Genomic DNA, 105513 nt, shown 5'->3' on the forward strand with positions numbered 1-105513 from the left:
TCACTGATGGTCACTGCTGAAGAATCCTGTTACTGTAGGCCCACTGAAAACATGGTCATGACACATTCAGGGAGTCGGACTTATAATGGAAGGGTGGCCGGTTCAATCCCTAACTGGTAGGAAGTATGTGGGTGGGGGGAGTGATTAAAACAGTTTTCCCACATCCACATCCATGGATGAGGTGCCCTTGAGCAAGGCACCTAACCCCCAACTGCTCCCCTGCGGGCGCCGGATTAAGGGCTGCCCACTGCTCTGTAGGTGTACTCCTAGTTAGTGTGGGCTCCCAGCTCACTGCTCTAAGTGTGTGTATGAATGTGCACACTACACCCGCTCATCTAACAGGAGTGCTTCTCATGCACTATAGGCATGCTCACCAATCAGAAGTGCTGTTCTTCTCATGCACTATAGGCATGCTCACCAATCAGAAGTGCTGTTCCTCTCATGCACTAGGCATGCTCACCAATCAGAAGTGCTGTTCTTTTCATGCACTAGGCACGCTCACCAATCAGAAGTGCTGTTCTTCTCATGCACTAGGCATGCTCATCAATCAAAAGTGGCCCAACTTAAAAAGTTAATTATTTGGAATACTGAACTGAAACTTGACATAAAAACTATATCACAAATCGAACCGCAATATCTGTCAGAAAAATCGCAATGAGATACAGTATTTTCTCAAATCATGCTGTCCTAGTTTGCCACCCAGTTATACCAAAGTCTTTTTAGGCAATTCCCTCCACTCGGCGGCCATATTGCAACGCTTTTTGGGCACTTATCGGGCATCTATTTCAGCAGAAACGCGCCTGTGCAAGGCTTCACGACACCAACCTTGCTCCAGCGGCGAGATCACAACACATGATTGGTACAATGTATTCACAACACACCACATGATTGGCACTATGTATTCCCATGTCGACTTTTTTGCCGCAGAATATGTGTAGACAACTGCCATATTGCCGTTACAAACTAACCCCATTCATTTCTAAGGAGGATTTTTTGAGTGCTGTGTCTCCTCATTAGAAAGTCTCTGGTTATACACTGTGTCAGCATCTTGAATCTTGTAGACAATACATATTTTCTCCACAGTATGGATGAATCATATGCCTTAGTTAGTGTGTAAATGTGCATTAATGTGTAAATCTATGGGTACAATCTACAGGAAGAGAGACAGTTGCAACTTCTATACAAAAATCTACAACTACAACTACAGGGGGAAAAATATGAATTGAAACAACACACAGATGTATGTCTCCCTCTAGTGGATGAACCATGACATTCACATGCACACAACACATGATATACAACATGTTTATGATTGAGTGTATGGCATACAGTTAAGTGTGTGATTGACTGGGAATTCAATAGTAATGACTAAATTGGTCTCTCAGTAAGAAACCTCCATGCCTGTTTGGGGTGCTAGCAGGGTTCTGTTTAAAGTTAATTTGGCATGATGACTGGATTAATCCAAAGAGACAAAAAGAAAACAAAGTGTTGTTTGTGCAGAGTTCATATGTTTTCAGATTTGGGACGATGTCCAGCATCAGTTTTTAATTTACATCTTGCAGTGGGAGTAGAGTTCGTAGGCCTTATAAAATAAACACCAGTCATTCCAATGACGCCAGCGTAAATAAGATGCCAAATCCAATCATCTTTTCCTTTAGTTATTTATTGCTTCATGTGTAGTGGGATCTCAGGCTTGGCTTCGGTGACCCACCTCATGGTATTATGAAGCTCTTTCTTCTCCGAGCTTGACTTTATGCATGGGATGGTGCAGTGTAGGCTGGTTGCTTCGGCTTGCGGTTTTGGCGAGTCACATTCATTATAAGGGTGATTTAAAACGCCCTATACTCCTCATCCTCTCCTCCCCTCCCCTCTCTCTCTCCTTCCCTCTTCCCACACAATGGTGGCCACATATGGTGCACCATATTACATTCTCTCACTCTCTCTCTCCCAGTACCAGATGTTAAGTTGATGAAAAGCTAATGGCTAAGACTCTCTCTCTCTTTCTCTGTGTGTATGTTAGGGCTGCAGCTATCGATTCTTTTTGTAATCGATTAATCTAGCACTTTATCGATTGATTAATCGGATACTTTTTTTTTGCATTTTTAAACAACCAAAACAAATAATGCATAACGAAAATGACATGGCTGTAAAATGATCAAGCAATTGGCACAGAGGTATTTATTCTAACTCCAACATTTGGCTCCAAAACTAAGCCAGTGCCAACAATATAATAATGTTCAAAATGTTCTCTGTAAAATATCAGCCTCTTGTGCGTGACTTAGCTGGGCTAACAAAGCTGTCCATACTATGTTGTGAAGTGCTGGGAGGGAGAAGAGGGAAAGCAATTTAATGTATTAATATGCACAATAAGTTTTATGCTGTAATCTTAACCTGCTTAGGCTGAACGAAATTGGCAGGCAGAATATCCATTCATATCACGAAGGTATCTCTGGGTGTAGGCTACTTTTAAAATCCGTCTGAATAATAATAATAAAAAAGTTAAAAGCAGATACATACCTTCCAAAATCGCCTGATTTCCACTGCATGTTGAAAGCTGCTGGACTACATGGACGGTTGAAAGAATAACGATTTCCCCCGAACTCTCAAATAACTATGCAGCTGTGTTAAAGTTACCCTGGTGCTGAGTAGTGTGCTCACGTCAGGTGGGGGAGAGGAGGGGCGCTGTCCTAAACTATCAACCCAACAAGCTGGGTTACAGAAAATAACCCAACATGAGTAAAAACAACCCCACACTATGACCCAACAGTTTCAACTCAGCGTTTGGGTTGAGAAAATAACCCAGCATTTTTTAGAGTGCATGAAGTTATCCATGTAGGATTCTAGCCACACATCATACAAACACGGAAATGTAGACACTGCTATGATTATTTTTTCTCATCTGACATGTTTATGTACGTTGGCGGTAACCACACTACCGGAAAATTAGGTTTTGTTTAGGCTACGTGATGATGGACCTCCCCTGCGTTTTTTGCTCCACTATTGGATACCAGCGCCTCGCGATGGACGGATTCATTTGCATAAAGTTGGGGATTGCTGAACTTTTGACGCCAGCAGCCATTAGCACTCTCGTCGCACCGCATACCCAGAGTCCTATGCGGGTGCGGAATTCGCTTCTCATAGAAATGAATAGGGATACTGCGTCGCGGTGTTCGCATCGCATGCTAGTAGATCAGGGGCGTAAGAATGGGTTCTTTTTTAGGCATACTGTCTTGCAATTGAACGTGAATAAGTTTACTAATTAAAAACATCAAAGCTAAACATTATATCACGACACACAGCAGTATGTGATTAAAATCACCCAACATCAATGTAGGCTATAGGCTACATAGATAGATGATAGATAGGCTAGATAGATTGATAGACTACTTTATTGACGCTTGGTGAAACAGCATGGAGTGGATGTTTTCAGTTCAGATGCTTGTTCTTTTCCTTTTTGAGTATGTAATGATCCCAAAACTTTACTTAAAAAATTTAGACATTCTCTGCCATTTATGGCCATCGTGACTCCGCCATCGCGCCAGCTGAATTCAGAATGCATCACGATTCACGCGCTGGTGGTGTGCTTCCTGAACAACGGTCGTGTGGAACAATCATATCCCTGCGCGTATAGTGCGCGTCATAGGAATTTAACGAGGCTTCGAGGCAGGGTTTTTGCCTCGAGTAATTTTTGTAATCGAGTTATTCGAGTGAATCAATGAATCGTTTCAGCCCTAGTGTGTGTGTGTGTGTATTTGTGGCAGTGTCATATTTTATGGATTACTTTGGCAAAACAAGTGCCTCTTTCTCATGCCATTGAAACAACTTGTGAATTACAGAGTGTGCAAGGAATGGGATGAAAGAGAGAAATATAAAGGGATGAAAGAAGGATGAGAGATGTATAACACTTTTGTGTGTGCTTCAGCATGCATGTATCTATGGGAGAGGGTGTGTGTGAGAGTGTACGAGAGAGAGAGAGAGATGTAATCTTATGTGCGTCAACACACAAGTACAGCCCTCATTTACACCAACCTTCACCAGATTCAGATCTGGTGGTTGGGGAAAATACTCTCCCTTCGTTCCTAACGCCAGTTGTCTACACATATCCCACCCCTTCCAGTAAGTAACTAACTGCATTTTTATCCTTTTAGGCCTTATTTTAATAATTTGGGGGAATATTTAATATTGTTCAATTCAGATTTAAACACAGATTCGCCTGATGTGATTTTTATGTCTTATGACCTCCCTTATGTATGCCTACCCATTCACTTGAGTAAGAAAATAGCCTACCGATAACTGCCCAAAGTGGGTTACCAAGATGGACGCTGTGTGGGGTGACCCTCTGCATTGTTTTTCCTCATTGTTGTAATAGCTTGTAAGTTGAATGTTATTCCTCATTGTTGTAATAGCTTGTAAGTTGAATGTTATTCCTCATTGTTGTAAAAGCTTGTACAGTAAGTTGAATGTTATTCCTCATTGTTGTAATAGCTTGTAAGTTGAATGTTATTCCTCATTGTTGTAATAGCTTGTAAATTGAATGTTATTCGTCACTGTTGTAAATCATTAGTAAGTTGTGAATAAAAGTAAATGGAATGTAGAAAAAGTGTCACACCAGCCCATCTCAGGTGCATGGATTTTGGCCCAGAGGGTTTATTTCATACAATTTAACACCATGTAGAAAATCAACAGGAAAAGAAAACAATTGTGAGACAGTGGAATTGAATGTCCCTCCTGGGCACCCGTAGCTGTGCCCAACCCGCTCCGGGGTGGGATGTGCATAACTCTTAACATTTTTTATTTTATCAGCAAAACAGAGTTACAGCTGAATATCCGCAGTATGTTTTGGTCAATAAAGTACACAACTCCACTCCCTTTGTGTGTGTGTGTGTGTGTGTGTGTGTATGTTAATGTGTATGTATGCACATTAACATACAATTGCGTATGTGTGTGTGAGAAAGAGAGAGTGAGCTGAAGTCCAGTGCTTCTTCATATAGGACATCTAAGTCCCTGAGTCTTGCTTGTGTTAGCAAAGGGTTGTTTATCTGAAGTGCACAAGAGTTCAAGGAACAAAAAAAACTTTACACACAGAGAAATACACAAAGGGAGAGAGAGAGAGAGAGAGAGAGAGAGAGAGAGAGAGAGAGAGAGAGAGAGAGAGAGGGACTGCTCACTATCGCCTCCTGGTGGAGATGGCGCTGCTGCTGCTGCTGCTGCTCATGCGGCTCATGCCTTTGGTCATCTGGGGGAAGTGCACGGTGGGGCGGACGCTTGGGCGTTAGGCATACAGACCCAAGTTCAGGACGCCCATGTGACTTTGGACGAGGGAAGGGGAGAAGGGCACTGCTGGGGACGGCGGCTGCTGCTGGTACTTAGACAGCCCCCCAGGGGTGGAAGCGGAGGTGGTCAACCTCCTGGCGGGGCAGGAGATGGACGACTCGGAGCTGGAGGAGTCCAAAACGGGCCGGGACCGCCCTGAGGCGGGCCGCAGGGGAAGGGACGGAGTTGGTGTTACTGGCTCCTGGTTTGGCGTTCTGGAAAGTTCTGGGTCTGTTTCTGCCATTGGAGTTGGGGTTGGGGTTGATGTTGGTGTGGAGGTGCTGGAGGGAGTTCTGCAGGGTTCTGGTTCCGAGTCTGGTTCCAGCTCCAGAGAGGCCAGACGTTGTTCCACCAGTTTGGTCGGGGTCTTGTCCTCATCCTCTTCTTCCTCCTCCTCCTCTCCTAATCCCTCCACACCCTCCAGTGTGGAGTCATGCGAGGAGATTTCTGTCACCTCCTCATCCTCCTCCTCTTCAGAGAGCTCCCCCTGGACCACCTCTTTTACATCCATCCCTCCCATCTCTGTCTCACATTTCCTCTCCTCCTCCTCTTTCATCTCCTCCTCCTTCATATCTCCCTCCTCCTCCTCTTCCTCCTCCTCTGCTGCTGTTGCCGGAGACCCAGGTGAGTCTGTTGACGTTGAGGCTGTCGTTGCCGTGGCTACCCCCTCATCCTCTTCTTTGTCTGCATCCTCGGGGTCGTCGAAATCCAGTTGGGCCCGAGCCCTGGCCACATTCCGCCGGTGTGTCCGCACGTGAGCTCGCCACGGCGACTGGAGGCGGCTCCGCACCACCACCTCATCCAGCGGGGTAGACTGGCCCTGGGGGGTCCCCCCTCCACGCGGACCCCCACCCCCAACCCGGCTGCTCCTGGGACTCCGTGTCGGGGCTCCTCGAGGCCTCTTCCCCAGCAGGAGGTGGTTGACCACGGGCCCTGGGTGCACCTGGGAGGCCAAGACGCTGGTGGCTGGACACTTATCTGACGGACAGAGGGCAGAAACAGAAACATGATTATGAGTGAGCGTGGGGAGAGGCGAGGGAAGGTGCAGGAGCAGTAGGATGGAGAGAGATGGACAGCAGCAGATGGAAAAGAGATTGGGGAAGATGAGAGACAAGAGGCCCGTTTACATTGGTTTTTAGAATGTGTCTCGGGTGATCCGATCGCAAGCGGTCCGTTCTAAATGCAAGTGTAAACAATCACATTGGAGAGATGGATAGCAGTAGATGAAAGAGAGATGGGAGAAGAGAGAGACAAAGAAAGAGAGATATGGTCATATTTGGAGAGAGTGTAATAGAGAAAACAGTGAAGGAGAAAGAGAGAAAAAAGACTGAAGGAAAGAGAAAATAACTTTAGAATCATTATCTTTATTATCCAATCATATGGAAATTAATCTTTGGGCGAGAGAAAGATAGACAGCGCGTACAAATGAAGAGAAGCAATATGATAGAGAGGAAAAAACCTGAGCAGGAGTCCTTGTGACTGCATCTAGGATTCACCCAATAAGCTCTTCAGAATCAGATGATTGATGTCCACCATACCCAATCATAGTGAGCCGGAATGATTGAGGCCACACACTTTACCTCCAACTGTTAGCCACACCATCAAATCCTTCAGAATGTTCTCCCAGTGGAGTCATCAAATATGTACAGTACGTAGCGCCTTGCCAGTTTGTTAGCGAGACCTGAGAGCGCTTTGGCACTGGAATGCAGACTCCAATGGGAAATTTATTCAGCATTTATTCTGCGGCTTTTTAAAATAATAAATCTCAATTTATAACACTGACATATTGTTTATGTAGAAGCACCTCATGTTCCAATGATTTATTGATCTAACGTTACAGACACGTTGCATTTGTCTCGTTTTAAGCCTCTTGGTTCTAATTTCAATTCCAAATATTAGAGCACAAAATCACATTGCGGAGAATTACATAAATGTGTTTATCTGTATTAAGGAGATTTTAATGAGAACTGACTGATGGGGATGCCACTATTCCCTAGGCTGGGTGAACTCAGCCTGATCTGACGGCGGTTTATTTTCCACCCTGCAGCTCTGGCTGGAAACTTGTACTGTACAGCTCTTTCTCCTGCTTCCGTTACACTTTTGCAGGGGCCAATTACAAACTGGCTTATCCACCTGGCGCGCTATTGGCAGGTTTAAAACGATGACGATAGCGCTCTGCAAACGTCACCCGTTTCGTTGGTCAGATTGGTGAATGACTATCCAATTGCGTACAGAGTCATTTGAACTATGCCAGTTGATTATGCCTCTTGTGCAGTAGAAAATACATAGCGGACTCCCCAGACTAATGTTCAATCTTAAAAGATTGAGCTTGGTCTGGTGAAAGCAGGACTAGTTATTCCCAACAAGCCCCTGCAATGGCATACATGCATCAGCAACTCATGAGTTTAAGCTGAATGGCTTCCAGAGTTTACAGCTACCTGAGGAATACCTTCCAGTTTGAGCAATTCTAAAATTATAGAGTAAATCTCTCTGCAATCAATTAACCAATCAAGTGATCAATTAATCAATCAATCAATCAACTAATCAACCAAGCAAGGTCCAACTTCTCTGCAATCATAGATTCAATTTATAAGCCAATCAATCATTCAAATCATACATCATCCAAACCACCAGACATTTCAAAGGAAAAACAGAAATGAAAGAATTAAGCCTTGTTTACGCTCAACGGTAAAAACAGATACGGACAGAGGCTTCGTCCATTCTCCACGCCAATTTCATCCGTTCACTTCAAGCTTACGAATACGTACGAAACGACTCAACGTATGAAACAAACATCCATTTATGTATGAAAAGGGAGCATAATCGTGGCTTTAGTCGGGTCTAAGTTCACACTTTAAAACTGCCCAAAGGAGAGTACACCAAGGTCCATGTCTAATCTCCATGTGATCATGCTGGGACCAGCACACAGTGGTAAAAAGGATAGAAAGTGGACTGCACACCTTGCAAAGTTGTGCTGTTATTTCACAAAGTACAAGTCCATATAAATCAGAAAAAATAGTGCAACATTGCTCACTTAAGAAACGGCACCTGATTATATCCCGGTCACCACTTACATATCGATCACCACTGTGATAAACAATCCACAGAGAAACCCAGAAAACTACTGCAGCAGTCACCCCTCATACCTGTGCAACCCCTAAATGAAACCCTACATTGGGTCCCACTTTATATCAAGTGCTCTTATCATTATACAATTCAAATAAGTCATAAACATATTGTTACGTACACGTACCTCACCCTAAATCTAACTAACTGTAGCCCAAGGGCCATACTGAAATAATAATAAAACAAAAAAAAAAAAATCACTGTGCTTGTCAATGATAGATTTTTGTTATGAAAGATTGAAATTATCTAAACGATCTAATTGTCACAATGAATTAACTAGGAAAAGATGACTACAAGGTTGAGATGACTTCATATATCGTGCATAGCATACTAGATTAACACCTTTTCATATATAGGGCATACTAGGTTAAACTTGTATGTTTAACCTAGGTTAAACTTGGGTGTACTTTGGAGTGGGTAAGACTGTTTTTAGTGGCAGGCTAACACATACTGATGACTTGCGCTAGCCTAGCACCTGCGAACTCTGCAATTAGGACCACTCTATATAGTGCATACTAGGTTAACATCTCCTCATATGGCATACTATTGTAGGTTAGGACCACTCTATATAGTGCAGGGGTGGGCAACTAATTTCCCCAAGGGGCCACATGACAAACTGGGACTGTTGAGGAGGGCCGGACCCAAAATACCGAACTCAAGTCTGAACTTAATTCTGTCCAATTCTATTCTGTTCTTGTATAACATTAAGTAAATCATATGGTTTTGTTCACTACTCGTAAGAACAGATGAAAATGTGAGGGAGACAAAGGAAAAACAGCAATAGACTATTTAATCTATGTCCAGTATTTAATCCTCATTCTCGAAAATTATTTTTTGACATTGAAAACTGAAAAAAAATGTCAAAGACTGATATAAAAAAGTACTACAATATCTATATAATTAGGCTAGGCCATGAAAATGTGAGTCAGTACAACCGTAGGCCTGTGTCACCATTTCATCAACACTCAGCAATATTTCATCATTAAATCATTATCATCATTAAATTAACTCTATGCAGAATTAGACTATGAAAATGTGGAGCAGACAATAGTAGGCTGTCATTAGTTAATCAACATGCACAAAGAAAACTATTTAAAACATGTAGGCTATGTTTTTGCTTTAACTTTATGCACAAAACTGTGATTGGTCAACTCGCCCTGTGTGTTGAGCCGGCTGCTTCAAGCAACCTGTGGGTAGTAGCATCATACTAGTTCTCTAACATAAGCTTTGCAAATAAACTCAGACATATTTTGGTTACAATGACGGGTTATCCGGAATAAACTATCTATCTGCCAGTAACGCTTTGAAATTAACACTTCGATCGCCAACAAACAGCAGGAGTTCGTTCTGACAATCTTTGGTGGTGAGCGACGAGACATAAGAGACACAAACTTTGAAAGGTTTACGCCGACTTAAAAGGCAACTGCATTGTCAGTCGACGAGAAACATAAATTCTATTCACCAGCACATCCGGTGAGGGTGTTTACATCGTGATGCATCCACGACAAATGTAGGGGTACAAATAGCAGTTGCTTTCAAAATAAAAAAGCAACGATATTGGATTTGCATGCATTATCTCTATGCTAGGCTCTTGACTATTGTTCTTTCCAACGGACCTTACACGGGGGTCATCAGGGAAAGCCCACGGGCGGATGTGGGTCTGGGGGGTGAGGTTGCCCATGTATGATATAGTGTATACTAGGTTAGGACCACTCTATATAGTGCATACTAGGTTAAGAACACTTTCTATAGTGTATTAGTAGGTTAACACCGGGTCACATTTAGTACGTACTAGGATAAGAGCACTTGATATATTGTGGGGCCCTTGATTGTGTTAGTACGCTGGGCATAATACCATTGCTCCTGGGAGCGGAGGGTTCACAGGAGGCCCCAGACAGAGCCTCAGGACCAGGACCTGAGGAAGACATCACGTGCATTTACACATACATACTGTACATACATACATACATATATGTATTCACACATACTGTACACATTGACTGAATGACTGATAATGACTGATTTTTTTTTATTATTGTGTTACATGCTCCAAATGTAAAGCACTTTGAGCTGCATTCTGTGTATAAAAAGGTGCTATACAAATAAAGCTTATTGGGGGCCAAGCAGCGAAGCTGCAGGGCAACCCTTAGTGATTCTATGTTTTCTTCCCTATTATTATTACGCTTCCGCCATTGAAGTCTATGGCAGCCTATAGAACCGACTGGTGAAAAGTTGTGAAATTTGGTACACTAATTGGGGACAGGCCAATAATTAATTGCACCAAGTTTCATGTCCGGCACCTCCAGCTCTACGCCACCAACAGGCCAAAAGTTGATCGATGCGTCACGCAAAGACGTAACTTTTGACCTCAGATGCCCAATTGCCAAAATGCTTGCCAAATCCTTGGACCAAGCCAAGTTCAACGCACCCTATGGCGTCAATTTCCGCCATGATGGATTTTCCGCCATTTTGGATTTTGTCAAAACCTTTAAAAGTTTCACGCCTCACATAGTTTGTCCGATTTTCAATGGAAACTTAACACATAACACCTTCAGACCAAGCCGCACAAAAGTTATCGATTTTCATCTTCGAACTAAAACTGTTTGCCTGTAACAGCCAAGCGAAATATCTTGTGAAGCCAAACAGGAAGTGAGCTCATATCTCAGCAACCCTTTCATCTGTCATAAACCAAACTTAGTACATGGACTTATAACCCCATCAGTAGGGCAAAAAATCTGGTGACCTTTGACGCCTAGGGGGGCTGTAATTAAGAAATATGCCTATTGGCCTGTAGCTGCTGTTTTGCTTAGAATTAAAACACACTAGTGGTGTCTGACAATACTGTGGAAGGTCCTTAGGCCGACCCAAGCCAACTTGTGATGTCATCGTAATTGATTCGGCCGCCATATTGGATTTAATCAAAAACATGAATAAGTATTCAAAGTCACAAATTTCAGCTGATCCTCACCAAAATTGGCAGAGATCATTTTCAGACCATGCCGTATCAGTGTATTTTTTCTGGAACAATTGACAGAGCGTTTGCCTGTAACAGCCAATCAAAATTTTGTGAAGCCACCAAACAGGAAGTGAGCTCATATCTCAGCAATGCTTTCATGTATCAAAACCAAACTTAGTACATGGTCCTCAGGACCCACCAGGGAGGACGCTCAAGAAATTTGGTGACCTTTGGACCTCTAGGGGGCTCTGTAATTAGCAAAAATGTATTTTGGCCTGTAGTTGCTGCATTCTTCTGCAATGGAGGTCAATGGCAGCTCCATAGAACCGTCTGGTTCATCCTGATGATGCACAAATAAGTTGGTGACCTTTGGACCTCTATGGGGGGCATTGAAATGACAGCAAGCATGATCATATCTCAATCGATCTTTTATTTTTTATGTGAAAACTGATGACAGCGAAGTTCCATCCAGTTCATTTCTAATGCGTGCGTGCAAAGGGTGGGGCGGCACGCAGGCATTGTGTGTGGGTTGGCTGGGTGAGGGGTGGCGACACTCAGCCCTGGTTCAGCCCCCCCACAAAATCAGTTATGTTTTGATGTGAAACTTGACCTTGTAACTCAGCCAATCTTGGGTTGTTTGACATGGAACTTGCTGTGACTGCTTAACGCTATATGCCTGATGCCACGGCATTGAGTTTCATGCCAAATCTGGACTGCTGGACTGCTGGACTGCTGAACTGCCTGCTTGGCCCCCACATTGCTGCTTGCAGCTATATTTATTATTATTATTATTATTATTATTATAATACACACACACACACACACACACACACACACACAAATACATAAACACACACATGTGTGTGTGTGTGTGTGCTTGTGCGTGTGTGTGTGTGTGTGTGTGTGTGTACAACAGGAAATAAGTTGATTGTGTAAACATTTGCCAATGTAGATGAGCGTGACTTCCTTGAGCTTGCATGTGAATTCATGTATTCGCTCACCTGTTCTTATGTAGAGCAAGTTGGCCTGTTGCTGCTGTCGTCTCTTGATGCGCGAGTACTGCTTCCTGAGCGCGTTGATGTCGGTGCTCATGCGCTCCAGCATCATGCTGTTGATGGCCGCCTGGTGTTCCGCCCGGCCCGACCCCGCCGCCCCCACCGCGCCCGGGGACATCTCCGCCATGTTGCTGCTGCGGGGAGTCTGATCGCCATGCTGGTCTGGGAGACAGAGAAAAAGAGTAAGGGAGAGAGAGAGAGAGAGTGTGTGTTAGTGTGTGTATGTTGGGGGAGGGGGTGGAGTGTGCGGTGCCGGTGGGTGTGTGTATGTGTGTGTGTGTGTGTGTGTGTGCTCTCATGTTTTATTATTTTTTATTATTCTCCATAGTCCATGTTAATTGTTATTATTATTTATATTAATATTAATTGCCAATTCTTTTGATGTAACTACTGCTTTGGCTACATTGTAACACTCACAGTCATGCCAATAAAGCTCATTGAATTGAATTGAATTGAGAGAGAGAGAGAGAAATGGAGAAATGGAGAGAGATAAGTTATAGAGATATATATATGGAGGGGGTGGAGAAATGGGGAGAGAGAGGGGAAGATCAATGGAGTACCCAAGAAAAGGAGAAAAATGGAGAAAGAGAGAGAGAGAGAGAGATTAAGAGACAGAGAGAAGGAAATAAAGAGAAGACAAAGGGAAATAAACAGAGAAAAGAGAGATAGAGGAGAGGAAGTGGTGGCAAAAGAGAGACGGAGAAAAAGAGAGGAATAAGAGAAACTATATGGAAAGGATAAATGAATAGATGGATCAAACGAATGAACGATGGATCAAAAGAGAGATTGAGAGACAGAATAACGTAGAGTAATCCCAAGCTTTAGGGTTTACTGGTCATTTCTGGTTATCTTACATATTTCTGCTTTTTCTACATGTCTTAGAAGTGAAAGACCTTTAAAAGTCCTTGCAGACAGTGGTTCCATAATCCTATGAAGCCAGTGACCTTTTGTACCACCTTAAAAAAACATCAACCTATTAATAAAATACCGACCCATCCTAAAAACCCAGCGGCGCTTCAAGGCTTCCCACCCTGAGATCCCACCCTGGCCGTGAGAAGATCACCTCCGTGACGAGGCAGCCCAAATCCTGCCTGACAGTTATCGCTCCGAGTTCCCCCAATGGCCTGAGGTAGACAGGAATTAGTGTCTGACCTCTGACCTCCCAGGCTGCGTTCTCTGGACTTAGGCCCTCACCGTCAGCTGAAGCTCTGGGGTTTGAGATTCCGGCTAATTAAAGCTCGGTGACCCGGCGCATTTCTTGTAAAAACATCATGACTGGATTTGAATTAATCTGCCAACTTGGACAAGGATGAAAGAGATCTCACGAGACCTGGAGTCTGTATTGTCCAACTAATCATGTGCTTTCTTGAAAACAAACACACACACACACACACGCACACACAGCACTACACAAACTCATGCATGCTCAACCACGGACACTGTTAATCCTTCACAGGATATTAAATTATTTCAATGTGTACTGGGGCTATACTGTTTATCAAAGTTCACCCACTAACTCACAGGCCCAGAGGAGTTATTTTTTATCTGAGGAGTTAATTTGCAGATAAGCGACTTTTAATGCATGTATATTAAGTAATATCAATCCAAGTAAAATTGCACTGTTTTGATTTGATTCATTTCACTTAATCAAAACAACCCAATTGCAGTTTGATTGATATAACCATTAGAATGCACAGTTAAAAAAACATGATCTTTGAAAATGTGTAAAAATGGAGATATCTGTTTTTGCAAATTAAATCCTCAAGAATAAATTATTCAGAGGACAGATCTTTTTGTCATACAACTGAGGACTGCCCACGCTATCCATGCCCTTCAGCAGCACAGTCGCCATGGGAATAGCCCCTGGCATGTAGCCAGAGAGGAAGTGGGCGACAGAGAACAGGAAAAGGAGGGATCTGTGAGAGGCACAGGAGAGATATGGGGATCCCTTTGAGCTACACACACACATATTTATAACCACTGTGTTCATGGGTTCCACAGAGAATTACATTTAGTAAAATTTCTTACATTTCTAAGACTAAAACTAAAGCTAAAGCTCCCTCCTTCCCTCCAAGGGGCCCCCTCATTTCCTTCACTCACCCTTTATCAGTTTCAGATAAGCCATTTAGAGCTGCTGTGTCCTTTACAGAGCACACACACACACACACACACACACACACTTTATAGACAAGAGACTGTAAAACTCCACAGATGGAGCACGCTGAACATGCAGGCCTATTCTGAGGTGTCATTAATTTTAGCCAAAACCTGTAGGGATCCAGATCTGATGCCGATCGGCTGCCTATTGTGCTGTATTGCAATGTCTTCATGTAGTAGACTTGTGTACTGGTATTTTTTGTTTGACCTCGTCAGGCCAGGTGGAGCTATGGGATCATCACATAATTAATTTGGCAGACACTTTTATCCAAAGCAACTTACTAATGTCAATAATGACAAGGTGCCAGTCACCCCAGAGCAACTCAGGGCTAGAAACCTTCCTCAAGGGCACAATCAAACCCACAAGTTTGCTGGCTAATGCATGCTAGCCCAGCTCTTTAGCCATTACGCTACTACTGCATGCTAGCCCAGCTCTTTAGCCACTACGCTACCATGGCCACACATCACTGCAAGATGTTCAGCCTGAGGTCAAAACCTAAATTTCACTCATTTGACTTTACTATACATTACGTTATGTTACGTTACGATACTTTATATTACATTACGTTACCTCTTCAGGTCAAGTAGTGATACAATAACATCACTGCCGGAGAGATGATCAGCTTGAATTCAAAACTCTGAACCAGACGTTGCGAGTCTGTTGCTAAATCTTACTTATTTCACTTTATGTTACTTTCCCCTTCATGTTTCCGTATCCACACTGCGCTGCACATACCTTTGAGGTTCCTCTGGTACCGCTGCAGCTCCGGAGCCAGGAAGCCACCCAGTGGGCCCAGACAACCCAGAGCCGTAACCAGGGAGTCTTCATCATCCATGTCAGCATCATCATCACTCTCCAGGCCACCAGGACTACTACAGAACACATACACACACACACACACACACACACACAAATATACATACAGAGAAACACACGCATATACACATACGCACACATACATACAGAGAAACACACACACACACAAATATACATACAGAGAAACACACGCATATACACATACACACACATACATACAGAGAAACACACACACACACACACACACACACACACAAATATACATACAGAGAAACACACGCATGTACACATACACACACACACACACACACACACACATGCACACACACACAGCGAGAGAGAGAGAGAGAGAGAGAGAGAGAGAAACAAACAAACAAAGAACAAAGGCATAATTGCATGATTTGTCAGTCACTTAAGGCTCTTGCCATCACCATAACATCAAAGGGGGATCAATCAGGATCTGATTGATTAAGATTCAAAGACATAATAAAGGCTTCAGAGACAAAGGCTTTGACATAAAAAAAACATATTTCCAGAATATTCCTCAAGCTGCCTAGCTCTACCTCCCAGTAGTGATGGCAGTCTGACACTGAAGCTTCGATACGTGCTTCAAACCATTAACTACAATTCCATTTGAACCACTGCTCCGAAGATTGCTTTGGTACGGAAAAATCACGTGACGTATGACGTCCGAAGCAAAAACTGCTTCATTCTCTGAATGAACCACCTGAGTGGCTTGCAGCGCCACAGCCTCGCGAACCGATCGTGCTGCCACTACAACTGGCACGCCCTCGTTTCTTCTCTGAATTGTAGCACGCTCAAAGCATAAACACTTTAGACTAATGCACAACATTGCGTTTGGTTCGTAGCCACTACTGTGACGAGCATAGTTTGTTCGTATCGATTTATTTTTATTACAATGTAAGAGAGACGTGGGAAAACTTTATTTTGAAGATGCCGAGAAACCTGATTTACATTTACGTTTATGTTTGTGTTTGTGTTTATGGTATTGGGCAGATGTTTTTGTCAAAAATGACTGGAAGTACAGTATATAAACACTACTGTATAACAAAGATATATAAAGTATATTAACAAATAAATAGCAACAGAGAATCTGTGCTCCAGGGGTTGGACCTTTTTCTTTTGCATTAGTTACTGAGGAAGACACAGAAAGAGCACGGTCAACCCAAATGAGTACATCTCTACAATACACCACACACTACACTATCGAGTGTGTTTCATTCAACCCAAATGAGTACACCTCTACAATGTACCACACACTACACTAACGAGAGTGTTTCATTCAACCCAAATGAGAGTACACCTCTACAATACACCACACACTACACTATCGAGAGTGTTTTATTCAACCCCAGTGTCTACACACCGCCTGCCAGTCATGCGAATGTGAACTCGGTTGAATATCTGATCGTTGACAGCTTGCCAAGGGCCTCATACATTTGCATGTCAATTTGCATCGACACGGAAAAACACTACGACCTGACCCATGTACAAAGAGACGCTCCTCGCTTCAAGAAACTCTTGTCTCTTGTCCCTTCATGGGGATCCTACAGGTGCCTGAAGGGCCTCTGCTGTCACTGTGTCTCATTCTCCACCTCAAGTGTGAGTGGTGAGGTGAGGCCTGGCAGGGGTGCATTTTTTTAAATAAAATAAAAAAACTCCTTAAAGGGGTTACTCGGTGTGCTCCAGTTGACATGTTATAAAAGTACAAGTAATACAAGTTATAAAACACCTTGTTTTTACAAACCTGGGTAAGTTAACTCAGAGTAAGGTGTAAACCTCCTAATAGAAGAGCTGTATGGCTTAATTCTCCTCACAAAACAATGCCATAGGGCTCTTGTTGTAGAAGGTTTACCACTTACTCGGAGTTAACTCAACCAGGTTGGTCACTAAACCAGGTAGTTGGAATACCCCCCTGGTTCAATCTGCTCCGTAATCATCCCCCGGTGTAATTCAGTCATTTCCTCCCTCTTCACCTCAAGCTGGTGAGTGGTGCATGTTCTGGTGCATAATGGCTGCCATCACATCTCCCAGGTTGGTGCTACACGTTGTTGGTGGTTAGTGAGGTTCCCCCTTCGTAGGTAAGCACTTTGGGTGCCTTGATGATAAAGCGCTATATAAATGCAAGTTGTTGTTGTTCTTGTTGTTGTTGTGTGACTCGACTAGAGCAGGGAGGGGGAAGACGGTGCAGGTGTATTGCCCCAAGCATAAGCAACACATCGCTCTATTAAGATCTGTTATCATCAGTGCAGTAGCCCGGCCCCTCGGGCTGAGACAGACTGGCTTTGTTGGAAGCTTTGTTATCACTTTCTCTAATCAGGCAGCCGGAGCGTAAACAAACTGTGTGATGAGCGATTCAAAGGTAATTTGGCCCAGACTATCTATTCTATCTATCGGGTCCATCTGAGTCCAAGATAGGATCAGGCCAGAATCCTACAGAGTCTGTCCAGCGTTAGCATTGATAGTGGTAGAGGTGTGAGGTAGTGGGAGTACCGTGAGTGTAACAGGGGTGAGGTAGTAGGTGTACCATGAGTGTGACAGGTGTAATAGGTGTGATGTAGTGGGTGTAGCATGAGTGTGACAGGTGTAATAGGTGTGAGGTGGTGGTGCGGTGAGCGTACCGTGAGTGTGACAGGTGTAACAGGTATGAAGTAGTGGTGCGGTGGGCATACCGTGAGTTAGCCTTGACGGGAGCAGGGAAGGGTGTGATGTTATAGGTGTACTTCTCTCTCAACTCAGCAAGCTGGGGAAATGGGAAGACAGCCATGGAGTACACCGTCTAGAGAGAGAGAGAGACAGAGAGTGTGAGAGAGAGAGAGAGAGACCGAGAGAGGGAGAGAGAGATAGAGTCAGATATGGAACCTAGAGGCAAACTGTGGTTACAACCGGTTACATCAGTGTTGCAATAGAAGAAAATGTTAGAAAAGCACAACAAATGTAAACAAATAAATACTTTCAATGTCAGTATCACATCCCACCCCTTTCCTATCCCACCAGGCTCACACACACACACACAGCCTTACCTGCATAAGTTCATTGGAGTCTATGAGGTTGTGCTCCAGCATCTCCTGTGTGAGGCAGCCCATGGTGCTGTAGAACTCGTCCGCACTGTGGCAGTAATCCACTCTCCTGGACACACACACACACACACACACACACATAAATGAGCAAGGGAAGAACAGAGACATGATGATGAGGAGAGAATCATACCATGCACACACACACAGTAGCAATGCTCCACTTTCCTGGAGCAAAGACAGGGACATGATGAGAAGAGAATTGTGGCATAGCAGCACACGCACACACACACACACACACACACACACACACACACACACACATACACAGACACACACAGACACACAGACACACACACAGAGAGTGGACTCACTCTCCCAGTTTAGCCCAGATGGCCAGGGCCACCCTGAGCAGGACCTCAGAGCCCTCGAAGAAGACGGAGTCCCAGATCTTGAGCACGGTGTGGCGGGGCAGGCAGGTGGCGAACATGGTGAGGAACCACTGCATGGTGAACACGTTGGTCAGAGGGGGCTCGTAGCTGCCTGTGGGTGGAGGTCAACGCACACACACACACACACACACACACACACACACACACACACACACACACACACACACACACACACACACACACGCGCGCGCACACACACACACAGAAAAAGCAGATGAGAAGTAAAAACATCAATTATCATCAATGAGATCAATTATCATGACAATCTGGAATTGTTCTACCAATGCCACACTTTAACTTACAATCTATTTTAAATTGATGACATAAAATGAAGATACAGTATACAAAAAAAACTGCCTTCATGAATCAAAGCAAAAGTAGAGCTGTTTGTTATGACTTGTGGTCTTATCAGATTCTGTGATATCAAAGGCAAACAGAATTGTGCCAATCTTTCCACTAGCAGGTTATTCCCAAAACACAACACAAACGCCTAGATTCAGGCACTTCCAGACAGCTGGAATTCATTACAAAACATATAAGGAGAGTTGATACACATGCTCCTCAGGGGTCACATGACTCACCTCCTCCCTCCCGATTGGCTGCTTTTTGCAGGTGGTGTAGGTGCTGTGAAAGTTCTGGAAGCTTGAGCCTTAGCAGGTCTCGGAACACAGCCATATCGACGGAAAGAGCCCGCAGGTTATTGGCAAAGTAACTGTCAGGCAACACCTTATCGATCAAGTAGATCATCACCTGCAACCATCAATATTATCAAATAAGCAACACCTTATCAATCAGGTAGATCACCCCCTACAACTATCAATATCATCCTATAAGCAACAATGAGAAAGTGGAAAACACAAACGAACATTTACAAAAGACCTGGAAGAGTTAGCACTACCAGACATTAGGCAGCTGACTGGGTTAAGATCTACTTCATCATTCAAAGTTAAAATTGTTGTGAATTCTGAATATACAATAATATATGGTTTGAAAACAGTCTCACAGTAAATAATGCCTTCAAAACAAAATATACATATACAGTTGTGCTCATAAATTTACACACCTATGCTAAAGTTGACTAATAAGAGGAATAAAAAAATAAAAACTTTAGCATGTTTGTGTAAACCTATGAGCACTGTATAATGTCATATATTTGTACCTTGTTAAGTGTTATATAAATAAAGATTATCATAATTATCATAAGACACATATTATCATAATAGCACCTTGTACACTAACTTGAAAAATCTTAATCTGGAGCAGGTCGAGCTCTCAAATACTGCATGGCCTTCAGCTGGCTGAGAGACAGAGATCTCAGGGGAGGTCATGATGTGGGGATGCACTTGCTGTGCAGACAAAACTGGGCTGCTGCTGATGTTGGTAAACTTTACAAATATCCATCGACTCAGCAGTGCATTCTGACTGCAGCCGGTTGAACATGTAAGTGAACACGGCTTGGGGCATATGCTGTATGACTTACAAGAGACCTGCATTATTTATGCTTTTTTGTTTATTCAGCAGAGTGCAGATAGCTATTGATCTCTAGGACAATGAAAGGTACACACAGTACATCTTTCCCGTGTATAGATCCATGCTGCGGTCAGTAAACCTAAAATAAAATAACACACACACACACACACACACACACACACAGCAGCAGCAGCAGCAACAAAATCCAGTCCTCTTCCTTCCTTTGGTAGAAATCTACATAATTGACCAACCTACATTTACATTTATAAATTTAGCAGACACTTTTATCCAAAGCGACTTACGTATGTCAATCATATTACAAGGGCCATTGTCCCTCAGAGCAACTCAGGGTTAAGTGCCTTGCTCTAGGGCAAGACAGTGGAAGCCGGGAATCGAACCCACCAACTACTGCATGCTAGCCCAGCTCCTTAGCCATCACCCCAAGAGCGTCCACCTTGCGTCTGTCCATACCTTGAGTGCGTCTCCCTCATTGCCCTCCGTGACTTCCAGGATGAGGGCGGCCAGCACGTTGAAGCCCTGGCAGTAGCCCACCGTCTTATTCCAGCGGGCGAAGGCAAGCAGCACCCTCTTCAGCACCACCCGGTCCTGCTCCCCCTCCTGGCCACAGTAGGAACTGTAGCCCGTACGGTGCAGGTCCTACAAGGAGGACGAGATGGAATGGGGAGGATACAGTTACCAAAAGGTCATATCAGAGAGATGGGGATGGAAAGGGAGATAGAGGGAGAGAGGGAGATGGGGAGGGTACAGTTACTAAAAGACTGAATCAAAGAGATGGAGAGAAAGAGAAATAATGAGAAAAGAGAAAAAAAAATGAGAGAAAGAGAGGAAGAGAGAAAGACAAAGAAAGAGACAGAGAGAGAATGAGAAAAAGAAAGGTCACAATAGGATCTATGTGGACAAGAGACAGAAAGAAAGTGAGCAATTAATCAGTTTTTCTAACCATGTGGCACATCGATAAATCCATCAGCATAAATGATGGTAGGTTTATTCACTCAGGTTTATTACTCAGATTGCATAATTATTCATAATAGATACAGGATATTAAGAGAGAGAGACAGAGAGGGACAGAGATATCAAGCAATGTAATGTAAATTAGACTGGATATTAGTGACAGCGAAAGACAGAAGTGAACTTTGTCCCTCAGTGACACACACACACACACACACACAGACCACAGGTAATGCCCTTACATACCGGACACAAAAACACACACACGTGAACCACAGGTGATGAATCACAATCTCCTTTTGTGCCAGGCACACAAACACACACACACGCGCGTGCGCGCACACACACACACACACACACACACACACACACACACACACAAAGACAAACACCCGCCTGGTTTCCATTAGTTGCTCTGGGCTGACGCACAGACCCTGTGCAAACATCCTGCCTGTAGGCTACACGCAACGCTGTCCACTCATTTTGCCGGTGGCCATGGCTCTCCATTGCGCACACTGTATCAGCTCTGCACATGTCTGTGTCTGCTTCAGAGTGTGCACTGAAGATGGGGTAACCAGAAACCTTTGCATTGCACTGATAACAATATATTTGAAGTATATGAATTTATATTTTTCATTGCACTGACAACAATATATTTGAAGTATTTGAATTTATATTTTTCACTGCACTGACAGCAATATATTTGAAGAAGCACTTGAGATGCTTCTACAACTTGACTGGAGTCCACTTGGGCCTAATTTAATTCATTGAACATTATTAGGATTATTAGCACATCTCTTTATATAAGGTCTCACAGTTGATTGTGTATGTCAGAGTGAAAACCAAGCCACAAGGTTGAGAGAATTCAGATCCAGAGATCCTTTGAAACTTGAAAGGGTCTGAAAACTTTCCGGTTGCACTGTACAACTTAGAATAATAGACTGATTGTTAAAGTAAATTAAATCACTGCTGATGTATCCAAAACAAATCAACAAATCTATTGCCTTGCTCCCTTGAACACACAAAAGTTTATGTAATCTTATAGGTCAAGAGCCACACACACACACACACACACACACACACACACACACACACACACACACACACACACACACAAGAAATCAATCCCCAGGCCATGCTACCCACACACCCTGCCCTACATGTATATACTGCAGAATGGTAAGGTAGAGAGCTGGCTTTGTGACTCACCTGGTCCCATTTATACCATATCGCCACCTGAAACACTGCTGTGCTGACGCCTCGATCTCCTTTACTATCCCTTCAGCTTCCCTATTGATCCGATGATCCTGAATCTATTCTCCGACTGCTCAATCCAATGTAAACAAAACAATCCAAAGGCTTGGAAAAGCACCGTAGGAGCTAGTGGTGTCCTTCCGTATACAGGGTCCACGCGATGCCACATGAAAACAGATTCAACGCCAACGTAACTGTGTTTTTGGTGGAATAAATGCAATGCACCAAGGCCCTGAACTTTTAAAAGAAGGGAAGCGGGAAAAAAAAATGCAAGAAATAGTTTACTACCTTAACGATCTGAATTCCAAGAGTGTCATCGTCAGGGTTACTCCGGTCGTTAAAGGCAAATCGAAGCGTCTTCTCCCAATCTATAGATATGCTGTGGATGTACTGATCAGCCAGGGTCAACCAAACCTAATTAACACAATCAGTACAAAAGTGTTAATATACTGTACAATTTAGTTACTTTCTTCATAATGCAATGACTTTAAGAAGAAGCCTCATCATCTATGCTCCAGTGAGAGATGAGATGAAATGAAATGCAGTTCATTATTCTGTCAAGATACCAGGGGATGGGATCAAGCCCTTTCTTATATGTTATTTGAATTATAATAGAAATAGTGTAGAATTACAAAAGAAATATTGCGATATCAATACATTTTTTTAAAACATATAATAATACTATAAAACTAATTTAAAACCAGTACCCTCTTTCTCCACTCCTTGGGGATCCCAGTTGGGAGTCTGGCCACGGCTTTGAGGGCGTCGAACCACTGCAGAGGACAGAGCCCATTAGACGAGGAAATAAACACCTCACAATGCTGTTATGGAAGGCATCCCAACACACAATCCAGGTAGTTATTCTCCTCCTTCAGTGACTTTAACGACATTAACCTTGACGGTGTAGCCAAGAATTAAGAATTAGGACTGGGTAGTCGCACACTCTGATCACCAATGTTGGACCACCATCTCTTTAAATTTAACTTGTCATGAATATTAAGAAAAGTTAATAAAATTATATATGGATGGAGTAAACTGAACAAATTAAAAAGATTTTGGACCAGTAGTGGCAAAATATTGGCCAATTTGTGTGCAACCCGCCAGCGGACCGCCAGCTATGCCCCCAATGGACCGACAGTGGTCCACCAGCCTCTTGCTATCTGGGATGTTAAAGGAAAAGTGTTTCAATGGCACAAGAGTGCATCGTCTTATGCCTCCAAGAGTGCCATAGACCTGTACTGGCCATATAGGAGAAGGTCACTGATTCATATGTCCATTTACAGTAAGTAGCCTGTAATGTTGCTGCTAGATTATTGACAGGCACTAAGGTGAGTGGCTGAATGGCCTATGAGTCTATGAAAAACAGTTTACTACAATTCAAAGGGTATACACTCTTATCTCAGTTCGTCATGTGCCATTTTGTGTTTTTTGTCAAGTTGCTTATAAAAGTGATTCCTACATTGACTGTAATGGTGCATCTTCATGTAGGATCACACAATTTCCCAGCAGGATAGCCCACATTGATGCTCATCACTCACCTGCTGGAAGCCATTTTTCCCGAGCGAGGGTTCGATCGTAAACTTCAGCCTCGTGTCAACTCCTACAAGGCAAGAGGGGAAACAACAGGGATCAGAGGCTAAAAGGAAGCAAGGTCATTTGGGTTAAACATAAAAACACTTCCCTTGTGAAAGGTTAATGTCATTTCGCCAAGATGAGAACACCCTCCCTTGCCCTACCCCTTCACTTAGACGGAGCAAATGCCCATCACTTTATCGACCCCGCAAAGCCTACTTAAATCTGATTTCCTTTGATTAGCCTAGGCCTACGATGCTGCTCTTTAGCCCATTAGCGAACTTGATCTTTTCCTGTTCAGAGTTCTCAAGAAAGGTAAAGGAACGATCAATAATAAATTAATTCAAATTGGAGACAGCTTGCTTTGACATCAGGCCCGCTAGCCGAAAAGGCAAGGGGGAGGGTTTAACAAGTTACAGTGAAAGACGTCATACCCTATAGCCTACTGACCGACACTATCATTTTTAATATTACATATCTCCTTAAGTTTAGTTGCTTTCTCTCCTTCTATGTATGGTTTCTTGTCCGATAGATGCATTAGAAGCCAGCCAAAACTCCACACCATAAGATCAGATTCAGTCTCTGGATGAGATTTGTTGATAAATGTCGCTGTCCAGTTCGTGATGGTACTGATTCTCCACTTCCGCCTCTAATTCCTCTCGCGAAAGCATCACAAAGCCACAGAAATGAACCTGCTCTCTACTTTAGTAACATATCGATTCTGATAGGGCTATAACCGGAAACATGATAACAGATACCCTGAGGAAAAAATAGTCTGTGATTAGAAAGTTCGTCTCGATTTGGCTGACAGGCAACCACAGCAGCGGCCATTGCTCCTGTCTTTGACGCTAAAGATACAGCTACTGCCATACAACCACAACGTCCTTATCACTTGACAGCGTGTATTTCGGTATATTAAAGTTTCTAATGAATTAATTCAAACAATACACGACCTGTGTCTGAGTCTGTGTCCTCCATCAACTCGCGCTAAGTGTGCACCGGTAGAGCCACGGTACCATATTTGAATAGAGTTTTCGGTAGGCTACAGTTCCCTGCCCTCGCAGACAGGGATTACATGATTACTATCGCCGAAGCCCTCCCTCTTTGAAAGGATGAAAGCACTTGCAAACGAAATGCCGAGAACTGGGGAAGCACAATTACTATGCAAACTTTAAATAAATGCAGCAGGATATACAGGCAGAAATGGCTCTTATTCCATTCACATGTAATCAGACCACGATCGTGAATGTCCATAAAATGTACCCATATTGACAAGGAAGTCCTTAAGATACGGGAAACGACAAACATAGTCTAATGATAAAAACTCACTAAAGTTTAAAATAGGGACACGCACTACTGAAGCAAATTATACACTGGACATTGGCTCAGTGGGCTAATTTAAAATGTCAACAATCTCTCCACCAGTCTACTGTAGGTATCTTATGTACTGCGGTCACCTGGCTCCAAGGTGCAGAGCAATCTCGGTGCACTTCGGGAGATGCTGTTGCGTTTCTTGAGGACATTGCTGATGATGTTGCCGACACCGCCAGGATTCTCTCGCTTGTTTCGCAAAGCTGTTCTTGATCTTCTGGAAATTACAAACTTGTCTTGCTTCATCTGGGGAGGACGTCTGGAAACAGACGAGGTCCGTTTTGTTCCCTCCGCTGTGGCTGATGTAGCCTACTCCCTGCCCCTCAATTGGTGTTTTTTTTCTTAGGGCTATTGCATTTACATGAAGCCGGTGTCACAGAGGAACCACGTCGGCATCCGTGTACAAATCAACTCTTCGCGTCGGAGGAAGATGGCGAGGTAATCGATCTAATTGATAAAGGACAACGTTGTATAGGACTGCGCTGTACGCCCACGAACGGTTAATAATAAAATCGGTCAGTAATTTCAATACATCTAAAAAAGACTGGACCTAATGCAGTATGCTATCATACATACAAACCCCCCAACAAACCAAATTAGCCATTCACGACCACCAAAGGAGCATCTGCAATCTGGGAAACGGCTGCTGCATCGCGCTCTAGCAGGATGATGTCTATGGTGTACACCCACATAAGCAGCGTCACTAAAAATGTGTGTGTGTGTGTGTGTGTGTGTGTGTGTGTGTGTGAGAGAGAGAGAGAGAGAGAGAGAGAGGAGCTAGGGTCGTTGTATGTGTGTGTGTGAGAGTGTGTGTGTGAGAGAGAGAGAGGGAGAGAGAGGGAGGCTGCGTGTGTGTGAGAGAGAGAGAGGGGGGGCTGTGTGTATGTGTGTGTGTGTGTGTGTGTGAGTGAGAGAGAGAGGCTGTGTGTGTGAGTGTGTGTGAGAGAGAGAGGGGGCTGGGTGTGTGTGTGTGTGTGTGTGTGTGTGTGTGTGTGTGTGAGTGAGAGAGAGAGGGAGGCTGTGTATGTGTGTGTGTGTGTGTGTGAGTGAGAGAGAGAGGCTGTGTGTGTGAGTGTGTGTGAGAGAGAGGGGGCTGTGTGTGTGTGTGTGTGTGTGTGTGTGTGTGTGTGAGAGAGAGAGGCTGTGTGTGTGAGTGTGTGTGAGAGAGAGGGGGCTGTGTGTGTGTGTGTGTGTGTGTGTGTGTGTGTGTGTGTGTGAGAGAGGAGAGAGAGAGAGAGAGAGAGAGGCTGTGTGTGTGAGTGTGTGAGAGAGAGAGAGAGAGTCAGACTGATCAGCTGTCGGTAAATTAAACTTGCCTTGTAGGTAATGACTTCGGCAGGAAAACTAAACATTGTCACTATCCAAACACCACAATGAACAAGGAAACAATAATGTCCAAGAAAACGGCATCCATAAACACAAAAGCAATTCCTTATAGACTTCAGGAATCCAAATATAATATCAGTGAGGAGGAAACCATGATGGAACAGGGGACATGCCACACAAAAGACTCTCCAGCAGGTTCTATAATGAACATGCTTAAAGATAATCAACGTGCTTACAAAGTCTACCCTTTCACTCACTCATAACTCACATAAGATTAAAACGACAGAAAGGACAGAAGACAAAAGCAGGGAAATAAGCATCAGAAAAATGCAAATCCATATTTGTGGGTTCCATTTATTTTCCATGTTCCTATATTTGCACTGCAAAGGGCTTATCTAGAGAGTTCTCAGGACAGAAGATGGCCAACAGAGAACAAAAACATTTTAAAATAAAAACGCAAAGTCACCCAGGCAGAAGAGGGTGAGGCCGCATCTCAAGATAACCGAAACAAACACAGACCAGCTATTTATAGTCCCGGCTCCAGTAGATGAATAATATATTATGCCTTTCGGAGGTCTTACGCTTCCCATGATGCATCTCTGTGTGAGCCCAGGCATCAGATACAGGGAAGAATACCCCCAGTCCCACCCACCCCTTCAAAACACAGAAGAATATTTGCAAAATTGCATTATAATTAATCTTTGACTACCAAAAGCGGTAGCAGTGGGCTGTTAATCTCCTCTACTGCTTACACTGATATAGAGGAAATGAAAGATGAAAATGTAAGCGTTTTACACACACACACACACACACACACACACACACACATTAAGAATTAAGGATTATACCAAGTGATCTTGTTCCTGGATATGAGTAGGCAGACTTAATCTGTGTTTTCTATGAATGAAGTTTATAACCCCACAGTTGCTTGACAATGACATCTTGCATAACATAACAATGCAGTGATCTAAGTGACATTTCATTCAGAGAAAAGACATCATATACTGGAGATCATCATGCATCCAGACACAGAGTGTAAAAATTAGAGGAGAGAGTCATCAGTTTCCTCAGGGTAATGATTATTCACTGTACCTGTGTGTTAGCAGTTGTCACGCTGCATGTAGGCAAAAAGAATAACAAAAAACAATTCAGTGAGAAGAACAAGAAAACAAGACTCTTGGACGCATCTGGACGTCCTCATGTTCTGTAATGAGCAGCCCAGATCAGTTTCATCATTTGCTTCAGTATTAGGTTCTATTCCGACTGCCCCCACCCCATATCTTAGCCACAGATAAGACACTAATGATTATTTCCCAAAGAATCCAGTGAGGACACCAAAGACTCTAGAACACAAGGCCTCAAGAGCACAAGAGCTCTAAAACACAAGGCCTCAAGAGCACAAGAGCACTAGAACAGACCCTGCCCTGGTCCTCTATTCCTTTAACTACACTTTGACTAGAACTTGTACTTGGACACTTGGACTAGTACTAATTTGCAGTGTTGCCTAAGGTCTCCTCTGCATTGTAGCTTGAATGTTATTCCCCAAGTCCCTTTAGATAAAAGTGTCTGCTAAATAAAATAAATAAATGATGATGAAATAATAGAACAACTCCTGCCCAGATATGATCCTGCACTGGGCCAGATACGTTCGCTTATATCTAGACTGGTGCTGGAAAACCCTAGCTTCCAGCCATGGCACCACATCGCACTCCACCTATTTGCCATTTGTCTGTGCTTCGCTGTCAATATTTGGCATCTGCTGTAATGTCACACCTCACAGCATCTACAAATAATGAACTGTTAATTTTATGTAAAGGAGAGAGGGAAGATATAGGAAAATGCCTATTCTGTAATGTATTTGCACTAAGCTGTAAAAGTGTTTATAGGGCAGAGAGAACAAATGTAAAGCCTTACTGTTACAGTCAATGTAACTAGATATCATATTGTTTTGTGGTACTAAGGATATTTTTAGGTTTATATTAAAACACATACACACACACACACACACTCCAACATTACATACATACTTACTCAAGCCATTAGGTTTTACTAGAGTTCCAGTAGTAAAAGGAGACGGAGTACTCAAAGGAAGATCTTTTGGCTTGGCCAGAACAAATGCATACAGCATACAGCATACAGGCTTAACTTGAAGCTTAATCTCTTTATCCTGCTATTTCCTTGCAAAACCCACAAACAGCACTATGCCACTATTCTCTCTGTGACTATTGTCATGACTACGCACACAAAGGCTGGCAGATAGACTTACAAGGTAACTTCACACCCTCTAATTTATTACATTAAGTCCAAACAACCCCATAAATAAATATTACGCAGGAAGATGTTGATTATATAAATAAATATGGTAACAAGACATGTGTTGGAGATTAAAGCTCCGTAATCAATAAAAACTATGTCTATGGAGTTGCTTTGTAAAAGGCAGAGAGTGCCACTCTGGTGAGCTTATTGGTATTTGAGCTCAACAGCCAATCAAATTACACCTCTTCCTTCCGTGGACCTCATGCAACATGCTGGAAACTTGTTTACGGCTCAGCCACAGAGTCAGGACTGACCTTAACTTTTTATGAAAACACACACACACCCCAGCTTTCCCTCCTCTTACACACTCATGCACATCATTTTACAAGCTCTCTCTCTCTCTCTCTCTCTCTCTCTCTCTCTCTCTCTCTCTCTCTCTCTCTCTCTCTCTCTCTCTCTCTCTCTCTCTCTCTCTCTCTCTCTCTCTCTCTCTCTCTCTCTCTCTCTCTCTCTCTCTCTCTCTCTCTCTCTCTCTCTCTCTCTCTCTCTCTCTCTCTCTCTCTCTCTCTCTCTCTCTCTCACACACAGAGCGGAGAACTGGAGAACCAGACTGTACCATGAATTGATTAGCTTTCGGAACAGCAGGAAACAGCCATATATCAACAAGGGCAGAAGTAAACAATCAAAAGAGTGTACAGTACTCATCAAACGCACGTCTTTTCTGAGACATGGCTTGCAGGCACGCCGTGATGACGTCGTAGTTCTTCTGGCACTTTCCGTGAAGGCGGTCCTTCCTCTTCAGCAGACGCACCAGCTTAGCGGACTGGATGCTGATGCGATAGTTCATCTCCTGGATAATACACTTCAATTCCTCCCGGTCTGGATCAGAAGCAAGACAAAAACATGAGTCATCATTGTCCATCAGCTAATGCATGCCTAATATTTTAAATAGTTAATGATTATAAGCAATCTATACTTCAATCATGTAATTCATTTTTTTTTATTTAGAATATAAATTCAGACATATGAAAGGCATCTATCTGTGGTATTTACTAAGGACATAAGTAAGCAAACAATTAATTATGGTTACTAGGGATATTTAAAATGTGCTAAATATGTGCTACAACTAAAATGCCATCAACAAATAAACAATCAACTAACTGCTATTTATTGCTGATTAGTGACCATGCATCATCATCTTGCCTCCAATCATTGTGATCAAATTTCACAGCATCTTAGAGTCTTATTAGACTTATCAAACATGCCTGCCATATGTAAACAGTAGAGTGATCATCAATGCATAAATACCCAATAAATCAAGGTCAGGTCTACATTACAGTAATTACAATGACCTCAGATGACCACTGATGCTAGGCCTGCTGTCATTTTCTCTTTCCTGGTTTGTTGTTGGGGTAGTGTGTGTGTGTGTGTGTGTGTGTGTGTGTGTGTGTGTGTGTGTGTGTGTGTTTGTGTGTGTGTGTGTGTGTGTAGGGGGGGGGGGGGTGATGAATGACTCTTCTGTCCTTTACTGAGGGAATATAACTGTTTAATGGGCCATGGTGCTCAACTCTCTCCTGCTGGGAAACCCAAGCCACAGAGACAAAGAAGGCCTGAGGTGGGCAAATATTGGACCAGCTAAACAAATACATGTAAAAATTCAGTATGATGTGAGAAACGTACATAAATGAGTGTCTAAAGGTATTCATGGGCTATTATGAAATGTATCAAACCCTTTTTATCTTTGGACATGTGAGATCATATCATACTGTAAGGTCTACTTCAAAGACCTTGTTCTAATTCATTGAGTATGCTGTAGCCTACCTAATTAGCTTGAACATAAGAAAACAAAATTGTTTTCCTTGCCTGAAACAATAGACAGAACTGAAGTACCTGTATATCTAGGTTCAACTGTCAAGCAATCATTCTTTTGAAAAACACTGTTGTCTTACAGAGCCTATGACTATTCCCAACAGCTATGCCGATCCGCACCTGTTTTACAAAGGAATGTATCCACCTGTCACGCCGACGTGACAAAAAGACGTTTGAGAGGATAAACAGTAGACTACTAAATCAAGTGCTGTTCAAAATGAAAGTATTTTTTCTAGGAATAAGCTTTTGCAGACACTTTAATCTTACCTTTTTGGTAAAGGTATTTCATTTGATGTCTCCTGGTATGCTTTTCTTGAAGTTCTTGCAGGAAATTGGACCCGGAGGTACTCCGTCCAAAAAACGCGTCTGAACCAGATGCTTCGGTGGAACTATCCAAGCTGTCCACATTTCTTTTGTTGCTACTGTAGGTGTCATAAAGTTCCACCAGCAAGCAGTCCACGATAGAAGTTCGGGACACGGTTCTGGGCCTGTTGTCTTCCAGATGTTCATTGCTACTAAGACAGTTTTCCACATCGGTGTTTACTCCGTCGTTCGGTACTGAGTTGGAATGGAACGGAGTTGGCCCCTGGAATGTACCTGTGGCCCAGGTGGTGGTACTTTCAGAAGTCGTCCTGTGAAAGTTGCCATCAGTCTGTGTTTGGCTTGGTAAAGTCCATTGTTGAAACGCGGTGAACGTGTCCGTGTAAGATGCAGAGTTTACAAACACTCCACTTTCACCCTCTGAACAAATGTCTTCGTCACATATGTCGATTTCTTTCAGTTCATTATCGCCTACCTGCACCTCCGACATGATTAGCAGAGACTCGCACGTTAGGCTACTTCAGACGTACCAGTCTCATGTTGCCAGCTCATGCATACGTAGTTATAGCCGCAGCAGGTAGGCTACATTGCGCCTTACGACGCGCTTTTCAATTTGGCCAGAAGGAACTGAAGTTCCGGGTGCATTCCATACTTTGGGCTAGGTTGTCTTCAGCCCTCACTGACCAGCGTGCTTCCTTCCTGATCTCTTGTAAATAGACCTGACTGTACGCCACTCTAGACGAGAATGGTAGCAACCCTCTCACAAGTTTGCCCGGCAGGCAAAAAAGTTTCTGAAGACCTTCGCTGTGCTGACAGCAGGTGAAATGCAGGCTCGCTTCGCTTCACGGGTGACACGCAGGTAGTCTAGCCTGTTCAAAAAAGGAGATCTACTTCTTTAACGGATTGAATAGACCTAAGTATAGTATTGGCAGGCTAATAGATTTTTTAAAAAATCAGATGAATTATGCACCCATCCATACTTTCCTTATGAATAGGAGAGTGAGATAAATGGGATGGTTTAATTTTGTGTTATTGTAATAATTAAACATATATTGCAATACAACTAATGCTGTATTAACAGCCGGTTTAAACATACAATGTTTACTTTTTTCATCTGCAAAACACCAAGGTATAACAAAAAGTCCTGAGTAATAGTGACATCATCCCAAACGTTGTGAGCGCGCAGCCGGTCTCGTCACCTGACCTGGATTTCCGTCCGTAGACAGCACATGACTAGGAAAAGGGAAGTGTTTTGCACAGTTAGACGAGAAGGGACTGTGTAGGGTTCTTCGTGAGGCGGAATTTTCTCAACAACATTTCACGCTTCTATTGACCTTTGAAGAGCCAATATATCACTTAGGCGCGTCTGTTTTTATTTACGCCGCAGAAATGGCCTCGATTCGATTACATCTGCGGAAGTTATTACATTTTAGCCTTATCTGCGTCACTTTGTTCTTAAATAGCCTGCCTGTTGTGGTCACAATGTACAGGAAACCCAACATTGTTTTGATATTAACAGATGATTTAGACGCTGATATGGGTGGCATGGTAAGTTAAAAGGGTTTGAATTAGTTTATCTTTGTTGTGTTAAATTAGACTGATTTGTGACTCGTGCGAATAAACTACGCCACAAAAACGTCTGCACCCTCTTTGCAGGTTCCACTTAACAAGACAAGAAAGTTAATAGGTGATTCTGGAATCACTTTTACCAATGCGGTGAGTTTAAAACTATTTTTACTATTCACATTGATTTTTTTAATTGAATTGGAATTGAAATAGGCCTTTCTGTACAGTACACTACCATTGCAATGTTGTTGACTATGATTGAAATATGGATCTTATGCAATATATTATGCAGTATTTTTTGTATTGTACACTGTTTTTGTTTTTACAAAATGTTACAGTAAACTGTGTTTACACACACTTGTTACCACTTTAATTCCTCTGAAGTTGGCGGCTTCAAGTCACTTCACACAAATCACTAGTGCTGCTCATGGGTTAATTCAGCATCATGCACAATCATCCAAGCTTTGTTTGTGGCATTTATCAAGTGTTTGTGGAATATAAACACACCTCCCTTTGCTTCACTTTACAATTACTTAACAACATTCATACTGTCTTATTTTGTTCAGCATTACATTTAATTGTTCAAGTTATATGTATTGCTCATATTTAGCTGCATTTGAGATAAACACACTACCGTGCATCTCTCTCTCTCTCTCTCTCTCTCTCCCTCCCTCCCAGTTTGTTGCTAGTCCGCTGTGCTGTCCGAGTCGTGCCAGCATCCTGACGGGAAAGTACCCCCACAACCACCATGTAATCAACAACACCTTGGAGGGCAACTGCAGCAGTCAAGCCTGGCAGAAGAGCCAGGAGCCAGGGACCTTCCCCGCCCTGCTGCAGAAGAGCTACTACCAGACCTTCTTCGCTGGCAAATATCTCAACGAGGTAGGAGTGCACTTCTGAAGGAGCACACTTTTGACCTGTGGGTGTGCTGTTTGTCTTTCTCTCGGGGCCTGCGCCAACCCAACTCTCCCTCGTGGAGTATTCCTTAAAGATTCCCGAGAGGTAGTCTTTATTTCTCCACACAGGCCTTATTAAGTTGAGACTAAATCTAGCTACATTTGGATGTACACTTTATGTATTCTGTTCCTTTAGTAGGTGTTGGCCTTTTTCCCTCCCCAGCTATGTTGCTTTTTTGCCTCACAGCTGCTGCGTATCAGGGTTTTGAGAGATATGTCTCAGAAACCCTGGGTACATTTCTTAACTCATTCACTTCTAAATGACCAGAGGTATTTGCCTGAATGACTATAGCTGTTTGTCTTTTAGCCACAGGAATTTTCTGAACTCCGTGTTCATATAGCAGATCTGTTTTCACATTGCATTCACATTGTATTGCTGAAGAATTTCTGCAGGCATAACTCAACCTTCCCTTCCTCTCATTACATTCTGCTGACTTATTTTCATTTCACTAATGTTTACTATTTATCTGTCTGTCTCCTCTCTCTCTCTCCTCTCCTCTCTCTCCTCTCTCCTCTCTCCTCTCTCTCTCTCTCTCTCTCTCTCTCTCTCTCTCTCTCTCTCTCTCTCTCTCTCTCTCTCTCTCTCTCTCTCTCTCTCTCTCTCTCTCTCCCCATCCCTCCCTCAGTATGGGAACCCAAACGCAGGGGGTGTGGAACATGTGCCTCCAGGTTGGGACTACTGGTTTGCCCTGGTAAGAAGTCCACAGTAACCAACCATACCTCAAGCACTTACTTCCGACCTGAGCTAGACCAGAGTGGTGTGCTATGAAGCAAGGGTACTGGTTTACCTCCGTAACTTTGGGAGTAACCGCTGAGCTCAAAAAGAACACTTTAATTACTGCATGTATTATTTAAGTCTGCTAAATTACTTAAACATATATTGCTTCTGAAGTGACATTGTTTTGAGATCAGTGGTAACTCCTGAAGTTACCGAACCTGGGTAAGCCTGGAACCTCACTTCGTAGAATACCCCTCAGGGTGTGTACGGTCTGTGACCACTTTTAGTCAGCTCAGCATATTATGGGGTGTATTTCTTCAGTCTTCATGTTTAAGCCACTGTAATTATATCCACTGCCTGAATTTGTCTGAGAGACCGGGTAAGCTGTTGTTTACTAACTTGGCAGGTAGACCTATATCAACAAGTAATTCTGTCAAGGACAGATGACTGATAAAACTGCCTGTATTACAACTAGAAGGGGAGTGTGTGTGTTGTAAAGGCTGCAACAGATTAACTAATCTGCTTATCAATGTCATTGCAGCTACAGTATCTGCCCTGCTCGGCTGTAGCTCTGCTTTGACTGCATATTTGTAGGTTTTGGCACGTGGGGGGGGCTGTGTGCACTAGTCGCTGGGACCCTGACTGGATCACGAGTAAGAGCAGGGGAAGTGGACTCCCATTGATTTATTTGGCCCGGAAAACATGATAAGCCACTTAATCTCTCTCTGTCTCTCTTCGCTCTGCAAATAACCCCTGTCCCAAACCAGACCGTAAATTAGCTCTGGAGTACCAGTGATCACTGGTTAGCCAGCCACCCACTCCTTTTCTGTGTGTGGGAGAACTGACGTGAAGTGATTTGAAAAAAAAAAACATGAACATGAGCTTTGGCCTGGTGGTGGTGGGGGGTGATTGGTTGTCATGGGAACTCAAGGAGGCATGCTGAGTTTTGGCCATGTGAAATGGCCTCCATACCCAAAATAGCTAACTGCATCTATGGAAACGCTGACCAGGCTGAGGCTTTAGGCTTCCTGAAACAGGTGCCACAGACTGTGAGGCAGAACCTAAGAACGACAGCGCTTATAATTGGTCTGACAAACACTTCAAAACTGTGTGTAATAAACTACAGAAGTACATTCACTATATGGTAAACAATCAATATACAAGTATCAACAAGCCAAAGTCCTCGTGCATAAACTATATCTATTGTGTGGCATGTAGGACCATTATACTTACGCATCCATGTTTGTGCTTCAATGTCTTCTTGCCCATGGTGTTAGATTAGCAAATTGATTTGTCCTAGTTATCAAATTAGCTTTAGTCAGTCTTAAAGGTTGTATCAGCGATTTCAGGCCCACAAAAGGCCCAAACATATATTATCACTTTCATCTAATCTTTCCTAACGATCCGCTAGCTGCCTGCCCCATAAGCAGGCCGTCAAAAACGCGTCTCTCTAGGCAGCCTAGGCTCCGAGATCTGTACACAAAAACAATTGCTACCAAGTGTTGACAACCACTCAAAGGCAAAATAAAGTGTTCCAACCAATAACCGACGAGATGAGTGTTTAGGAGAGTTTCATTTGCAAGGGAAGGAGGGGGAGGGAATAGCGAGTTAGCGCTCTGGTTTTTTTTGAACATCAACAGAAGTGACGTTACCCCGCAATCGCTGATACAACCTTTTAAGACTTTACACTTTGCCCATCCATCAAATGATGGCCCTATGTGTTCGTGTCAGAACTATGCTCACTGCATTTTAGGTTGCCTCGCTTGTTGCCTCACAAGCTCTGTTAACAATATGACCCAGCAGTATACTTCAAATAATTAACACACAGAACGCTTGCCCACAGGAAAGAAACTCTAAGTACTACAACTACACCCTGTCTGTGAATGGAAAAGCGCAGAAACATGGACAGAACTACAGCCAGGACTACCTGACAGACGTGCTGGTAAGAGCAACAAAACAGTACAAAGCAGCATGCTAACGAATTTCAAAGTACACGGTTTAGTGACAAACTCTGGTAGGTTAACCCAGAGTAAGTGGTAAACCTAATAAAAGAGCTGTATGGCTTCATTTTCCTAACAAAACAATGTCATGGGGCTCTTGTTGTAGGAGGTTTACCAGTTAACTTACCCAGGTTTGTCACTAAACCACGTACTTGGAATACCCCCCAGGCAACTAACACAGCAGTGTTTTGTTAATGATTAAGTCCTAGACGGCGTGTTCTCCTAGAGGTATTTTTTTTAATTAGCATGTTGAGTAGGCTCTAGTATGTCTTTACTTCCACACCCTCTCATGATGCCGTTACATGGCACCCAGCAAGGTTTAGCCAAAATGTATGTTAACATTGCAGTGTAAACATGGTTAACATGAACAATCTGAATGCTTTATAAAGGAAAGATATGTTCTTTGCTCTGCACTTAGTAAGCTTGTCCAAGTACATTAGATTGTTCATAGTTACAATGGGTCTTTATATTTTAGGAACTTTTGCTATGATTACAGTATTTCTCACACTCTCGACCATATTAAGTTAGACGTCTAGTTTTGTTCTACAATGTAAAAATAGTCAGAAAAAGCAAGACGCATAAAAGAGTACAGTAGGTGTTGATATTATATTCGCAGGTAGTGTGAATATTGTATTATATATTCAGAGGGTGGACTTATGTCCTGGATTGTTCAATATGACAAAATAGAATCATGGCACTCCCATCCCTCTCTCTGTCCCCTCAGGCCAACATGTCGTTAGACTTCCTGCAGTACAAGTCGAACTACCGGCCCTTCTTCATGATGGTGTCCACCCCTGCCCCCCACTCGCCATGGACAGCGGCTCCCCAATACGAGAGCACCTTCCCCAACGCCAAAGCGCCACGGGACCCCAACTTCAATGTCCACGGCAAGGTAGGGAAAAGCATGTGATCTCTGGACTGTGGAGGAATATGTCAGCGTTGTCTGTGTAGAGGACTGTATCGCAATAGAAGAACCTTTTAACCCTAAATCTTATGTTATTAAAAATGGATTTATAGACCCTCTCAGTCTGTTTCTGAAGGGTTTCTGGTTGAAAAAAACAAACAATGCAGATACTGAAAATTAATCGGACTTCATCATAATGCTCTACAAAATGTTGATTTTAAAACTTTTTTTTTTTTTTTTTTCAGATGCAAGTTATCATTAGCATATTGTTGTTTTCTGTGACACCGCAAATGCCCTAGGAATGCACATGTTTTTTTTATGCATTTGAAAAAGTCTATAGGCAGAGATGGGACCAAAACTTTTTAAACACAGATACATCTAAGAGCTTGTATTATTGGCACCTGTGGAATGTCTGAGATTTAATAGATGCTATGGGAACAGTCCAGGAAACGCACACTATAGAATTTTAGAAATGTCTACATACAAAGAGGCATAACATTAGATCTTGTAAAGGGTAGTGCAGAAATAAAACCAATCTGAACTGAACCTATTTAATTCTCTTTAGTTTGCGCGTAGGAAGGTGACTAAACTTGACTGGAAACAGAAACTACAAAATCCTAAATATTTTTTGTGATCTTTTTCTTTGGAATTTGTCCCTGGTGAAAAACAGGAACCCTTTCTATTCTCGTATGCCAACTTCACTCTTCACATTAGAGCCAGCATGTCTCCTTCAGACGTTTGGTTGTGTGCCATCATTGTTGTCCTGAGTGCAGGCTCTGCCTGGCAGCCTCACTGGTGATAAAAGTGTCTGATCTGGGGGGGAAACAGTGATTAAACTGGCAATGGAGTTATTGCAACATTAAGAGGATGTGGAGAGAATCCATGAAGATTTGCACAGATTTTATTTCACTTCCTCCTCAGGGGGTTGATTAGTAAAAATGTATCAACATGAAGGGATTAAAATAAAAGGAAAAAGAGATGGAGTGTGCGGCGACCAAGTTTTTCTTAGTTTATTTTCCCTTGCCAGCACCTCTGAGGGTGTGCATTCTTTTTTTTATTTATCAACATGAAGGTTTCCCATATCAGTTACTTTGTCATTTTCTCAGCTAGGGGAACCAACTGATATGTTCCAACAGTTTATGTATTCCATCATTCCCAGACGTTATTGTTTTGTATTCCTACATATTTATTCTTCTCCGTCTTTTCTGCGCCCCCGGTGTCTTTTCTTTTCAAGGCATTCCTGAAAGTTTATTGTTGATTATTGTTTACACTCCCAAATATTTACCCTTCTTTATTCTTTCTACTCTTTGTAATGACGCTTGTGACTGGTGACACTTATTTATATTCATTGTTCTTCACTTCCTGTAGGACAAGCACTGGCTCATCAGGCAAGCCAAAACCCCCATGTCCAACTCTTCAGTGGAGTTCCTGGATAATGCCTTCCGGAAAAGGTACCGTAGCACCCCAGGTTTTGTCTAACCGTGTGTGTGTGTGTGAGAGATTGGACTCTCCTACACACACACACACACACACACACACACACACACACAGTCAGGAAAAGCCCAAAGTCAGACACACTGTGTAGGGACAAACTTTCATTTTGTTCTGTCTGTAGCCGTTTGTTTAATGTCAGTGTGATTGTGTGGCCATGAAATCAACTTTACCTCATTAAATTAACCGGTCATTCACATGTTTGAATGTCATTTTGAGCACTGTCAGTGGTAATTAAGTTGGTTAGAGCTGGGGTTTTTTTTGACATGCAGTTCTTGTGGTGTTCCCTAGGTGGCGCACTCTGTTATCAGTGGATGACTTGGTGGAGAAGCTGGTGAAGCGGCTAGAGGCGCGGGGAGAGTTGGATAATACCTACATCTTCTTCACCTCCGACAACGGCTACCACACAGGTGAGCCGCCGTGAAATCCTCAGGTCTGGTCCACGGCCTTGTTCGGTCTGCCTGGCTAAATACATCCCCTACATATCAAAATTGACTTAGAGATGAAAGTCTAAGTCTGGACAGAAAAGTAACCCACAAAGTCAGGGTTTGTTGCTAATTTGATCCAAACCACATTAGAGGTGATTTGAAATGCAATTCCAATGGGGTTTCTATAGATCCATTGTCATTTGGACGCTCTGCTTTCGCGTCACTCGCAATTTGACACAGCGATGTGATTTACCTAAGAAGCAATATTGTTGCTGTAACCCATGCAGCTAGGCTGGTGATATCTGGGCACACACATTCGTTATGATCACTTGCCTGCAGCCTGAATATAACCTATGTTTGTGTCATTAAGTTTTAAATAGGGAATAAGGCTATCTCATTTTACTAGATACAGGAAAGCAAGGAGCATGTTTTTAATACTATTTCTTGAGAGCATCTTAAACATTAATCAGTTAATCACCATGAACAGGACCACATGAATTTTCCCCTGTGGGATAATACAGTTCACCTTGACCTTGACCGTGCTGTGCATACATGACCTCACTGACAATGAAATACTCAACATTTTTGGTGTAGATCAGCCAAACATATCCACTCAATCCTGTGCAGGAATGGCCTAGGTGTAGTTTGCCAATGCAGCACAACATGGCCTATTGTATATAGGAAAAAGCTAACATCTAAAATGAGACTCTCTGCTGTCTAACTTGTTTAAGTTTCCACAAGAATATAAACCATATATGTGATCCAGATGGGATGAGGATGAGTAGATGTTCTAATGTATATTGAGTTCCCATTTGGAGTGAACTATTTCCATAACAGTCGCACACAAGAAAGGAAGTTTAAGTCAGTCCCTCTCCTCGTCATCAGTGGGTTTGTAATGGTCACAAGTGTGAAAGAGCATGCCGTTCCTGAAATGGCAATGGAAAAGGGCTTTCAAAAGAAGGCATATTCTGGGGCAGTTTATATATTTTTATGTAATGTTCTTTGTTTTTTACTCTGATTCGCACGACCACTGGATATTGCCTATCCTCACTTAAGCCAGTGTCTATAATTTATTAGAGCTGTGCTCTGTTACTGTATATCTATATTGTGACGTACCCTTTGTTGATGAATGTGTCGATAGAGATGCTGCTGTATCAATACAGCAACAAGTTCTGAATGTATTACGTTTAGCTTGAAGTCCTCTTTCAGGGGGTGTGGGCTGTGGCGCGAGTAGTTGTATCATTGCCCGTTAGCATTTGGATCTGGTTTCAAAGTGAAATCCAATTCATCAAGGCTTTGCACAGCAGCCTTCTCTCATCACACCTGCGATCTTGGTGCTTTTCAGCATTTCGAATCAAAATATGTCATTCGCCTGAATAGTGTATATCCGAATATTTATTTTGGGGGGTGGGGTTCTTTCAGAGACCAAATTCCTTGTATACACAAGTATACTTGGCCTATAAACCTGATTTACATTGACATTTACTACAGGGGTTTAGTTTACAAAAACGTCATCTTTTTTAGCCCTTCTGAGTTTACTAGTCTGTCTCATGTCCTCCTCTTCTTCTCCTCCATCAGGCCAGTTCTCTCTGCCCATGGACAAGCGGCAGCTGTACGAGTTTGACATTCGAGTGCCCCTGCTGGTGCGGGGACCAAACATCAAGCCCAACCAGACAACTCCGGTAAGAGACAGCCATCATGCTAACCTTCACAATATCAGAGCAATCATACTCACTTGCACAAAAATACACAAAAAGCTTAACCAAACAAGCTCAGTGAGAAGCAATCAATGTCATAACAAACAGCTGAACAATCAATCAAACAAACAAACAAACATATAGGGATGGGCAGTATTTATTATGCATGTATTTCAAATACAAAATAGTGTTTTGTAATTGGTTGAAGAAAATAGCTGCATATTTTATATCAAAATACTTAATAGGTGTGTATGTTTGTAGTTTAAAAATACTGCCAAATCATTTTTGGTAAAACCAAAACTTTTTGTGATGTGATTATGTCATAAAAGTGCAAATCAGTGAATGCAGCCTTTCACTGGTGCTGAATTTGCCCAGACTTGCTGTGATCAGAATACACACAATACACTCTCACACCAACCCTCTCTATTAAAAATGTTTCTTGATCTTTCTTTCTTCACACTCGCACAGAAAAAGCTAAACACAAATTTCCCTACATGCTTTATGTTAGTATTTATATTTATGTGACAAAGAAACCTCCTTGTATCCGTATATCATTCAACCACATGGTTACTAGCTCATTCACACGTTTGCCTGTTTTTGCAATTTTGGAACAACTTTGACTGGAAAGTGTGTGTGTCCTCCTAGGCTGATGATGCACAAGGCATCTTTGTAAGCAATACTGTATTGCTGGGCAATGTTCCAGACTATTGTTGTCCTGGCACGTTCCCTTTGACCGACTTATGTTTCTTGAGAACTTCAGTAGGCAAATTAACATGATCATCCAATCGGAACAAATGGAACCGCTTATGTGGTTGCCCTGCAACATTGCTCGCCTAAGACGGGGATCACATCGACCAATGGCAAGCGGCAGAGTTCCTATTGTTTTTTATGGTTCCCTAGAAAAATTATTATGCAGTGTTAAACAAGCTGAGCGTTGAACTTGGTTCAACAATTGTCAGTTTAGGCAGACCGTTTGTGTTACTTAGGAACAAGAGAGAACTTATTATGGTCTGAGCCTTGCATTACGCTTACCACTGCCACTTTGTTATTTCCAATGTGATCCCTGCCTAAATCAACACAATGAAAAATTCATATGGATGCCCCTTGGCGTCAATATAACACCATTTAGTCTAGTACCCTGTTAGTGGAAAAAACAACTAAAAAAGGTCATGATTAGAGCAACAGTCTTACACTGTGTAATACCAAACATTCTTGGCATACACTGACAATGTCAGAGACTTTATTCTCCCTATTACAGTATATGTCAGTGTACCATAAGCTTGAAGCTGTTATTTTATGGTAATAGAACTGCATTGGGTTGCTTTATGCCCATATTCTGTGGTTCTTAGTAGGTTCGGTGGGTTGTTTGTACCATTTGACAAGTTCAGTTGTGACTTTTTTGAGTACCTATCTATCTGATACAGTATTTAGGCTGAGATGTAACAGGCAGGTCGGCTTATTTGATCTGTCGACTGTTTGCAGATTTATGGCATGTCCCGTAGGCAGAGAAAAGCTGTGGCTCTCAAACACTGTCTATTTAATCAACAGAGTCAGTGTACTGATGAAGGAGTAGATTACATAGATAGATATGGTTTGCAAAGTGATTTCATGCACCCATCATGCACGCATTTCAAGAGTGAGTTACTGTGCAAAAATACAGTATTTTATTTTGATACATTAGTTGATTGATTAGGATATTTTATTTTAAAATACATTTTGATGTAATTTTGCCCAGCCCTGCAAACAACGACTGTGTGGGATCCCACCAATTGTTTGTTGTTTTTAATGAGGTTCCCCCTTCACTGTAAAGCACTTTGGGAGAAAAGTGCTACATAAATGTAATGTGTTGTTGTCTTATCATGGTGGTGTTTGTCTCTGTGGTCCCACCCCAGATGTTGGTGGCCAATGTTGACTTGGGCCCCACCATCCTAGACATGGCTGGGATCGACTACAACAAGACCCAAATGGATGGCATGTCCTTCTTGTCTGTTTTGGTAAGTTGTCAGGACAACACAACACAACAGGCATTTTACAATTAATTCCCAGCATCCAAACCAGTTTTCCTAACATATAAATCATGATGGACATTGAAAGTAATGACTTTTGTCATGGATTCAGACATGTGATGACTTACATAAAATGATTAGCTTGTGGGAATTTATGTGCGTGAGAGAGAGTGTGTTAGTGCTAGTTGGGCACTGAATGATTTACTGTGTGTGTGTGTGTGTGTCTTCTGTCTGTCTCGCTCTGTCTCTCTCTTCTTCCATGTTTCTTTCTTTCTTTCTTTCTTTCTTTCTTTCTTTCCTTTTCTGTTTTTTTCTCTCTGTCTTACTCTTTATCTCTCTCTCCCCCCTCTGTCTCTCCCCCTCCACCCCCCTCTCTCTCCATCTCTCCCCCCCCCACTCTCTCTCTCTCTCTCTCTCTCTCTCTCTCTCTCTCTCTCTTTGTCTCTCTCTCTCTCTTTGTCTCTCTCTCTCTCTCTCTCTCCCCCTCTCTCCCTCTCTAGAGTGGTCAGGCGAACAGCAGCAGTTGGCGGACAGACGTGCTGGTGGAGTACGAGGGGGAGGGCAGTAACGTGACTGACCCCGCCTGCCCCCTGCTCGGCCCTGGAGTCTCGGTGAGACACACACTCCTTACACACACACTGCTCGCTCTCACTCACACACTCACTCTCCTTAAAGACGCATGCACTCCACACACTTTTACTCACTCACTCACACAACCAACACATCTGCTGTTTCTGTTATTTAGTTACTTACTGATAGAAGTTTGATGGGAATAATTGGAGGAGTTAGTTTTTGCATTAAAAAGTTTTTAATTTCTTACTGATATGTATTATCTTCTTGTGTCCTATGCACAGTATGTGTGGCAGTGTTGGCAGTGTGAAAATGATGTCTCATATTTCATTTTCAATGTATGTGTGTGTCCGCAGGAGTGTTTCCCAGACTGTGTGTGTGAAGACTCCTATAATAACACCTATGCCTGTGTTCGCACAGTGTCCCCTACAGCCAACCTCCAGTACTGTGAATTTGATGACAATGAGGTAAAGACGTGTTGTCCGGCCTATGACGGTACCCTCATGATATCTGAGCATCCACTTAACATGTCAATGTCCAAGTGCCTCTTCAAAAATGTTATGCCGAAGTTATTACCCCTAACTCAACCCCCCCCAATCTGACTACTACCCTGTCGAGGTGTATAATCTGACTGTACTACCCTGTCCATGCCGTAGGTATTTGTGGAGGTGTATAATCTGACGGCGGACCCGTTCCAGCTGAGCAACATTGCTAAGAGCATCCAGCAGGAGGTCCTGGAGAAGATGAACCACCGGCTCATGATGCTGCAGTCGTGTGCCGCCCAGTCATGCAGAACACCGGGAGTCTATGACTCAAGGTCAGTCACACTCACACTCACACACACACACACACACTCACACACACACACACACTCACACACACTCACACACTCACACACCCTCCTGCCTGCCCCATACACCGGCTCATGATGCTGTTCCGTGGTGTTCAGTCCTGCATAACACCAGGAGTCTATGACTCCCGGTTAGTCACACATACAGGCAGTCATACACACACATGCAACCATGGAAAGACGCAAACATCACACCACATTACACACACACACACAAAGATACCATGCCACACACACCATGCCACACACATGTGAACACAGTCTACCAAACCCTGGTGGGGACCCAGGTCTGCTAGAAAACAAGTGGTCTGGGGTATGGTTCGTTAGAACTCCAGTGTAGTTCGAATGCTATCTGTTCCAAAACCAGGAAATAAACTGCCGTTTTTGCGACTTTGCCAAGCGATATTGGTAAAAAGAAGCGGACCTGGGTGCACAAACAAAAATGTAATGTGATCAGAGACCAACTGCATCAGGGCCCGGGGGGGGAGTAATCGCACTCGGGTACAGTCCAGTTAAATGGTTAAATGTGAAAACAACCTACCATTCATATCCTTCCCCTTCCTGCAGGTACAAGTTTGACCCAAGGCTGATGTTCAGCAACCACAGTCCCCACTTGAGAAAACTCCGCCAGACGCTCAAGTAAGACCGACTGAAGGGGAAACAAGGGAAAACGAGGGATGAAGAGGGACGAAGAGGAGGAGGAGAGGAAGATGAAAGCAGAGGCACGTCTCACCTTCCCTTCTGTTGTTGCCTTGCACCTCAACACCACCCCCCACCCCAACTCCAATAATTCCCCCTCCCCCATCCTCTCTATCTCTCATTCCCAAAATGTCATTGTTCCATCTCTCCTCCTCTCATCCCTTCTTTTCTGCGGGGGTCAGAGGTCAAATCTCCACACAGGGTGAGGATGTTGTCTGAGGGCTGGACCTGTTATCACTGGAGCCACTTTTTATGAAAACAGCGTTGCCTTTAGCATGTGTGTGTGTGTATGTGTGTGGGTGTGTGTGTGTGTGTGTGTGTACTATTAGTGTGTGTGGAAGGATGTATGCACATGTGTGTGTACTCTAAGTGTGTGTGTGACAGCCCTAATGACGCTGGTCATCTTCACGCCGAGGGACACTGCCGTCTGTCATAGCAGGTATTCACTTCAGATCAAACTCGAGGATTATAACCTTTGTTTTGGGGTCATGTGTTCACTTCTGACCATGTACCGAGTCTTTCTGGTTCAATACTGCGTGTTGAAGTGTATTTGTTAATTTAGGGGTGTCTTTAGAGTTTTTGTTGTTGTCTAAATGTACGCTTGTGTCCAAATAGGATCGAGTGGTAACAGATATTACATGGCAGCCTCTCCAAAAACCACATACAGTATTTAGTTTTTATTGACTTGTCAGTCTGTTTTCTACGTATTTGTAGGCCTTACATGTAGACATTAGAGGTGTGCATTTTGACGAGTTAACTAAAATATCTTCTTTTTTTTTTTTTTTTTTTTTTGTCTGATTAAGGCCAAAGGTACCGTTAGCTCCAGCCACTCCAACTCAACTGTACTTTCTCAAATGTCAGTTGACGTTTCAGACACACATACACACGCACGCACACACACGCATGCACATGCACACACGCACACATACACATACACACACAGGCACAGGAAATGGTAAATGGAGGCAGGAGGACAGACATTTAACCACTCGCATGGCAAGGCTGCACCTGATGAAACTGACGGTATCAATATAACAATCTGACCTGCACCGCTCGAAGGTAGGACAGGGTGACTGGACTACTCCAGCTGAATCAGAACTGTAACACTATGTAAAATAACGGAGACGGGGGGGTCGGGCACAGACATGTTTTTGTTTTGGTCCACTATCATTTCTCACGACTGTCGTGGTCTCCATAACGGCCTGTGATTACAGGCCCTTTTCAGTTGTCTATGAGCCAAAGGGGGGAGATCAGACTATTGTAGGTTTTTAAAGGGTCACCATTTCATAAATTTGGGACTGTGACATGCCAAATGAATGATGATCATTGCTAAATGTGAATAGAAATACAAAGCTGAGGGCGATTTCTGCCTAAAAATTAAACAAGCTTATTTTATTATGAGGGACTCGCATGGGATACATGGTTTGTTTGAAAATTCTAAAAATTCCTCGGTTAAAAGAAGGAAAAAAAAACACACTTCCATAGTCTCACACACAACCAACCCAAGCTTTCTAACGAGAAGGGAATTTTAATGCATTATGGATTGGAATACTTCACAATAGAAATGAGATTCGGACTTAACGCTGTTTGCTCCTTAGCATTCACTATAAACTAGTAGGGCTTGACCTCTTCACGACTGGACACCGTATATGCCGATAACCTGGTGCCTTTTTATATGAAGTACCGAGATCGGGATTTCATTTTATGCACCAAAATCATAAACGTGTTAAGGGTGGAGCTGTTGAAGTCCACCTTACTCCTACAGAAAATGGTCCACAAACACAAAAACATTGAGGTGACCTAGTTGAAGTCACTAACGCACTTTTCCAATCTGTTTAGGATTTACAGATGTTATTTTGCACTGTAGAGATTTTTTTCCTCCTATCAACAATAATGTTTTTTTTGTTACAGTCAGTACAATACAGTAAATAAGTACATTTGTTGGCTTGTGTGATTGATCAATAAAGCAATGTGAAAATTACTAAGAGATCAGTGCTTGTTCTTGGACTTGGCCTGTTTTGATCATCCAATCACATTAACCCATCTCAAATCTGGAGATTGAGCATACCGTAATAATTTAATGTCTGCTTTATTTCATTAATTAGAGTATTTAAATAAATTATAGTAATTACTTTGCATTTAAAGCAGATGTATCACATGGCAGTACATAATGACTGCAGCATGGTATTGCATTTGTGTGCACAACCGTTTCTTGGTATTTTATGCCCCCAATGTTGTCTTCAAGGCAGCGCTGCCTATGGGTTAAGGTTAAGGTTAGGTTTAGGATTAGGTGCCTTTAAGTCAGCGGTGGCAGCACTGCACAACCACACTCAAATGCACATCTGTATTCTGCACTGCACATGTATACTTCTGCGTCTATGTAGCCGGCATATTAGACACTGTAACGGCCTCTACACACAGCTGCATGCGTTGCAGTGCTGGAGACGCATCCCATTCACTTTACATGGGCTTACGTCATCCGTTGCCGACCTGAATTGTGGGTCCGTTGCGTTGCGTTTCTCCCGTCGCTCGCGTTGACAAGTTCAGCTGTTGCTGCACCGACAGACGGCACCGGCCAATCAAGCCAATCGACGGACGGCACCAACCAATCAAATTACGGTTATACTTCAAGTCATTTGCATAGCTACCGTCGGGAACACCCACTGGCATGCGTTGACGGAACACAACTGTGTGTAGAAGCCATAAGTCTAGATTTCTAGCTGTTTGTGGTGGCTGTGTTTGTGTGAGTGTGTCTGTACAAACTTGTGTACACTGCTTCACTAAGACAAGTCTCCAAAAACAGACAAAGTACACTTTGGCAAATCCCAGATGCACATCTGTATCCACATGCATTGTTCAAGTACACTTTACTGGCATTATGCAGTATGGTGTTCCAAAAGTGCCATAAATATAGCTTTTGTCTACTGTTATGTCCACTGAAGATGCAATCTATGCGCCGGTCATATTACGCATTGCTGTGCTGTACCTCTAGATTATGGTGTGTGTGTGTGTGTTCGCCTGTGCGTATGTAGTGTGTGTGTGCCTGCATGTCACAACATCAAACAAAAACTAATATCATCACTCTGGCTAATGATATGACACTGTGTGTGCACTGCTGCGGTGGTCATACTGAAAGGAGCAACAGATGCATCAACTGCTAATGTGCAACTATGACCTCCTAGATGGTGCTATTTCCCCGTGTAGTGCACCTGTTTAATCAACAAATGATTTATTGTCATATACATCAAAATAAAAAATATACATGGTATTATAACTTATGGTCAGTGCTATAATGATGTGGTTACTGTTTTCAAACAAATGAAGCAAGTTCAAGCAAGTGAGGTAGTTTGTGGTTACATTTTCTTTCAGACAGGAAACCCCTTCAGGAAGGACATTGTTTCTTGCAGGCACACTGAGCCTATTGTAAAGGTCAGCTTGTATTGTCTTCCTCTTCCAGTCAAGCTGCATTTCTTCCTTGCTTCAGATGTAAATCTCATTTGGATCCTACTGCAGGAGATCCTTGTCTTTTGTATCTCCCTGCTAAACAGGTAGGCCTACCATTATGTCATACATTGCAAACTAGAGGATTAATGCTTTAAAAACTACAATCAACAGACGTCAGATAAGTTTTCACATCCAGTCTTGGAAATGGCCGTGTAGGCAGTTTGTTATAAGGGGCTGTAGCAAAACAAGAGCAGCTGCGCTTTTCTGGAGGATGTTTCTTGTTATCGGCTTCTACATTAACTGCTTCTTGTGTCCGTGGTGAAATGGAAAACCAACTGACTTTGCTGGTACTTCTGGGTGCCACACTTCCATCAGGTATGAAGACTTTATTAATGGATCTTCTCATTTACAAATAACTTTTATTATTATTATTATTATTATTATTATTATATCTCTAATCAAGTATTGCTTAACAGCTGCAGTGATTGTACTTTGGTCAACAAGCAAAGTTCCTGTGCATGTGCTACTGCAATGTTTTTGCACTTCTACCTTTAACCTTGGGGCCCTAATTTGAATGATGTGCAAAGTATTAAGTCTTACTAATCTTATTTAATAACTAGGCTAGAAATGTTTTTATTATTATTATTTAACAGCATGGGAAAGACCTTAATTGCAAACATTGATGAGTCAGTCCAATGCCACACCGTAGTTATAGTTCATGCATGAGATCTTTGTTTGTTTATCAACTTTCCACTTTGCCCATCATTCAAATTAGGGCACAGGCCCCAAAGGACCTGCTGTAGTGAAAACAGTCAATGTTTCTGAATTTCAAAGGCCTTTTGAATTATATAATTTGATCGTATTTAATTAAGTCATAAACTGTCACGGTTCAGACAGACGACCAGAGGACCACAATTGCGTCACACCAGAAAGTTTATTAAACTTAAGGGAAAAGGGAAGTAGGGAGTGAGTGAAGGCTCCAGGGGTTACTGGGAATAACCGGGATTCCGGCCCAATGCGCTGGGTCTGTGTGCCCCCCAGTGGCAGCGAGCGCCCTATGACGACGGTGGTGGGTGGTCCGGAAGTCCTGGGGGAACACAGACACAACGGGCGGATGAAACAAGGCAGAAGTACAGTTCAAGGGAGATCCAAATTAAGTAGTAGCAAGGCAGAAGGCTGGTCAGAGTTACCGGGATCGAAGAGTAGTCAGGAGTCGTTACGGCAGAAAGCAGGTCTGGTTCTCTGGGGCAGAAGAGTATCCAAGATTCAGGCAGGTCCAGGGTCACAAAACAAGAGTGAGCCAGAAGCGCGAGCAAACAGGTTCCGGGTGTGAGCTTTGCAGACGATCTGACAAAGGAGAGCTGAAAGACAGGGCTTTAAATACTGGGAGAGGTTAGTGGGTAATGCAGCGCAGCTGGCAGAGTAATTAGAGCAGAGCAGAGCAGGGCCAGGTGGAGCTAGTTAGGCTGAGAGAGAGAGTGGTGAGCAGAGTGGAAGATAGTGGAAACCAATTAAGGTGGTAACCCGGTGGAGTGAGAGGGCTCATGACAGAACCCCCAAGGGACGGCCCCAGAAGTCCCAAGAGCAACACCACGCCGGGCGGGAGGAGGGGAGCCGGAGGAGGGCTAGAACTCCTCCGAACGGTCCGAGTGAACGTCCTCATCCTCGGAGGAAGCCGGAGGGTCGTGGTCGGGAGATGGGACAGGTCCCGAGACAGGGTCAGGCACAGGACGGTAAGCTAGGCGGGCAGGACGGTTAGGGACCCTCTGGGGCGGACCCCCTCACGGATTGCAGGTTGATCAGGATGCCGTTGGTGGAAGGCGGTGATGAGAGTCCTATCCACAATCCGACTAGCTGGCACCCAGGTCCTTTCCTCAGGTCCATAGCCCTCCCAGTCAATGAGGTACTGGAGGCCCCTACCCCTCCGTCTGGACCGAAGCAGGCGGCGGACGGTGTAAACCAGACCACCATCGACGAGCCGTGGAGGAGGAGGACAAGGCGCAGCAGGGACCAGCGGACTCTCATGAATGGGCTTAATCTTAGACACATGGAAAGTGGGGTGCACCCTCATGGAATTAGGCAGTTGGAGCCGGACAGCAGTTGGGCTAATCACTCTTACGATAGGGAATGGGCCAAGGAACCGAGGTGCCAGCTTTTGCGACTCCACCCTGAGTGGCAGGTTCTTGGGATGACAACCACACCCTTTGACCAACATGGTAGGTGGGAGCAGGAATTCTCCGACGGTTGGCCCCGGTAGTGTAGCTGGCAACGGATCTGAGGAGTGTGGCTCGGGCTTGTGACCAGGTGCGGCGACATCGACGGGCAAAAGCAAGTGCAGATGGGCAAGTAACCTCCCCTTCCTGGCTGGCAAATAGAGGAGGCTGGTATCCATAAACACATTGGAAGGGGGACATACCGATGGCAGAGCAGGTCAGAGAATTGTGTGCGTACTCTACCCATGTCAATTGCTGCGACCAGGAGTGGGGGTTGCGTGAGGTCATGCATCGCAGTGCCTTCTCGAGCTCCTGATTTGCCCGCTCTGACTGCCCATTGGATTGGGGATGGAATCCGGAAGTCAGACTGACTGTGGCTCCCAGCAGGTGACAGAACTCCTTCCAAAAGGCGGAGGAGAATTGTGGGCCACGGTCAGAAACTACATCCTTTGGCAGTCCGTGGATCCGAAGGCGTGTTCCAGGACCACCTGGGCGGCCCCTTGGCGGTTGGGAGCTTGGGGAGGGGAACGAAGTGTGCCATCTTGCTGAATCGGTCAACTATGGTGAGAATGACGGTCATGCCACTTGAAGGGGGCAGCCCCGTGACAAAGTCAAGGGCGATGTGAGACCAGGGACGTCTGGGCACAGGCAGGGGCTGCAGCAATCCGGCTGGGGGGCTGGCAGGACGACTTGTGTTGGTTGCAGATGGGGCAGGCTTGGACGAATTCCCGCGACATCCCTTCTCAGAGAGGGCCACCAGAACCTCTGGGCGAAAAGCAGGTTGTAAGGCGCGGTGGAGCCAGGGTGACAAGCTAGGGGGGAGTCATGTCCCCACTGAATGACCTGGGACCTCAGGTTTTTCGGGACAAAAGGCGGTCAGCTGGGCAAGCTGGGACCTGGCTGGTTACGGAGAGCTTCCAGCACCTGTTCCTCAACAGCCCAGGTCAGAGCTGCTACGATGCAGGGACTTGGCAGAATCGACACAGGATCCTTGGAGGGGGTGTCATCCTTCTGGAATTGACGGGAGAGGGCGTCTGGCTTGGTGTTGCGTGATCCAGGCCGGTATGACAGAGTGAAATTAAACCTGGTGAAGAACAGGGCCCAGCGGGACTGCCTGGAGTTCAACCGTTTGGCCGTGCGGATGTACTCCAAGTTCTTATGATCGGTCCAAACGAGAAATGGAATGGTGGACCCCTCCAGCCAGTGACGCCACTCCTCCAAGGCAAGCTTCACAGCCAGCAGCTCTCGGTTCCCTATGTCGTAATTGCACTCAGAGGGGACAACCGACGGAAAAAAAAGGCACAGGGATGGAGCTTCCTATCCTCCGCAGCCCACTGAGAAATCACAGCACCAACTCCCCACATCCGAGGCGTCCACCTCCACAATGAATTGCCGGTCCACATCAGGCATCTGGAGGATGGGAGCGGAGGTGAACCTTACCTTGAGGGTACTGAAGGCTTTGTCGGCTGCTGGGGTCCAGGTGAAGGGTTGCTTGGTGCTGGTTAGAGCAGTGAGAGGGGCAGCAATGGTACTGTAGTTCCGGATAAACTTTCTATAGAAGTTAGCAAACCCCAGAAACTGTTGCAGCTTCTTTCTGTTCTCCGGAACTGGCCATGAAGTGACTGCTGATATTTTGGCAGGATCCATCTGGATACTTCCTCTGCCACTATGTACCCCAGGAAGGCCACTGTCTTGACGGAAACTCACATTTCTCTGCCTTGGCGAGGGAATTCTCCAGGAGACGATGAAGGACTTGCTGGACATGGCGGGTGTGTTCAGACAGGTTTCTGGAGTAGATTAAGATGTCATCCAGGTAAACGAAGACAAACTTGTTTAACATGTCCCGCAGCACATCATTCACTAGAGCCTGGAACACAGCAGGAGCATTGGTGAGGCCAAAAGGCATAACCAGATACTGTAGTGGCCTGTTGGTGTATTGAATGCGGTTTTCCATTCATCTCCCTCCCGAGCCGCACTAGGTGGTAAGCGTTTCTGAGATCCAACTTGGTAAAACAGTGGCTCCCTGAGCAGCAACTCAAAGGCAGAGGTGAGCAGAGGCAGAGGGTAACGGTTCTTCACTGTGATGTCGTTGGAGTCCCCTGTAGTCGATGCAGGGGGCGAAGAGATCCGTCCTTCTTCCCCACAAAGAAGAAGCCAGCACCAGCAGGAGATGAAGATGGACGGATTAATCCAAGTGGACAGAGAGTCGTTGATGTAGTCCTCCATGGACTTTCTTTCAGGAGCAGACAACGACAAAGACGCCCTTTGGAGGGCCGTTCCAGGGGGAGGTCGATGGCACAGTCGCACGGGTCGGGTGAGGGGCAGAGATGTGGCTCTTGCTTTGTTAAACACTTCTCTGAGACCATGGTAGCATTCTGGGACTTTTGGAGAGGTCAGGAGCGGAGTTAGTGGGTACTGGCCGAGGGGGTAGTGCGGCAGCAAGCAGGCAGGTTCGTGGCAGTCCTCTCCCCACTCCCCTGATCACCCGGTCACCCAGTCGAGCTGAGGGTTGTGCGGGGGGAGCCATGGGTAACCCAGGATGAGGGGTTGGCCTGGAGAAGGGAGCAGGTGAAACTGGATAGTTTCTTGATGGTTTCCGGACAGACCCATCGAGACCGGGGCCGTGACATGAGTGACCGATCCGAGTAAGTGTCCGTCCAGTGCCCGGGCAGGAATAGGAGGTGTCAAACGGTGGTTCTCCAGTCCCAGTTGGCGTGCCAGCTTGATGTCCATTATGTTGGCTTCGGCGCCAGAATCCACCAGAGCAGCCAGGGTGTGAGTTGAGTCAGAGAGGCGGGAGGTGAACCTGCAGCAGGGGTTTGCGGTCGGAGGACTGGATGGTCATTGAGCTCAACCGACTCTCCCTATGCCCGTGAGCCGGCCTTTAAAAGGGCAGGTTACCACACGATGTCCATCACCTCCACAATAGAGGCAGAGGTTTGAGGTGAAGCGGCGCTGGCGCTCTGCAGGAGTGAGAGAGGCTCGCCCAATCTCCATGGGCTCAGACTGGTCAAGCTGACTTGGGTGAGTGGCAGTAGATGACAGGAGCCCAGTCGGATCTCTCCGAATGCCGGTAGTTGGTGGACCTTGGCGCCCCCTCTCACGACGACGGGTCTGTATCCTTCTGTCGATCCGGACAGTCAGTGCGATGGCTTCATCAAGAGTGGAAGGCAGTTCATGGGAGACCAACTCGCCCTTGATATAGTTGGCCAAGCTATGGAAGAACGGCCCACCAACGATGGTGTGTTCCAAGAACTTCGCCTTGCCAGGGTTCGGAAGTCGATGGAATGGTCTGCGACTGCACGCCTGCCTTGTCGAATACTGAACAGTTCACGAGACGCCTCTGCGTTGGTGAATCCAGGTCAAACACCTTCAGCATCTCCTCAGCAAACAGGTTGAAGGTTGCACATGCGGGGGTTTGACGCTCGAACTCTGCTGTTCCCCAGAGTCGAGCTCGGCCCGGCCAGGTGAGTGATGGCATACCCAACTTTGGCCCCTTCGGGCGAAGGTCCTTGGCTGCAAGGAGAACTGAAGTCGGCAGCTAGTCAGGAATGGCGGACCTGGGTTGAATCGCCCGTTGAACCGCTCGGGTTTCCAATCTTGGGTTCGGAGCAGCGGCTGCAATGACCGGGCAGGTAACTTCGGGGGGCAGGGCTGGTGGGCAGACTGCCTGGAACTGGGCGGTGGGAGTGGCTGGGGTAAGGTTGGTGAGGAGTTGGATGATCATGGCGAGTTGTTGTTGCTGCTGGAACTGCTGCTGGTGCTGCTGGAACTGCTGATGCTGTTGGTGGCCGACCTGAAGCAGGGAGGTGATGTCGCCGCGCCATGCGGGCTAGCCCTCTCAGTGTGTTCCAGGTTGCATGGCGGGTGGGTTGCTCAGGTTCGCCGGTTTCCATGTCGGGGAAGTGTGCGCTGAGTCCATGATGGTCAGATCGCACTGTCACGGTTCAGACAGACGACCAGAGGACCACAATTGCGTCACACCAGAAAGTTTATTAAACTTAAGGGAAAAGGGAAGTAGGGAGGAGTGAAGGCTCCAGGGGTTACTGGGAATAACCGGATGCGCTGGGTCTGTGTGCCCCCAGTGGCAGCGTCGTCCTATGGCGACGGTGGTGGGTGGTCCGAAGTCCTGGGGGGAACACAGACACAACGGGCGGATGAAACAAGGCAGAAGTACAGTTCAAGGGAGATCCAAATTCGTAGTAGCAAGGCAGAAGGCTGGTCAGAGTTACCGGATCGAAGAGTAGTCAGGAGTCAATTTACTGGCAGAAAGCAGGTCTGGTTCTCTGGGGCAGAAGAGTATCCAAGATTCAGGCAGGTCCAGGGTCACAAAACAAGAGTGAGCCAGAAGCGAAAGCAAACAGGTTCGGGTGTGAGCTTTGCAGACGATCTGACAAAGGAGAGCTGAAAGACAGGGCTTTAAATACTGGGAGAGGTTAGTGGGTAATGCAGCGCAGCTGGCAGAGTAATTAGAGCAGAGCAGAGCAGGGCCAGGTGGAGCTAGTTAGGCTGAGTAGAGAGAGTGGTGAGCAGAGTGGAAGATAGTGGAAACCAATTAAGGTGGTAACCCGGTGGAGTGAGAGGGCTCATGACAATAAACACTCTTAGAGAAAGTGGTGGGTTTGAAAATAGGGCCCAATGTCTACATGAAGGGGACTATCTTGACAGTGTAAAACCGTCAATGGCGAAAAGCTTATTTAAATTAAGTTTGATGTCCAGTCCACATTGGGAGTGTTTTCGTTATCAAACGTCGGGCGGATGGCGCAACAAGCCGTTCCTAGATTTCTTAAACAGTCATGGGTATGTTTTGGGCGTAACATCATTTAAACCAATGAGAATAACATCTGTCATTCCCTTTAACAGCATGCAGCGCAACTTCAAAGAATGCATCTGTATTTTAATTTGAAGGGATCTGCTTCCGAGACCGTATGGAACAGTTATTCCACTAAACCATGCTTTACTAAAACCTAGCATAGTATAACCTACCTTTGCACTCGTCTTTTATTTGAACTCATTGGCAAAGTGAAACTAACTTCACCGTGGTGTCAGTCAACGACAAAACTAGCCTAGAAATCTAGACGCACCCTAGCGGCAGGGCTGGTCTAGCAACTCTCCGTTGGCTTGTGAGCTCGAAAAATTAAACTTCTATCAGGCCAATCAAATCGTGTATAGAGTCGTTAGGGTGGGCTTAACATAATGATTGATGGCAGAGTTGCAACGGTTTGGCTTGAATTCCTGCTACTTGAAAACAAATAAGATAATGTTGCTGTTGGCGAACAGTGTGACACGAAAGTTAAGCTTTATTAAGTTGACAAAAGTTTGAACTATCCAACTAGCTCGCTGGTGGGAAACGCATGGGACTCATAAGCTGTCCTTTTTGTGCAGAGGGAATTTGAAAGACAACCGATTATCCCACCCCTCGGACTGAGCACTGCGAACGGTGAGTGCCCAGACCCCCCTACATTTTAATGTGGGTCTGGCTCGTCAGGCTACACCAAAACAGTTATACACAGTTAATTACTTTCACTATTGACTGACAATGGGTTACCATCGAAAACAGAGCCTGGATAGACAATGTGCCAGACCACTAGGTTGTTAATTGCCACACCCCTTGGGGCATTGTTTTAAAAAAGAGAACGTGCAAAATACAAAAATAAACTTTGCGCTGGGAAAATAACAAGTTCTCCACCATGCGCCAGTGCGAAAATAGGGCCCATTGTGTCTTATTTGGTGTATTACTGAGACTCCAATGTGTCAACTCAACATTCACAGTCTACACCAGAAACACCTTTGCAGAGATCCATGTGTTAAATTCAGGGTTGCCAATTTTCACACATTAAGCATGAGAGGTGACACACAGGTCATTTCACACCCTCACGCCAAACATGCCTTTTCTCACTTCTTTTCTACTCTTTGCTTCCTCTGATGTCTATGCTTTTCAAATTCAGCTGACAAGAAGATCCATAACATAGACATTAGGGGTGTAAAGATTAACCGATACGTATCGGTATCCGTTTTTAACGTGTAAGATACGGCTACATCGATACGTGAAGCCCCGTATCGGAAAAAAACTTTAATGAACCGGTCGTTATATCGATTTACTTGTTATGAATCGGTTCACAACCTTTTCTGCTCGCTCAGACTCTCATTTACGTTCCAAGCAGCGCGTTCATCCCACTTCCGGTTTTGAAACTATAAGTGGCACGGAAGTGTGGGGTAATGCAGCTCGTTTTTGGTTACATTCAATGCCCAAAGTTGTCAAATGACCTCATTACCCATACATCTACTGCAACTTAAGCATGTGACAACTTGCACTCGGTCGGCTTTTGTTTTTCGAAATCCAGCGCGAAATTAAACACTTATAGCATTCCTAAACAGCAACGATAGTCTGTAGAGTAGCCTTACCTTTGATGAAGGGATTTCCTTAATGTTAAATAATAATTTGGCCCTTGCTGCTAAAACGATGCACAAATTATTAGCCAATGATTTTGATCATATTTACTCAGACTTGTGGCATTATAGGTTTCTGCATTAGGTCTATTGTTGGAACAAAATAAGCCCAGAGAGTTCATTGATTTTTAGGCCTATTTTATTCTTGTAGGGTAGGCTAGGCCTATATGAGAAAAGGCCAAGAGTGTCTTAAGCACTGTTTTATTTTATTTCGGTATTGTCTTACCTCAACAAGGCTACAGCTCCATGAAAACAATCAGAAATAACTCTATAAAATCTGTAAAGTCTATAAAAATGTATTTTTATGTTGTATTTGGCTGCTGTGTTTGACTGAAATGTCTGACTGTGTTTGACTATGCTTTTTTCATTTCAATACAGTATATGAAACAATCCTCAGTTTAGATAATCATATTCACACATTTTTTTTGCCTAAATGACAACCATGACCATGATAATTGATAATATAAAATTAATGTGCACCTTGAGCAAATGATAAAAAATCTTTCAGAATGCTTTCCATTCTTGAACTGCATCGAATTGCATCGAATCGTATCACATCGAATCGTACTGAATTGTTTTTTATAAACATGTATCTTTTCTTGTATCAAATCGTGCCCATGTATCTAGATGTGAATCGTATCATCTTTTACATGAGAGATTCACACCCCTAATAGACATACAGTTATGGTAGGCGTTGCACAGTCTAACTCTACCTTAAATCAAGAGCCCAGAAAGACTAAACATATCCATTAACACACCACCATGTTACCTTCTATCCAATTTATTGGGATCTTAATTCACTGGCAGACTGAAACAAACTAACTTTTGGAAGGTAACATGAAGTCACATGCAAAGAAAAAATTAGTTAACGTATACTAACCCACATTTTGGATCCTGGATCCTATTGCAGGAGATGTTTCTCTTTCCTTCTCTTGTACCTTCCTTTCTATACAGGTATGGTTATCTAGATTTTCAAATCCAACTCATTCACTGCAAACTATGCCATTGTGAGGATTAATGCTTTAAAAACTACAATCAACAGATGTCAAATACATTTTCACATCCTGGGGCCTGTTGCACAAAAGCAGAATTAAGACATCCGGAATAAGTTACTGAGCTGCGCTCAATGAATCCAAAACAAGAGTCTACAGGCTTAATTGGTTGCACAACAAGCAAGCCAGGATGAGCAGACACGGATTCATCAAGCCAGGTGAAACCTATCCTGGATAAGTGCACGCTCACGGCTCCCTCAAATAGACCCCGCCACCGATCACATTCACTGATTCACCATGGCAACTAGACATATCTAGAGCAGCTTCATTGCTTCTTCTACGGTGTGAAGTAGGTAGCGATAGCCTTTTCACAACAGCAACACCTCTGTTTAGGTGAATATTGCAATTAGTGCGACCACCACGCGCGAAATGGTTAGGCACTCCTGTGACGTTACATTGTCGCATGACAGGTCGGGAATGGCGAGTATGTAAAAGTTAATTAATGATCACAAACGTTTAAATAATGACAGTGGGTCTAGTTATATGTGATAACAATGTGTAGTGGGCAGTGGAATAACTATTGGTTTCCATTTGTGGTGACTGCTGACTGAGATAAGGGATGAGATTAAATAGATCCTGGAACTTAGCCTGGTCTGGAGCAGGCTAGCTCCACAGAATAAATCGCCATGGTGATTTATACCATAACATATCCTGCTGCCCCCTAGCCCGCTTTTGTGCAACTGGATCACGGATAAATTGAGCCAGGATAACCAAGATATCCCGGCTTAATCCCTTATCCTAGTTTTGTGCAATAGGCCCCAGCTGCACTTCTGAAAGAGTGTTTGCTGGTCCTCCAGGGTGCCCCACTTTCAACAGGTACTGTATGAAAACTTGAAAGAATGAGAGATGAGTTAACATACTAACCTACATTTTAGGAAATAATGGAATGACATTTATTTTTTCCTGTGTTTAAATGCAATGCTGGATAGATTAGCTACATTGTTCACAAAATAAGCTTTTAATAAATAAAGCTTTTAATACACATTAATAGACGTGTTATTTAGATTGTTAAAAAAAACAAGGAAGACCAGAGAAGCGGTCTGTCAAAGAGACATTGGAGATGTCAGAGAGGAAAGACAGAGGGGTCCTCTAAAGAAAGCAGGGAAACAATGGGAGAGAGAGAAAGAGTGAGCCAACCAGCAGGTCCTGATGATCTCAGACACTGTGATCAGCAGCAGCACCGGAGCTACACAGGGAACTGTGCTCTCTCCAGTCCTGTTCACCCTATACACATCTGACTTCTGCTACAATACTGAGTCATGCCACATGCAGAAGTTTTCAGATGATACTGCAATAATGGGGTGTGTCAGGGATGGGCAGGAGGATGAATACAGAAGCCTGGTGGAGAACTTTGTGCAGTGGTGCAAACTCAACCACCTCAAACTCAAAGCTTCGAAGACCAAGGAGATGGTGGATTTCCGCAGGTCTAAGCCCGCTCTGCTCCCAGTCTCCATTGATGGGGTCAATGTGGAGGTGGTAAATACCTACAAGTATCTGGGCTTTCAACTGGACTGGTCAGCAAATACTGAAGCACTCTACAAGAAAGGGCAGAGAAGGCTGTACTTCCTGAGGAGGCTGCGGTCCTTCAATGTCTGCAGTAAGCTCCTTAGGATGTTTTACCAGTCTGTTGTTGCCAGCGACCTTTTCTATGCTATCGTTTGCTGGGGAGGAAGCAAAAAGAAGAAGGATGCTGGGCGACTAGACAGGCTAGTAAGGAAAGCTGGCTCTGTCGTGGGAGCCGAACTGGAGTGCATCACTTCAATATCAGATAAAAGGACCCTGAGCAAACTGATCAACATCTTGGACAATGAATGTCATCCACTCCACAGCACTATTATAAAGCAAAAGCTGGAGACTGCGCTCACTGCCATGCACAACTGACAAGCTGAGGAAGTCATTTGTCCCCCAGGGCCATTGAACTGTTCAATGCTTCACTAAAGGGAAGAGGAGAGATAGACAGACTATGCAGACAAGTCTGTCTCTCCACCCTCTCCATGTTTGAGTACTGAATGTCCACTACTGTTTTACTTCTGTCCACAGCCTAATGTTTTACTACTGTTTTTACTGCTACACTGTTTTTCATGCTGTAAAGACAGCTCCCATAAACCTTACAAGAGCCGTCCTTACCGCACCCGGAAATTCACACGCCCCTACTCAACCTAAAAAGCTACAAGTATCTGTCTAGGGATGAATAAACTAAGGTGTAGTGTATTGACGTAAAAAATGGCATTTGTATGAGTCTAGTGGTGTATGCAGCCAGGGAGAAAACGGCGTGAGGCTTACCTGTCGGGGCCGGCCCTGTCTTAGCCCGATGGCGGCCAGCACAAACAGTGGTAGGTTAGTTCACGGGAAGCTGTGAAAACAGCCTCAGCTGGATGATGGTAAGTATGTAGGTTTAAACTAAGCGCTTCAGCGATGGAGCCCCACAAGCGTCCTCTCGCGTCGGTCGACGTTGGTGTTGTGTCAGAGAGGGAGCAAGCCCCCATGCATCTGCTTATCTTCTCTCACAGAAACCACAGGTGCATGCCTTCCTAACATCGCTATATTAGCACACATGACCAATGGCTTCTGCTACAATACTGAATGGCTGTAACCCTATAACCTCAACCTATTCTTGCACTGATATAGTTTTTATACTACTTTGTCTACATTATACATTATTCTCTTATTTGTCCATATTTACAGTATATATACTTATACTCATTAGTATCTCACTCACACAGATGCAAGCACGCACACACACGAAAAGAAAAAAAGACATAGGACTATACAAAACAATGAAAAAATAGGCAGAGGATAATTTGGTCATGTTTTTGTGTTAACCTATTTGACAACAAATCTCACTCTAAGTTGAACTCAAAAGTCAGATATCCTAGTCTTAAGTACATGTAGTAGGTGGGTTTACATGGACAATTTTTTGTCTTTCCGATTAAACTAATCTGATTGAAAAATGTGTCTCCTCTATTTACGTGGGGTACTTTCTATTATGATCAAGTGCTTGGCGCTCTAGAATCTTATCAGAATAGGCATTGTTGCTTTACTTCTCCTTGAGAAGACAGCGGGCAATCCGATTGACCATACATGGCTGTTCAATTGGAATAAGAGTGAAGTAAACCAACTTTTTCATTCCGATTAGAATTCTAATTGGATTGACAGTTTTATTTCGATCAAGGTGTTTACAGTATGTGTCATCTTTATTTGAGCCATTTCCCCCCGATTCTAATTGGAATAAAATTCCATGTGAATCCACCTATTATGTAGCCTGACGAGCCAGACCCACATTAAAATGTAGGGTCTGGGCACTCACCGTTGGCAGTGCTCAGTCCGAGGGGCGGGATAATCGGTTGTCTTTCAAATTCTCTCTGCACGCAATAGGACAGCGCTACAAGTCCCATGCGTTTTCCCACCAGCGGAGCTAGTTAGCTAGTTCAAACTTTTGCCAACTTAAAAAAAAGCTTAACCTGTCACGCTGTTCGTAAACAGCAACATCCATCTTCTTTGTTTTCAAGTAGCAGGGAATTCAAGCCAAACTGTAGCAACTCTGCCATCAATCATTATGTTAAGCCCGCCTAACGTCTTTATACACGATTTGATTGGCCTGATAGAAGTTTAATTTTCCAGCTCACAAGCCAACAGAGAGTTGCTAGACTAGCCCTGGCAGCAAATGTAATTCGCTGCCGCTAGGGTGCGTCTAGATTTCTAGGCTACCTATTATGTTTATTTTACTCATATACAACCGATAAATATAAAGTTGCATATGCTGTAAATTAAAAAAAAATATTTTCAGATATGTTGTTTCTGTATTTATTCAGTAATACAATGATAATCGTTTTGGTGTTTAGGATCAGAATTTTCAATTCACAAAAACTATGCCATTTTGGAGTTTTATTCAGAATGTCATTACTTATTTAATGCAGATGGAAACATCAAGACCAAAAGAACAGTACTAATGTAATTGTATTTCTTCTATTCCATAGTGGTTAATCATGAGATATCTGTCTTCGCATTGGAAGGAGGATCTGTCATATTTGACAAAATGCAGAGAAATCTCATAGCAGAGTTTGATGATATAATTTTTCACTTGAACCCACTCCATCCCATAATGATATTTTATCATAATAAAAATCATATTAAGATTGAAGAGAAATACAAGGACAGATTGATCTTCAATACAACAACATTCAGCCTGGAACTCAGGAATCTGCGGGAAAATGACAGTGGACTTTATACATGTGGAATTAGATGGGATTTCAACATAACCATAGTTGTGTATAAACTTTTTGTTCTTGGTATGTTGTTGTTTCTTTCCTGGGTATCTTTACACTAGTTGCAATGGTTGCATCATTAACAATATTTCTTTGTTAATTTGTTGGCCTGTTGAGGTCCATATTTGTATGTTGTTTCATATTTAGATGTAATTGTGTTTCAGAGCCAGTGGCTGCTCCTGCACTGACTTTAGTGTCTAACTGGTCCAGCAGTAACTCTTGTGATGTGACGGTGACCTGCAGAGGTCATGACCTCTCTCTGACCTTCAGCTGCAACAGAAGCAGCTGCACTCAGCTGGGAGACATCCTCATCACTCCCACCCTGGTAGTGTTTGCAAGAGATGGATACATTGTCTGTAACCATAGCAACCAAGTCAGCTGGCACAACGTCACTCTGGACATGTCATCACTCTGTGAATTTGCCAGAGGTAAGATGACGAGATTGAACTATACACAGAGTCACAGGATAGGTTTAGGATGTGAAATGATCAATTACAGGAATTAGATCCTACCATATAATAAAAGCTTCTATTGCCAGGCGTGTGGCACAGTTAATGTATACTAATGGCTTTCAGAGGAACACTCTACTCTCTGGATGTTGTTGACTGTTGGATTGATGTCTGCTGGGATTGTTGCTGCTGCCCTTGTAGTGATGAGTGCCTGTCTAAACAGCAACCTAGAGAGCACAGGTGCATTCAGCTTTATTCAACACTTCATTGCTTTACAAAGCTGTATCATAATCTAAATGGGTCATTTTTTTTCTTTTAAGGGGCAGATGCATCTCTTTGGGTAAATTCTATATTTGTCATAGTTTTTTAATGTATGTGGTTATATGGTTTATTTTATGTTTCACATTATGTTTTAAAGGAGAACTACAACGTTTTTTCATACAGATATTAAATAAACAAATCATACACACATACACACACACACACACACACACAAACTAATCAATATTTCTGTTCAGCATTCCACTGTCCAGTTTTCACATTTAACCGAGGTGCTGCAGAGAGCAGCAGGGGGCAGCAGAGAGCAGGATGAAAGAGCCAAATCACTGGTAACTACGCAAGCTCGGAGTATGCTTTACTGATGCCACGTGGACTGTCTGCCACAATATTCAGCTATGTTCTTCTTCTTCTTCTTCTTCATACGTATTTTGGGAGTGGGCTGATTAAAATAATTTAACATGAACCCACTGTTGCTTTCGAGTAGGACCACAAGTAGCCTAAAGTGCAAACCAACCCAGTGAAACTGCTGCATCTTAGATGAATATAAAATCAAGAATGAGATCTTAAGAGTGCAACAATTACAGAATATTGTTTTGAAACATGAAAAAGGCTCATACATGTACCCTTTTTATCTCTGCAGAGTTATCTAACGCATGAACCGCAACCATTTCAAGCCGTCATCTACAGCTTTCTTCCGCCTCCTAGGCCAGAGTCTGATGTCCACTAAGCCTCCTTTGGATCTCAGATCTCCACCCCACGTCATTTGTCCCTTCCAGTCAGCTTTTGATGAATATGCATCAATACTCAGCCAGCCCTGTCAGGGATGACCTTTGTCTCCTGGACAACTGTCAAGTCAGCAGTCTTCCTCATGATTAGATAGATAGATAGATAGATAGATCGATAGATACTTTATTGATACCTAGGGGAAATTCAAAATTGTGGTTGTGTGTAAGACTAAGAGAGGCATATTTATGCATAGATTAAAGCAAAAAAAATGCTTTAAACATTTTCATTTATATCTAATCAGCCTAGAAAATAACACATTCATAACATCTCTCCCTCTCCTATAACATCTCTGATCTCTCTCCCACTGGCAGCTTCTCTCTCTGTCTTTTTAACATCATACTGACCTGTACATACACACACCCACGTGCACATAGTCTCATATGTTTTTACTTTCCCCCTAGACACTTCTTTTGATAATGATTATTTATTGATTTTGATTGCTTTTAAATAAATACATTATTGGTTAACTTTATCTCTGTTGTCCCAACTCCCTCTTTATCTTGCTGCTCAGAGCCAGCTATGACATCGGCTGTAGCAACAGTCATTGAGACCGTTATTATTCCAAATGCGGATCAGGGGCTTGTTCGAAAAGTTCACTCGTTCACTCACTCACTCATTCACTATATAGTGAATGAGTGAACTTTTCGAACAAGCTCTTATTAATCAGCCAAAGAGGACAAATGTATCTCTGGCTTTCTATAGCAGCCAGAATTAAATCAAATCCCTCATTCTGGACAACAGGACACTGACTGGTTCTGTACCTTTCTATCACAAATCTAAGATCCAGCTCTGCGTCCCCGCTTGCCCACTGCGGTCTTCTGATGAGGAGATGTTGGCCGTCCATCAACACATAGATCACTGTCAAGACTGTTCAATGTCTGTGATTTGTCATTGATTTTTGTTATTGTTATTATTCTGTTAAACTCTATTTAGTCTATTACTAATATCAATAGTCCAAGAGCATTAGCTCAAAATTGAGTCAAACCCGGAACAAATTTGTAAAAAGCTGAATTTTTCAGGATATGTTCAGAATACCTTTAGGAATAACATACTAAAAGTCCCTGTGAATCCCCCTTGTGCTTTCTGAGATATTCAAGATGGCGTCCAAAATTGCCGCTATTTGGAGATTTTTCCATATCTCAGACTTAAAACATATAGACTAGTAGGATAGGCAGGATTTTGGAAAATGTGCTTATTTAAAGTCCCGAAGGCAAATCATGTTAATTTTTGGTATACAACATTTGTAGGGGTTTTGAAGGGTGCTGAATTCAAATCTTCTGTATGCCAGGCTCAAAAATGTCCCATAATGCCTCAAAATGGAGAAATCCAATATGGCCGCCGCCGCCAGGTCAAAATCTAATTAATCACTTATCTTTTGGACTGTACAAGGTAAAAACCTGAATGTAATGTGCTTTTATAGGTTTTCACATATAGGGAATTCAATGCAATGCATAGATTTAAGATCAAGACTAGAGACAATGCTTGAAATTAATGTACATGGTTAAAATTGTTGTCTCGGATAATGAATAATTCATGAAAAAAGGACCATGAAACAGGTTGATGGCTTTCTAAAGAATTTACTTGAAACATGTTTAGAAGCAAGGTTGATTACCATATTTTAACTATCTATTTATATTATTTATCTGTATTTATCTATTTATCTGTATTTTAACTATTTATTTAATAATGCATATTTACCTATTTAGTAATTAATCCATTCTATTCTATTCAATTCTTTAAAGTTCTTGGTATCAAAGTCAAAGTCAAAGTCAGCTTTATTGTCAATTTCTTCACATGTTCCAGACATACAAAGAGATCGAAATTACGTTTCTCACTATCCCACGGTGAAGACAAGACATATTTGACCAATTTTAAGTCCGCAGACAAACATAACATTCAAGTAAACAAAAAAGTAAGTAAATAAGAGGGCACATATAATAATGAAAAAATAAGAGCAGCAAAATTTTGTCCAAATTGTGCATAGACAGTCAATAAAATACTAGTGCAAATACTGTAAAATACTATAAAATACTGTTTGACCTAAGTAATAAAGAAGAAAGTGGCATAGTGGTGCAAGTTATGTAAGAGCAGCAGAAGTGTTGTGTTTTCAGGACAACAACACCAAGTTGTAAAGTGTACAAGTGTGCAAGTGTTCAAGTGTGCAGGTGGAGTAGTGCAGGCTGGCCATTGTGGGTCCAATGTCCAGGATGTTATGTAGCTGAGGGTGGAGGGGGAGAGGAGGGAGAGCGTTCAGCATCCCTACAGCTTGGTGTATGAAGCTGTTGGTGAGTCTGGTAAAAGGGAGCCGCGCAGGCTTCTGTACCTCTTCCCAGAGGGCAGTAGATCGAACAGATTGTGAGCCGGGGTGACTTGCATCACTCACAATTTTGGTCGCCTTGCGGGTGAGGTGGGTGGTGTAAATGTCCTTCAGGGAGGGGAGTGAAGCACCAATGATCCTTCCAGCTGTGTTCACTATGCGCTGCAGGGCTTTCCTGTTGTATTCAGTGCAGCTTCCGCCCCACACAGCGATACAGCTGGAGAGGATGCTCTCAATGGTGCCTCGGTAGAATGTGGTCATGATGGCTGGTGGAGCACTTGCTCGCCTGAGTTTTCGCAGGAAGTACAGGCGGCTGAGCTCTCTTAAGCCAGTGATGCAGTGTTGGTGGTCCAGGAGAGGTCTTCACTGATGTGCACCCCCAGGAATTTGGTGCTGCTCGCTCTCTCCACCACAGCACCGTCGATGGTCAGTGGCAGGTGTTGGGTGTGACCTCTCCGGAAGTCAACAACAATCTCTTTGGTCTTGCTGACGTTCAGCAGGAGGTTGTTGTCCCTGCACCACGTGGTCAGATGGTCGACCTCCAACCTGTATTGAGTCTCGTCGCCCTTGGTGATGAGACCCACCAGAGTTGTGTCGTCAGCAAATTTCACTATGTGATTGTTGCTGTAGGTTGCAGTGCAGTCATCGGCCAGCAGGGTGAAGAGCAGCGGACTGAGCACGCAGCCTTGGGGGCCCCTGTGCTCAGTGTGATGCTGCTTGAGGTATTGTTGCCAACACGCATTACTACTTGGGGCCTCTGACAGAGGAAGTCCAGTAGCCAGTTGCAGAGGTAGGTACTGAGTCCCAGTTTGTCAAGTTTGCAGATGAGTTGTTGTGGTATTATGGTGTTGAATGCAGAACTGAAGTCTATAAACAGCAATCTCACATATGAGTCTTTTTTTCCAGGTGGGTGAGGGCTGGGTGGAGGGCAGAGCAGATTGCATCCTCTGTAGACCGCTTGGCTCGGTATGCAAACTGGAAGGGGTCCAGGGGGGGGGAGAATGGTTTTGATATGTGACATGACAAGCCGCTCAAAGCACTTCATGATGATGGGTGTCAGTGCCACAGGGCGGTAGTCATTGAAGCAGGATGGAGCAGTTTTCTTCGGCACAGGTATGATGGTGGCAGCTTTGAAACATGATGGGACGATGGCTTGCTTCAGGGAAGTGTTAAAGATGTCTGTGAAGACATCCTTAAGCTCCCCCGCGCCAGTCCTTCAGCGCCCGTCCTGGGATGTTGTCTGGACCTGTTGCCTTACGGGTGTTGATAGCAGCAAGTGTCCTCTTCACGCTGTCGGCAGAGAGGCACAGGGGCTGCTCATGTAGAGGGGGATGGGTCTTCTGTGGGCAGGTGCTGTTTTGTGCTTCAAAGCGAGCAAAGAAGCGGTTCAGGTTGTTGAGCAGAGGGATGTTGCTCTCACAGCTCTGTGGCTGGGCTTGTAGTCCGTGAGGGCCTGAATGCCCTGCCATAGGCTTTGTGAGTTCCTGCTGTCTTTGAAGTGGGTGGTTATCTTGTGAGTGTATTCCTTTTTGCTTCCTTGATGCCACGGGACAGGTTGGCTCTCGCTGTTTTCATGCCAGCTTCATCCCCAGCTCTGTAGGCTTTGTCTCTGGCCCTCAGCAGCCTGGTATGAAGAGGTACTGTAGGTTACACACTTAGGCTATCCTAATCATCCTCATCCTCCTCCTTTCCAGCAGTGTTCTGACAGGTGCTGCTGCAGCTGCATGACTCCATGCATAACATGTCACTTTTCCTGCAACTGCAGCGCTGGCTTAGACATCCCTTGAAGCAACCACAGGAGGTGATCTCCTTACAAGCTTTTGGAATTGGTGGAAGAGATAGTAGCTGTGGCACTAACTGATCATGCACATTTGGATGGCCTGATAAGTGTGTGTTGTGTTTGGGCCACCAACATGCTTTCTTGGCAAGGGACGCCCCCCAGTCGTGCATGAATTGTTTTATTATGCCTATGCACACAAGGGAAGCCCGTTGTCGTTTTTTCTCTGGTAAACGTGCGGGTTCTCCTGTTTCCGAGGGGCCGTCAAGGAAGATGGCAAGAGTCCCCAACCTGCTCCTTCTACCAGTCCGCATGAGCTGGAGGAGAAAGATGAGGAGGCCATTGTGGACGTTGAGACTGTTCTCTCGTCTGAGAGAGAGGAGCTACCTTGTGCACTGCCCTGTGCAGCCAGCCCCGTGGGAGACGAGCTGGCCCGTCTGTTTGAGGAGGTCGTTGGCAGGGCATCCAGCGCTCTTAATATTCCCCTTCCAGAGAAGCCCCTTTCCTATGCGTCTAGGTTCCACACAGACATGACTGAGCGCCCAGTGGCGGCGCTCATTCCCCTCCTACCAGACTTTAGCGACTTGGTCTGTCTCCAGTTTTCCTCCCCAACTACTTTTCGTAGGTGGTCTGGCCAGGCTAAGGTGCTTTCCAACATGCACGGCGAAGGGCTGATAGGTTGTGGCTCGCTCCCCCCAGTGGATCAAGCTTTGGAGCCCCTCTTCTCCTCCCCCAACTCCCTCTTTGGTGGTCCCTCCTGCCTCAGTACCAATAGCAGGACTATGGAGGCTCTGCTGGGTAAGCTGCATAGGCCCATAGCGATGCAAGCCCGCCTGGCTAACACAGCGGCCCTTCTGTCCCTGTATGTTCGACACCTCTCTGGTCTCTTGCAAAGCAGTGCCGGTGATCCCACTCTTGAGAGAGCTCCAGTCAGCCTCTGTGTGCCTCGCTGCAGTGTCTAAGGAGCAGGCAGTGGCATCGGGCCGCTCCTTGGATCAGCTCTGAGTAGCTAGACGCCATCTCTGGCTGTCTCAATCTCAGCTCCAGCAGGCAGACAAGAGAGCGTCTTTTGAGAGTGCCGGTGGAGCCTGGGTCCATGTTCGCCCCACAGGCAACCACACTGTTGCAGCAGGCGCGTGACAGCTGGCGCTGTGCAGAAGAGGTGTCAGGGTCTCTTGGCAGGCGTCCCAGGGGCACTAGGCGCCCTAGAGCATTCACGCCTCAGCCAACACCTACCTTGGGGCATCCGTCTTGGGGGGCCGACTGATCTCAGGCAGCAGCTTCAAGCATCCCAGTGGCGGGGTGGCCGTCCACAACCTGGCCGGGGGGGCCAGCGTGCTGGTGCCCGTGGCCTCTCCAGGCGCCCTCGTCATTCCTGACAATCTCCGAGCCAGCCAGCCTCGCCTCTCAGCTCGATGCATTAAGGCTTGGCTGGCCTTAGGAGCAGATCCATGGGTGCTCTCCACCATGACCCACGCTCAGACCTTACGTGCAGAGCTGTCCACCCTCCTGGACAAAAGGGCGATAAGGGAAGTCAGGAGTTCAGACCCCCAAGCGGGGTTCTTCTCCCGTTATTTTCCTGTACCCAAGCACACAGAGGACCTTCGTCCTATTTTAGACCTCAGGGGTCTCAACGTACACCTCCGGTCTCTGAGGTGCAGGTTCATCACAGTTCCGAGGGTGCGGCAGGCCATCAATGCAGGGGACTGGTTTGCTACCATCGACCTACAGGATGCTTATTTTCAGATACCCATGGCCAGGGCATTGGCGGTTCCTGAGGTTTGCGTTCGTGGGTCAGGTCTTCGAGTTCCAAGTCCCCCCATTTGGAATCTCTCTGGCCCCCCGAACCTTCACCAGGTGCATGGATGCAGTTCTTGCACCCATGAGGCAGAGGGGGCTCAGGATATTAAAGGAATTATCCGGAGTAAAATGCACTTTAGATCAATTTACGGATGATTGGGAGTACATACGTTGAGTTGACATCCAAATCATGTCGTTCGGATGTGGTTTGAGAGAGTTTGATTTTACCGTTTTTAGTCCAAACTCGTTAGCCTGGAAGTGACCCGGTCATGTCATTTCGCCACTACAAAACCCTATTTTTATACCTCTTCTACAGTTCCAAACAACATTACACTTACGTGGTAGTGAGTAGAGGGTCCATAAAGCCAAACCGAAGTATCCCAAGGTCTTTATGTGGTCGGATAGAGAGTCCAGAATGAATGAAGCCAGTACCTTTCCGGGAATGTTGCCATCTTTGCTGCCATCTTCAGGGGAAAGTCCGTAGGAGTCGATTGCTGAGTGTTGAGTAACACGCTCTGGAAATTCACAATTTCGTCGCTGTTTTTTTTTTAAAAAACAAAAAATTTTTTTTTTTTTTAAAAAAAACGCTTAATTTAAATTGTGAATTTCCAGAGCGAGTTACTCCACACTACTGGCTTGATGAAATTCATTCTGGACTCTCTATCCGACCACATAAAGACCTCGGGATACTTCGGATACTGCGGCAGTCGTTCGCCGCATGTCTCAGTCGCTTCACATTGCACACCCAGGTGGAGTGGAAACTCTGCCTTCGCCTCTGCGGCCTTATGGCCCTTTGCATGCGCCCAGTCCAGAGGTGCCTGTTGAGCCTAGGTCTGTGCCCCCAGGCCTGCATCATTCCTAACGTCTCTCTACAAACGACTAGTTGTTGGGTACCCATTTCATTCATAAGTGAATTCATTTAGTTAGATACCGGCTTAGGTTTAGGTTATTGAGACTGAAAGTGTGCTTGAAATATTGTTGGACTGAACTGTGTGAATGCATTGCATTGAAAAAGAGAGCTGAAAAGCATTAATTTGAATGTATCTTTTACATTTCAGTGTGTATATTTGTAAATATTACATTTTCAGTAAATAGTTAAAAAATACTTCTTGGATATTGGTTTATGTCATTGGGTATTTTGATACTGATATTGTTGATGGTAAGTAATGGTTAGAACATTTTCAGTAGTCTAATTCAAAATCATATTGATGCATATGATATTTCATTTGTTACTGATTACCCTGGTAATATATGTAGCTATTTAAAAAGGTTAAAATAGTGATGTAACTTTAAAAGCTCAATTTTATTTAAAGATACAGAAGACATTTGAACACATTTAGAGTTGCTTTAATTTAGCTTTAAACTAGCCTTATAGTCACTTTATTGACGTTTGCATAAAGAGGCTAATAGGAGCTAATTTACTATAGCCTATATATTGCTAATGCTTACAGGTAATAATTAGTGAATTACATTAGTGCATTAATTAACATGAGAGAGAGAGAGAGATCTCTCGCTATTAGAAGAATTCAGGAGCGCACTCCAAAGTAATAGCTAGATACGCTAGGGGGCGCTACATAAAATGGGGGCTCGTCCGAGATGATTAATTAATGCAATTAACTAATTTGTAAATTGATGCTAATACCCATTAGCAGTAGCAGTTAAAATTTTGTTAGTTTCTCAAAGTATTTAAGTCTTAAAATTTACTGAGAAGCTAAATACCGATACTGATTATAGGTTAATATATGCTTTACCGGTTAGCATTAGCCTCTGAATTTATTAGCTTCTTTAACAAATAAGTCAAAGAGTTGTTGAGAAAACCTAAAAGCCTAAAAGAAAATGGAGCCTCAGAGTAGCACTGTAGAACTAGTTAAAGAGCTCAAAGACTGGTGCAGAAGAGAAGAATTGGATGAGACCATGCTGTAATGGTGATGATTCTAGAAGAAGTGGAAAACGCATTGATTGAAGAAACAATGGGAACAATCAAAGCTTTAGGCAGAGTGTGAGTGAGAGGACGTACTCTCAGTTTGAAGCTGAATCGTCTTACAGTGCTATGCGAGTGCAAAGAGCGGTTTGACCCCACTCAAGTTCCTTCTGAACTGGTGCCGGATGGCAAAACGGAGAAATGGAGGATAGTTATTGCTTCGGAAAGTCCCGTTTCTGGCGGGAGTATTTCTCCAAGCCCGTTAAAGAGTTTGTTGGGAGAACCACCGGAGGGTGGCTCAGCAGAGTCTATTATTCGTGCGGTAGGTGATTTGTTAACTAAGATGGGGAAACCATCAGGTGAGAACAGCAGTTACCGTCGTCTGAGAGTGTTCTCAGGCACTTTGCCAACTCCAGTTGGAGAAGAGTCTCTTGAGCATTGGTTAGAGCATGCACGTCTGATGGTCGAGGAGAGCGAGTGTTCTACTAAGGAGAAACGACGCCGTATCATGGAAAGTCTGAAAGGTCCTGCGTTAGCTGTTGTAAAGGCTGTGCGGACTGCTGATCCAGAGGTTAGTCCTGCTCTATGCTTAGAAGCCATTGAGAGTGCTTTTGGGTCTGCTGAGACAGGTGAAGACCTGTATTTTGCCTTTAGGTTGCTACAGCAGCAGCCAAAGGAGAAGTTGTCTGACTTTCTTAGACATGTAGAGTTGTCATTGACCAAGGTAGTTTGTCGTGGAGGTCTCCCTACAGGCCGTGCTGACCATGCTCGAGTGGAGCAGCTGCTGAGAGGTGCTGTCCACTCCGATATGATGCTTGTCCAGCTCAAACTCAGCGAAAGGAAGGAAAACCTTCCATCATTCTTGGAACTGCTGAGTGAGATCAGAAGTGAAAAAGAATATGAGTCTTCTAGGATGAAGCTGAACACCTCTGTCCAGAGAGTTCACACAAACCCTGCTATAGACAGTAGACAGGATGATGTTGATCGTTTGAGAACAGAAATTAAAGAACTCAAGTCAATGTTCACTGCCATGAGTACTTTGCCTAGCCAGGTTGTAGCAGATAGCAAAGGACCTGTGTCAATGACAAAGATGCCTACCCCCGAGACAGGTGGGTATCTTAAGATCTTTAAGAAAACAAGTGAAGAACCTGCAAAAGCAAATGGCAGGCCATAAGCTTAAAGCCTCTGAATCCCCTACTTCAGTTCTTTGAGTAGAGCCATCAAGACAAGCCCATAGTGATAATAGGATGCAACCATCTAACGACTCAGATGGGAACTTTTGTTATCGCTATGGTGAAAACGGCCATTACTCTGCCAAATGCCAGAATGCAGAGAATCAGGGCAACGGGATTCAAAAGCTGATAGTCTCTAAAGAAAGCTAAACAGGGTGATCCATCTTCCCAAGCATCAGGCGGTCGTCACACCGTGTGCTCAGCTAAGAAAAGTGCAGTAACCACCCTTGATAGAGCTAATTTACTATAGTCTCTATATTGCTAATGCTTACAGGTAATGATTAGTGAATTACATTAGTGCATTAATTAACATTAGAGAGAGAGATCTCTCGCTATCAGAAGAATTCGGGAGCGCACTCCAAACTAATAGCTAGATACGCTAGGGGGCGCTACATAATGCTGGCTTCATATAGCATATAATATTATACTTGTACATATAAAGTCCTAAACACCTGAAGCTGTATGGAGCTTCCAGTTGTGAATCACTGGATCAGTTCCGATACATTGCTTACAATAAGGCAATCAGCAGAACTTCACTTTCCTCATCCTTCCAGTTGGCAACTTTGCCTCCAACAAGTCCTGCAGCCAAGCAACATTCATTCAGAACAACATATCTCATTGTTCAGGAATGGATGGGAAGGCCATTGCAGCCAACAGATTGGGGATGGAAAATGGAGGACATCTTGACTCCAGTTGAAACTGACCGCCCCATTGCTCCAGACACTCTGCTCAATATGATCTCTTGTGGCTGTAGAGCAGATGGCTGTGGAGTGTCATGTGGCAGCAGGAAGATGGGGGTACACTGCTCTGCCTTGTGTACTGTACAAAGTGCAGTGGTCAAACATGCAACAATGCAGCACCAATGCCATCTTTACTAGATGATGAGGGAGAAACTGAAGAATCAACACCAATTTCTGATGATGAGGATGATGACTGAATTGATTTATTATTATCAAATGTCTCCATTCAATTGACTTACTTACCCTAAAAAACATATATTTTGACCTTTTAATTGCATTTGTATCAGGTTTTAAGCCTGAGATACGGAAACATTTTGGACGCCATCTTGAATATCTCAGAGAGCAGAGGGGGGATTCAAGGGGACATTTAGTACAGTATGTCATTCCTAAAGGTATTCTAAACATATCCTGAAAAATTCAGCTTGTTACAAATTTGTTCTGGACTGTAATATTGTTTTACATTAGTGGATCCTAAATTAGACTACATTGGCCTAAATTGGCCCACTTTTCAATCTATAATAATCAACTCGTGAATACTTTGTTACTGCAACTGTACTGAGAACTATACTGTAAGTAAACTAGAAACTGGTTATATACTTCTAGCCCACTTTTTGGCTCAAGATAGTGTACTTAAAGTATTTTTTAAGTATTTTATTTGTATTATTTATTTAGGTGCACTTACACTACAAGTGATATAGTGTATGTATAAAATATATACAGATATATAGGTGTCATATATATGTGTATATATATATATATATATATATTATATTATATAATAGTATATTGGGCCAATATATCTGTATATAATTATGTGTGAGTATGCCTGTGTGTATATTATCTGTACAAACTTGTGTGGACTGCTTTACTGCAACAGCAAACAAACAACAAGAAAACCCCTGTCTTAACCTATATGACCGCACTGAGCATGCATTGCAGCAGTGGTCATGAGTCGAGATGCATCAATGTGCAACTTATGTGCAACTATGAGCCTCTTGAATTGATGCTATTTCCCCATGTAGTGCACCTTGAATCACAGCATCAGGCAAGAAATGACCTATTTATATATACAACAAAATAAAAAATATATTCATTGTATTATACTGGTCAGTGCTATAATGTGGTTGCTGTTTTCAAAGAAATGAAGCAAGTTCAAGCAAGTGAGGTGGTTTGTTGTTACATTTTCTTTCAGACAGGAAACCCCTTCAGGAAGGACATTGTTTCTTGCAGGCACACACTGAGCCTATATGTGATTGTAAATGTCAGCTTATCTTCCTCTTCTCGTCAAGCTGCATTTCTTCCTCACTTCAGATGTAAACCTTCATTTGGATCCTACTGCAGGAGATCTTTCTCTTTTACTAAAGAGGTACTGTTACGTCATACATTGCAAACTATGCCACTGTGAGGATAAATGCTTTAAAAAATACAATCAACAGAAGTCAACAACAGCTGTCAGATACGTTTCACGTCCTGGTCTTGTAAATGTCAATAGGCAGTTTGTTAAAAGGGGCTGTAGCAAAACAAGACCAGCTGCGCTTTTCTGGAAGAATGTTTCTTGTTATCTGCTTCTATGTGAACTGCTTCTTGTTTCCGTGGTGAAATGGAAAACCAACTGACTTTGCTGTTCCTCCTGGGTGCCACACTTCCATCAGGTATGAAGACTTTGTTAATGGATCTTATAATTTATAAATAACTTATAATAATAATAATAATAATAATAAATCTCCCAACAAGTATTGCTTAACAGCTGAAGTGACTGTCCTTTGCCCAAATCTTGAGTGTAAGGTACAAAAAAGCTGCGTCGGGATAATTATACACTTTGCGCCGGGTTTTGCATCCCCTAAACAGGGCCCTGTGTGTTCACTAAACTTTTTTCATATTGCATTTGTAAGATGTGAAAATGGCCTGATGTGGTACAATGTTCTGTCCATAGTATACTTTCGATAATATGATTTGTGGAAGTTGATTAGATTTAAAATGAAACACCAATTTGTGGATAAAAAAACGGTGCATTTTGTGCCAATAATAACAAATAAAAGCATAGAAGGGCAATATAGTCAAAGAATAGTTAAAAGGTAAAGATCATAATAAAAAGAAAACATAAAACACAAAGTAAAATCATTTAAAAATAAAGAATAATTAGTAAGCAAAAACAAAGGAAAAAGTAGTAAAAAAAGTAATAAAAGTCAGAAAGTAAATTTGTGTGTCATCTGCATAGCTATGATATGAAATCAAATTATTTTGAATGATTTGTCCAAGTGGGAGCATATAGAGGTTGAATAATAGTGGCCCCAAGATCGACCCCTGGGGAACACCACAGGTCAAGGACGTTGGTGTTGAGGTACAGTTTCCGATGGCAACAAAGAAGCTCCTTTCTTGTAGATATGATTTTAGCCAGCTGATAACTATGCCTGTAAATCCAACCCAGTGTTCTAGTCTGTGTAGTAAAATATTGTGATCAACAGTGTCAAATGCTGCACTAAGGTCCAGTAGCACTAGGACTGATGTTTTACCTGAATCTGTGTTGAGGCGTATGTCATTGGAAACTTTAATGAGAGCTGTTTCAGTGCTGTGATTTGCCCGAAAACCAGACTGAAAGTAATCAAAATACCCATTTGATGTTAGGAAGGTGGTTAATTGATTAAAGACTACTTTTTCAATAATTTTGCCAATAAAAGGTAGATTGGATATGGGCCTGTAATTGTTTAGCATGGAGGCATCCAGGTTATTCTTCTTGAGAAGTGGCTTTACAACAGCTGTTTTCAGTGACTTAGGAAAAGTGCCAGACAGCAGTGATACATTTACAATTTAAAGGACATCCGCCGCTATGAATTTGTAATTGAGCAGATATGTTGAGTCTGATTTTGTCAATTTTACCTTTAAAAAAGATGAAAACTCATTGCATTTACAGTTTTTTCTGAATGCTTAAACACATTTTTTGTAACTATAGGCTTTTTTTGCAAAACTCTACACACAAATGGCAAAACCACTCACTGAGTTCGCAAAACTAAAAGCACAAACACTGCTTTGCACTCAGTTTGCAATTTTGTAACACACACTTTGCACAACTGTAGGCACAATGGCTATTATTTACACTATTTTGCCAACTCTCTGGCACACTTTCTCATTTGAAAACTGTTTTAGATAATTAGTTCACTTTGCAATCAGCCTAAGCACTATAAATAAGCCACAGGTAATGTACAATGGGTACGATGGAGTGAGCAGGAAGAGTGAGAAGAGAAAAAAACAGACAAAAAAACAGTCTACATGTGGGGATATTGTCATGTCAGGCCTGGATACGTCATTCCAGAATATATTTTTTTCCCGTGCCTTGGACTAGGACATTGCATGTGATGTAGACAGAATTTTGAGAGAGACGACCCGATGTAGACTGATTTGTTTTGTCTCAGTGAAATGCTATTTTGTGTTTTGACTTGGAAAAACACACTTGTGTTTGTTTTGATGTGTGTAAATAAACACTAGTACTTGAAGTTGGGATCCCTGTATGTTTACAGAACTATGACAAAAGTATGACCTCAAACTGACATAGTCTACCTTGTGCACAGAGAAAGCAAAAGCCAGATGTGTTTTTTATTCATACCATCAGTGTGTTGTTGGCACATTGTGTGCTTACTATTGTGATGGCTTGTGTTTACTGTTAGATACGAAAACACCATTTTTTACGAAGGTGTGAAGAGTTAAGCAAGGTGTGTTAGCTTTTGCAAGAGAACTACAATGTTTTGCTGAGTGGGTGAGAGGTTTTGCCATTTGTGTGTAGAGTTTTGCAAAAAAAGCCATAGTTACAAAAAATGTGCTTAAGCAATCAGAAAAAACTGTATTAGTTGAGAGAAGTTCAGGCGCTAATTGTGAGGGGGGATTTGTTAACTTATCAACAGTTGAAAATAGAATACGAGTGTTATTTGAACTTCTATTGATAATGTTAGAAAAGAAAGACTGTCTTGCTTTGCATATTTCAGAGTTATATAAAAGGAGCATCTCTTTATGGATTTCATAGTGGATCTGAAGTTTGTATTTACGCCATTTTCTTTCAGTCTTCCTACACTCTCTTTTTAGAAGTTTAACTGCTGGATTTTGCCTCCATGGTGCTTTCTGTTTGTCCTTAACTTTCTTGAATTGTAATGGAGCAATGTCATCCATAATGTTTGCCATTTTTGCATTAAAGTGATCAAATAAGTCTTCAGAGTCTGACAGTTGACTTGACTTTAGTGAAAGTGCTTGCTCAAAGAGAGCACTTGTCTGATCATTTATGATTCTCCTTTTTACCATCATAGCTGTGTTTTGAGTGTGTGGGGACATAGACACATCAAAGAACATGCAGAAATGATCAGATAAGGCCAGGTCTTTAACAGCTGTAGAGACATCGAGACCCTTTGTGATAACAAGGTCGAGGGTATGGCCGAGAGAGTGTGTTGGCCCCTGTACATGCTGTGTTAGGAAGAAAGTATCGATTAGTGCAATGAATTCCTTGGCATAGGCTGTGTTTTGGGCGTAACATCATTTAAACCAATGAAAATGACATCTGACATTCCCTTTAACAGCAAGCAAACACAAACAACATGAAACATATAAAGACAGTATTTGACAAAACACTATGCTACGGGGGACAGATTACAATGGGGGTTGAGGAGGTGTGTGTGTGTGCATGAATAGACATGTCCGTGTCTGTAAGTGTGTGAGTGATGAATGTTTTTGTATTGAAATCAGCAGCATTGCATAGTATGAAATGTTGTAAGTCTGGGTACTGTATCCTAAGAGGGGTAAGAGGGAGTGGGTATGAAGTTTTGATTATGTTGGGATGGGTCAGGCTCATCAAATCTCTCCTCTGACTGCTCCAGCCCTCACCGAGGCTGAGGAGCAAGCTGACCCTTCGGGGGGCGGGCCTTCCGAGGGGGGGAGGAGGGGGGCGTCCAGGGGTGCATGATGTTAGAACCACCCCTCTCTCGCCCTCCCCTACCCCTGACACCAGTTGTTATCCCACTGATGGGGCAGCTCATCTACACACCCCACTACCCCTGTGGTATGTGTGCCTTCTAATGTCTAAGTGCAGTAAACGAGGTGCGGAGCAGGGGGGAGTACTTATTCAGGTCTCCCCTCAAGCACCGCCCTCGCCCTACCTCTGAACTGATTGTGTGCCTCCTCTAATATGAGATGCATTAAAAAGAGGTGGGGCGCGACTGTGCAGGGCCTCTTCAGGTGGTCATTTCAGATGTTTCTGCCACCACTTCATAAATTGAGAACTTTAAATTATTTGTAGAATATTGCTTTTTCACAACTTGAGCTGTGTTTGCAAAGACACAGAGTTCAGAGTTCAAAATATACATTTGGGACTCCCTGCTAATACTTTTGGAAATGCTAAAGTCTTTTTATTAGTATTATTTCATTTGAGCTACATTTTACACTGATATGGCATGATGGCAATATACAAACAGCTAACAATGGTATTAAATTGCAATAGCCTTTTAAATGTAATGGAATATTTAACTAAGGTAGACTGCTGCTGTTCACAGCACTAAGCTATTTATGGTTACTGATATACTCCGAGTCTCTGGCCCTCCCTTAGAGCCAGGTATAGTGAGCTGGCCCTCAGAAGAAAAAGTTTGGGGACCACTGGTCTAAAAGGAAATAGATTAGTTTCACTTTAGCATATTTTGAAAATGGCTGGACAATTTGGAATGGAAATGGGTGGGGGTGGGTGGGTGCGATTGGATTTTTGGAGCTTCAGGAAAATTAAAAAAAAAAATGTCATACAGAGCCTGAGATATGGCATAATTACACTCAGTTTTTGAAGCTCAACTACTTTTAGGGCAAAACTGAGAAAGAATACTTTACCTTAGAAAAACAATACGGCAACTTTGATGCTTGGACCCCTAATAATTGTAACTATTTACATAGTTGAAAACGTAACATTTGTTGGCACACACATACAATGTACTGAACTCTGATGAATATTACATATTCATCACTGCATCATCATTTATACTTGTTATCTATACTTTCTGCTAATTTGCCTCATTAGTATCTCACTCACACAGACGCATGCACGCACACACACGAAAAGAAAAAAAGACATAGGACTATACAAAACAATGAAAAAAATAGGCAGAGGATAATTTTACGGAGTGTCTATTTACACCCCTGGTACGAATAGCCTTGGCCACACAGCTGAGCTATTCACACCTTGTGACATAACAACAAAAAGACGTTGCTCACGTGCACAAAAAACATGTGACATTCGTTTTTTCGTCAGCAGAAAGTGAAGAATTCTGCAGTTTCGGCACTAATATCTGTTCAGATTAAGTTTTAGATTGAAAAGTTGTGTTTTATTTTCATAATCTTGGTTCAGTGAACACATACAACCGTCAGTTTGTTAGTTAACAGAAATTTCATGAATATGATGTTCAGGCGTATAAACTATAAGTTTACCTGCAAACACCATTTGCTTGTGAAAGAAGAAACAAGGGTTAGCATGTAGGAGACTGGGGTTTGAATCCTGTGTGATGTGTTTTGGCAGAGTGAGTGTGCATGTGTACCAACGTCTCTGGAGAGAAGGCGCACAATTTGAACAAGAAATCGGTTCTTAAACGGAAGTTTTGATTGCAACAATTAGCTAGTTCATGCACCAGGGTGTAAATAGCGTACAGTACTATAAACACCAGGGTACGAATAGCATCCACTTCTACTTCATACCTTATTCAGAGTGTCTATTACACAGCTGAGCTATTCACACCCTGTTACGTAACAACAAAAAAACATGTTGCTTGTTTTTAAAAAAAAATATATATTATTACATTGTGTGATCAATATGCCAGAATAAATGCACAGGGGTGCAAATAGCATACACTGATATTTGTACCAGACGGGTAGGGGTGTGAATCTCTCATGTAAAAGACGATACGATTCACATCTAGATACATGGGCACGATTCGATACAAGAAAAGATACATGTTTATAAAAAACGATTCAGTACGATTCGATGCGATGCGATTCGATGCAATTCGATGCAGTTCAAGAATGAAAAGCATTCTGAAAGATAATTTGCTCAAGGTGCACATTCATTTTATATTATCAATTATCATGGTTGTCAATTAGGCAACAAAATGTGTGAATATGATTATCTAAACTGAGGTTTGTTTCATATACTGTATTGAAATGGAAAAAAATAGTCTACATTTCAGTCAAACACAGCAGCCAAATACAACATAAAAATACATTTTTATAGACTTTACAGATTTTATATCTGATTGTTTTCATGGAGCTGTAGCCTTGTTGAGGTAAGACAATACCGAAATAAAATAAAACAGTGCTTAAGACACTCTTGGCCTTTTCTCATATAGGCCTAGCCTACTCTAAAAGAATAAAATAGGCCTACAAATCAATTAACTCTCAGGGCTTATTTTGTTCCAACAGTAGACCTAATGCAGAAACCTAAAATGCCTAGCCTGCCGCCGCTAGGGTGCGTCTAGATTTCTAGGCTATAAAATGCCACAAGTCTGAGTGAATATGAACAAAATCATTGGCTAATAATTTATGCATCGTTTTAGCAGCAAGGGCCAAATTATTATTTAACATTAAGGAAATCCCTTCATCAAAGGTAAGGCTACTCTACAGACTATCATTGCTGTTTAGGAATGCTGTAAATTCTTAATTTCGCGCTGGATTTCGAAAAACAAAAGCGACCGAGTGCAAGTTGTCACATGCTTAAGTTGCAATAGATGTATGGGTAATGAGGTCATTTGACAACTTTGGGCAATGAATGTAACCAAAAACGAACTGCATTACCCACAATTCCGTGCCACGTATAGTTTTAAAACCAGAAGTGGGGTGAACGCGGTGCTTGGAACGTAAATGAACGTCTGAGCGAGCAGAAAAGGTTGTGCACCGATTCACAAGTAAATCGATATAACGACCGGTTCATTTCAGTTTTTTTCCGATACGGGGCTTCACGTATCGATGTAGCCGTATCTTACACGTTAAAAACGGATACCGATACATATCGGTTAATCTTTACACCCCTACAGACGGGGTATTAATAGAACACATTGCTGTGTGCACCGGGGTACGAATAGCATACATTGATATTTGTACCAGACAGGGTACTAATAGGACACATTGCTGTGCGCACCGGGGTACGAATAGAATTCACTTCTTATTGCACCAGGGTACGAATAACATACACTGCTAATTGTACCAGGGGTGCAAATAGCCTTACCCATAATTTTACCAGGGTCATTCCACGTCAGTTCAACCAGGGCCCACGCACTTAGGTCTCAAAAAATTCTGAAAAAATTACCAGGTGTAATTATGTTACCCAGGAGACACACTGTAAAATTACTCTTATGTAAGATCAATACTTTCCAACATACAGCCAGTTTTACAGGGGGAGGGGGGGTGTCGATTTTGTCCAGCCTCTTTTTTTTGTCAAAGTTCACAAGCCCACAGCGCAAGAACTAAACCATGTAGGAGGCTCAAATTTTGCATGCTGGTACATAAATAGGAATAGTATGTAGCAAAATCAAGTCAAGTTTGGTCTGGATAATCCTGCATGGTCATAGCTGTCCCTCAAAGTTGATACAAATTTTAGAGCACCTGTTCAGACCCTGAAGGAATTACTTTCTGTTCATTGTTTTTTGTGAGAGTGTTCCTACTTATCTCAGTAAGGAAAATAAATCAAGAGCCTATGTTGAGTACAAATATGTCTTCTGAAGGCTTAAACAGAGCCCAGCCAAAAACTCCAATACAATTTGTATAAATTTTGAGGGACAGCTATGACCATGCAGGATTATCCAGACCAAACGTGACGATTTTGCTACATACTATTCCTATTTATGTACCAGCATGTAAAATTTGAGCCTCCTACATGGTTTAGTTCTTGCGCTGTGGGCTTGTGAACTTTGACAAAAAAAAGAGCCCGAACAAAATCGACACCCCCTCCCCCTGTAAAACTGGCTGTATCTTGGAAAGTATTGATCTTACATAAGAGTAATTTTAAAGTGTGTCTCCTGGGTAACATAGGTACACCTGGCCCTGGTTGAATTGACGTGGAATGACCCACCATGGTTTTGTCCTCTAAAGTAGTGTTAACCTATTTAACAACAAATCTCACTCTAAGTTGAACTCAAAAGTCAGATATCCTAGTCTTAAGTACATGTAGTAGGTGGGTTTACATGGACAATTTTTTGTCTTTCCGATAAAACTGATCTGATTGAAAAATTTGTCTCATCTATTTACGTGGGGTACTTTCTATTACGATCAAGTGCTTGGCGCTCTAGAATCTTATCAGAATAGTCATTGCTGCTTTACTTTTCCTTGAGAAGACAGCGGGCAATCCGATTGACCGTACATGGCTGTTTAATCGGAATAAGAGTGAAGTAACCAACTCTTTTTCATTCCTATTAAAATTCTAATCGAATCGGCAGTTTTATTCCGATCAAGGTGTTTATAGTATGTGTCATTTTGATTGACCCATTTTCCCCCGATTCTAATTGGAATACAATTCCATGTGAATCCACCTTAAGTTTATTTTACTCATATACAACCAATAAATATAAAGTTGCCTATGCTGTAAATTTAAAAAAAAATATTTTCAGATATGTTGTTTCTGTATTTATTCAGTAATACAATGATAATTGTTTTGGTGTTTAGGATCAGAATTTTCAATTCACAAAAACTATGCCATTTTGGAGTTTTATTCAGAATGTCATTACTTATTTAATGCAGATGGAAACATCAAGACCAAAAGAACAGTACTAATGTAATTGTATTTCTTCTATTCCATAGTGGTTAATCATGAGATATCTGTCTTCGCATTGGAAGGAGGATCTGTCATATTTGACAAAATGCAGAGAAATCTCATAGCAGAGTTTGATGATATAATTTTTCACTTGAACCCACTCCATCCCATAATGATATTTTTTCATAATAAAAATCATATTAAGATTGAAGACAAATACAAGGACAGATTGATCTTCAATACAACAACATTCAGCCTGGAACTCAGGAATCTGCGGGAAAATGACAGTGGACTTTATACATGTGGAATTAGATGGGATTTCAACATAACCATAGTTGTGTATAAACTTTTTGTTCTTGGTATGTTGTTGTTTCTTTCCTGGGTATCTTTACACTAGTTGCAATGGTTGCATCATTAACAATATTTCTTTGTTAATTTGTTGGCCTGTTGAGGTCCATATTTGTATGTTGTTTCATATTTAGATGTAATTGTGTTTCAGAGCCAGTGGCTGCTCCTGCACTGACTTTAGTGTCTAACTGGTCCAGCAGTAACTCTTGTGATGTGATGGTGACCTGCAGAGGTCATGACCTCTCTCTGACCTTCAGCTGCAACAGAAGCAGCTGCACTCAGCTGGGAGACATCCTCATCACTCCCACCCTGGTAGTCTTTGCCAGAGATGGATACATTGTCTGTAACCATAGCAACCAAGTCAGCTGGCACAACGTCACTCTGGACATGTCATCACTCTGTGAATTTGCCAGAGGTAAGATGACCGGATTGTACATCACAGGATTAGTCTAGGACCTTTAGGATCTTAAGCTTGAACATTTTCTGCCTTACTATGACGGTAAACTAAATATCTTTGACATGTGGATAAAACAAGGCATTTGAGGAGATAATCTTTGGCTTTTGGAAACATTGGAAACATTGTGCATGTTACATTTTATCAATCAAACAACTGTAGATTAATCAAGAAAATAATTATTTATTTAAGATTTTCAACTTTAAAAATATATAATCGTTAGTTGGAGCCCTAGATGAGACACTAGCCAATCACAGGAATCAAACCCTCGTCATCCTACCGCGTAATACACGTTTCTGCATTGATATTGGTCAAGCTTGTGGCACAGTTAATGTATGCCAATGACTTACAGAGGAAGACTCTACTCAGTGGACTGTTGGACTGATGGTTTTATTGACTGCTGGACTGATCTTTGCTGGGATTGTTGCTGCCTGTGTAGTGATATGCATCTGTCGAAGCAAACGGAGGCGTACAGGTAGATTCTGCTCACTATTATTTTGCCTGAATGGGCTGAGTCACATTTCTCTTAATTGGTTCTTTTTTTTCTGTTCAGGAACAGATTCAACTGATTATGCAGATATTATATGGGTAAATATTAATTCTATATCTGTTATGTTTTATATCTATATTTTCCTAATTATGACTTATTTTATATTTCACATTATGCTTTAAATATTTATGTATTTAACAATATATGGCCTATTACCGCCCGTCCCCTATTCCACATGTATGTGTCACTTAATATTCATTTCTATACAAACCAAGACGGTGGAAAGAAACGCAACCACCCACACCATAAGTGTATCTAAATGTAAGGCTGCGTGTACAAATTTGCTTGGAGCTCCAGAGGAATTTTGATTTGCAACGAGAATTCTCGGTCTAACCGTTCAAGGTGCCGTGTGAAAGGGTCGGAAATAGGCCACCACACCAGCCCAACACTAAACTCTGCGCATGGTAAACAAAATCTGATATTAGCCCCGGTAAGAACCAAACCAGATTTTGTTCAAATCTACACACCTATGGCTACTGAAAATATAAGGTTTATTTATCAAATGTTATTTTGAAATATTAAAACACATTGTTGTTTTAGAATTTTTGAACGAAAGGGGCGGTAATTGGTGCTTAAAAAAATATTATATTTAAAAAATATATTTCTGAGAATATATTGAGCTTTCACATGATTAGGTTTATGCATAAGTTACTGTGGTTTGCTGTAATGCATGCCTGTTAGAGACAGATGCTGAGGCCATCATGTTTAAAGTGGTGGTTCAATGAATGAGAGAATGAATGAATGAACGAACAAACAAACAAAAGTAAATAAGTAAAAGTATATATATTTATAAATAGATAATATAAATTTGGTCTCTGCATTTATCCCAATCCATGAATTAGTGAAACACACACACAGCACACAGTGTACACACAGTGAGATGAAGCACACACTAACCCGGAGCAGTGAGCTGCCTGCTACAATAGTCCAGGCAGAGTAGCGTTTTAAAAATAAAAAATATTTTTTTTCAGCATAGATCATTTCTATGAGGTGTCCAGAACAACATAGATAGATAGATAGATATACTACAAGCACACATATAGTCCACATACATAAACAAGAAATTACTGTCACCCACAAGACATAGCATGTGGTAGCTGTCAAGGTACCACACATCCAAGTACCAAAGTGTACAATTGCCTCCATATTAGATATAAAAGATTAAAAGATAAGTTGTCTCTCTCTACTCAAAGGAGAGTCGTTGTACAGTGCTATTGCTGTGGGTAAGAAGGTGTTCTTATATCTGTCCTTACTGCAACTGAGTTGGCGAAACCGCCAACTAAAAAACACTTTGTTGTTTTGCCAGTGTACTGTGTAGGGGACGTGATGCATTGTCCATGATGTGTAACAATTTCTGCAACATCCTCCTATCCACCACCAACTCTAGAGGCTCTAGAGTAGTCCCCAGCACAGAGCCTGCTTTCCTAATCAGCTTGTTCAGTCTGTTAGAGTCACTGGCACTGATACTGCTACCCCAGCAGATGACCGCAAAGAAAATTGCACTTGCTACCACAGACTGATAAAACATTTGTAACATCTTAGTGCACACATTAAAAGACTTAAGCTTCCTCAAGAAATAGAGCCTGCTTTGACCCTTCTTGTAGACAGCCTCAGTGTTATGCTTCCAGTCCAGTTTATTGTCTATGTGAACCCCCAGATATGTATAGTTCTCCACCACCTCACCTCTTCCCCTAGGACGGTGAGGGTGTTTGGCTTAGTCCTGTTCCTGCTAAAGTCCACCACCATCTCTTTGGTCTTGGCCACATTTAAGAGCAGAACATACTAAAAGTCATAAGAAATCCTAGTTGAGGAAATATGTTAAATTCTCATCAATCCGAGATGTGTGCCAGGCAAGGCCAGGCAACAATGCACCCCAATGGGGCTATTTTTTTCTTTTACTCCTATCAAAATTAAACTTTACACAATGAACATATCCATGAAAAGTATTTTTTTTGTATTACAAGTTTCTTTTAAAATGAATTTTAATATGCAAATGAGTAATAACACTAATCGAATATGCTAATCGAATATGCCCAAAATACACCCAAATAGGCTTATTTATTTCCTTTACTCCTACAGGGCTCTACAGTTATAGATGGATTCACAAATAAATAAATTAGCCTACATTTGGCAGGATACTTGATATACAGGCTAAATGCAAATATGGCAATGTATTATATTATTTTACATTAACAAAATGTAGGAAAATAGAACAGACTGAAAATAAAGTAGGCACTGATCTTTAAAATCCTGTTACCTGTAGCCTAAATGTTGTCAGTCATTCTTAATATTCACAATTGGTGCACTAGCATGTTTAACTGTTAGCTGCAGTATAATGTTAAATTATGTGTAAGTTAAGTACAGAACTGACTGTGCGCCCAAATTTTTGTCTGTGCTCCTACATTTTTTAACTTGGGCGCACAAGTGCTCCTGAAAAAAAATGTTAGTGTAGAGCCCTGTCCTACCACAATAAAACTTTACATAGTAAAAGTATACATGAAAATTAACTTTTTGTGTATTACAAGTTTATTTTGAAATTAATTTGAATATGCACAGCTGCATATTTAGCTGCATGAATTTGAATATGCATGAGCTCCAGACTTATTGAATATGTAACAATTTGCATAGGCAGAAACACCATTTGTATGACAAATACATCGGCCCAATCTTCATCCAATCATCCTACTGCCAATGGGTTATGGCAATGCTGCTTTTAGACTGGCCTCTAACCTGAAAACTGCCTGGCTTAGTATCTGCCAGGGGTATAACCCCCGCCGGTATAGTCTTCAGGGTCACAGAGGCATACACGCCTCCCCACCATGACAAGGTAGCAACAATAGGGGAGGGTTTTTTGTGTGTTTTTTATTTATTTATTTATTTATTTTTATTTGTAAAGTTTTTTTATGTTTGTTTTTTAAATCCAGCTTGGATCCTCGACCCCTTCTCTGTGGCTCCCTATATCAGTTCCTAGTTTGTTCTTTGCTTAGTTCTTCCGCTCTGGGTCATATTCATCTGATAAATGAGGCAACTGTGAGTTTGTGCAGCTAGTACCACAACATTCTCCGCAAATGGCAGTGCAAGGGAGTCCATGTTTTTTGCATGTGCATCTCTTTGTGCTGTAGTCTTTCTTGCAACTACAGCACACTTCATCTAGTATTTCAGGTTTCACAGACACACACACACACGCATGCATACACTCACTCACACACACACACACGCACATGCATACACTCACTCACACACGCACGCACACACACACACACACATGCATATACTCACACACACAAACACAGACACACACACACACTGTGTCTGTTTCCAGTGTCTGAGGCCAACCTTCTCCACGTAAAAATATATAGAATTGTATGAGAATCCAGCCCAGTGATTACAATGATTGGTGCCAATCATTTGTAAATCTACCAGCCCAAAATGTAATCTTACCACGTTACTAATGACTAAGATGGGATGGCTATTCTGACTTTCTTCTGATGTTATCTGTGAAGGAATGTCATTAGGTAAGACTTGTTCGCAAATAAAAAAAAAAAAATAGAAAGCAACTAGAGGCAAGATCATGCAATCAATTCTTAAGGTCACTAAAAGTCTTTTTTGTGGCAAGTGACCCAGGTAAGTGTGGCAAGACACTTCAAATTTATCGTGTTTATGCATAGGTCAACTTATTGAATGGACATGAATGTGTTAGTTATTTGGCCCCTGTTCTTCTTAGGCTTCTTCTTCTTTCGCTGATCACTTTTGGTTTTTGCTATTCAGCTTGGTCCGTGTAACCCTTTGCAGTGATTTGTTCTATTTGCTCCATCCATCTGATCCAAATAAAAAATGTATTCAATAATCCAAATTTAAATTTTTTTAACTGGTCAGCAAATAGATAATTGATGCTATTTTCTAAATTAGTCATTAGTCACGCAAGATAAATAAAAAAAACAGAAACTGGATTGGAAACAAAAGCAAAATTCAGTTAATATTGGATGTTTGCCTTTTTTACTGTTTTTGGGCTGAACCACAAGAGTAGGTGGGGTGACCTGATACATATTGGCGCGCGGTGTTGGTGATCACATTATCAGCGGATGTAGAGATGGAGGGCTATCAAACACAGTTCAGCTTGCATCAAGGTACAAGCGATTGATAATGTCAGCTCGAGATCAGAACTTCAGATGCAGAGGGAGACATTGCTGCATCCTGACACTGAGTAGGCCTACGTGTTCTACTGTTCTGGGAGGCAGGGACGGACTGGAACCAAAAATCGGCCCGGGCATATTTGGCCCAAGCGGCCCTCAAATCGGTCGGGCACACCTAATTAAATACAAAATCTTTGCTTTTCTCTTAAATATGCATATATTTTCATGGAGCACTGAAAGTGATGTAGGCCTCATTAGCTGATCTGACTGATCAGAGGTAGTCATGGAGCATATGATCTCCATATTCAAGTAGCCTAGGCTATACAAGCAATTATTAAAGAAGAGTTTCTGTTTGAATTCAAGTATCATTTCAAATTATTCAATATAGGCTACATTTAAACTATGCAATGCTCAACTGACAGCAGCACCAAACAGTTACTGAAGCCTATGTGTAAAGAGCTAAATTACCTAGATTGTCGTAGACGTTATCACTGTAGGACAGTGTTTCTCAAACTTTTTTTCTGGGGACCCACTTTTTAAAAATGACAGACTATCCAACTCGTGACTGTGGTAGTTAACAAACTAGATCAGTGGTTCTCAAACTTTTTCTTTCATTCCCCACTTTGATCAAGGGGGCATTCTCGAGCCCTACCTGTCCCTCATCGCTCTAAGAAAGTGCTAGGTCAAGCTTAAAATTGTCAAATTTATTGAAATAATGACAAGTTCTAAATGTATCCTCTTCAGCAGAGTTAAAATCAGCTGGTGCTGCAGATATAATAATAAATAAATACATAACACACATATTTCTGTTTTCCAGCAACATATTAGGAAGCATAGGCCATTTTACAGCATTGTACAATATATTCAATGAAATACCAACATGCTGCATTAAATGGATCCATAATCCAGTCATACTGAGCACTGCTGGTTTGGAAACATTTTTGAAATAGACTTTGCAGGGATGTGATGTAGGCCTACTGTTTAATACATGGGATCACAAGAGTGCCTCCCAATCAGACGTTTCAGCGATTTCGCTCAGAAATCGCAAAGGCCTAATACTGTCGCGATCGAGGCGCCTGTCCCATACTCAAGTTTTTTTGGTGAATGCAGTAATCTTATATGCCAGGTGAGGTAGGTGCTTGTATTTGCCTTGTAACTGGACATTTAACTCAAATGTGTCGCTAAGATATATCAAATATATCGCTAAGATAGGCCAGCCGTCCAAGAAATGTTCATTAGTGAACGTGCTTGCAGATTCAAACATGCGCTCTTCCTCCAAGAAGAGGAAACTCGGAGCTCAAACACGCGCGACAGCACTTTACCTCGGGAAAGCCACCTTGCCTCGCTGTGAAACAGTACAGCCTTTTGGTCAGCTACCATCTCTTCGCAAAGTGCGGAATAGACGCGCTTTTAAGGGCCGGGTTTTGATTAAATTCACCACTCTCACAACAACGTTCAAAATCTCAAGTAGGTCGCGACTAACTAAGCTGCCTTGACACGAGCGCTTAACACAGTGCGTTCATTGCACATCGGGTGCTACCTGGGCCCAGGCTACAGATAAAAAAAATAAATAAAAAAAACTCCTGTTTTTCACGTCAGTTCGCGCCCCACCTGGCATGTCTCGCGACCCAGTAGTGGGTCGCGACCCACAGCTTGAGAAACGCTGCTGTAGGACAACTTAAACAACACAAAATAAACAGGGCTTTGGAGACCTACATGAGCATTACCAATGGACTTGAGCCGTAGTAGCCTACAGCAATGTAGGCTATTTGCTGTTGAAATTAATAAATAGATAAACTGATAAATTAGGCCTACTCACTGTTGTGTCTTCGTTTAGCCTAATGAAACCTAGTCTAGCGTAAAGTGTTCAATAAGCAAAAATGTCCCATATCAAAAAGGTGCTTGGGGTAGCCTGTATAGACTGACGTCGATGGCAAAGCATTCTGCTTTGGGGGATTATTTGCTATGGTATGGCCATGGTATTCAAATATACTGCATATATGTTCAACATAGGCTGAAAGTTATGTTTAACGTGCCATCTACCAAAAATCGGTGAAGTTTTAGTTATTAATCTCTAAAGTAATGAGTTAAAATCACGAACAACTTCAGGTGGCGCTCTCTTCCACCATCTAGCCTGGCCCAGCTAGATGGTGTTCTCAGCCCGGTACTCGTGGTTCAGTCCAACCAAAAGCGCAAAAAAGGAAAATTTGAAAATTGACGCATCATTTAAATTTTTAAATTCTGAACAGAAAACCATAACTGTGCTCAATTGAAAATCAAAATAAGCAACAATAACCCATTTACTGTGCCGTCCTAAAGAATGGATAACAGATTTTTAAGCCTATTTTTATATTTTTTCATGTGAATTCTGCAAATAGAACATAGCACTGCAAAGCGTTACACGGACCCAGCTTGAACCGTTTCACGTAGAAACTTTATTCAAACTTTGTAACGTAGGTCTTCTATAGGACAAAGCTGCTATGTATTTTTCATCTTTGTAACTTTTTTTCTACTTGCCATAAATCAATTAATAAATAAATTAGGCCTAGCGTTGAGCTCATTTGCATATTTAAAATGGATTTTTCCAAGAAAAATTCTACTTTTCATGTATACTTTCACTGTGTGAGATTTGATTGTGATAGGAGTAAAGGAAAACATAAGCCCATTAGGGTGTATTTTGAGCATATTCGATTAGTATATTGCTCATTTACATATTCAAATTCATTTTCAAAGAAACTTCTAATACAAAATGTTTTACTTTTCATGTAGACTTTCATTGTGTAAAGTTTTATTGTGGTAGGAGTAAAGGAATAAAATAGCCTCATTGGGGTGTATTGTTGTTTGGCCTTACTGCACACATCTTGGATTGATGAGAATTAAACATATTTCCTCAGCTAGGATTTCTTAGGACTTTTAGTATGTTGTTCTGGACACCTCTTAGAAATTATCTATGCTGAAAAAAAATCTTTTACAATTACTTCTATTTTTGGCTCCAAAATAAGTTAGTTTGCCTGGACTACAACGGCGCTCGGGGAGCAGTGAGGGGTTATGTGCCTTGCTCAAAGGCACTTCAGCCGTGGATGTGGGCATGGGAGAGCAGTGCTCAACCACTTCCCCGACCCCCGCCCACATTTTTTCCTACTGGGTCGTGGATTGAACCGGCAACTCTTCGGTTACAAGAAGCCCTAACCAGTAGGCCACGGCTGGTATACTGTAATTAATACGGTAAAGTATTTCTGTTCACCATTCCACACACCAGCTTTCACATAGAACAGAGGTGCCAGAGAGAGCAACAGGGGACATCAGAGAGCAGAATGAAAGAGTCAAATCACTGGTAAGACATGAGCTGATGCTACGTACTATCACAGTATTTTATGTTCACCTATGTTTCACATAATGTGCAAAGAGGCTAATGAGGTTTATGCTGGAAAACACCCACTTGTTGAGTGGTAACATTGTTACTTTTGAGTAATGGCCACATGTAACCACATGTAACATATATTTTATTTTCATTTATTTAATTTGAAAAAAAAAAAGATTGGTTTTGAAATGTGAAAAGTGCTCATCCATTGTCTTTGTGTTTCTGCAGAGCAATCTAACGCCTGAACCACAACCATTTTCAGCCGTCATCTACAGCCTTCTTCAGCCTCCTAGGCCAGAGTCTGATGTCCACTAAGACTTAGTCCATGAGCCAGGGCCCCAAATTTGGGCCATCGGTATCATCTGGGGGGACAAATGCTATCATTGTTTTTTGGCAAGGTATACACCCCTAGTACTAGAAAAATCACGATAGCAGTGCTGGGGTGGTAGCGAAATCACTTTTGTCAGCTCATGACTAACTACCTAACATAAATTCCGTTTTTAAAATCTGGTGTATATCTTGTTTGTGCTCATGGTAGGGCTATTGTCAATATTCTATAATATGGTGATTGGTATCACCATATTGGAAAGGGGACCTTTTAGGCTTTCATTTAAGCCCATTGCTGAATCTGTCTGCCAAACACAGACGTCACATGACTTCTTTAAACCAGAAATAGCACACATTTTCTCACATTTTCTCCGCCTAAACTGTATGCTTTCTTATATCACTGTGGCTTGAAAGAACACCAGGGACACAAAACTCAACAACTTCAATACTCAAGGCACTCTGATGATTCAGAAAATGTACAATATATACAATATAGCCATACTATTTATTTGTGAGAGCCTTAAATTAGACTTGTGTGCCAGCACAAGTCTTTAAAATAGAATGGAGCCAATAGAATGGACATATTCTAATAGAATACCCTATTAGTCCAGGGTCAAATGGCTAGTTTGTGAGATACCTCCACCCAATCATGTTTTTTATATTTTTGATATGTCTAGTTTATGAAATTGATTGTTGTATAAAAATATTTTACTGCACAACTAGTTTTTTGGATGGTATTTGAATCTTCCCCAAAACTGGAAATTGTGAAAATTCCGGATTCTGCAAATCAGAAACTCACCAAATTTGGACTGTATGTTCCCAGGTCATTGGCCCATACAATGAAGTGATAAATTAACCATCTTTACCAACAACCAACACACACACACACAAATCACAAAGGGGGTCTGATCAGATTTAGAATCGTAGAGGCCTCAGATTTGATGGCCATTTATGAAAAAAAATCTGACAAATATGGGTTTTGTTAGGTGAAAAGAGATTGAAATCAGAAACTAAAAACTATACAGTTAAATATTATACCATAAATCAATGTCATTTTTCACACACTCATGAACATATCCCTTAAAGGGGTGGTTCAGGATTTTGGACATAGGACCTCATTTCCAAGTAAGCAAGTGTGATATTTATCAGTGGAGACCGTTTTCAACACATTTCATCCAGTCCTTCTAATTCCAGAGTTCGCAGGTGCTAGGCTAGCGCAAGTCAACGGTATGTGTTAGCCTGCCACTAAAAACAGTCTTACCCACTCCAAAGTACACCCGAGGCAAATTGCAATACCAAATTGTATCATATGCAAGGTCATGTAGTGTGACATTTTTATCCAAAGTGACAAAAAAGGTAACAATAAAGGTACAGTGCGACTAGGACATGTTAGTGTAGCAATAAGCACTACTCACATAGAATGGGATGACCGATCAATGCTAGATTAACCCTTATAAGGTGTTCGGGTCTGTGGGACCCGTTTTCAGTTTTTAGCTTAATAAAAATGATACAAATAATTATTTTTTTAAACTAAGATTCATTGGCCTTGGCTCATTTTCTGTGAGGAACATAAATCAGAAAACATTTTCAATGAACCCCCCCTGCATACCCCCCCTTCACATTTATATTACACACAGGATGTTCGGGTCCACTGGACCCGGAACTAGATAAAGTGTGGAAATCATAGGTCCTGTGTGTGTCAGTGTGTCAGAGGGTTTTGATGGTGATGCAGAGCAAATAGTTTCAGAAAGTGAGGATAACATTTCTGAAAAATTAGAGTCTGCCACTGAGTTTAAAGAGGAGGATAAGCATCAGCCAGCTTCGAAACGTAAAAGAGCCTCAGGACTAGCTAACTCCTTTGGTTCTCTGATCTCCACAGATTAGATTTTATAAAATTATTAAACTCTAATCCTATTCCTGTAGCATTATTCATGGGCATTATTCTGTGTCCTGGAGGGTATTCCATCAACCTCGCTAATGAAGGCAGCGCTTAACAGAAATAGCCTGGCTTGAACTAGCGTAGACTTTCACTTGGGGCTGAAGGCGTTCCATTAACCAAAGTTAGCGGCATCTTGGCTTATTCAAGCGCGGTTTAGGTCAGCTTCATCTCTGCTCGTGTAAGACAATACTAGACAATTTCTGTTCGATTTGCAAGCGCCATCTACAGGATTTTCATCAAAAGTCATCAAATTTAACATCGAGAGAAAAAAATAGATAGTTGCCTACAGAAATTGGAGAATAATGAAAGCATACATTTAAAACAACAATGCTAATGGTTTGAAATCAATTGTGAGTTTTATTGTCTTCACTCTTGAACAAAACGAGTGAATGAATAATAAATAGTATAAACTCAAAAACAACTTTGGCATATGGCTATTCAAAACTATCTATACGTTCTTAGATTAAAAGGGTTTACTCCACATAAAATAAATGGGAAAAGCCCGTAAAAGTCCTGGCAGGAAGCAATTACATAAATGTTTTTTGGTATATCCAAAGTTTTTAATATTTTTTTCCGAAATGATTACAATTTAGTGTTAACTAATAATTGTTGCAAACTGGTTGCAAACAAAATATTAGTGCATTCCTGGATCTACATCCTTATGCATCGCTTCTTGCCAGGACTTCCGGTTGAGTGGCGCATGTAGATGCAGCGACTCCTTGCTTCTCCTGAACGTGCAGTGTTTTTTTGTTGTTAAAATGTGTTTTTCGGAATGTTTATCGCATGAAACTACGTCGGAACGCATGTACAGCCGACAGCAACTGTTGCAGATACGGGAGGAAAACAACAGTATCGATGTTTTGGACATAAAAACAGAGACGCTGGCTGAACTGGGAATACTTCGCCTGCCTACCACAACATCGGACCCGTCTGCTTCACCTGGCCGGCATCACCGCAAGCGGTGTGCCAGGACAAGGAAGAGAGGCAAGCGAGCTGGCGTCGGAACAAGGCTAGCAGCCAACCCAACTCGCCCAGCAATACCATCCATATTCCTGGCAAACGAAGATCACTGGACAATAAGATGGACGACATTCGGGTTGCTAAGATCAGCAAACAAGACAGTGAGTAACTGCTGCGTGACTGTTATCACTGAATCATGGCTCAACGATAACATCCCCAACTCTGCTATACACCTGGAGCAGCTAACGCTATCGAGCTGACCGAGCCCTAGCAGACAAAAGACGTGGTGGAGGAGTTTGTGTTTACACACATGATGCTTGGTGGTGAGACGCCACGGTAGTACACAGACACTGCTCTCCACTGGCGGAGTTTATGATAATTAAGTGCCGACCCTTCTACCTCCCCAGGGAATTCACGCGATTCTGCTGGTCGCGGTGTACATCCCCCAGCAACAAAAACAGTGACAGGAGCATGGCACTGAATGAGCTGTATCGGGCCGCCAGTGAACAACAAAGTGAACACCGGATGCCTTCACAATCATCGCTGGAGACTTCAATCACGCCAATCTCAAAACTGTACTACCCAAATTTCACCAACATGTAAACTTCCCAACAAGAGGACAAAACACCCTGGACCTTGTTTACACCCCACAGAAAGAAGCCTACAAAGCCAAACCCTCCCCACATCGGGCAATCAGACCACATTAGCATCCTGCTGCTGCCCCGATACAGACAAAGAGCAAAAGTCACCAAACCGGTTCTGAAGGAGGTGAGAATGTGGCGGAGGGGCCGTCTCACAACTTCAGGACTGCTTTGAAACAACAGACTGGGATATCTTCAAAACAGCTGCCACCCACAACAACCACATTGACATTGAGGAATACACAGACACTGTGACCTCCTACATCACCAAATGCATCGATGATGTTACAGAAATAAAACACATCACCACTGGCCAACCAGAAGCCATGGCTGACAGGAGACGCCCACAGACTGCTGAGGGCCAGAGACAAAGCCTTCAGAGCTGGAGATGTAGCTGGCCTAAGAACAGCGAGGGCTAACCTGTCCCAGGGCATCAGGAAGGCAAAAAGGATTACACAGACAAAATAACAACACACTTCAAAGACAGCAGAGATGCACAGAGCCTATGGCAGGGCATACAGGCCATCACTGACTACAAGCCTGCGCCCACGGAGCTGTGAGAACAACACCTCTCTGCTAAATGACCTGAACAGTTTTTTTCGCCCGTTTTGAAGCACAAAATGACACTCACCCACAGAAAACCCCACCTCCCCCACGACCAACTCCTGTACCTGTCCTCTGCCAGCGTGAAGAGGACACTAGCCACCATTAACCCCATAAAGCAGCAGGCCCAGACAACATACCAGGCCGAAAGTGTTGAAGGACTGTGCAGAAGAGCTGAAGGATGTTTTACAGACATTTTCAACACCTCTCTGGAGCAAGCAGTCATCCCATCACTTTTCAAAACTGCCACCATCATACCCGTGCCAAAGAAATCATCACCATCATGCTTCAATGACTACGGTCCTGTAGCACTCACGCCCATAATCATGAAGTGCTTGAACGGCTAGTCATGTCACACATCAAAGCCACCCTACCCCCACCCTGGACCCCTTCCAGTTTGCATACCGAGCCAAACGATCCACGGAGGATGCAATCTGCTCTGCCCTCCATCCAGCCCTCACCCACTTAGACAATAAAGACTCATATGTGAGAATGCTGTTCATAGACTTCAGTTCAGCATTCAATACCATAATACCACAACAACTCATCAGCAAACTGGACAAGCTAGGATTCAGTACCTCCCTCTGCAACTGGCTGCTGGACTTCCTGTTGCAGAGACCACAAGCAGTACGTGTCGGGGACAACACTTCAAGCACTCTGACCCTGAGCACAGGGGCCCCTCAAGGGTGTGTGCTCAGCCCCCTGCTCTTCACACTGCTAACACATGACTGTACAACCACTCACAGCTCCAACCATCTGGTGAAGTTTTTGCGGATCGACACAACACTGGTGGGCCTCATCACTAAGGGCGATGAGGCTCACTACAGAGAAGTAGTAGACCTGCTGGCTAAATGGTGCAAAGACAACAACCTCCTGCTAAATGTCAGCAAGACCAAGGAGATTGTTGTCAACTTTCAGAGAGGCCACAAACAACTGCCACCACTGTCCATCGACGGAGATGCTGTGGAGAGAGTGAGCAGCACAAAATTTCTGGGGGTGCACATCAGCGACGACCTCTCCTGGACCACCAACACAGCATCACTGGCGAAGAAAGCCCAGCAGCGCCTCTACTTCTTGCGCAAATTGAAGAAGGCAAGTGCCACGCCTCCTGTCATGACTACATTCTACAGAGGGACCATCGAGAGCATCATCTCCAGCAGCATCACAGTGTGGGGCGGAAGCTGCACAGATCAGAACAGGAAGACCCTCCAGCACTGTTAACACAGCTAAGAGGATCATTGGAGCACCACTCCCCTCCCTGCAGGACATTTACACCACCCCGCCTCACCCAAGAAAGCACTAATGATTGTCAAGGATACAACCCACCCTGCACACGAACTGTTCAGCCTCCTGCCCTCTGGAAAGCAGTACAGGAGCCTCCGCTCCTGCACCACCAGACTGGCAAGTAGCTTCATCCACCAAGCAATCAGGATGCTGAACACTCTACCCACTCTCCCATCACTGACAGCCCCCCACCCACCAGCCAGCCAGGAACCTAGGAAACTAGGATCCTGTCTACCCTAACCCCCCGCCCCCAAGCCTGATATACTTGAAATTACTGCATACTGCATATCAATGTAAATATGCAGGTCACACAAGCACAAGTTAAAACTTCATGTAACTGTTAAGACTATATAAATATACAACACAACTACCTCTATTTTTTTTATATATATGTCCTATATTTCTATTTTGATACATACATGTTCTATATTTCAGTCTTGCACTTTAATTTAATGTTTATTGTCTATGGCTATGTCTATAGTATGTCTACGTCTGTATTTAAAGCATGTCTATGTCTGCATGGGAAAGTAAGAAACGAAATTTCAATTCTTTGTATGACCAGTGCATGTAAAGAAATTGACAATAAAAGCCGACTTGACTTGACTTTAACCTAATCACGGAAGTAACGTCGACGCAGCGGTAGATAGCAGCAGAGAGTAGAAGCCATAAATAAACTCCTGGTGTACTTACAAACTTTCCAATGCCTCGTTTTATGAGTACAGAACATATTTGTACTACTGTAGAAGTTTCATACCATTCAGGGCATTATTAGTGGGGTGATTTAGAAGATACTCTATTGGTTCCATAAGCGCCTGCACAAGCCGCCATTAGTTTCTGTATTCGCCTGATAGCGCTACTCGGCCAATGTTCGACCAAGGGAAAACAGCTTCTGGGAGGGTGTTTGGCTTGAGGTCATGGTGCAAAGGATCCTAGGGTGAAATTACTTCAAACCATCACTTTAATTTAGCTTGAAAGTTAACCTGCTACAGACCAGGTTAGTTCTGTGGCATAAATTCCCATAATTACCAAGCTGGGATTCATGTTAACCTCACTAATGCAACAGAACTCTAACTAAAATTAGCGAGACTTATCGAAATAAGTCAGGTTTGGCCTTTAGCGAGGTTGATGGAATACCACCCTGTTCCATGTGTTCCAAATTTGTTTGTTTTGTGTGTCTCTGTTCCCTAATCATGTGTTTCCGCCCCTCACCTGATCCTTGTTAGTCTCTTAGTTTAAAAATGGCTAGACAATATATCAAAAGAAAGTGACAGTAAAAACATAACATTAATGCCTGTACAAAAGTTTGCATCCCCCTTCATGAAATGCTTGAAAATACTTTGTCTTCCCCTTGCCTTTGTAAACTACTCCCATCTCCTTGAGTTCCCTCTGGGCTGAATGAATCCTTTCAGCACATCTATCACGACTTGATACTGTAGAAATTATTTATACAAGTAATTGTCATTTACACTCTATTCTACAGATCTAGATCTGTTTTACACCTAGGCCTACAAATCATCCTACAGTTTCAAATATGTTAGCATTATATATATTCTACAGTTACAAATCAATGTAACTGGTGCCCGCCTGTATAGGCTAGACTACCGTGAACGGTACTGTCTTTCTATCTATTTTTAGTTTTAATAAACTGTCTGTACACTTACAAAGTTCTCAATGCTTCATTTGCGGCCTATCTGAAAAAACGAATGCAGACTGTTTAGGAAAAAATCCACTTACGCTTGCCTCATTCCTGACTCAGGAGGTATCAGAAGGCTCTTTCCTTAACCCAGCCGAGGTCGATCTGTTAACCAATAATGTGATGAACTCATCACGCTCAACCCTAGACTCTGTAGCACCACTCAAGAAGAAGAAAATAAGAAAACAAGTAAGACGTGCTCCATGGTATACCACACAGACTAAAACCCTCAAACAAAAAGCGTGTAAACTAGAACAAAAATGGCGCACCACTAAAATGGAAGTCTTTCGCCAAGCATGGAGAGATAGCCTTATCACTTACAAAGGCAGTCAACGAGGCTAAGTCAGCCTACTATTCCTTGCTGATTGAAGAAAATAAAAATAATAAATTCCTCTTTAACACAATCTCCTGCCTGACGAAGAAGTAACCCAATCTATCCCTATAAGCCTAAACCACACATGGGCAACATACGGCCCGCGGGCCAGATCCGGCCCATGGGCATTCCCTCACCGGCCCGCGTGAGGTCCGTGAAAAAACAGTAGTCAAGAGGCTAGCATAGAGATAATGCACGCAAATCAATATCGTTGCTTTTACTTTGAAAGCAACTGCTATTTGTACGCCCATACATTTGTGCGTGGATGCATACGACGTAAACACCATCACTGATGTGCTGGTGAATAGAATTTATGCTTCTGCGTCGACATGCGTCGCCGTAAGCCTTTCAAAGTTTTGTGTCTCCTGTGTCTGCGTCGCTCACCACCGCAACGGTTGTTAGAATGTAAAACACTGCTGCTCGTTGTCGATACGAAGTGTTCATTTCAAAACGTTACGGACAGATAGACTGTTTACAATCGGATAACCCCGTCATTGTAACCAAAATATGTCTGAGTTTATTTGCATAGCTTATGTTAGCGAACTAGTATGATGCTACAAGGTTGCTTGAAGCAGCCGGCTCAACACACAGGGCGAGTTGACCAATCACAGTTTTGTGTATAAAGTTAAAACAAAAACATAGCCTACATTTTCAAAATAGTTTTCTTTGTGCATGTTGATTAACTAATGACCGCCTACTATTGTCTGCTCCACATTTTCATAGTCTAATTCTGCATAGAGTTAATTTAATGATGGTAATGATTTAATGATGAAATATTGCTGAGTGTTGATGAAATGGTGGCACAGACCTATGGTTGTACTGACTCCTTCACATTTTCATGGCCTAGCCTAATTATATAGATATTGTCTTTGAAAACTGAAAAAAAAAAACATCAATGTCAAAAAGTCATTTTCGAGAATGAGGATTAAATACTGGACATATATTAAATATTTCCATTTTTCCTTCGTCTCCCTCACATTTTCATCTGTTCTTACGAGTAGTAATCAAAACCATATGATTTACTTAATGTTATACAAGAACAGAATAGAATTGAACAGAATTGAGTTCAGACTTGAGTTCGGTATTTTGGGTCCTCCTCAACAGTCCCAGTTTGTCATGTGGCCCCTTGGGGAAATGAGTTGCCCACCCCTGGCCTAAACAGTAATAACTTCATGAACATTTTCAATGACAAAATTGAAACGATCAGAGATAAGATTAATAACCAATCAGTTTCACCAAATATACATACTCCATTGCACAATAGTGAAAACATAATAGAATCACAGATGAGACCTCAAACAAGAATTTACACCTATCGACATATTAGACCTCACTTCCACAATTTCCTCATCAAAAACTACAACTAGTCTACTAGCCCCAATTCCTACTCACCCTCTTAAAGGATAACTCCAGTATTTAGCACTTTGAGTCCATTTTCTGGTTTGTTTTGGATGAACTAGTGTGGTGGACACCAAAATTTTGACGATGGGTCCTGTCTCGACTTTCTGACTTGTTTTGAATCACCTTTGACTGCTTTCGAGTGGCTGGCTATGGGCATGCACATGTCCTTTAAACAACCCTTAACGTTTGTTTTCAAACCGAGTCACCGAGTGGTTAGTGGTGTTTTAGTGGTGTTTTCAGGTACACAGCTGGTACCTGTGTACCTGAATAACTGTGTTACGTTAACATACAGTACCTACCGGATACCTATTCAGCCTGTTGTTCTGTGCGCAATTGTGTAGTTGAATAACTTGCCTTTCCAGATTAAATGTCTGTTCTTAGTCTTGGTCCTTATTGTCGTTCGCACATTCTTTTAAAATCTTTTTTTCACTCTTGGAGGTAGCCTGCCAAGAATTTGCTCTGCTGCCGGCTTGTGTCTCCCATATCAGCCAAAATGCTTGATTGCATTGCATTCTTCACAATTTTACCTACATTTTCATGTATCACATCAGCATTTTTGTTCAGTGAATCTTTTGTAAATTGCTTTACAATTACCGTCAGGCCTCAGCTTCGATCTGCACGTCCTTGTGGTCGTTTTATTTAGTTATGTAGCTTTATGAAAAGATATTCTTATTATTACGCAGTAGTTTTATGAAAACATATTCTGTCATAACTGTCTGAGGTCCATGTGGTGAAACAGCAGGGGGTTAATTTTAGCTAAGTTATGCAGCTAGACATTTACCTATAAGGACAGGCCTAGAGACACTGGTCATCCTAAGCGGCTGTTCACCAGGATCAGAGGTAATCAGAAGGAAAATACCTAGGCACATACAATACTGTATGTACTTCCTAATGTGGTAAACACAAGAGATATTTTCTATTCTGAGTTCACACAAACAAGTGACGACATGAGAAGGAAGGGTATAAGACCTATGCACAAAATATCAGATGTAGCTGGCTTCGCGAACCTATTCTCTGGAATGTATTAAAGCCATCATCTGCAGTATTTATCTACGTTGTTTGGAATTCTTTTGAGTTTGTATTATTTGATTAAAATAAGCCACCACATCCTTTTAAAACAGCATCTTTCTATCTCTCTCGTGAGCATTTAATCTGCTGCTGGCTTGTGACTCCACATCACCCAAAATACTTGATTGCATTGTTTTCTCAACATTTTTAGCTAAATTGTGGTGTACCATTGCCCTCCTTTTTAGTTTTTATATTACTTGTCTACATTATTCTCACATGTCCATATTTGTTTTATGCTGGTCTCTAGACTGTATTCCTGCACTGTTGGACTTACTTATTTGCGCCATCACCATGATACTCACTTTCATAGAGCACCTTACCATGCATATGGAACTACAGGCTCATTCCCTGCCCTATCATTGCAAGAGCCTCATGCTTGATCATCCTTAAGCACACTGTGTGGATATTTGAGTTTTTTTTAGTATTTTTAGTATTTAGTATTTTAGTATTTTATCTTTATTATTATCTATTCTATAATATATTATTAAAGAGCCTGAAAATTCATTAAGGGAAAAAGAACTGCTTGGTTCACAGGATACACAGGATACATTGATAGCTACTTCTTAAGAAGTGCATCAAGTCAGTCGGTTGAAGTTCAGTGACAGGAAGAAACCCACAGTTCGCAGGACATCAGCACCCCTGTTGTTGAGGAAAGTTCTAGCACTGAGGCAGAAAGAGAGGCCAGTCAGCCAAAGAGGGAGAAGAATAATGGTCATAGGCCTGGGGTCAGATGGCCATGCAGGCACAGCAGAATGTAGAATGTGGGAAGATGTTAAGAAGTGGTGGAGAAAAGCTACAGATGGTGAGAAGGAAGGTATTGACTGCCTACAGGCAGATGATGAGAAGGAAGGTATTGACTGCCTACAGGCAGATGATGAGAAGGAAGGTATTGACTGTCTACAGGCAGATGTGAGGGAGCGGTTGGCAGTGCTAAGAAGAGCTGCAAATATTAGATAGATACAGTAGATAGATAGATAGATAGATAGATAGATAGATACTTTATTGATCCCCAGGGGAAATTCAAGGTCTCAGTAGCATACAGACAACACACACACATTCACTTACAGCAGAAAAAGTAATTAAAAGTATATAATATAAAACAAAAACACAACTAAGCAATAAGAACAGTAGAAGATAAAGAATATACTAAATATACTAAAATACAAATTATACTAAATAAAACTTAATCTAAATTAATTCTAAAAAACAGTATCCACATAGTGGGTGATTAATCAATCAAGAGGCGCTTGCAATGACTGAGGCAGGGACTGAGCCTGTGATTCTCTGTGCATAGTAAGGTAAGGTAAGGTGCTCTGTGTGAGCGAGTGTCATGGTGATGGTGCAAATGAGTAAGTCAAACAGTGCAACAGTGCAAGAATAAAGTCTATATATCTATATCTATATATGTATAACTATATTAAGAAAAGGTATAAGTGTGGCCACAGTTCGGCTGTGGCATGGAGGGAGGGGTTGTGCATATGTGCTAATATAGCACGCAAACAGTGAGGCAGAAGACAGTGGTAAAAAGTGGCTAGTGGACAGACAGTTCAAAACATGGAGGTGGTGAAGAGGCAGACAGAATATGCGGAGAAGTCCATTTCTCCTCTTCCCTTAAGTGAAGCATTGAATAGTTCAATGGCCCTGGGGACAAATGATTTCCTCAGTCTGTCTGTTGTGCAAGGCAGTGAGTGAAGTCTCCAGCTGATCAGGCTCTTCTGCTTAACAATAGTGCTGTGGAGTGGATGATACTCATTGTCCAAGATGTTGATCAGTTTGTTCAGGGTCCTTTTGTCAGATATTGAAGTGATGTACTCCAGTTCAGCTCCCACTACAGATCCAGCTTTCCTTACCAGCCTGTCAAGTAAGCCAAGATCCTTCTTCTTTGTGCTTCCTCCCCAACATACCACTGCATAGAAGAGGACGCTGGCAACAACAGACTGGTAGAACATCCTATTAGGAAAAATAGGAAGAAGAAATCACAAGCTCGACTAGCATTCTATAAAGACAAATTTAAATTTGTTAAAGAGGCCCTATGCAACAATTTTAGCAAAAATGACCTTAATTATGCAGGTTGAGAGTCGTTCTGATGGTTCTACAACACTTTTTGGGTCGTTTGGTGGGTGCTTCGTCTCCTCCTAGTGCTTTTCCGCGGAAAAAACGAATATGCAACTTTCTGGTCCCGGACCGAAGAAATCCGGATGTGACTCGGCGGAAGGCCTCGAAAATGTAGTAAGATTGTAGTTTCTAAGAAGACTGCAAAATGGACTCCGACTTGGCTTTGTTGCAGCTGAAATTGTAAGTAGCCTTGGGTGAACTTCGTTTTTGTAATGTGGTTTGATAGTCTCTTGAACAATGTGTTTGCTCGACCGTTTTATTGTGAGCCCTGTATGTGTTTAGCTTGGTTTCTTGATGGCTGCAGGGGGAGCTATACCGCCACCAGTCAGTCATAGCGTTACGCTCCTACTAGCCACTGCATCCAGAACAGAGGAACAGCGAGGTCGCAGGGGACGGACCAACATCCAAACAGCAACAGTGGGCCTAGCAGTAGCAGCGGGCAGGGCAGGCAAGCAGAGCGAACAGGAGTACCGTCCCCCAGCAGAAGCAACAGCACGAAACAATAGCAGTCTGGCAGGCAGACGACAAGCAGAGAGGGCAGGGGTAGCCTACCGGATTCTCGTCATCCTTCGGGTAGCCT

At 42.8% G+C, this 105513-nt stretch overlaps 3 protein-coding genes across 4 annotated transcripts; 2 read left to right on the plus strand and 1 right to left on the minus strand.

Moving 5' to 3' along the window:
• Positions 1–5272: 5272 nt before the first annotated feature.
• On the minus strand, positions 5273–32228 carry tbc1d30 (TBC1 domain family, member 30). The gene is made up of 14 exons (XM_048267602.1): positions 31269–32228; positions 29847–30011; positions 24146–24207; positions 23315–23380; positions 22896–23021; positions 20856–21041; positions 19496–19664; positions 18837–19005; positions 18469–18574; positions 18118–18224; positions 15344–15480; positions 12397–12612; positions 10295–10354; positions 5273–6291 (listed from the first exon to the last, which is right to left on the minus strand). Exons 1-14 carry the CDS (start codon positions 31810–31812, stop codon positions 5273–5275), a joined length of 3132 nt encoding a protein of 1043 aa, XP_048123559.1. The 5' UTR covers positions 31813–32228.
• A 342-nt stretch (positions 32229–32570) lies between these two features.
• gnsa (glucosamine (N-acetyl)-6-sulfatase a) lies at positions 32571–47188 on the plus strand. The gene is made up of 14 exons (XM_048267642.1): positions 32571–32870; positions 32979–33038; positions 33567–33770; positions 34471–34536; positions 36406–36504; positions 37287–37454; positions 38835–38917; positions 39249–39367; positions 40964–41067; positions 42975–43076; positions 43589–43699; positions 44015–44125; positions 44315–44475; positions 45076–47188. The coding sequence occupies exons 1-14, from the start codon at positions 32712–32714 to the stop codon at positions 45149–45151; spliced, it is 1623 nt and encodes a 540-aa protein (XP_048123599.1). The 5' UTR covers positions 32571–32711; the 3' UTR covers positions 45152–47188.
• A 1515-nt stretch (positions 47189–48703) lies between these two features.
• LOC125310152 lies at positions 48704–64402 on the plus strand. Of its 2 annotated transcripts, none has more exons than XM_048267325.1 (7): positions 48704–48755; positions 62344–62655; positions 62796–63059; positions 63207–63320; positions 63401–63420; positions 63599–63688; positions 64000–64402. In XM_048267325.1, the coding sequence occupies exons 2-7, from the start codon at positions 62403–62405 to the stop codon at positions 64084–64086; spliced, it is 828 nt and encodes a 275-aa protein (XP_048123282.1). In that variant the 5' UTR covers positions 48704–48755; positions 62344–62402; the 3' UTR covers positions 64087–64402. The 2 variants fall into 2 exon arrangements, with proteins under 2 accessions (XP_048123282.1, XP_048123281.1); XM_048267324.1 differs by lacking the exon at positions 48704–48755 and adding an exon at positions 48928–49026.
• The last annotated feature ends 41111 nt before the right edge of the window (positions 64403–105513 follow it).

The sequence above is a fragment of the Alosa alosa genome, chromosome 17 (genome assembly GCF_017589495.1).
Source record: "Alosa alosa isolate M-15738 ecotype Scorff River chromosome 17, AALO_Geno_1.1, whole genome shotgun sequence".
NCBI classification, from domain to species: domain Eukaryota; kingdom Metazoa; phylum Chordata; class Actinopteri; order Clupeiformes; family Clupeidae; genus Alosa; species Alosa alosa.

Bases quoted from the DNA above. Each gene is read 5' to 3' on its own strand.
- tbc1d30 (XM_048267602.1), bottom strand. From the start codon at position 31,812: ATGTCGGAGGTGCAGGTAGGCGATAATGAACTGAAAGAAATCGACATA. The intron at 19,006-19,495 runs GTGAGTCATGTG...CTCCACCCACAG, and splicing joins AGCCAATCGGGAGGGAGGAG to GCAGCTACGAGCCCCCTCTG. The intron at 18,225-18,468 runs GTAAGGCTGTGT...CTCTCTCTCTAG, and splicing joins ACTCCAATGAACTTATGCAG to ACGGTGTACTCCATGGCTGT.
- gnsa (XM_048267642.1), top strand. From the start codon at position 32,712: ATGGCCTCGATTCGATTACATCTGCGGAAGTTATTACATTTTAGCCTT. The intron at 36,505-37,286 runs GTAAGAGCAACA...CTGTCCCCTCAG, and splicing joins ACTACCTGACAGACGTGCTG to GCCAACATGTCGTTAGACTT. The intron at 41,068-42,974 runs GTAAGAGACAGC...GTCCCACCCCAG, and splicing joins AGCCCAACCAGACAACTCCG to ATGTTGGTGGCCAATGTTGA.
- LOC125310152 (XM_048267324.1), top strand. From the start codon at position 48,975: ATGGAAAACCAACTGACTTTGCTGGTACTTCTGGGTGCCACACTTCCA. The intron at 49,027-62,343 runs GTATGAAGACTT...TCTATTCCATAG, and splicing joins GGGTGCCACACTTCCATCAG to TGGTTAATCATGAGATATCT. The intron at 63,421-63,598 runs GTAAATTCTATA...ATTTCTGTTCAG, and splicing joins GGGCAGATGCATCTCTTTGG to CATTCCACTGTCCAGTTTTC.